The 117,534-nt window shown below is 38.6% G+C and overlaps 6 protein-coding genes and 1 long non-coding RNA gene across 11 annotated transcripts; 5 read left to right on the top strand and 2 right to left on the bottom strand.

Annotated features, from left to right (window-relative positions):
• Positions 1-16,211: 16,211 nt before the first annotated feature.
• LOC139140362 (tRNA (guanine-N(7)-)-methyltransferase-like) lies at positions 16,212-22,034 on the top strand. 3 transcript variants are annotated; one of them, XM_070709568.1, is made up of 6 exons: positions 16,212-16,323; positions 17,356-17,522; positions 18,782-18,966; positions 19,457-19,570; positions 20,685-20,786; positions 21,205-22,034. In XM_070709568.1, the coding sequence occupies exons 1-6, from the start codon at positions 16,244-16,246 to the stop codon at positions 21,325-21,327; spliced, it is 771 nt and encodes a 256-aa protein (XP_070565669.1). In that variant the 5' UTR covers positions 16,212-16,243; the 3' UTR covers positions 21,328-22,034. The 3 variants fall into 3 exon arrangements, with proteins under 3 accessions (XP_070565669.1, XP_070565668.1, XP_070565671.1); XM_070709567.1 differs by having other exon boundaries at positions 20,682-20,786; XM_070709570.1 differs by lacking the exon at positions 16,212-16,323 and adding an exon at positions 16,422-16,665 and having other exon boundaries at positions 20,682-20,786.
• Positions 22,035-22,140: 106 nt separating this feature from the next.
• LOC139140361 (uncharacterized) lies at positions 22,141-42,247 on the bottom strand. 2 transcript variants are annotated; one of them, XM_070709565.1, is made up of 8 exons: positions 42,102-42,247; positions 38,676-40,492; positions 34,999-35,135; positions 33,801-33,953; positions 29,441-29,566; positions 28,895-29,062; positions 28,544-28,651; positions 22,141-27,725 (listed from the first exon to the last, which is right to left on the bottom strand). In XM_070709565.1, exons 1-8 carry the CDS (start codon positions 42,230-42,232, stop codon positions 27,552-27,554), a joined length of 2,814 nt encoding a protein of 937 aa, XP_070565666.1. In that variant the 5' UTR covers positions 42,233-42,247; the 3' UTR covers positions 22,141-27,551. The 2 variants fall into 2 exon arrangements, with proteins under 2 accessions (XP_070565666.1, XP_070565667.1); XM_070709566.1 differs by lacking the exon at positions 42,102-42,247 and adding an exon at positions 41,511-41,673.
• On the top strand, positions 42,148-44,284 carry LOC139140363 (uncharacterized). Its single transcript, XR_011553985.1, has 3 exons — positions 42,148-42,499; positions 43,079-43,232; positions 43,628-44,284. It is a non-coding gene; the product is annotated as an uncharacterized lncRNA (long non-coding RNA).
• A 6,934-nt stretch (positions 44,285-51,218) lies between these two features.
• On the top strand, positions 51,219-52,975 carry LOC139139628 (uncharacterized). Its single transcript, XM_070708502.1, has 2 exons — positions 51,219-51,902; positions 52,222-52,975. The coding sequence occupies exons 1-2, from the start codon at positions 51,228-51,230 to the stop codon at positions 52,666-52,668; spliced, it is 1,122 nt and encodes a 373-aa protein (XP_070564603.1). The 5' UTR covers positions 51,219-51,227; the 3' UTR covers positions 52,669-52,975.
• A 1,965-nt stretch (positions 52,976-54,940) lies between these two features.
• On the top strand, positions 54,941-81,887 carry LOC139140360 (membrane progestin receptor gamma-A-like). Of its 2 annotated transcripts, none has more exons than XM_070709563.1 (2): positions 54,941-55,122; positions 79,226-81,887. In XM_070709563.1, exon 2 carries the CDS (start codon positions 79,628-79,630, stop codon positions 80,321-80,323), a length of 696 nt encoding a protein of 231 aa, XP_070565664.1. In that variant the 5' UTR covers positions 54,941-55,122; positions 79,226-79,627; the 3' UTR covers positions 80,324-81,887. The 2 variants fall into 2 exon arrangements, with proteins under 2 accessions (XP_070565664.1, XP_070565665.1); XM_070709564.1 differs by lacking the exon at positions 54,941-55,122 and adding an exon at positions 73,420-73,763.
• Positions 81,888-88,217: 6,330 nt separating this feature from the next.
• LOC139140359 (putative GTP-binding protein 6) lies at positions 88,218-97,394 on the bottom strand. The gene is given in 7 exon segments (XM_070709562.1): positions 88,218-88,877; positions 89,867-90,025; positions 90,692-90,840; positions 94,309-94,517; positions 95,411-95,458; positions 95,461-95,639; positions 96,475-97,394. Coding segments are annotated over 7 exon segments (1,431 nt in total). The 5' UTR covers positions 97,029-97,394; the 3' UTR covers positions 88,218-88,744.
• Positions 97,395-100,954: 3,560 nt separating this feature from the next.
• On the top strand, positions 100,955-104,822 carry LOC139140358 (uncharacterized). The gene is made up of 4 exons (XM_070709561.1): positions 100,955-101,204; positions 102,585-102,774; positions 103,462-103,647; positions 104,052-104,822. Exons 1-4 carry the CDS (start codon positions 101,132-101,134, stop codon positions 104,149-104,151), a joined length of 549 nt encoding a protein of 182 aa, XP_070565662.1. The 5' UTR covers positions 100,955-101,131; the 3' UTR covers positions 104,152-104,822.
• Positions 104,823-117,534: the final 12,712 nt, after the last annotated feature.

The raw sequence follows: 117,534 nt of genomic DNA, 5'->3' as shown, positions 1-117,534 counted from the left end.
AAAGAAAAAAACAGACAGAATAAACAAAAACAAACAAGTAAACAAGTAAAAACACAAACGACTGAAAAGATCAAGTGTGAGACTCCCATCAGACTAGATTCACTTTGCTATAGCATGGTCCTCCTCTCTATAAATACTCTACGAAAAACACCGACCCTCCCTCACTATAATTTCTGTCCAGTCCCTTAATGTAATAACATAGGCCCGTACGTGAAGAGTTCGTTAACACACATATCGCGGGTCACCACTTCATGCATATAGAAGGCGCCATTGAAGTCCTAATGGTGATTTTAACATGAATCGATAAACTAAATTTGAGTGAAAATGCATGTTTCTCGCTTAATCTGCAGAACGTGAATCGTGAGTCGTCAACCGTGAATCGTGAATCGTAGGAGGTGGCGCTTAAATTAGACTTACCCATAATTACTGGAACGGCAATGCATTGCAATTAATTAAGGTTATTTTAATGGACTTTCTTGATGGCAATAATTTGCAGCGATGTCGCGCAGGCTTCCGTCCGTATTGTCGATAGATTTGGTGTTTATAAGATACAATATGGTTCAAACTACATCGACTGACCCGCGTAAAGTGAGATGCTTGATTCATACATGTAAAACCGTATTGTAGTCGTGATTCCCTGCTCGTTTAATTGTTTATCTAATGAAATTTGCAAAAATTCGGGGTAACCGTGTTCTTCGATTTCCTGTCGCTATGACGAGTGATAAAATGATCTGACGTGCAGTAAAGCATTCCCTATCATCGGCGGGTATGTTTTCGGCGATCTCTGATCAACCTTCCATGGGTGACCGTAAATTAAGATTAATGGTTCAAGGTGTTGTGTGCTGCAGCACGGTACGTTGTATTTGTTCTCTTGGCATCGCGATACATGATACATCTGCGTCATATTGCTACAAGTAAGGTGCGTTGACTCTGATGAGATTTGGTATAAACAAAACAGCAGGTGGTGTATATTCTTAGCACTCAGTTATTAAATTAGTAGCGATCACTTGGATCGTTTGGGTCTTGCCATCTGCATATCTGCATGCCATCTGCCATACCGCCGTATATCAAAACCTGTGCGTGATACGGGGAGAATTCCATAGGGCAATTAAGGTAGTATGCACCTCGAAAGTGAAAGACTTAAACTTTTGCTCTAACTTTCCTCAAGGAATCTTTTAAACATTCTCTTTCAAAATCAAGAATAAAAATAGGGGGTCACCGTGCAAATTTTGGTACTAGAGAAACAAATTACCCAAGATTTACCGATATTAGAAATTCAAAATGGCCACCATCCCTGTGTTAACTCTATGGAGAAAAATAAAAAATTTTAAATGTCGAAAAAATAAGCCGATGAACAGTTTTCTTTCACCAAGAGCTTTAAATGAACCCCCACATGTGGTATATCAGAAGAGAATTGTAAAAGTTTGAGAGTCCGAATGTCTGTCCCCGAGGTGCGTTCTACTTTAAGCTAACATCAACAGTTTCGTCATGTTCATTTTCTCAGGTTCGATATACACGTTTGGTAGACAACTCATGCAAGTCTTGTGGGTAAGAAATGCAAGTTTTCTAGAAAACACTTTCAATGAGAAGAACTGGCGCATTTCGATGTTTTATATAAATAACGAGCACAACACAGTATGTAATTGATCAGCAATAGGTGCTACTTCAAGAGACGATGTGGGGCTGATAAGGGCGATACAATGGGTAGTTACTAAACTAGTACGGAGACAGCTATGCCAACAAGCAGATTTGTAAAATTGAAACAATAAGCGTTGTACACGCAAATATGCTATTCCAAATATTTTGAACAAATTATAAATTGAAGGGGAATATAATGGCTGTTCATAACTGCCATCCCGCTCACTAAAGTTTTCCACTCTCCCCACTCCCCGCTTGAAAATCTTCCCGTTTCCATTCCATACACACACATACACCACCACCACCACCAACAACAACAACAACAACAACAACAACAACAACAATAACAATAACAAAAACGAAACAATTCCCACTGCCTTCCCCCTCTAATAAAAGTCCAAACCACATACTTTTCCCTTGTCCTTCGGCAAACTCCCCAAAACAGCAGCTTCATATACACTCCCCATCCGTCCACTTAGCTCTTTTAGCTCTTGTAAGTTGTCCACCACGGTACCACAGTTTGTGATGGGATCGTATACCCACGTAGAACTAAAGTGAAATTTCCAGGCCCACTAGTGAGGAAAAACTGTCTGTCCACCCGTACCTCGCCCGCTGATTCGTGTATAATTCCCCCTCCCCTCGCCCACTGTACTAAAAAATGCATTACCGCCCGCCAATAAATCGCTTGCAAGCAGTTTTTTCACTAACACACACGCGCGCAATTAATGTAGATATCTCAGTTTACTATTTCATCTGAACTGAGCACAGTGCAAAAACATTTTACTTTGGATTTAAGTTCTTGTCAGTTAATGTTCGCTGCCCTATTGGCGCGGCTTAGTTATTCTAGCGTAGAACAGTCTCACCAAGAAAAGGCCTTGCCCAATTAAACACTGCTTGGTCAGCGAAGATGGTTTGATGAACGGTTTTGATATTGCTAGGATTATAAGAATTAAAATGTGAATAGTCTAGAAGTTTTTAAATTAATAATTGTATACTTCAAACGATATTCATGTTCAGATAGAATGTAAATGAAAATGTTTTGATGTGAATCAAGATCTCCTTCTTTTAATTCTAGGGTTGGACCATTTGATACCGGGGGTGATGAGGTAGCATTTATTTTTTAGACCTGCTCCATTGTACATTATTTTTTTTCCACTCTCCCATCTTTCTTTGTCAAGTCCTCTTTGACTAATGTTTTTCATTGACATTTCCACAGGGTTTTTTTTTAAATGTTTCAGACCCCCCCCCCTTCTCCGGATATCAAATGGTCCCATGCTTTTTAAAGGGTAAAACTACTTAATGAGTCATGGCTTGTCAGTTGTGTGACTATGCTAGGTCATCTGCATAGCTAGCTGAGCAACGGTGTCTGGGCGGAAATTTTACTTTATTGATGGCTATGTAGTGTTGTCCCAATTAATACATCCAGTCTTTACACACTGTAATTTTTCATTGACAGTGTTGTGTTGTAGCATGAATAGCATGTCATAAACTGACAAGCAGCATTCTGTGGGTAAAATTGAGATAGTACAATAAACTCGAAGGCTCGGGCACGAGCAATGCCCAAATAAGCTTACCGGTGCTGATTCAGGTGCACTGTATTTCATTTTGAAGGATGGGCGCTGAAATTGACTAAGCTACCTGGTATAGGTCTATTTGGGACTCTAGTTGCTAAAGTCGTTGATGTGTCGAGTGTAATGTCTAATGAGTCATATCTAAAATTCTAACGCAAAATACAACATATATAGAAAGCCTTTGACGCAAAATACTACATAATAGTATTTCCTGTCGCTGTTGCTGTTGTTGTGCTGATGATAATAATACTGCTGTGCCTCTTCTTGAAGAAACCAAGCCAGTGCTGCAAGAGTGACCGTGACATTGAGGAGACCCTCGGGGACTGTGATGCGAGAGAAGGATCGGTGCCCGAAGGGCTAAATGGTGGTGGGGATTTGGGCGCTCTAATAACATTTTTGCTACCGATAAAAAAGGAATTGTACCACTCTCGACTAGATTTTTGGCTGTGAGGCTTTAGCCAGGCATGGCTCAATACACTCTTCGTCTATGTGTAGGGCCTCTCAATGCTAGATGTTCCTTGGATACGGAGAGGGAGGGATTTCTAGGACACGGAGGGGTTCCAGTTGATCTCTTTCCCTTCTCTGTTGCAGAAGGCCTCGCGATTGCCAATCTCGAGGCGTATCTGGGTTTCATTGCTCTCTGCCAGACAGCCAAGAGAGGTAGCGATCATTTTTCTGTGGGCCTTCTTGCTGGAAGGCCCAGCATGTTTCCTCCAGGACTTTAGCTAGGCCTGTTGTCGTCCAATAGCGGCGTAAGACTGTGCTGTCTGGCTTGTACGGTATGAGGAGCTGCAGTATGACCCAGATGTCTCGCGTCTCCCATCCTGTGTGATTTTATGATGAAGCCCCACACCCGACCTGCTTGCTAACGATGTAAGCAATCTTTTTGGCAGGGCTGCGCAGCGCCACTTCTAACCGTGCTTTTGCCAATCTCGTACGCCTCCTTGGTATCTGCCATCGTGTATTGAAGGGGTCCCGATGTAAATTTTATTTTTTTTGCAAACAGTTTGATCTGGTACCCTAATGGTGTTAGGAGCCCTCCTGGGTGAAATGGGCTTAAAGAGGAAGGGTATTCTCACTATAGCCCCAGAACCCCCATTTTCGGGGGAGGGTTGAGAGTTGCGTATTTTTGGCGAGTTGCGTGGTTGCGTACTGTGAGCCTCCTGAGTGAAATGGAGGCCTAGAGCGGGGTGTGTGCCAGAACTGGTAGTTTGTATACTACTCACCGACCGTGATGTGGTCAGTGTTAACCGCGCGGTGAGATTTAATGTGCACCCGCTTAGTATTAATACAAATATCAATTTACCTTCCTAAAAGGAGTGTAAACCCAATGAGACAATTCTTTGGCCGTACACTTGTGTTTTTTCTAGGTCTTTGTTTTTTGAATTTTACTTGTTTCTTAGGTCGCGTAAGGACATATTGCTGGTACTGTCACGACTCACTTTTCGTGACTTGTAGTTGTCGTTGGGATAATTACTCACTCAAAGTCAAACAGCTGAGAGGTACTACGGGGAATCGCAATACTTTTAGTAAGTGGAGCGCACACCAAGAAGTCAGTTGTACTCACCACTTCAGATCTTTATTTCAAAAGTAGAGCGGCACAAAGTCCGTACTCAGGTTACAATGATTGACCAGAATAAAAATCTCTCCTGAATCCTAAAATCATCGGCTTTTATACATTTCATTCTAAAATTGTAACGTGTGTGTTGACGTCACGTGACATACGTTCATTCAACGTGAGGTCCCTCGTGTACTTTCAACGTGAAAAGCTTATAAAATCAGAGATGTCGGTAAAAGGTCAAAATATGATAAATTTAAGGTGTTACACTCTCCCTCCTTTTTAATAACCAGCGTCCTCGCTGGACAAATCAAAGCGCATAATCAATAATATTTAGAAAAATCAATAAAATGAGAAAAGTAAATACAAGGAAGCATGATACATGGTAGATAAGAATGGATAAAATACGATTAGGGAATAACAAAAAGAGGATACAATAATAGGTACATAAGTTGATAAAAGTCATAGAGTAAAATAAAAGAAAATTGTACGTTGCATAATGACGCAACTGGGATTGGAAGCAGTGGGGCGTTTCCCCTAAGACCACGCTCGCGCGAATGGCAAGGAACACAGGAGTTGACATATTCAGTGACATCTTTGATCATATTCTTCCAAAAATATCGCAACCTGATTGTTTCCAAAGTACGGCTAACGCCCTGATGACCAGCGGTCACGTCATCATGCATCCTACGAAGAACATACAATTCTAATGCCTTTGGGACATCTGTCTAATAAATTTCTCCTTCCTCGCTGCTTTTCCAGTCGCATTCCGATAGTGATAGAGCACTCCATTGATAATTACGTAATTGTCACTGTCACAGGCAATGTGTCACGCTAACTTGTCGTCTGTCGGCAATACACTATTTTCGAGAAAATCAAACCAAGGTTTTAACTCTTGATCCTCTCTCTGTACACTCACTATTCTTTGTTCCGCGGCATCCGGCTCTCCTACCTGACTTTCATCGGCACTAGAGTCATTATTATTTCACTGGGGGTCTAAATTATCTGCGTCGGGTCTCTCTTGTTCGTCTATCATAGTCTGGTTCCCTGCGCACAATAAAGATCTGAAGTGCTTAGTACAACCATAGACCCTCGAGAAATTCCCCTAGTGCCTCTCAGCTATTTTGACTTTGAGTGAGTGAGAGCCCAAACAACAACCTTAAACCTTATCACGAAAAGAGAACCGTGACACTACACTCTGAATGCCAATGTTAGGAAGGGAAAAAATATTGCCTATTCTTGGTTTTTAACTCCAAATGACCAGCGGTTTGCAGGATCAATATCGCCCACGTCGAAATAATGGAAGTATCATACCAAAATCCCGTCAGAACTTCGTGTATCGGAATATATTGCGTACGCATGATCTGTTCAACTCAATTCTGTTCTACCATGCCTCTAAAATATTAATAATACTGCCTCAACGAGTCCGTGTCGCTGTGTGACTGTTACTATAAGGCCAGAAAGAAACAATAAATTGTTCATCGGAATCACCGTTTCTACTTTGCCCGATTTGGAATGTTTTTATTTCTGCAAATTCATACTTCTGCATTGCAAATACTTTTTACCGCCGCTGGCGGCGCCCTACACTTCGTTGGTTTGTGGGCATGTGGGATTCTGATCGAGACTTTCGACGTGTCTGCACTCACAGGCGTACGGAATGTTTCGTAGATCGTCGTCGGATGGGAACTGACTGACACTGTGAGGCCGAAGGCCAAACCTCGGTACTGTATTACAGTATTACTGATCTCCACCACAGGTGGCGCTGTATGAACGAAGTTTGCAGTTAGATAAAATTACTTTGTAACTCATTTTTTCACAGAATGTAGAGGTGTGAATGACTTTTATATTTTTTTTCAACTTGTTCCCTGTCGTTAGCAGATTCAAACCATAATCATTGAAATCTGTGCTGAGTCGCTACTAAGTTTACTTAAAAATAAGGTTTTACGTTCTCACAACCCTGTTATATCAAGCTACCACTCGTGGCTTGCCTGCCTCAGCCAACACGTGCCAGGAAACCGACATTTCCAATCTGCCAACACTATTTATGTCAAGACAAGCCACTAGAAACTTGACCAGGCAAGGTGTAAATACGACTGATGGTGCATTTATTAATATTTAAATAAAAACTTGTGTTCTGAGAAATGAAACATGCGAAGCGTCACCTCAATAACGTTTTGTACAATGAAACAAGGCTTTTATTAGGGACCGTTCAGTTTTTACGGCCGGGGGGGCCGGCAAAATCCAGGGGGGGTCATCATAATTTTGGAATCCGAGAAGGGGGGGGGTCATCACTTTTTCACTGGTAGGAAAGGGGGGGTCACCACATTTTCAAAAACATAATACCTACACTAAAGTTCACTTTTATGCCATGGCTATGATCGACCCTCTTTACCGGCGGGCCGCCTTCGGCGGCCCACTACAATAAATATACTTTATGTATTACCCATGACCCTCTTAACGGGCAGACGCCTTTGGCGGACCACTCCAATTAGGTTTACTTCATGCAATGGCCATGATCGACCCTCTTTACCGGCGGGCCGCCTGCGGCGGCCCACTACAATAAATTGACTTTATTGTAATACCCCATGACCATCTTAAAGGCCGGACGCCTTCAGCGGCCCTGTTCAGTAAAGTTTACTTCGTGCAATGGCCATGGTCGACCCTCTTTTTACCAGCTGGCCACCTTTGGTGGCCCACTAGAATAAAGTTGACTTTACGTAATGGCCCATGACCCTCTTAACCGGAGGGCTGCCTTTGGCGAACCACTCCAATAAAGTTTACTTTATACAATGTCCATGGACATAAGTTGTCTATGGAAATGAAGTTCAAAATTGCCTTACAGTCGTCCTAATTAACAGACGTTTGCATGGATGTGGCTGAGAAGTTTGTGCAATGGCATCTCTGCTACACGAATAAAGTGCGCCGTGTACCGGAGTTCAAATCCAAACCGTGTGGGTAAATTTGACATATGGGTTTTGGTTATTTTTCAGCGGGGGGGGTGGGTCATCAAAATTTTTCGTCTGACAAAGGGGGGGGGGTCATCATTTTTTCGCGAAAAATGCAGGGGGGGTCTATATTTTTTTGAACACCGGCGACAAGATTTTGCCGCCCCCCCCCCCCGGCCGTAAAAACTGAACGGTCCCTTAAGCGGGGGGGGGATATCAGGCGAACCCCTCCCTGAAGTGTAGAAAAAATGATACCTCCCTTATTAAATCGCTTAGTCAGTGACTTCATTGCACGTATCGATTCTATGAGTGGTTAACATCACCATATTGAGACAATGAAACACGGACATTCTTCTAAAATTCGGCGAACAATGTTTATTTTGCTATTTTCTCACGATGTTAAACTTTGAGAGTGCGAACCGACAACATAATTACTAATACCTGCCATTTATATATCGTGTTAATAATTTGATTTCGTGGTTGATTATGTAGAAGATTAGCGATTTTTTTTTCCATTTTAAATACCATATGGTATGCTAGAATATATCAAGGTTTTCTTGCGGGTGGGAATGTAGATACGCACCACGCATTTGCGAGGAGGACATCTGCGGAGGCTGTAATACACATTGTAATTATAATTAATAAGCACTTTGGCTTTAACTTTGGCTGTAATTTCGATTTCTAATCTAATGCTACGTAGAAAAGCAGATTGCAGCTGTTTCTTTGTTTCAATGTTATAAATAATTATGACAAAAGTATGAAAACACAGAAAAACACAAATCAGTAATGTTCTCAAGTACTTTAATTTTTTAGTCAGAATCCGAAGCGTGACCAGGGTTTGTGTTTTAGGCTTCTGATCGGAGGCATAAGACAAGCGACAGTTTTTCGGATTATTTATTAATGCTAGCCAATTCTCGCTTTATTCTAGCGAGACGGCTAGCAGACGACTCTCTGTAGTTCTGTGCAACAGGCCTATACGCAGAGTATTGCCCGGACAGTGAAGTACATTGGCCTCCTTGCAAAGTGTCGTCACCTTGCGGGAAGCATCGATGTCGGGTATATTGATCAAATAGGTGTGAGTGACACGACAGGCAGGAGCAGAAGGCGGGAAAACTACATGAAAAGTTCGGTTCCAGAAATTCGTTCATTGCCGACTCCTCTGTCAACCGAACAACGCCAGTTTCGCGCATTTTTGATGCACTGTATTCAGGGCCGTGCTTATATTTAGCTGTGTAGTCCCCATGAACATGGATTACCGTTCGGGTTGGATGAAACTTTCTGATTTTGAAACTCTGTGGACCGCAGTAGTCCACTTCAAAATCTAGTTTTCTGGCCATCGAGTAGACACTTTTGGCAATATTAGCTTCGCAACGTAGAACAGTTATCGATTCCAACCCTGGGCAGTGTCTGGCAGCAAACTTTATAAATCTGCCGCTCGTCATTACGCACCCTTCCAAGTGTAAATACTTCAGCCCTTTCCAGGCTTTGACCATTTCATAGACTACATCATCGTACAGAATCGCGTAATCACAGTTTTTCAAGACTAAGGACTCAACGTGGGGACACTTCCTCAGCAGTTTGGCAATAACCTTGCGGCACAGATACTGACAGTTTTCCAGAGAGATGCACCTCACCCCGCCACAGTGTGCCGCAACTCGGTCAAAGAACGCTGATAGGCACACGGCGTTGAGACAGAAAGGATCTTTTGGACATTGCTTTCTTGAAATCTATGGAGAGAAAGAAAGGGATATTTCGTAAGGAATTATAGAGTTCTAGAGACGCTTTGTGACACAGCAGAAGGCGTAGCATCACACCTCGAGCGTTATGACATAAGTTTTGGGTCACATTGAAATGTGCATATGCCGGGTTATTTTTCTGTGAAAGACATTTTTTTCCTACAGAAATTACAAGGGGTATACATTTTCAGGACATATTTTTGGGCAGAGATCAACACATCGCACTGCAATCACAAACGCCTCTCTGCTTTCAACATACCACTGCACTTGGAATTTCCCAAAACAACATTCAGTTGTAGGCCTACAATCCCCTCTGGACCGCCGCGACCATCATCAGGAATAAGATACTGATCCAGGTTTTTCGTTTGTCTGTGTGTTTCGTTTTGGAGAGACAAACAGACAGACAATGTGTGTCTGATTACTATACTAGTGCACACGGTACAAGAGCAGACCACATGTCCGTCAAGGAATCCCAGTTTTATCACATAGCATCTCAAAATGCAAGAAAGACACATAGGACCATAACGAAATCACATAAATACCTTTTGTATTTTGCCATTGCAGTCTCTGAGATCTACGTGAACTTTTCTTAGATCAGAGACGAACATGAACCCTGGTAGTAATCTAGCTTTCTGAACACCGATTCGCCACTGAATACGAAGTTCTTTCCAGGTCATCGGTCTTCTGGTTTTAACGTAGAGAAATCTGCTGACTCTACCCAGCAGACATTTATCCTTTGCATCGAGATACCCCAGGATAAGTTGCAAAACTAATTCTGGCAAGTCCATAAAACTGATTTCAGACACTCTTCGCATTTTCAGATGGAAAGGTGGTCGTATTTCTTACAATACAATAAATGCTGCGTCGACGGGCATCTCAAAACCGTTTTGTTTTCTAATATTGGAAGAGCATCGCATCTGATTTCCGTTTACGGAACATACAGTGTTGCCCGCGCGCACATTCTTCCTTCCATCAGTTCGGTTTTAAAGGAGTCCCCGCCCGTGTGCGACCCGGGGAACGCGTCACTGCTTTACGTTCATATTCACAAAAATATCTGCATGGATGTCGCAGTTCTACCTGCAGATTATAATGGCACAGTATATTTATTGGAACATGTACATGTTCCTTTATTACGTATACTTCCAGATTCCCAGGGGCTTTTTGGGTTTGTTTGTTTGGTTTGGTTTGGTTTTTGGGGTTTTTTTGGGGTTTGTTTTTTTTTGTCTTTTTTTTTTGTCTTTTGGGTTTTTTTCTTTTGAGTGGTCGGAGCGAGGGAGGGGTCGCAAGCACAATGTCATCCTTGAATTTCGTAGTTTCACAGCTGCTGCTTTTACTTAATGATTCCTGTGTTATGAGAGTCAACTTCACATCAAACAGAACCATACGGAGTAGGCATACTAGCGAATACAAAGCACTCTGATAGAGTAGGTCAATTAGACTGTGTATGAATTGTCGCCACAATTCAATTTATTTTCATTTATCATTAATTGAAATATTGTATAGGCGGCCATAATTTATAATTTTGTCTACACGTCCAGTGTACCTGCTCCAATTTTCTTCTTTTTAAAAAAAATATGATCACTGTTATTGATTTCAATCATCACAATAGGGTTTCATTTACTATTTCAAATTATGCTTCACTTTTCTCTGAATTTGCTATTTATGCGTGGATCGTAAGCAAAGGGTACTACAAAACTCAAATTTGGCATGTTCGATAGAATTAGAAAACAGCAAAAGTATTTGGTGTTTGTAGGATAACTGATTTTTGATAAACGATTTTCACGCTGATCGCAATCGATATGAATGTCACTAGATGATAGCATCGCACACTCCACACTGGATCGCTGTCAGTAGGAGTTATTATTGTTTTGCGTCAACAATCTTACAACAAGAACTTTGAATATATGTTCTTAATACGTTCATACACCTATAAGGTACTGCTTTGCAAAAAGAAATAATCGACATAGAGGGCGCATCTCAGCAGGCTGTCGGCAGAACATTCGGTACGAATTAGAGAGCTATGGTCTGACAAAGAGTGGTGTCAAAACGAAGTCGCTTTATTCATTAGAAAGTAGTTGATAAGAAATGGCATGCGCATTAAGTCAAAGGTCAAATTGGCTAAAATGGGCTGAGAATCTTACTGTCACCAACAATTACAAAGCCTCTTAATTCAACAGGAATTGTTAGCAATTCAGTAAATTATTTCAATTATTCTCACACAAGAACTGGCTGACACACGTGTTTTCCTTTGCTCCTGTTGTACCTCGTTTTGTGCCCTCTGTGGACTTTATCTAATTCATCCTGAGCTGCCAACTTCTTTTTAAAGTTGTCTGCCATACCTGGACGCCTGAAATCCTTGCTGTGGGCTTACCGTTCCTCAGTTTTTGATGACAACGACTTTTCATCCTGGCCCTGATGGTAGATGACCATTCTGCATTATGCTAATTTTCTACAACAGTGGATATCACAAACCATCTGAACCACCAACACTGCATAATCTTGTTGCTATCATTGTGATCTCCACACCTGCTGCATACCTAGGAACTCATCAACCAATCAGCTACCACCTCGTCTGCTACAGCTTCTACCACCTGAATCATGAATGCAACGATTACTTTGCTCACAATAATCCTTGCTGCCACCATTCAATGTACAGGGACTGATAAGTACCAAAACAATAAACTTGCTCTTGCTGCAACTTGTAACGATAAAGCTCATCTGAAAACCCCATGGAAAGTAAAGTACAGCCACCGTCGCCTACACTACTATGTGAACTCTTCAGCCAGTTTCAACTACAAATTCTTCATAATCGCTGGAGACGTGGAGTCAAATCCTGGTCCTGTTTCCGATCTCATAAGCGATGATTACTTCACCCCTGATGATAACCATGACGATCCTCTACAATCACGGGTAAATACTAATCAATCAACTCCTTCAGTCATCAACTCCTATCTGCATGAATCTACTCCATACTTCACCTGTGGTCATTTGAATATACAATCCCTACAGAGCTCTATTGATCAACTGAGACTCCTGACTCTGCCAAAGTTCTTTGACGTCCTCTTGCTTACAGAAACATGGGCAACTGAAAAACACATTAGATGCTGAGATTTCTATTGACGGTTACAATCTCATCCGACATGATCGACATTATTCATCGCATGGTGGACTTGCTATTTATCACCGTAAAAATTTTCAAGTGAATGTACTAGACAAGTTATGTTCCAACAATTCTGATCCCAACCAGATTGAACAACTCTGGATCTCCATCAGAAAACCCATTAACTTTGCCATTGGCTGCATTTACAAACCACCACGCCTCCCCGCCTCGAGTCTAGATCAAATCTCTTCAAACATGGCATATGCATACCAAGCCTTTGGTGAACACTTTGCCCTCCTGGGTGACTTTAATTGTGACTTACTTAGTCAAAAGCCTGAAGCCAATAAACTTCGTGAAACATTGGATCTCCACAATATGAAGCAACATATCAACAGTGCCACCCGTGTTACAGACAAAACCAGTACATTGATTGACCTAGTCATCACTCCTGCCGCCATATCGCCAGCTACATCTTCCGTTCTTCAAACATCTCTCAGTGACCACTTCTTGATCTACACCGTCCTTCCATATCGGTGTCCCCGTAAACGTCCTGCACCCGTCTTCAAATACATACGCTGCATCAAGAAAATTGATTCTTCTAACTTTATTAACGACTTACAAAATCTCCCCTGGAATAATGTTAATGCCTGCAACGACATCAATACTGCCTTATCAACCTGGAATTCACTTTATACAAGTGTTCTTGACAATCATGCACCTATCATCAAAGTCAAAAGCCAACCAAAATCCAGCCCATGGATGACAACAGAAATAAAGAAAAAAAATGCAGCTTCGTGACTGGTTTCGGAAAATGCAACATCGCACTGGCCTTCATGTCTACTGGTTTGAGTTTGTGAAATATCGAAACTTGATAAAAAGTGAGATAGTAACTGCTAAATCTCGTTTTTACGAAAACATAATCAATGAAAACATCGACAACACCTACAAAGTCTGGAAAAGGATTAATAATTTATTAAATCCTTCCTGCAATGTACTACCTGCTCATGATGATCCGCTTCCCCTTGCCAATAACTTCAACCATTACTTTTCCAACGTTGGTACGCTTGTCCAAGAAGAGCTCAATTCTGCAAAACCACTACTGGATCACATCAAATTGCCTTCGAACAGTTTCAAACTTACTAGTGTTACAGAAGAACAAGTCACCTCTGTTTTGTCTTCACTGCCATCTAACAAGTCTTCGTCAGACTCTCACTTAATCAAATCGTCCATACGAGCCATTGTTCCTTCACTGACGTATGTATTCAATATGTCTATATCTCAGGGAATAGTGCCAACTGACTGGAAGAAAGCTACAATTATTCCCATTTTAAAAAAAGGGAAACAAGATAAGCAAGATGTTACAAATTACCGTCCGATCTCGCTACTCCCAACCCTGTCAAAAGTTCTTGAACGTTTAGTCTGCAACCAGCTCAACTTATTTTTAGAATCAAATAATATTCTCTTTCCAACATTTTCCGGTTTTCGTCCCAAACACTCTACAGCTACTTTACTACAGCGTTTAACCGATGACATCCTTGATAACATGTACAATAAGAAAATTTCCTCTCTTCTCATGTTAGACCTTTCCAAAGCATTTGATTCAGTTAACCATAACATTATGCTCAGTAAATTGAAACGCTACAATTTTCACCCGTCTACAATTCAATGGTTAGTAGCTACCTAACAGGCCGTACTCAGTGTGTTAAAATTGGTAACATTTCATCCAAGTTTATTCAAGTCAAAACGGGTGTACCTCAAGGTAGTGTCTGTGGACCAATTTTATTCTCACTTTACATTAACGATCTCCCCACATGGCTTCATTCCACAACACCAATTTATGGTTTTGCTGATGACATAAACATCCTAAAAGCGTCCACAATTTCTGATATTGACAACCTTCACGATGATCTGGAACATGAAATTCATCATTTAACTACTTGGTTCCATTCCAATTCTCTGAAACCCAACATTTCGAAATATCAATACATGCTCTTCGGTACTAGGCAACAACTCAAGAAATACCAAATCACATAAAAGTTCTTTCCAATCAAAGTACTACAATCAAAGCATCTCCTTCTGCTACCTGTTTAGGTTTAAGACTTGACCAAGAACTCAGCTGGTCCAACCATGTTGCCTACCTCCGTCGAGCATGTGGCTATCGTCTGACGAAATTGGCCCGTGTCAGACGATGTATTCCTGAAAAGGTTCGCAAAAATGTTATCTCAGCTACAGTTTTCTCCCTTTTAGACTACTGTGACACTGTCTTTTCCAACTGTAATATTACTCTCAAAAGCAATCTACAACGCATAATTAATTTTGCAGTTCGCATTCAGTGTGGACTCAAAAAGTCAGACCATGTTACATCTTACAGAAATTCACTCAACTGGCCAACTATCCAGGAAAGACACGACCAACACTTAAAAAATCTAGTTCACAAATGTATCAACAAAAAAGTTCCTGTCTACCTGTCTGACCTTCTCACAAAAAATTCAACAATTCACCAGTATAACACCAGAAGTAAATATCATGTTTCTAAAGCCCACAGTCGCTCATTCAAATATCGTTCATCCATCATTGCCAATACTATAATTTAAACTACTTTTTTGTGCCTGTCTATTCTTTTCAGAGCCAATTCTTGGCCGATTTGTATGTCAACTTCTGCTTGTTTTAATTAATGACACGGTGCTCACTAACTTTTTATGCTTATCTTTTGATGTGTAGTTTTTTAACTTTTAACTACTGGTTTTTATCGAGTTATTATTTATTTATTTATTTTTATTCTGTATATGTCCATGTATTTTATTCAATGCATGAAAATCCATTTATGGATGCATTGACTTGAAGTAATAAAATTACAAAATTACAAATTACAAAATTACAAATGGGGAGATATTTAACAGAGGTCAGTCACAGGAAGAATGGCCAAAACTTTTAGTTGAAGTGATGGGAAATGCCATAATTGTGGTCGGGAAGAAACACTAGAACACATCTGATTTGAGTGTTGATATGTAAAAGAATCTGGCAGAAATGTATTTCTTTCTTTGCCAGAAAACACAATTTTTATAACAATACCAATATCAGTGGATGTTGTTTGTTTGTTTGTTTGTTTGTTTTTTAATTGTTTGTTTGTTTAGCTGCATCGGTAGTGATCCTTGCTCGTTGTAGGTATGTCACCGTTGTTCTTAATCAGCTTAGTAAGATGACTGTCTCCGTATCACAACTGGGATCATCTCCGTTGTCAACTGTATCTCCAACAACGCCTCCTTTTCTTAAACTAAAGTAATGAACCATATTTATGGTTAACCAATTACTCATTGATAGAAGCCGGGTATATTTCTGTCTCCTATTTTATTGCTTACCATTTCCAATACCTGATCTCTTGTCACCCACGCAGCTTGGAATTCGAACTTCACTTTTCTCCCAGGATGAAACTTGACTATCTCCAGGGCTTCTATTTTATCCTTAATATTCTATCCAGATCAGCCCACTCAGCTGTTGATTCACCTTTGCTGTTTTCCTCATGGCTGGTTGTTTTGTTAATTTTCATCGCATTAGTTGACTAACTGTCTGGGGGTAATTTCCCTTTCTCCTCGCTGTGACAGAGCAAGTCAGTACGACTTGCCTCATGAGCCTGTGAGCTGGCAGCACCTCGAAACCCTCGGATGTGTTACAGCGCCCTCCCATTACAAAGCAAAATGGCGGCGTCCATGCCACAGAAGCGATACTATCGTCAGCGGGCTCATTCAAACCCGATGGCGGACCACAGTTTTGACTAGTAAGTTTATGTAATCGGCTAAATGACAGTTAGAGCAACACGAATTGGTGTTCATCGTTTTATTCCCACGGATCAAAGTTAGCAGTAAACTATCACGGTACTTATTAGGTGGCATGGCCACCACCGGACACGTGTTTGTTTTGCCGTCCGACCCAAATACCCAGGCTAAACCACCAGCTGCAGTACTGCAGCTAGTACGTATGTAGTCACGGTCGCTTGTAGTTCGATACACGGCGATTGCCCCTGTAACAGTAGAATCCCTACGGCGGCCTTCGCCGTGTACCGAACCACAAGCGATTGTGTGCAGAGTGATGCAGCAAGCGACCAGGCGGTTTTCCCAGGGTACGTACGTCGGGGAAAACCTCAAACGTCATACTGTCACTGAGTCTGCCACTATTGTCGAGCTGAGGGTTGGCTCAAGCATAGTCTTTTCACAATGAATCAACCCCCTCTGTTTGTATTGAATGTGAACTGTCAGCAACTTGATGTTTGATCAAGAAAATCCCTTTAAGGATCATTAATAGTAACATCACTGTTTTATCATTATTATACAAATCCAAAATATTTGTCCAAATTTATACGGACAACTTTCGCTAATTTTGCATACAAGAAATGAGAAGTGATGAATATTATGAATTATTGGACAATAATGAAATCAGATGTTAAGGGATCTGAGCACAAGCTGCCGCCATAAACATAAATGCAAAAGACAAAATCTGTTGTGATTTCTGTTCAGCAGCAGCAGCCAATGTCATATACACGTTGTGCTGTATTTTAAGGAACAAACATAGCAATGGACTCTATTACAGATACTATGTTGTATAGACAGTCAAACCTTAACCAGAAGGAACAACTGTCAGTATTTTGGCTGTTTTGTCCTCGCTTCCACTTTCTACTATGACACATAGCTAAGTGATGTCCATATTATCTTCATTGAATAGCGACACACACATTCAACGGAAATTCCCCAAACCGTGATAAGTCCTGATTACCCCCTTTTTTTTTTCTTTTTTTTTTTTTTCCTTTTTCAAGTCCAGTGAATCCGGATGAGATGGACTGGTCAGAATACTATCCCAGATATTTCAAAAGACACAAGGGTGAGCCCAGTGATAGCAATGGCACACAGCCTTCAGGGGATGATGTTAGATGGCCAATGGTCAAATTTGCGGACATTGGTTGCGGATATGGAGGACTCTTGGGTAAGTTACTATGATAGTGTTGTATGTACATGAGGTAATAAATTCATTGATTTTGATTGGATTTGAATTCATAACAAGTGAGATCCGGTCGCCTAGCAAAGATATCACAGTCAAGACCACTGGGATGAATTTCAACCCTTATAAAAGTGGTTCATTTACTGAGCGAAGTTGTTACAATTTTTCTCACAGCAACCCTTCCACATGCTGTAGAGTCCATGAAGCACTCGCACATACACACTATCTATCATACATTCTACATGAACAAATTTTATCAAAGCAATGAGTACATTGATAAACTAGGCTTCAGATTGTCTTTGGGGGCAATTCTGACCTATCAAGCCAAGGTAGAAAATTCTGTAATTTCTAAATTGGATTCGAACTTGCAATGTATGACACCGAGCAAAGATATCTCAGTCAAAACCGGTTGACAAAATCCCAACCCTTAAAAAAAAGAGAGGTCCATTAGTACACTGTAAGGCTATAATAACACGACTCTAGGAGTGAAAATAATGTACACCATACATGATGCCATTGATGAGGACCATAGAATAGTCAATACAATCTTAGTCTTGTCCATGGCTCTTCCTATCGTTTCAGAGAATTAAGGTTTAATACACAGCTCTGAATATGTAGACAAGGAAAATATTTTAATGTCTTATTAAAATATCTTTAATGAATGATAGAAGAGGACATAAATTTCTGTTGAAAATTGAAAAAAAAATCAACCAGTAAGACATAATATAACATTGATTTTGAAAGGAGAAAAATGTGATACGGTACTTAATTTCAGGGCTGTAATGATTGAAAAGTTTGTTTTCAGCTCTGTCTTGGATGTACATTTCCTTGGAAAACACCTGATATCCAGACAATATCCAATATTTTGTAATAAAAGGATAATAGTTGTAACTTTTGCTGATATTTCCATTAAATTTGTTTCATAAAATGAGAACATGTTCTTTTTCTTCTCCTTTATGCATAATGTGCAATGTGCAGTGTTTTTGTAGTTAAGTTTTATACATTAGTTGTCAAACATAACATTTTACAAAAAATACATATTAGCTGTGTTGACAAACTGAACAGTGGGAATTTCAACAGAGTTGAGGAGTCATTTGTCACTGCAGTAAAGTATACTGTTTCTTATAATTTATTAATTCCTTGTCCCAGTAACTTATTTTTAGCAAGATCACGAAGTTATTATTTTAAAGAAATACTGCCCTCTACACTGTGACACAAATGTTACTTTGTTTGTCTCCATCTAGTTGAATTATCACCCTTGTTTCCTGACACTTTGATGCTTGGAATGGAGATCCGTGTGAAGGTATCTGACTACGTAAAGGACAGAATCACTGCTTTACGAGAGAAACATCCCGGCAAGTACCAGAACATTGGCTGTATAAGAACAAATGCCATGAAATATTTACCCAATTTCTTTACAAAAGGCCAGGTGAGTGTACGAAGTGTGTATATGTATTTCATTCAGGGGGTTACACATACTTGTATGGATGAGCCTGACAGAGCATATCTTTGCATTGGTCAAGTGTTTCATCTGAAGCAAAACTATAATATTAACCATTGGTTTGTGTTTGATTTCTATTACTTTTCTGATTTTTTTTCGATTATTTTTCTGCAAAGGTCTCTGTTTTCTGTTAGCAACTTATACAATATACTCAGTGTTTGTCTGGTGTGAGTTGGATTAATAATTAGCAACCTTTGAAATCTGTGCAATCATGTGTCGTTTCTGAAATACGCAGTATAAGGAGAGTGAAAAAGAAAATTATAATCATCATATCCAGGTTTCCGGAAGATGGTTTGGAAATGAAAGGCTTGGTAGAAAAATGAAATCTGTTTCTGTTACATGCTCTAATTTTTAGACTTGTGGTTTAATTTCTTTTTTCACCTTACTGACAGTTTATTTCTTGTTTAATCTTTTTCAGTTGACCAAAATGTTTTTCCTTTTTCCGGATCCGCATTTCAAGAAAACAAAACACAAGTGGAGAATCATCAGCACAACCTTGCTGGCTGAATATGCCTATGTGTTGGCAGTTGGGGTAGGTCACACTGTCACCTGTGCGCAAATAGTGAATTGTTTCAACTGTGTCATCTTCCATTCATTGATTCCGCCAAGCCCTTGTATTCTGTGCTACAGATTAACTTATTACTCTGCCAGTGAAAGGTGTATATGCATCCAGGTATTGATACAAGTTGGTGAAATTTCAGCCACATATGGTACACTCATTTCCTTCGTTCACACTGATGTGTAGCACTCCTATGCATTTCTGATTCAAGTAACTTTCAGAGTATGTTCTAGAAAATGTACACAGCTCAATATAAAACTGCTGTTGCTGAGAAAAGTGATAACAGGATAGAGAAACTAGAATAGAATTCATGTGCTTCTTGGTCCCTTTTTTGTTGATTTTTTATTGAAAAAAATACCAAAAAACACAAACAACGACTGGGACTGCAGAGAGCAAAGGACATTACATATCTCTGTTGTAATGTCGTAAGAAGATCTCTCTCACAAAATTTTGGTTGAGTCAATTTTCATCTATAACGAAAGACATGAAAAAACCGAACAGAGTATGCATGAGAGAGAAAGAAAAGCAAGGTCATCATTTCTTTTCACCGACTGGAGGAACCTGAGCCACTTGTTTCATCAATATGTTTATTGGGTAATGTTGATGATACTCATGCTAATGGTACCATGGTTTCTCAGTCATGTTTATAATAATAATATCACAGTTCCCCTTGGTGTATCAATGCGGTCATATTCAAGAAGAACAGAAATGGTAAAGGGGTTCCTCAATCAATGCATTTGTACCCAAACTTTAGCAAAATGATCAATATGATCAACAAATACTGGGTCCATGCTCAGCCATATACAATTCCACATCATCCTAAGGGGTTATATATATGTATGTATTTATACAAGAGGCATCTTAGAAAACTTAGAATGCTTTTGTAATGATGATTGGGTCATCAAACCTTCAGCTGCACTGATATCATGTACCCAAGGTGAGAAGTCATGCCATTAAAAACCAGATTACCAGTAATGAGAATCATTTGACTTCCCAAAATATTTCATCACTTGATTCACCAGTCTCATAACAGTAACATTACGATTTACTGTTTCCTACTGTACTGTTTCTAATTTTGTCCAAGCAGGGAATGGTGTATACAATTACGGACGTCAAAGACGTCCACGAATGGATGAAAAGCCACTTCTCAGAGCATCCCCTATTTGAATACATCCATGTGGATCAGCTGGTAAGATAGTTTTTGACAGTCATTGAAGTCTTTCCTTCAGAGAGTACAATCACTGGTATTATGTAAGTCATGTGAAAGTGTCGGGACCAAGCATGGTTTGGATAAGGAAATCATCAGAATCCAGCAAGACTGCAAAACACTGTGCCCACAGTCATTGAACAGTTTTTTACTGTACATAAACACAATACTAGGGGGCACAGTTGCTTCACAGAGCTATGGGAGGGCCCCCTTAGGTTTGATTGATTTCACATTGAAGATTGGACTCAGTGGTTTAATAGTCTGCCTCAAAGTCTGTGCACAACTTTTTCTCGCTACTGAATTTTATGAGAATGTAAGATGACAGGGCACATTTCACTACATAATTAATGGGTATGAGTTTATTTTCGTTTCTCAAGAAAGATTTTGATTATTATTCCAGAAAGATGATATTGTGGTTGATAAACTCTATGAAAGCACGGAAGAAGGGAAGAAAGTGACAAGGAATGAAGGGGAAAAATTTGTAGCCATCTTCAGAAGAATAGAAGATCCAGTCATGTCATGACCCGGATTGAACTTTGAACTTACACTGATGACATGCTCCAATAGTTGTTGTTGACCTTACAGCTGATCTGACCTGACAGTGTGACCTCACAGCTGACTTGAAGTCACCCTGCCATTCATAATTTGACCTGACAGATGATCTAAGAACCTGATCTGACTCAACGTTCATCTGGTCTTACCTGACAAAGCTAACGTGTGAAATGTGTCAGACTGTCCACCACATGACCAGATACCAATATATCTCAACATCATGTTGCAGTTACTGGATAGAACCTTCCATGTTATCTGCCTTAGTGACAGTGACCTCGCCACAGTTGACTGGATGTGACGTCACATATCTCCCAGTGACCTTGACATTCGTTTTAACTTCAGAATGGCTAGTACATTATCAATTTTCTTTAAAGTGTGACCTCGCATGGCCTTATCACTTTAAGAGCTGCAAAGGAAATTTGATAAAATATAGAAATTAATGATACAGACAAAAAAGAACATGGAAGTACTTTCCGAGGACTTGACGAACTGTTGCAGGAAAACTAGCAGAACACCGATCATTCTGCCCTGATGGAAAGTAGTGTGTCCTTTAAGTTGGACTGTACAATAATGTGATAATGAACTTGGCGTTACATTACGTCTGAGCATCATCATGAGGAAAGGCAGTGAAAATGTCAAATTTTATCTCCGACAATAAAGTTTACACTTCGGATTTCAGATTGTAAGTTTCCTTTCTGTTATAAGTTTACGTGAGGCATTTTAGGAAAGGTGGATGACAGAAAAGCTCAGATGGACGTGAAATAATCACAGACAACAAATGGTATGAATTTTAAATACTAATATCGATATTTTATTGTTATGAAACTAATGTCTCTACAAAATGGTCCGCTGACTGAAACTAGTCTGAAACCCCTCCCAATAGTCAAATCATGCAAATGTTGCATTAAGTTACGATCATAAATACATTTGGGAATAATGCTTGATTTCGTATCCTCTTTCACATTATGGCACCTAAAATATTACTAACATGTCCATTGTTTGACTTTGGTGTCAAAAACACACAAAGGAGTTCTCTGTAAGAATTAAAATGCTGAATAGTTTTCTTTCTCTGAAAGGAGTTTGTACACAAATATATTTGTTAAAATCACATCTTGTACTTGGTGGATGACGGGAAGTGTGGAAGTTTACCTCAACATTTCCGTCGCGAGATTCCGTTTTAATCCGTTCACAATCCCTCCCATCCCCACTCCCTGTGTGAAGGTCCAGCCTATTCACTGAAAACAATAGGATTTTACCACAAGTTCAGTGGGTGACAGGGTTTGGTTTCTGATTTTAAAAGAATTACATGGTGCTCATTATCACAGTCTGCAAGCTATTTGTGGGAGATTTCTCTCCTCGTTCAAGTAAGCAGTTAAGTTTGTAAGAGGGTCTTTTTTGCCTGAAGATCATAAACAGTGGTGGATTTATACACTCAGTGACTTACAAACATTCATCTCATGGAATTTGAAAAAATACAGAGCAAAAATTTGTGTCACACTCAACAGAATACTTGTACACAAAACAGGATGTGTAATTTCAACATACAAATCTTCTCATGTGGCACCTTTAATAAAATCCTTTGTTTGCCATCTTCAAATTTTCCTCGAACCTACCTCCCTCTAGAATGAAAGATCCTCGCTTGAGGACGCCCCCCTACTCATAAGCAAAGCGTAAGAGCGCCCTCGAGCAATGGATCTTTCATGCACTCTACCCTCCCCCCCCAAAAAAAATTATAATAAAACAATGTAAATACATGCACTAATTTTCCAATGATTTCTCGGGTAGGGTACAGAAAAGCGATATTTTTAATTTGCAACACCTTAAATACTGTTTTAATCATTTTGGCAGTGTGAATACTACCCTTTCCCAGTCTGCAAACAAAGAATTTTATTTAAGGAACTGTACGGATAATTTTAAAAGATTGCAACAAAACCTATAGAACCAGCCATCTTGTTAACCCTTGATAATTGAACAAATAAAATCTAACCTCGGACTGAATAACACCAGATACTGATAACATGAGGCAGACAATGCTGTGATCACAAGATTTTCTCTGTAGTTTGTCACACCTGGCAATATATAACTTTTGATGTGTAGATATAGGACATCAAAGGGGAAAGAAAAGAATACGTAGTAAACAGGAATTCTTGGCAAAACTAGTTGACACAACATATATTTGACAAGTTTTCTGACTCTGAACCGGCACTCACTATGTCACACAAATCTTCGTGACTGATCTCATGAAACTTGTTACGCTCTGAAATGTCTCACAAATTTTGACTATTTTGAAAGTCGGGTAGAGAAGGTAAACATCAACAAAATGAACAACATAGATAACAAAGGCTGAGATATACACTGCAAATGAATGGCTTGGACACTTCCATCACAAAGTTGTCCTCCCACAATTCTCAGTACCTTAAATATAATTTTGCCACCTAAGTGAGTCAAAAAAGTCACAGGCGGTCGACCATATTTTCAACATGGCAGATTTCTACAGTTAAAAACACATAAGATTACAGAAGTGACAGTAAAGTTCTAGGTTATACACGAATTCATACCAGAAACGCCTGAAAAGATGTACGAGTTTAGCTAGTTTCACGACAAACAGAACTTTTTGCCATGTAAAGGGATTGGACTTGCATTACAAGTATTTATGAGATCACTATGTCAAACTTGTTACAGTGAGAAGTTGACTTTTTACCCATAATGCATTGCAATACCATGCAGTCTGACCCCTCAACACAAGACAACAGCTGTTTAAGGTAGGGAGAATTCAAGCAATAGAGAATATAACATTGCATAATAAATGAAAACACAAATACATGTACCAGTGTTCCAGGAGTAACTGACATGACATACCTCCATATCACAGCTATGGCACTAATGTGCAGCTCAATATAAATGAAATGTCTAGCTGCGAGTTCATTCCGTTTTCTTGAAAAAAAAGTTCTCAATTTATTAGATTATTGGGGCAGCACTTGAGCACATCAAAATGAGAAAAAGTACTTTCAATTCAACACATAACTTAACATTTGACCCGTGCCTTAGATTGCTTATTTGTCGATGATTTACAGGGCCAGGAGCTGTAACTTTTTACAATTTTTTTTCATAATTTGTAATTTGTATGTCAATCGCAAGTTCTTGTTCTACTCCCAAACACATGTTGAAATACCTTTTATTTATCTTTTCAGCACTGTGTCTATGGTATATGCATAAAATTAACTGTTATTGTGTTCATATGAATTCTACTCTGTACTAGAATTCAATTGTCAACAATAGCATTGCATTGCAATAACACTGGAACAGGTTGAGCTGACAAGCTGAATACTGTATCTAAACATGCTTTGGGAAGCACCACAAGAAACTATCAAAGCCACTGTCCCCGTAACTGGTAAACATATCCATCTTTGTTTGAGATGACCAAAATTTTGTATTTCAAGTGTTAACACAGTACTGACACATAAAATTTGCACAAGACTTGCACATACGGAGGGACTCTTCTTTGCAATACATTGTACTGCAATACAGTAAAGCAATGAACACCACTCTCGCTCTTTTTATGGCCTTCCCTAATAAAACAGAAAACCTGTAGTAAGCTTTTCAAGCCCTGCACTGTAACTTTTCCATAAGCCTTGCTCTCTATTCATGTCATCGGAAATATCAATGTTTGAAGGGAATGTTAGTCCTAACAACCAATCATGTTGCTCCTTACAGATGCTTTCAAAGGGTCCACATTGAGAGCAGAGACATGATCTGATTTGTCGTCTTGTTGGAAAAAAAGAATAAATAACCATTAAACAAGTTCATCGAAAAGGTTGAATTTGTATATACCGACTGACCTTGATTAAGAACTAATTGACTTTGCAAAATATAGTTGTTGACTCATCGTGGCACGAGTCAGTCGGTCGGGAGCTGCCTGAAGCTGTATTGCAAACATGTCTGTGATATTATAACAAATAGTCAATTTTGGTGGAAAGGGTTAATTATGCCCATTTCTTGAATTCATTGTCAGACCAATCTGACCCCGTTTCACAGTTTCGTTATGTCGGTTTCTCTAAAACTAACAATATTATTTCTTCTAGCAAGCTGCAGGTCAGCTCATCAGTTGAGCTGGTACAAAAGATGCAGAGGAAAAATTCAGTGTTTGGTTTGTTCACACTGGTTGATATTTGCCTGCATTTGGTAGAATTTTTCTTTGTTGAATAAATTATCCCTGTTCCTTTCAGAACAAATCCATACATAATATGGATTCTATTATTAATTCTTGTTATTAATGGGAGAAAAATTATTTAATGAAATATTCTTGGCCCCATGCCAACATATACATTTTCGTTAGACAGATAACTGTGAGTTGACGGTTACTACTAGTACAAATTTTATTATTTTACAATAAGGCAGGTTCAGTTATTACGGTATTGTTAAAAATTGGCACTGAAGAGCATTTATTATATAAAGGAAAGTATTGGAGGATGTCATAGCATCTCAACATTCACAAACACTTGTATCAAATACATTGATGAAATGTCTCTGGCCTCAGACTACCCTCCTATTCTCAAGGACATGGGGGATGGCCATTGCCATGGCAACAACCATTACTGAGTTAGTTGCATCCTGGGATGAAAAAAATCAATATTTGGAACAAGGTTGACAACTGACAGAACAACAAGCTGTAGACACAGATGGATAAGGGAGTACAAAGTACTTAAATATTGTAAATTTTTTATCCTTTTTCCACTTCATAAAAAATTTACTTATTTCAGATTTGAAAATACAACTTACAGAGTAAAGCTCAATTGGCAAATACACCCTATCTCTTCAGCATACATACACTTTTACACTTCACATAACATCGAAGAAAGCGCTGCAAAACTTAATGTGCTATCTATCAAATCATACTGTGTACTAAAATCACTTACATACACACCAAATACTTTCGAAAATTTGCACAATTTTCTACGCACCATTTTTAAAAATAGAACTGGCATTAATGTGGCAGGCAAATACATGTAAATTGGGCGAGCAGACAAGTCCATACATTTCTAGCTTATTTAGCTGATTTACAAGCATGAAAAAGTTTCAAAAAGTTAATGTACGGCAATAAACCATATTTGTACACAAGAAGCTATGAAGTCTCACCTACAGTGCTTACTCTCTAAGATACTCTATGCATAGTTGTAGAGAAGTTTACATGAGATTAGATATTACACAGTTATTACAAGATAATTTTTTTGATAAAAATTAAAATTTTATGAGAACACTGATTCACCACAGTCATATCTTATCTGAACACAAATTATACTTTAAATGTGATAAACTTAAAAGGTTACATTCCCACGTCAATTTCCTTGTTCTAAATCATGAAGAAAAAGTTAAGGCACAATTTTACACGCAAGATAATATTGAGCATCCTGGCTGACCGATTCTAAGCTGGCATTGTATAAATATAAATAGTGCTCTACGGAGAAACATTCAAAGAAAATAATGTGAATCGTATTTGCAGCATCAATTTCTCTTCTTCCAGAACGGCTCTCACTCAAACTTTGTGTCACTGTAAAAGTCTGTGCTAATATTGCAAATGGCTGTGTGGAAAGTCATGGGGACTTATTCCTCATAAAAATGTCATGTAATTCATATGGAATTTTATACACTTTGGGAAAGATTTTGATCTCATGAAATTGTGTAGATGTTTCACATCAGCTGATATTGCTGATGAGCTCTTTATTTGTTGTTAAAAAAGACAAAACTGATATAATGCTATGTTATTGGATCTGCAGACAGACTTATGGTATGAAAAATACGACCAGTTTAATAAGTCTGCATTTGCAATTTCGGCAATTTTACACATTATACAGACACTGCATGTGCCTATTTCTTGATGTCTCTAAGAAAATGCTCTGTGTGGAATCTTCAATAATTTGTATTCATATCCCTGCATCCGAATGGTTCAGCCTATCATACAATAGGAAATCAATGGAATATTACATATCGTGGAGTCTGTAAGGGGGGGGGGGGGGGGGGGGTGACTGGATCAATCATATATGCAACGACAATGATACACACAGCTCAGCGACCGAATGTACAACAGAAAATCAACCGGGTCCGGCATCCAACGTTTGGGCTGTCTCACGACTCATCAGTTGTTTCCTGTATTTGTTCCCATCATCATCGTCGTCGTCATCATCATCATCATCATCATCATTGCATGGCGATGTTGTAGTGTCTGTCATCCTCTGCTATCATGGTGACACTCGGCCAATCGTCGATGTGGTCGTCCGGGTAGTGAGTGATGAAGTCTTCCCTCTTGAACTGGGAGGGTCTGACAACTTTCAGCGTCACACCCAGCGTGTACCCTAGCAAGAACATCTCCACCTGCGAAGAGAGAAAGAGGACGGATGAGAAAAACATAGTCAGAAACAAATTTCATCATATTCTAGAGTCCTTGGAAGTCAAGAACACACAATAAAAGACCTTGCTTGTTCATACGACATCAAAGTAATTGATATATGTAAATACGTACAGTACATTTACTTTCTGCTCTAGCTGTGTGTGAGTTTCAGCAAGTATGCTCAGGTATTGGTATATTGCGATGTGTTCTTGTATGCAGGTGGGTATATAATATTGTGGTCATCTCTACAGGTTGGTATGTAGCTGTTATAAGTATTGTGTTTATTTATGCACAAGTGCGTTTGCTTCCTGCTAGCTGTGTTGGAATGACAGTTAATTTTGTGCAATATACCTAATGCTCATCTTGTAATCCTATTTCTAACAGGCTCCATAGACAAACCATAGAAATAAATACAACTTAGGAGAAAAAGGTATAATATGTTCATCTTATGAATAATACATGTCAGAGTGCAACACTGTGTGGAAACATGTAAATATTAGGCACAAGTGAGGATTAACATTGCTGGCTATGGGTCTCTTCCTTTACACCACTTATCAATTCATGATGTTAAACTGTAAGATTTGCAAACCAAGGTATTAGACACGCTCTGTAAACATGTCAGGAATGGATGATGGTCACAGTAAATGACTGATGTAAGAGCTACCCTGTGAAAATTGGTTGGATTTAATTTCTTTCAGCATGCACGGTCAATCAGACTCAGTAAGTCATTAAGTACCCCATTCAAGCCTTAACACTTGTATGACAGTGGAGTGAGTGACAGTGCAAGTGATTATTAACTGACCTGTTCCAGCCCTCCTGAGTCTCCAACAAGGTTGAAATGATTCAACATCAGTTTTTCCGGAGTCTCTGAGGTATCCCTGGCATACATCAACCAGACAAACACTGGGACCTGTTGAAATGATCAAAAAGGAAAATTCTGTGAGCATGAAGGCAAGCGTTGTCATTCGCTACAGAAGGAAAATCTCAGCACGACTGAAGTTCACCTGTTGGTTGTGTATATAGACAATTCCAACTTTGAGAAAACAACGAGACTGTTCCACAATTTTATGTGTGGGAGGTGTATCTGCTAGCCACTCAAACACGACATTTCTCTGGTACATTACATCACAGGCCAGACAAATATCGGTCTCACCTCTTTGCCAGTTGAGTTGTCCTCATGGAGTCTGATTGCATTGTACAGCATCAACAGCTTGACAGCCTCCATGAGCTGGATGTCTACCTCCGAATTGTCCCCATTGAACATGTCAAGTAGCATCCTTTCTCTATCCTCAGCGCTGTCCGTAGATTGCATGTGATCAATCTGTCATTCGTAGAAAAAGAGTATTTCACTCAGGGCTTTGCACACATCAAAATATGCAAATACATATTCTAACACTGCAGGACATCTAATTTTTTTATCCTATGACAAAAACTTATTACTATATTTGTCATACATCCTGGCTCAGTATTTCAGACAACTGGGCTGGTTTTCTATTTTTAGCATGGTTCAACCAGAGCCTGTGGTACACATCCATTCATGAGCTATATTTAGCAATGTTATCATGGGGGTATACACATCTAGGGAATATTTGCTGACAAATCTATGTGTTGTTAAACGGTAAACCATTAATTGTTGCTATCTGATGACAGAGGTCACAGAAAACTGCCACGAGAGAGTGATTGCGTTTGACAGCTTTACCTGGTCCTGAAGCACCCTCAAACACTCTTTCATTTTCTCTATCGGGTGGGTGTACTTGCGCAGACGGTGTCCGAACGTCCAGGACTGAACCCAATCGTAGCCACTATTCATAAACCAATCTGGTACCTGGAAAAGTAAAAACAAAAGCGATGTCAATGACAGATTGCAGAACAGATGTCTGGATTTTCCCCCTCAGTGTGTGTACAGAGAGTTTAATTGTGATGACAGAGGGTCAATGAAAGGATTTTCACTGGAATTTCTTTAGAAGTTTGAGTCACCACATGATGTGAATGGTAAAAACCCAAACCCAGACTTCAGGGAAAACCAGAGTTGAGTCACAGAGTACCTTGAAGTGAGACAGGTATTGGAGAAAGTCTGGTGAAAAGAAAGCATGGATTTGGTGAAATCTGTAATGCAAAAAAAATAGCCGGGAGCCCTGCATTAATCCAAACAAGTTTGATATAAAAAATGCTGGGAACTCAGAATTCAGATCGTGTGTGTAAACATATACAACATGTAACCATGTACCCTTAAGCAGAGCTCGTACTGGTACAGATCCAGTATGGCAACAAGTGTTACAAATAGACACATTCGACAGTTAAATTGACAGGAGTACACATAAAATGCTAAAATTAATAAAAAAACAATAAAAAGACAGTATTTTACTCAATTCAATTCAATTCACTGAGGGCTCTTCTCTGTCAGTACACAAGACTGTGTGTACACTTTGGTTGATGACTCACAGTGGTCGGGGATTTCCACTAGATGCCGGTATCAATAAACCAAAGTCACTGATGACTCATTTACTGATAACATTAACCGTGCAATGCACTTTTTACTCAGAAAACAAGTAGAAAACACCTGTACATGAGATTTAACTCAATATTCTTGAAATGCTGCCAAAAAACAATGAAAAAACTTTTGTTTTTTTGGCTCAAGAGAGCGTTCTACATGAAATGACAATGTCTGTACAAGTTTTTTTTAAACTGGTAATCTTGATTAGCCACTTGAACTAGTGAAATCAAAAAAACGTGGAGTACCGGTATATGGAGAAATATAAATGATTTTTTCATTCTGATCATTAACTACCATTTTAAAGGAGATATGAAGTATACAGGGTCCACACACTCATAGTTACCTAAAATTCCTGGAATTTCAATGACTTTTTCACCAATTTTAAAGGACTTTTTGAGGTCTACAGCAACATTTTCCAGCTATCATTTTTACAATGTATCATTTTCATATCATTTTTAGCTACTATAGACTATAGTCTATAGAAGCTATTGGGATGGGTATCCGTCCGGCGTCCGGCGTCAGTCTGTATGTATGTATGTATGTATGTATGTATGTCCGTTTGTGAGGCGTCCGTCCACTCAAATATCTTGAGAACCGCAGTACTTACTGATTTGATATTTGTTGTGTAGATGAAAAATATGATTTTGAGAAACTATTTTTTTTAATTTTTTGATATTGTTGAAAATAGGCAAATTAATGCCAAAAAAGGTGTTTTTGGTAAAAAATCTTCTTCTTCATAACCGCTGGTCAGACAGCTTTGTTATTTGGTATACAGGTCCCTAGGGATAACCCAACTTAGATTTGTTCAAATTGTGATGAAATATGAAAATGTGTATTTTTAAGGAATTTTTTGGTCATTTTTGGTCAAAGTTTGACTTACGGTAATTCTTGTACTGTATAAACCCTATCAATTCACCCAGAAAAAAATAATTAATATGATTTTAAATAATTGAATTAATTAGGAAATCATCAAAGCCAAAATAATTTTAGTGTGGAATTATCAGAAAGTTCAACTTTTTTTGACAGTTCATAGTGAATTGAGGATTAAAACATGTAAAGGCAACTTTCCTGAATCCCAACTTTGATATATTCTGAACCACCATTTATGTTATCTAAAAGAAATTGTTCATAATAGTTTGTCATGATAATAAATAGAGATAGAGAAAGTTCAAATAAATAGAGATAAAGAAAGTTCTAATTTCCATTTATGGTTGACTTGGTAAGGATAAAATAAGATTACTTTTTGAGGAAAAAAATAGAGTGGTCAATTAAAAGAGTGGTCAAAGTGATAGGGTTTTTATGGTAAAGCTGGGCTGTAAGATTCCTCATGTGCTATTTATAGCAATTGTGCAATCTGTGTAAACAGTGCAATGAAAGTGTAACATGATTCCTTATAATGCCTTTGATGACCTTGAACTTCTTAAGTTTCAAACATTTGTCTCTTCAGTGTGCTTTCTCTGAGTAGGTACAGTCTCAACTTATTCAACAGAACTTACCTACAATGTTAATTTGAAAGTTAAAATGTGCTTGGTTAATAGGATGAAAATACTGATATTACCAAAAGATAACCAGCTCAAGATTCTTTATAACCTGACAGATATGCTGTTTTTTTATGACGTAAATCTTGATTTAAGCAAGTCTTGTTTACTTTAATTAGAATGTAATTAACTCTCATTTATTTGCTATTATACACTAATATAGTCTGATGAAATATGCAAATCTGTATTTTTACGGAATTTTTTTCCATTTTTGGTCAGGCAATCCTGAAATGAGCTATCAAAGATATCCACCTTCTTCAACAATACATGTGTCACAAAAGGTTATTCTCTACATAACACAGCAGAGCTCTGTCAACTGTTGAGTCACTTGTTTTTTCAAAACCGCTGGTCAGACAGCTTTAATATTTGGTTTACATGTCCCTAGGATGACCTTAGTGAGATAATTTCATAGAGTCAGGAAATACTTAATTTTGTATCCATGTCTATAGTAGCTTCAGGGACTTTGGCCCTATGTTTTTGGTATCAAGACTGGTCATCTTTGTCAATTTTAAAAATTCTGGCTGGATAATCAGTTTTCCAGGATTTTCCAGGTCTCAATTTCATTTTCCAAGACTTTTCCAGGAGGCTTTAAAATTCAAGGATTTCCAGGAGCATATTGACCTGGTATATACAGTGTTACTACATATAGGATGTACATCTCAGAAATCTAAGTATCACATTGGTATAATTTCAGTGAGAAATTACGAAATTAGGCTATTTCACCATAATGGAGCGTTCTCCTAGCTTGAAAGCTGTTTTGGATGAATTACACAATGGAGTTTACTGGTATATTCAGAAACTTGATTTGTACGGACCATGGATGCCATTAACTTCAGTGAGTGGAGAATCCATACCCAGAGATGTACAAAATAGCCGGCAGCCAGCAAAAACAACCGGCTGTCAGGTAAAATTTGCCGGCTGTGAAAATTTAGATTTAGTAAAAAAAATAGGACATTTTTCACAAATTTTATGTGCACATACACTACTTGTAAATGCCTGTACTTTTATTTTTTGCCACCTGTAACCAAAATTTTCTACATCCCTGATGCCGATGCTAAATTTAAGATTTTTGATGTCACTGTTACACTGTAGGGACGAAAGTCATTGCACCTACCACTGGAATCTAATTATTACCACACCTCACTTACATGTTTACAGTGTTTGCATACAACACTGTCTGCACATAAAAACAACATCAATTACACATGTGGATGGGGTATTACAAGAAAAGCGGACTTTTATTACCTTTGGGAAAATAATTCCACATACTGAGGAAGTTGTGGTGTTACAGTGGCCAGAACCATGGGAAGTGCTGGATGTTTGAATGTCAAATCAACAATCTAACTTCTGGATCAATCCCCGTACATGGTAAATTTTACTTCTACGTCAGTGCTCAAGGCCGAGAGACACTTGTTGCAAGTTACATAATAATGCTCACATCAGAATGTGTACAAACGGACCGTAGTATTGTGTCAAAATAACAGGACGACATAAACTGTTGCTAGAAATTGTTTTGACATTTTTTAACTCAATGGTGAGAAATACATGTGGTATAGAAGGGAGAGATTTTTCAGAAAATAGGACACAGATATTTGGCAGAAAGTGATCAAAAATTGAAGATTTGTGTCAATGATCTGAGATGAAAATATTAACTGTCCTGTGATTTGTCCTTCAAGGTTGTTTTTAGTAGCAGTGATGGGGGATGTTGTTTGGGAGGTCAAAAGGCAGTTGGAAACAAAACTCTAGCTAGGGCTACGATATACATGTAAATTCAAAATGGATGAATATGAACACAAGATATATTTGAATTTATAAGAGTGTATGAAAACTTTTCACCATCCATGTGGTTTTGGAATTTCTCAATCTGGCATCATGATCAAATTTTATCTAAAATTTTTGTGGAAATTTTAAAGAGTACTTCAGAAAATATAATGTACTAGTGCATAAGTCAATAATTCTGTATCAAAGACTGAAACACAGAATATTCAAAACAGATTGAGAAAAAGAAATATCTTGCAATATCACACCTGTGTAATGTTTTGCAGATCCTGTCCGAGCCTGACATTGATGAAATTGTTGACCAGGGATTGGTACAATGCGGCCCGGATGGCACAGTAGTTGTCGCCACGGATACTGCGCAGATTATTGCAATTCAATAATGAGGGAATTTCTGCATACCCCTGAAATCAAAAGAATATCGTCAAGTTACGAGGGATGTGTACCTGAGTAATTCCTTGTCAATGTGCTTTCCCTGTGCACAGGTAATCTACCGTTACAGTGGAACCACAATCATATTAGTCAGACTAATGAATTGGACTTAAGAGTTAGGGATTTTAACACACAACCATTGATAATGACAATCTCTGGTTGATTACTTACTATACTGAAGCATGATGAAGCACCCTGAATCCTTTTTTTCAATTATTCAATTCAACTTTTGTGAAAGAAAATGTTTTTTTTAAAGTAGCTATTAAATTTGGAGTCCAGTCGTGGCAAAGACTTATTACATGAAATAAAACTTGGAAAAAAGACAGTTTCATCTATAGGGTCACCAAGCTCTCTTTCAATGAAAACGAGTACATGTATGGTAATAGTGAATGGTCAGTCTCTGGCAAAAAGGGAATAATTACGATATTTTTTCCTCTATAAAATTTTTTTTAAATGTCAGTATCTTTTTAACGAATTCCTCCAGACAGTACCATAAAGGCCTTGGTTTACAATTATGAACACTTGTTCCCCAAAAGATGTACGGAATAAGTGACATAGTGACATCCCTCTTGAACTACGACCTTTGAAAAGGTCATAGTATCCAAAACACTGTCCAACTTGTCACTGCTGACTGCTGTGGGTGTTCATAATTGTCCCTGTGTGATTGTTAACCTGGCCAATGCTATTTATCTGTCCAATGGCAGTGCTTTTGAGTGGTCCCGGCAGTTGACCTACTTAATGCTTTGATAAAGACTTGAGTTTGTTTAATCCAAACAGAGACATTGATTTACTGTTTGAGTTCTTGTAAAAGAAAGTTTATAAAGAGACTTTCACCACTCAGTGGGAGGTTAAAAGTTTCAGAAGTGACAAAAGTTGACATTGGTGGTAACTTTGAAACAAGGTCAAACATTCTCTCATTTGTCACCCAGCATGTACTATTGCTTCACTTACGGACACCAGATGACTTCACGAATATTTTATTTCTCGCATTTCTGTGAATCCAATTTCCAAACCTACCATTCTCATAGCCCTGGCATTTGCTGTATTGCCTTTCCACTCTCTCTCTCCATATCCACGGATGGGTCTCTTCTCACCGATGCTGACTATTTTTGGTTTGACGGGGCTTCTCTTCATACGGATACCAGCTGATATATCTGTAGTTAGGAAAAAAATAAACGGGGGTGTTATGAGACTGTAGTTATCTTTTTATTTTCTATGACATATTATTCCCAGTTTGGAAAATTTCATTTTAATGACATGTTTACAGATGGTCTTTATGGAACTTTGTCCCCGCGTTAATAAACAGTGAAACAGAAATAAATATTTAACCGGATGCGCCATCCCGGATGGTATGCCAGTGTACAATGATAAACAAAACACAAATTGGTACGAATAACAAATTTAAATGTATGCATTACCCTGTGAAGTCAGAATTGTTGATGAATACTGGTATGTGCCGTACCTGTGTACATCTGTATCATGCTGAGTGACTTTTATTGAAAATAAATTAAGGATTCTATGTATTAAGTGTCAATTAACACAGACAGAGCAACAAGGCCTTTACGGCATACAGCCAGGCCAACTATAAGGTGTGGTGATTTAGAATTCAATTGTCATAGGTACGTAATTACTTAAAAAAAAACTGGTATTGAAACTGGCTAAATTATTTTTTAATTTACGGAAAGTACTGCAAAAAATAATTCTCCCTTTTGCTTTTGCTGTTTCATAGATATGAACTGTGTCAGGCATGTAAATTTAAAGTTTTTCAAACCGCTTAAAAGAATGTCTAGCATTGCAACACTCCCAAACCCTACTGAACATTTGAAAGATCAAAGTCTACAATTAATTATATAAATCTGACAGTGAAGCAGAAAGTGGCATTATAATCTGAACTCTGGTCTTGAGAGCAACCTTATCGCGTTTGACCCTTTGAGCACCAAAGAGTCAAGTTTTGTGGCATTTTTTATAAATCATACACCGGTAAATTTTTTTTAGCTTTTTGCCAAAATTTTGTTAAAAAACTGTAGCCAATGAAATGCGATGTCCATTTGGTCAAAAACTATCAAAAGAATTACAGAAAGATTGATAAAAATTGGTAAAATGTTGCACTAAAATTTTGGTGGAAAAACTACAGCACTCAAAGGGTTATGTTAATTTGGTATGATTGTACACATGCCAATCCTATGATGGTCATACAGACAAGGATGTTGTTTTTCATGATTATTGGATCAGTTCAACTAAGTTGGAACTTCTCAAAAGACCAAAACTTGGATTGCTGCCACCATAATTATGCACTGCCGTGTAGCATACATGTACTTGCTGTTGCCAGGTCTCAAAATACTTGTCAACAAATGATGCTATATAATGCATCATGATTAAAAAGCAAACCACGTGCCAACATCGTCCGACACCCACATATGCAGCTAAATTTAAACTCTGTTGCAAATCGATGTCTGCATGATAAAAACTCTGAACAAACAACTTGACTCCTCAACATCTACAGTTATACCCTAGATATTACGACTTGTGTCTATGTACAGTAACTACGAATAATATTCATGTCAATGCATGTTAAAATGTAGATGAGATGTGGTAGTTTTAATGGTCTGTCAATATTCACATGATACCATTCTGTAATAGCTGCTGGTAATCTACCAGGCACTAAAAATAGAACTGTTAAAGAGTTTACAGAATGACTCACACATACATGAGACTGGCCGTGGGATGCAACAGTGCGTCCTGGTCACGTTGAATGATTTGTGTATACCATAAACGTGTACACAAATCACAGCATTTATACTACACGCAGGTAAAATGATAATTGTGAACTATAATAAAATATCAGGAAAATTAGAATCGGCCTGGATTTGCAACACTACAGGTGCCTTTCCTGGTTTACATGCATTTGAATTCCTGTACACCAAATGCAAACAGCCAACTTTCCAGAAGTTTGCGGCATTTGGAAACAGTGGAATTTTGACAACTACTGTGTGTGGGTGGATTGCACGAGCTGTACATGTATGAACCATGCTAAAATGAGACTTGAACTCTGGGACGTACAAATCACACCATGTTGCATATGGGTAACAGACTTCAAATAAATGGGTCTTGTTCAGCAATCTACATTATGTTCTCTATCAAATATTTTCAATCTGAATTTTCTCATTAAACAAGTTCAAGTGTTATAACAACAAAAACAACAAAAAATGTCATGGTGTATATTCGATCTAATCATGAAATATTCAATTACAAAAAGTCAGTGATGAGCATTTCCGTTCATGTAATAAAATAATGTCAATGATGAACATAAAGTACAGTATATATTCACTGTACAGTGCATGTACATTACATAGTAGGGTAGTGATACGTAATTTCAAAGCGGCAGCTAGCTCATTAATATACTACTGCTAGATACCAGACATTGTATCATCATTGTGTATCTCCGACTGAGTAATGTCAAAGGAATACATGTAATTATTTGATCTCACTATCGGCAATTTTCAAGAAACTGAATGATATGACTCTGTGATACATTTATTGCTACAATAAAGTCTGGTATTTTCCTTCAATTAAAACTACACCAACACTATGTGATCAAACACCATTCTTTGATAATTACAGATGCTCTCCATCGTGTGGCCAGGATTGTCTCTTTTCTGGATTAACATTACATGGAGAGATTATAAAAATATCACAACAACATCTGTCGTTACTGGTTGGATGGACCAGGGTTCAGAATTTGCATTTGGAAATTTTTATCTAATATATTAAAGCTGAGAATATAATCAGTATTATTCATGGAAAACAATAGTGTACTGGCTACTATCTGAAAGTAAATTTTTTTGTTAAAAATATCCTTTGTGGTTCCCCGACAAAAATATATATATATATTCAATTTCTTCATTATTTTTGGAAGGAATTTGTTACACGTTACATGTAGGCTGCACCAGGTCATACATATCATTTATGTTAGACAAACCCTTGATGCTGACAACTCTCAATTTCAATGCCCCCAACCAAATTTTGACCTCAACCCTGAGCTTATTTCTACATTCCAGGGAGTTTAATGTCCGGATATTGTTCTATGCTCACAGAAACCCCCTGCTGAAACTGAAAACAGAAGCCTGGCATTTCTGATTCCAACCAGAAACTGATCCAATTCATTATTGAAACTTCCATGACACAATTTACATTAAAAGTTTACAGATTTGTACAAAAAATGCAAAAGTTGATGACGATACTTGAGCAGTTTGCAAGGATGATTGTCTTTTATGTGTCTGCACAGTATCATCCGCACAATTAATACATTAAAAAGACTGTGATTTGGAATTTTTTCGCACATTATTTACATAATCAGTCTATTATCAAATATTACGTTTTCCATACAATTCAAAACATTAGAAACACTGCAAGTATTTGACAGTATCTCAATAAACGTGACACAATAGAGTCCACAGACGTGTGTCGAAGTGATTCACATGTGCACATTTCATACACCCACACACATTGTAAGTTCTTCCTACATGTATATGTGTCACCAGTTGTTACAGAATGGCCTACACATATCATCATAAGGCATGTGTGTGTTCCCACGTCTTGGCCTTTTCGGCGTCTCTTTTGTTACGTAAATTTGGGGACATTTTGAATCAAAACTGACATCAGAATGAAAAGTGGAAGTTTGTTATGCACTATACCTTTTAGACGTTTCTCTTCTTCTGGAGTTTTGGCATCCGCGCTGTATATATCCAGATCGGGGTCATTGAGATCCAATGATGAGTCAGTGACCAGGTCACTTGAAGGTAGTTTCAGTGAAGGATTCCCAGCTGTGGCACGGTTGGTTTTGGGTGCAGTGTCAAATGTCCTTGAACTTGAAGAAGCAGCGCTAGCAGCGCCAAATTCTTCTACAGTGATTTCCACAGCATCATCTGTGACAACTTCGCTGTGTAAAACTGATTGGTGTAGTGAGGGTCCCATCACGATCTCTGCCTGACTGAACAGGGCTTTCCTAGAAGAAACAGGCGCCTTTGTGGTGACAGTTTCATCAGGAGACTCTACTTCATTAAGTGCCTCCACACTCTTTGAGTACTCAAATTCATCCAGGTTGGTTTGCATGACGCCTCCCCTAGCCAGCAATCTCCTCTCAGTAGGCATCTGGTTTCTCGGCAATGTCCCATACAGCGAGGCAGTCTTGTTCCTAGCCTTGGTGTTCGGCGTTGTGTCCGGCAGCCTCTTGGTCTGCCAGCTGTGATCGGCACCGTCATCCCACGCCGGTTTGGAGCTCACGTTGGACACACTTCTCTGCAGCTTCTCCACCATGGCGTCTGGTCTGTTTGAGTGAACATCTGAGGATAAGTCCAGGCAAGCCTGTGCTTTTCCAACGTTTGATGACTCAAAATCCGCTCTGTCCTTGATACCCTTCCGGGGAATCCCCCCTTTCTTTGTTTTCATATCTGTTGGAGGCTTTGGATTATTCTTGTTTGGATGTGGGTTGTTTGACCTTTCCATTGGATTTCCCTTGCAAACCTGCCCACTAAACATAACTGGGCACTTGTCAAGATCAGTTTCAGTGTACATGTTCTGATTCTTTTTTGCTGCTTCTTCTTCTCTCATTTGAATTCGCTTACTTATTGATACTTGGACATGCTCTGCGCTTGACAGTCCCTGATCTGAAGCATTTGCCGGTTCACTAGGGCTGGGATAAGTTGCAGTTGCGTTAAAAAAGGCATATTTTGCTTCTCTAGTGCGCTCAGTGTGAGAGTTTACCACAATTTTTGGAGTGGCTGGCTTCGCTTGTGACTGTGCCGCAGTATCATTCTGTACAGTCGGAATGTCATCGATTTTTTGATCCGTATCAAATTTTTCTAGTGCGGTAGTCACCATGACGAAACTCTCTGGCTCGTTCGAAACCATTTCAAAACCCTCCTCCTGAGATGCTGTGCCATTGGTGGCTGCTACTGGCTTCGCAACGGGCTGTGCCGCCTCCTGCTTCGGCTTTGCCGCTCGTCTCCAGGTGCGGTACTTTTTCGGGGAGTTGTTGTAATCCTCAATGTGGACCACCTCCTCCTCTTCTTCAATATGCTGGCTCACACTGCTGAAAGTGCTTGTCATGCTCTCTCTCCTGGAGCCTGCCAAAATGGACTTTGGTGTGGATGGTTGGGTGTCTAACAAATTGAATGTAGAATCGGGTGACAACCCGTGCCTCTCTGAATCGTCCGATCCTTTGCGTTTCTTATTACTTTTTTTCCCCTTTCCCCTGTTCTTAGGGGACTTGCCGTGTATATTCTCGGTGCTCCGCTCACTGACGATGGAATCGTCCAGATGACTGGAGGTGCTCTCTTCAACTTGTGACTTCTCACCGGGTTTGTTCTGATTGCTGTGTGACAGACCCATCTCTGCTGCGAGCGCCGCCTGAGCTACTGAAGTCTGAAGTACCAGCTGGACACACAGGGGACAAGTGTTGAGGTACTGCCTAAGTATTGCAGGTGTCCATCTCAGCAGGCAGTGTGTTTGACTGGTGGAGAAGAAGAAATATAACATGACAAAGAAACATGATAATGGTAATCTTAGCAGGCAGTATGTTTGGCTGGAGACTTCAATGAGAAGAAAACGGTGACAATAGAAATCTGCATGCACAAATTAAAAGCGTGAAAATGACAGCGGTGAACGTCTGAATGCTAAAACTAAATTCTTACTGTATAATAACAGGCTGTGACCTACTTTCATGGTTATCTGAACAACAACAATTTAAGCTACTGATATGTGTCAACAAATCCTACAGTCAATGTAAAATAAAATTCCTTGAATTCCACGAAGGGCCTTCATCGGAAATGTCACCGAATGAAATATGTAAAAGCTTTCACTGATGACATAATGAAGTCACAAATGTGTGGAGTGCTAACTGCCCACACTTGCCTCATGAATATTCTGAATATAAACAAAGTTACCCTAACCCTACAATGCTGCAGCATCTAACAGAAAAGGTCTGTCATTGTGATATTGTGAGAAAGAAGCAGGAAATCTTGACAAAAAGGAGATTTCTCTGATTTCTTCAAAGTTTCTTCGAGAAATGTGACTGTTAAACAAAGTATTTGCAGGGTATTGGCGTTATTGCGCAGGTGAAGTTCCCTAGTTTAAAACTACTGTTAACTATTAAAGTTTTTTTGGGTTTTTTTTGCGGGGATGAGTAAAAGTATGGGGAAGCATACTGTGTACTACCACTATAGTACATGACACAGCTGTACAAGTGGAACGTTATGCTTGCACATTATCTGCTGTCCTTCATATATTATAGTGGTTTCTGAAATAATCTGTGGCAATACATGATAGACGGGCATGTGAACTCAGCACTATCCTATTTGGTCATGTCACTACTACTAACCGTAACAATGAAACCACATATGGCACCTTCAATCACGACAAATAAGAAGCGGGAGGGACCCACTGGGTGATATGAGATGAGAAAGTTTAACAACGGCGACTTGTGTTCTACAACTGCGGCATTTGCCGTTTGACTTATTAAGTTACCGTACCCGTTCATTCTCGGACCTGTATCTCTGAGGTGCATGTTCCGAAGTACGATCAATAATTAAATCTATCAGACACTTTGTACAGGGTCCAACAAAAAGACGATCTGAATACTGGTTCGTTTCAGTTCACAGTTGGCAACACGCTGTAGTCTGGGGCTTCCGTGATACCAATGAGCTCAAGCGTGAAGCATTTCTTCTAAAATTGCGACCAATTTGTAAACGTGTATATATACAAACTTGAAATATTCTCGGTGATCTCCAACACGACAAGTTTTTTATCTATTTTAGTTATGATTTCACTTAGAATACCCCAGCGAGAAAGGCCAGGGGGACTCCCCGGCCGCCTACGGTTCATTTTATCACGGGACCATGATTGTTATAGAGGACAACGACACTGATGAGTGTGTAGCAAGCGCTCATCGCCGCCGACGCACGATCGTTGCGCTGATTCACCCTGGTTAAGTTGGTTGGCGGTGACTAAGTGTGTAATTTGATATGATAAAGCGGCTGTTCCCCGTATAAAAAACTGGAATACTTTCGGCGTTAATTTTAAACTGTAAAACCGTCAGCTCAACCCAACTGTCCGCCACTTACCTTTCGACACATCCGCCATGTTGATCATTAGTGCGCCCCCATTGGTCCCATTTCCTCAAGGTTTTTGCTTCCGCTTGGAAAAGATTACCATAATTTATGTAAATACAATGGGTCAAACCAGATAACGTCATCCAAGTTTCGGACACGTGTTGTAATAGTTGTTTGAAAGAGAGTTACTGGAAAATCATGAGTTACAACTTTGGGAACACCGATGTACGTTTATTCTATCCCCAAATACTTGACAATGTACACTCTAAACTATCACATTTCCGTACAGTAGGTAGGCTGATATGGTTTCCACGCTCTCACTTTCAGGACCAGCCGTTTTAGACAGAAACCATCGAGCCAGGGGAAAAACTATTACTGATGGATCTTTGCCAGTATCGTTATGAGCAAAGGTAAATATCATTCACGACGGTAAAAAAATGCCCACTATTTTATGAATTTGTACACCGGTTAATTTAGGATTCCTGTTAACCGTTTATAATGTGTATTAAGGCTTAGTGTGGCTACATGAACTTGAAAACAATCGTCTAAAATTTACTAATCCCGCTAGCTCCAAAACACTGTTTGGAGGATAGCATAGAAAAGAGGCGAAAATATAAACAAGTGAAAACTTTTACAAATCTGCTACCCCCCCCCCTTCCCAAGGAGGGTAAAATGATAGCCTTTATTCGTCATATTCAATAACATTATGAATTCAAACGAGGAACGAATTTTCCAAAACCAGAGAGTTTAAGAAATTCGTGTATTTTTGCAACGAATATAGATTTTTCTGAACGGCAAAACAATAGTCCACACATCATGTAATTTGGTCAGTCCGAATTTCTTGCGTGAAATATCTGTAAGGAATTCTAACGTGTATGTCACAGAAAACGAATGGTGATTTGTGACCGTGCCGGCGGCGTATTGCACTAGTAATAGTCAAAATAATAAGGTGACATAAATATCATACGTTTATTTTCCGCAAAGCGTAGCTGTCGATGACGTCAGAGGAGCAGTACTAGCGACCATTACAGTGGTTTCCACAGGGTTTTGACGAAGTGTGAGTCATCAAGTCCTGTATGGCCAATGGCGACACGCAGTACTCACCTTGTCAAGACGCACGTACACAGTGTCACACTTGTTAAGGTAGTTTAGCGGTCATTGTTTATGGAATAGAGAGGCGGATTCTGCGGGAAATCCCCATTTCAGCCCTTATAACACAGGCAATCACATTCGATGTTGTAGGCATCAGCTCACGTGTTTTTTTCTTTCGTACATGTAAATGACTGTAATACGTCGGATCTCGGCACTGTGAGCGGCTTCAGCCCGCTGCAAATGTGATAATCAATTTTTCTCTTGATCGCCTGACATTCTTTGACATAATAAAACTTGGAAACAAAACAAGATGACTAAAATCTATGAAAATATCATAACTCTATGCTGAATCATATACAAGTGATTAAACAGTGTTCACGGGGTAATATTTTCCAGATACTATTATCAAGCTGTATTTCATCATGCAACTATCCTCTTGTTTTCAGTGTTTTTTGGATCAAAGAACATAAAAAAGTCTTTTTACGCATTTAATTCGGTATGTATTAGAGTTCATCTTTATATCTGTATTGTATTTTTGCCATAAATTTTATCGATCAACGGATAAGCAAAATGATCTGCCAAATGGGACCCCTGTTTTTACTCGGCACAAACTCATACACCCAGAGTGTACAGTCTTTCTTCTGGTTTTAATGGTCAGTATTTTAGGGTCAAATTGTGCAGTATATTCGCAAAAAGTGTTTTCCACATCCTTCCTAATTAAACTTTCAGTAATCCCTCCATGTATTTTTGATTGTCACCTATAACTCATCCGACCCCCCATCCAAAATGCCCTTTGCCTTATATAGTTAATGTGTAACATGAGTATTCTTGGCTTTTCTACTTTCTTATTCGTTCAACCTCAGCATCTGAGCATAGCCTGTGGTCTATACGATACGAAGGAGACTATACGTTGTCTTCGAAAGCTCTTGATAAATTCAACTACAGTAGATCCCAGTGTGCTACCTAAACCCCAGTGATTAGGGACTGCTTTAGAAAGTACTAAAATATGTTACTTCAAGTTTTGCTTACCGACCTCGTCCAGATTGACGAATTCTTCCACATCTTTGTCTCACACATTGGGAACAATCGAATGTTGTTGAATGCTGCGGTGGCGGCCGCGTCTGTTGGCTTTAAGGTGTATGTAAGCCTATAAGGGGTCACTGTTTTTTTTAAACGATATATACAAGGTATTTATCGTCTATAACCACATCTTTCTCCAGCTACATCTGAGTAGACGCGATATCGGAAAGAAGTGGGGCGATTCACCAGTGTGAAGAAATATTGCAGTTGATCGTTATATTACAGTTCGACGAATGCCTTTCACAAAAACTGAGAACAAGTATTTTTAGGCCAAAAATTGTCTCTGGTCCTTATCATTCAGCAAAGGTGATGCGACGATGCGGTTTTCATTTTTTTTTCTTTTCTTTTTTATTCATAACAATGCTGGTTTGGCACTATTGATGCAACAGTTATTGTCTTTACCACTGGTTGATCGATAATTACTTCCTTTTCCTTTTAGCATTTTTAGACATGCAAAGATACCAAAGATAGCTGTACCGATGAGTATGTGACCAAAAACAAGAGACGGTGACGCGCAGATTCTGAAATGACGCGCGCGATTACCAGAAATATTTTTTTATCTTGGGCATTTCCTCCTTTTAAGTACGACTTCGTCAAATAAAGTGATAAGGGGACAGATCTTCGCGGCATTCTTATTCAATTAAGCAACGGACCGTGCAAACGTCTTCTGTAACTCTCAATGGGCTGTGACTTGTGATGTACTCTAAGTTGTTTTCGTTCTTTTGTAAAATTTACTTTCGTGACTTGCATCCGCAATTACACAAAAAATCCCATCGTCCAAGTTATTTATAGAACTATATGTGTACAGAAACCACAGTGTACATATCCTATATGTTAGTTCACAAGAGAATTTTGGTCCAGTCTGGAATTCGTACGTCAACATTACCACTGCTTATTGCACGCAGTGCAGTGTGCTGACAATTGTGAATACTTTGCATTCCAACGCACTTTGGGGAGAAAGAGAAGTATGCTTTTATGAGCATAAACATTGAAAATATTGACAAAAGTACCATTTGTAGAAGGCTGCTACTGTGACAGACGTTTACAATCTTGGAAACAAAACACTGTTTATCGCCTCAACATGATCAATAGGTACGAGAAAGCTTTCTATCTCTTCGAAGCCATTCAGATAGACCTACTCAATAGTAACATGGCTTGTGATCACTTCCTCATTTAAAGCTCACTTTCGAAACAGGAATTCCCGACATTTTTGAATAATAACCAGAAGATTAGGGAAGAGATTATTTTTTGTAACTCTTCTGCATATGTGGGTAACGTTGAGGGCAGGCTCATCCAATTGAAATCGCCTGCACCTGTGTAAAGTCTCTGCAGCGACACACTTTCTCAGGTGCCGCCAGCTGGTACATGTAATTCGGTCAATTTTACACAATCATCACAAAACGTGTTTTGCAGGCTGATATACCGACCAGCATATGTGAAAAATATGCCCTCCCACTGAACTATGATGCCCGCTGCCCTCCAGTATACCGGTGCAGCCAACGAACAATGCATTTTAAAGGAGTCCTTATTATGATAAGATATATTGTGCATGACAAGTAACGTGAACTGACTGACTTTAAGTCCTGAGGGTAATTCATTAGCTGTTCATAATTTACCCTCCAAATGAAAATTTTCCACTTACCCTCCCGCACCCAAACTTCATTTTTACCAATTCCCACATATTTTTGGCTGTTTTCCCTCCCATAGTGACGTTTTGAAACTCCCCTGCCCTGTGGCGATAAAAACTTGTCGATTTTCCCTGCCCTGGAACGAATTTAATATTTTATCATTCCCATGCAGACATGAAGCTCAACTTCTCCTGTCCCCGTTTTACAAGTAACTTCCCCTCTCCTCGTTTTTTCGCCAATCCCGGCCCCCAGACCAATCAACCTATATCGAGGCCGACAAAAACCCAAAATCTGCTCCCTGCCGGCTAAAATATGTCCCCTGCCGAGCAAAATTAAAAATTCCCCTTCCCTCAGAAAAATTGCTCCTGGAATAGCTTTTTCGATGAATAGCTCCATTGGCTGCATCTAAGTTTATATGGTCCAACAGTTTAAAGCTCCCCACTTCCCTCTCTCCACTACTGAAACTTCTCCTCTGAGCTCGCGACCAGATGTACATATTCCGAAATTCGCATTTCATTGTAATGCAGCCATTTAACAATCACCAAGTGCTGATTTCTGCCTGATATCGCACCCCTCTCTCCCTCTCTCTTGTAGACTCAGCGTACTCTGCCAGAGATTGGTGCAAGCTTGCCACTCAAGGGGTCTAACAGTTAGACAATCACGAAAGCAAACAACACTCTTGATCCGGAAACGAGTACCGAATAGCCATGGGAAGTACTGTAATACAACAAAAACAATTACAGAAGTATTTGACCTATTAAAAGGGAAAGACAGATGATGAAATAATTTATTTTTCCATCCAGAGATTCACATTTCCTTTGGAAAATGGGATTAAGGTGTTGTGTTGAAAGATGAACACCTATTTGTGGTTGCTTAGAAATCGCACAGTATTAAAATCTTTGTCAAACACGGCACCGAGTGATTGTTTTAACGTGTTCATTGGTTGAATACAGTGTGCTGATATGAATCTTGCAGTGAATGAGACTGTGGTCACAATACTGAGAAGTCCCATTGCAATGACATTAACTCTTGCGCTGTAATTTTTTCCCGCCAAAATTTTAGTGCAACATTTTACCAATTTTTATGAATTTTTATGTAATTTTTTTATAGTTTTGGACAAAATGGCCTTTTTAATTTATTCGCTCCAAATTTTTTTCTAAAATTTTGGCAAAAATCTGGGAAAAATTTGATAGGGTGTTTTTATAATGGGGACAAAAATATACTTTGGCGCTCAAAGGGTTAAAATGACTCTTCCCCAGTGCCCCAGACTCACGTTATAATAACATGACCGAAGCTCTCCTATAACTCATGATCAAGAGCTTTCTATTCCTGTTTTTACATTTTGTCGTGACGTGATGGTGCATTTTATTCCGTGCACTATTTTCGCACTTCCTGGCATTTTCAATTCGATTCAATTTTCGATAGATTGACCACATAGTAGTAGTAGAACATATACATATCTTGGTACAAGACTAGATGACAAACTGAAGTTTTGTGATAACGTTGATTTTATCATAAAGAAAACTAATAGTCGCATGTACTGCCTTCGTAAATTAAGATCATTTGATGTTAATCGAAAACTCCTTTCCATGTTTTACAATGCTTCAGTTTTGAGTATTCTGTCTTTTGGTATTGTCTGTTGGGTGATGTGATTTCTGTTGATGACAAGGGCAGGTTGGAGAAAATCGTTAAGAAAGCCAGTAGAATTATAGGGGAAAACCAGGCATCCATTCAAGACCTGTATAGCAGACGACTTACTGATAAAGTGAGACATATATTATCTGACACGACTCATCCCTTGTACAATGACTTTGACAATGAACGTATCGACAGGAGTGGACGACTGAGAATACCACGAACAAATACAAAGCGTTACAAAATGTCTTTTGTTCCGAGAGCAATTTCGGTCTATAATTCAGAATTTTTTCATAGAAACTAAGGACCGCGCACATGACCATTCGCACATCTTCTTAACATGCAGAGATGTATATATGTGCATGCTTTTATGTCTACCTGTCTTTCTTACTGTATGTATTTTTAGTGCTATGTTTTTTTAAGTAGTTTTCATTTGTGGTGACTTGCTTCTGTCTTATTTTTGTGGCGAGCAATCCAATTTCCCAACGAGGATTAATAAAGATAATAATAATAATAATATTGGTATCACAACGAAACAACTCCGAAATTAAGCGCAACAATAGAATAACAACAACGATTTGTTGTTCTTGTTGTTGTCCTAATTTCTATTGAACGAGGGAACTTGAATCAGTTTTCACTTCCAGACACAGAATGCTTATCAACATACTACACGCGGTCAAGTCTCAGTCGCTGATGACGATTGATATGAACGAAAGAATGGAATGGTGAGTGTGTCTTAAATTTAGCAAAAGTGGTATTCCAGGAAAACTGCCGGGAAATTATTAAGGGCAGCTAATACATTATATTCACGTGGGGAAATACGTACCGGGGAATACAGATAAAGCGGTATGCAGCGTATGCGGAGCAGCATGGGATTTGACCGCTCGGTAGATCCCACTGTCGTCACCTGCAGCTGGAATGGCGCTTACAGGGTGCTGTGTCAACGCATCTAGATTAAAGTATACTCGTCTGTGTAGAAAGGTATTCCCTGCCTTTTTTTCTGCTTCCCCTCATTTCAATTCATTCAAATTTCAAAACCAGTCACTCTTCGTTGTTTATGACAGGGGAGTTTTTTACAAGCTGGAAACAAAGCTGTGTGAGTAGTATGTACTCAATGGGCGTTCTGGGTGGAGTCGGAAGTCTTTGTTCTCTCTCATAATATCAATATTGGTACATGCAGTTTGAGGCGAGAAGGGAAGACCAATATGTTTATGATTTGTCACCCAGGGCATTTCCACGAAATCTTATCAAACATTCATTACGTCACTGGACTTGGGCGGGTAACTTCGGGACGAGGTGAATGAACCCTGGTGATGATTCACAATCAGTCCTCAACTGTAAACAGTAAGTATCAACAAACGATAAAACAACTGCGCCCTCTATAGGATGAACTGTTCTGATTTTCTCCGAGCTCGACGATGGCGTCGTAGACTTCTTTTGTTTTTTATAAAAGGTTTGACAGACTCCTACGTTTTGACCGCCAGGAGTGAAATTTTAACTTAAAAAGTAAATATATCGTAATTTTCTGTATCGTGCTAATATTGACTGAGTACACTAGAAAGAAATATTATCAGAAAAGTAGAGTTCTCGTCTTAGTTATTGAGACACACCGAGTAAAAATACACTATACCTATTGATTTTGTGCTGTGTTTTACATTATGATGAATTTCAGCCCTCAAACATGTAAGGAGATGATTAAAACAGAGGCATTGCTGTTTCCCGCAGCGTGTATACTTATAAAAGTCCCTTTACAAATGATTTTTAGATTTCTCTGAGAAAATTTTGTTTTGCTGACCACGCAATCAAGGTAAACGATTATATATCTGCCAATTACAAAAACTAAACTGCCGAGTCGATGTTATACAGGTTCTTTTGTACATTATAGGAATATATTCGCATTTTGTCTGAAATCTAGCACTGTGACACCACTTTTTAAAATATATTTTTTCAAAATGACTTATCAATCAATGTCTTTCGTGAAAGGCTTTAAGAAAATGATAATATTACAAAAGATGTTTTCTTGTATTTCTACATGCAAACCGATGGAATTTGCTGGACTTGCATCTATGGGTTGTCCGCTACCTCGATAGGGAGGACACGGTGAAGGCCACCCGATCTAACATGTCACCACTGCAGGGTGATGATTTGTACAGACTGTGCGGCATCTTCGCTATTATTTTGGTCATGTAAAACGTGCACACATTATGTTTTCATTCGTCCACAGTTTTTTGAAAACCAAAAGATCAACCTGACAACAACATAAATTGTGTGTGTAATACGCAATATTATTGTTGAAACAGAAAATGCAAGCGCCATACAGTTGATTACTTGGTAATGACATTGGTATTATGGTTTTATTGTTGAACACAAGGCATATGGTTTTCGGAGTAGCACAAGAAAGTGTCATTTACCAACTTGATCGACGAAAATACTGGAAAATACATCAAAACTTGACCAGCTACAACCAGACTGCAGAGAATATGGCCTACATGTGCCTGGCCATACTTCGACGCTTGCGCGCCCTCAGCGTTCGATTTCAAATAGAATCGAACGGCTACCAGGCAACGCCTGTTTTGCTTTTGCTTTAGAATCTTTACAACGCTTCGAATCATAAACTAACTTCCCACTCTGGCTAACTTCGACACAAGTTTTGTGATTTTTTGGGAGATTTTCATCATTATAAGTGGATGCCTACAAACATGTCATCAGAGAAAGAAAAGTCCAACAAAGCAATGAACCACGATTCAACTGCCGATTCGGATATTTTCAACGATGAATTTCGATGTGAAAGGTAAGGCTCTTCAGGTGACTTGTTGGTGTGCTGTCTACATACTTTGCAGTATTATCTGATTGGTTGAAACACGTGCATTTGGATACACTTCCGACTGTAATTGAATTTTGATACACTCCCGACTGTCATTGCAAGCGTAACTGAACAAAGTATGCCTTTGCTCCTATCCACACTGCCCGGGGACTGTGCAAAGATCCTCCTACACGCACACGACTCCCACGGTATACTGTCTCGCATTCTCTTTTACCGACATCATAATAAAGAGTTTGTGATCCTTCTAATTTCTAATTCTAATTTTTTCGCCATTCCATACGAGCATCTAGAGAGCTTTGCATAAAAAGCAAAGCCAAAAGAACAGTTAGGACAATACGTTTGTTCATTGTCAAAGTTTCAGGCTAGTATTAACCTTCGTTGATCGCTCTCGGTAGTTTTGTCGCTTAATTGACATTGGCTATTGCCGACAGAAATTCAGACGCTTTTTTACACACCTGTTGTTATTGTTGCTTTTTTTTGCGGTCGGACATTTTGACGTATGATTTTTTTAAAAGTTTCGATCAGAGCATCGGTGTTATCAATAGACCCTGTACCAATTCTCCGCCCTTGTACGAGACAGTCATATATTTTGTGAGACAAATATTTATTTTTGCATATTGATGATAAAACTTTGACGTCATTAAGAAGCGGAAATAACCCATGATGCATCATCAACTGAGATTTTTTGCGCAACCGCGAGATTAAATTCGTATTATCAACAGATGCTGCTTTTTAATCGGTTAAAATACTGAACGCTGAGTTTCCCCACAGGTTTTAAATCACACAAACTCTGAAGCTTGCACAGAACTGTAACGACGAATGCATGGTAATGACAATCGTGATCATTTCGTGATCATTTTTCAGAATCAAAAGGCCGCCATGAACAGGAGGAAGTTGTCGGACGACAAAATATACCCTTCAGAGAGTTACATCAGTTACTGTTCGCTTCAAAGCGCAAAGGTAAGCGATCGCGAAAACAATGACGAGCGGTTGCTCCAGGCACCATCGATAAGCGTCAGTCTCGCCACTAGAGGGAGCGACGCAAAACAGGAGCGCGAAGAGTTGGGTCTGTTGATTCAGAAACTGACCGCCGATATGGGCAGAGTGGTTGAAGAAAATAAGGAGATGAAAAAGAAGCTTGAAAATCTGGAACAGGAAAAACAGGAGAACGAGTTGCTTGTTAGTTGGCTGAGCGCAGGTCACGGCAGACAAAGCAGCCTGGGACGGGCCAGCGTTCAGGATGCCATAGTCTACCGCGATGTACCCACCACAGCGCCTGGACAGGAAGGGAAAGGTGCACAACCTCTTACCACGCAGAAAAGCAGGAGTTTCTTCGGAGTTAAGTTGACAAGTAACAGTGCTCCACGGAAGGAAGAAAAGAGACCAACCCGTGACAAACAAAGAAGGAAACTTGCCAGTAGGGATCGAGCGAGATCTCCGGATGACGGACTTGATACCAAGTCTGTAGATGCGATACCCACATTCAAATTCGGCTCAACATTCGAACGCACACTGAGGAAACTGCAGAGAAAATTTTCGAACATGAAGGCCAAGGTAAATAAGAAAGTGTATACACATTTGTATTTCTTTCTTTTTCTTCAGTTCCTCTATACGGTAAAATGCACCTCGAGGACAGGTACTCAGATTGAACATTTCAATTTTTTTCAGATTTGTTCACAGTATATGATGTCGTCAATTTAAGACTCTACTAGTACGCCATGCTACTTTCACAGATATTCGTATAACAAGATAGTCAAAACTGTTCTTATTTCTTTTGTGTCAATATAAGAGTAGAATTTAATATTCTCTCTTTCCATATCTCTGATCTCTCTCTCTCTCTCTCTCTCTCTCTCTCTCTCTCTCTCTCTCTCAGTTCGATAATTTTAGGCGATTGAAACCAAGGCTCGTGGAGCTACTAAAAGAAAAGGATAAACTTGAACAAGAAAACAGTAGTCTGATTAGACAGCAGATTGAAATCTCAGCCCAGGTGACCGAACTTCGGAACGCCAGAGATGAACTGCAATTTGCCAACGAAAAGCTGGTTGAAGAAAACAAGAGGCTCGTCTGCCAGTTCGTGTCAGCGCCGTCATCCACCGAAGACGGCGGTAGCGAAAGGAGTTCTGGCCATACGGTTTCGAAGACTTTTCACCGAGCACACAGTCTAGCGATTACAACAACTCGTCCAGGTGTGAGCGAGAAGGCGATGAAAACAGTGATGGAGACAGGACGCCGACTGGCAGAACAGCGCCGCCAGAGTTTGAGCTGCAACACAAACAGGATGAAATCGACCAGGTCATCAAAGAACTCGACGAACTTCTAAATGACGGCGATGTAACAACTGTTTAACAAGTGGCACGGACAGAAATATTGCAAAATATGTGTGAGGGTTACGTCACCAACGTAAAAAGACCACTTTTTGGAATGATTGAATTATGACGCAGAAAAACACCGACTGAACAGAGTACTGTTTGGCAAAATGAGCAACAAAATTCAAATTGGTAAGAAGGGCATATTTGGTGGAAATGTTTCCTTCATACCCATTCGTAAAACTAGCTGACTTTCGTTTTCTTCCAGCATGGACAATTTATGTATACCTGTTTGAGCGTCATAAAAGGAAATTCCACACGTAGAACAATGTTTGCGTGCGTCTATGTGTGCGTATGTATGTATGTATGTATGTATGTATGTATGTATGTATGTATGTATGTATGTATGTATGTAGTGTGTATGTTGGGATGGATGGATGAATGGATGTGTGTATGTAGGCCTATAGAGGTCATAATGGGTGTGCGGACATACAGGTATGTATTTAATTAGGCACGACAAATCGACTACATCGCGCAAAAAGCTAAAGAAACTTAAATGTGGAAGTCCGCGTAAACAATCTTCCCCTACGCTATTCGAGGTGAAAGTATTAAGGTGTTGGGGCAGTAAAACTGCCATTCTGTCATTTCCTTCAGAAAACGTTTCAAGAAACAGGCGTAAAAGTACAGTTTTAATTCAGGTTTTCTATATTTCAGTGGTTTCGTTCAACGCAGAAGTAGAGCTCACCGTCAAAGCATGCTCAGATCCTATGTAGTCGGCTTCGAAACATGCAGGCGTGTGGCGTTATTAAATGGATCCGGATGAGACACTTCGTCTTTTGTCCAGTACAGCAGTTACGTCCGGACACTAATTCATCTGCCACAGTAAAAAACAATGGAGGCCAAACATCAGTTACAGTCCCTTCGAGGGACTTTTTCTTTTTCTTTCAGCAACTCATTCTTGACATGGTCTTTGTCCTTCTAGTTTCACGTAATTTACCATTCTTCGTATTTATAGTATTTCGTTTTATCCCTTTTAACATAGGTATGAATCCGTACCTTGGCAAAGCCCTCACCTATCCGTATCGGTATCTTTGTGGTACCTGTTGCGATTTCCTACATTTCTACCGAGTCGAAATTCGGGAGTAAATACTATTACTACAAGCTATACCAGTATATACAGCATGTCACGATAAGTTTCCCTGCCGTCTGGGGCGCTCTATTCTGTCTCCCACGAAGTGAGTGCGACCTTATAGATATGATGGCGAGAGAGAACGTATCTTGGTCTGTTTCTTTACCAGCTGGGGGGGGGGGGGGATTCCAAACGCGTTCGCACTCACATAGAGACAATAGAACCATGCAATTTGTTCAGAGGATGAGTTTTACATGTAAATTTTGATGCTTAGATTGGAAGAATAAAATCCTTCCTAAAAAAACATTTGGCTATAGATGTATACGGGGAAGTTACATGTACTGAAAAACCCAATCGTACCAGACTCAGGTGTTGATATTGGAGGGCTCGCTTTCTGTTTGCGTCATCCTTCGGTCCGTTTTACAGGTGAGTCACCCAGACAAGAGAGGCGACACAACAAATGCACTATAAGCTTAGCTATCCCACGTGCAACAGTAAAGACCGCAGCCACAGGAGTAGCTGATTTTAATAATAACACAAGACCAGGGAAAAGATCTATGTGTGTTCTGCCTGGATCAAACGGTCATCAATGCTTGCGTTTAAGTTCAAGTTGTCCCCCAAAGACTGTTAAGACAGTTCTAATTATACTATAATTTAAGTCCGAAATCAGTTTAGGCCTACTACCTGAGAATGCAATGCTTTGTTGCATTCTTTGGGTTTTCCTTGTATATCACAGTAAAGTTGAATGTCGGTCTCGTCTTTTGTACCAAATTTTGATATCTGTCATATTTTTAACGTTCATGCTATACCAAACACCCTAGAGAAAAACTACTTTCTCAAGGGTCTATGGTTATACTTATTAATATAGCTTTGCAAATGAAGATTTCACGAGACCAAAATCGAGTGAGATAATGACTCGAGTTGTATGGCGCCCCCAACGATGTACCCATGAGGTGTGTATTTTCTTGTCCACATTTTCAGTTTTCAAATCACAGCAAATTTACCGTAATATGGTAATTTGCTGACAGAAGCGAATTACAGTATTTGCAGCATTAGTACATCAGCTACCAAAGCAACCCCATTCTTTGAATCGAAAGCCCTTGTTTTGATATTATATAACCTGATTACTCAGCACCAGTAACCTAGGTGGTCTAATTCTGCGTTACCACGCCTTCGTCCATAAACTAAACGTTACGGACGACCGACATATTGATCAGTGTACTGAAACCCTAATACTGCTGGTGCAGGGCGGAGGCAGGATCGAAGATCTGTTGAATCGGGCAGTGATTTGACAAGCGGGTGATCTGTCGACTTGTAGAGAGGGAGAGAAGATTTAGATGTAAGTATATGGCGACAGATTATTTAAGTTTACTGCGGCTTTTCGTGCGGCAGTGGTAATGTAAATAATCGTGAACTTGTGTGTAGAGTGTAATTGCTTGCTTCCCACCGTCGAAGTAAATTTCGTTTTCTGTAAATACCTCAGTGCTGAAGTGATCAAAATGCTGTCTTAGACAGTGCGGATATATCCAGCTGAACACATCGATTGTCCTTTCTCTGGCTTCAGATCAACAGTCGCTTGTGTAATCAGGTACACGGCGATTGCAGATAAAAAATCCAACGCACAGACGTCGTTCCAGAAGAATCTCTAGCCATCCATTCAGATATTCGTTGCCCTACGCAAGTTGTGACAGCGTAGCAATACTATAGCATTGCATTTTTTCCCGTGCGCGATATAAAACATCGCCGTCCGTGCTGATGTCGCCGAATTTCAAATAAAGGAATCTGTTCGTTTGGTTGCGGGAATAAACTCACGTCTGTCACGGAAATTTCATCGTGACAATACATGATGGTCGAGAGATATTGACGGAAACACGGTAGCTGCAGTTACTGAATACTGGGCTTTGTCATTCAAATTACACATGGTTGTCACTACAATACACGTTCTTCTTTCTTTAATGAGACCAAGATTTGTTTTGATCTGGTCTCCACAAAACACAGTGGTGGCCACTCACAGCTAGTCGCTTTACAAACATTTCTGCAAAAACTTCGGAACTCGTCTTTTCACAGGAACCAATCCGAAAACACAGAAAAAAAACGTTGCCTTATTAATCATTTGTGTTCTGAGGGCAGCTTTCATTACGCCGTTACGGTATAAAATCGAATATAAGATCGTTCGCAATTGGCACTAGAAAGTTACTGGCCTTCAGAGCCGACAAATGACAAAAGCGTAACCTACTTCATAGTGTAAACTTTACATGTTTTTGTCCCCATGATCCTATAGAACTTAGCTTCAGTACAGTAGCTTGAGGTTTTGCCCGGGTATTAGGGTCGGACGGCAAAAGCAGACCGACCCAAATACCCAGGCAAAACCTCTAGCTACTGTACTGAAGCTATATAGAACTATGGCCAAAACCACACATTTCTATCAAAGTACTTAGGAAATTCACAGTTACTCTTGGATAGATTATACCGTCGGTGATTCGAATGTGCATCTGTATTTCATATGCAACATATGACAGTTGAAAATGATTGAGACACAACTACATACATGTACTTCCTAATTACATAATTCTCTAATCTTACACCATGGTTACTAGACCCTCGCTTTCTGGCACACTGTTATCATTATTCTTGCTATTGTAGACTTTTTAAGTGTCACACATTCTACTTTTCAAACATGTTATTGAAATATAAAAACCTAACCAATCTTCCCATGGTGTTGAGAGGCTACATACACTCAAAAAGCCATCAGTACTTAAAGAACAGGAAAGCCCCAGGTATGGATAAAATAACAAATGAAATGATAAAAGCAAGTAGACATGTATTAATTAAACAAATCAAAACTCTTTTCAACATAATCTTAGCTAGCGGTCACTTTCCTGATGCATGGAACACAGGCATTATTGTACCGATATATAAAAAAGGAGACAAAAATGACCCGAGAAATTACAGAGGGATAACATTGCTAAGTACAATTAGTAAACTTTTTACTTCAGTTCTAAAACAAAGACTAATTACTCATATTAAAAATGAAAACCTTATAATTAGGGAACAAATTGGCTTTATGCCAGAGTTTAGTACATGTGATCATATATTTGTTTTCAAACAATTACTTACAAAGTATCTGAGTAAGGGGAAATATATTTTTGGCTGTTTCATAGACTTTCAGAAAGCCTTTGATTCAATTTGGCATGTGGGGCTTCTACACAAACTAATAAAGTATGGTATCACAGGGAAATTTTATAACATCATTAAGTCAATTTATTTAAATTCGAAGGGTTGCATTAGGGTGAAAGAGGGACTCACTGAACAGTTTCCCATGGAGAGAGGAATAAGGCAAGGTGACGGCTTAAGCCCACTGCTTTTTAACCTATACATTAATGACATAAAAGATTCACTTAATTGTGTCACCAATGACCCACCAACTTTATTACGGAGTACTTTATCATGTCTACTTTATGCCGATGACTTACTTCTACTATCTGAGACACCTACGGGGCTACAGAATGCTATAAATTCAATAGGGCATTATTGTGAAAAATGGCATTTAGGCATAAACATTCTCAAATCAAAAAATCATGGTTTTCAACAATCGGGAAAATTTTCAACAAATTTAAATTTACTATACATGGTAATGAGTTGAAAATGTGTCAACATATACTTACCTTGGCATAAAGTTAAATATTACAGGAAAACTAAACAGAGCACAAATTGATTTGAAAAACAGAGCTATGAAGGCATGTTTTAAATTGAGACAGTTACTCTTTGCAGAGTCAAATATTCCAATTAAGGTCCATTTACAAATGTTTGATGCCATGATAAAACCTATTCTGCTATACTGTACAGAAGTATGGACTGCAGACATATGCACAAATGCAAAAACCATACTCACAAACTTAACAAACACAATTGAAAAGTTGCACATTAAATTTTGCAAGCACATACTTAAAGTGAATAACAAAGCATCCAACATAGCATGTTTAATGGAACTGGGTAGATATCCTCTAATTGTTTCAAGCATAACACAAATGGTCAAATATTGGTTAAAAATAAGTAAGAAAGCAGATACACAACACTGACTCGTGAGGCTTATGATCTGGGTTGTCAACTGGACAATGCACATACAGATAATTGGTGTCAGGAATTAAACAATCGTTGCTGCTCGTAAATATTGGAGATGCCATGAATGTAAAGATAGAAAATGACAAACAGTTTAAACTAATTTTAATGTAAAAGTTAAACAGCTATTTGAAAAATGTGCATTTGAATTGATTCATGATGATACCAGACAAGGGCACCATAAAAATAAACTTCGCACATACAGAGAGTTGAAAAAAGATTTCTCTCTCGAAAGCTACCTTCATATTATAAAAAACCCAGATCACAGGTCAGCCCTGTGCAAGTTACGCATTAGTGCACACATACTACACATAGAAACAGGTAGATATAGAAACCTTGATGTCATAGACAGAGCATGCCCAATTTGCCAAAACAACAAGTAGAAGATGAGATACATTTCTTTTTCATTGCAAAGGATACACAGACATTAGGCATGATTTTTTCAGTAAACTAAACATTTGTAAAAACGCATTCAGAGGCACACAAGACCTTGTAAGCATCTTTTCAAGGACAGATAAAGCATCACTATGTGAATTGGGAAAATACATACATACATGTTTTAAACTCAGACAAGACAAAATGAAAAAGACAAAGTAAACTATTTATGAACCTTTAATATGTTGACCTCATGTATAGATATTTAATTTATATATATATTATATATACTCTTTCATTGTTGTTTTTGCAAAACCTTTATTGTACTTTATGATCAAGATCCCAACTGGGATACGATTTCAATAAAGGCTTACTTTACTTTACTTTACTCAAGTGCCAGTTGATAACCTATGCAGTTAGAGAGATCCAAAGCTATGCAAAATATAGAGAGATAGGCAAGGCCTGGTGCAGATATATCTATTCTCAGATGTTTCCATATTGTAGATTGAATGCTTGCTTAAAATCAATATGAAGGATATTAATAGTTGTATGCATTGCGTCAGAAAGTGGTTTTATACCAGTGTCTTGTAGAAGTGAGCGCCACTTCTAAGGAACAACAATGATGGTGGATGGTTTGATAGCAGAAGCTGATCTCGTATCAAAGCACAAGATATGATTGTAATAAAGCTGCATATTCCTTGGATGAAAAATTTTCAAAAATGTTTGGAAAGTGATCCAAAATAAAGTTTTTCCCCCATGCCCTCCACGGTGATAGTACGGTACAACAGTGATGGAAGTTTTGTACAATCGTAAAAACTGATGCTTACAAAATTTCATTTTGCCACTGACCTTCACACTTCCCCATCCTCACAAAGTCCCTATGGTGCAATTGTTTTTAAAAGCGTGGCATATTTTGTATAGTTTTGAAGCGTGAACAACAAATTAAGGTCAGACCATCCCTGTACAGTATACCGGTATGTACCCACTGCATGAATTGCCCTTCATGATTAGCGCAGAGTAAAAGGCTTTTACGATCGAGGTCCCTCAAAAGATGAGACCAACTTACAAAATTCACGTGGAGGCGGCAACTCTGTCAACTCAGGCAGTGGTTGGTTGAGAAGCACCGATGCCATAGTCACTGGGAAGTAAACTCTAGGGCTACATGATGATGTTGAACTAATGAACGTGACAGAAATTGATAAGATTGTTAGTGTGTAGGATTTGACAGTTGATCAGAAGGATCTGAGATGACGCAAAATGTGTACAGAAACACCATGAGAAAGAGACAGTGTTTGCAGACCTTTGGTTTCATTTGGATGAATATTTGTTTTCTGGGTGAACCAGGCTATTGCCAAATGCAGTATCAGCTATCAATATTTGTCTTCGCCGTAATATCTCATTCTTCCTCTCAGTATTGTGACCCTGGTAGATTTTATCATATGGTCATCGATATCATGATGTAGATCACATGCAGAGTACATGATATCACACAAGATGCATGAGAGCTTCTCTGGTCTGAAATTTCCTCACTTTACCACTGTGGGGCAGTGGTTAGGGTACTGGACTTACCGTCGGAGGATGGTAAGTTCGAGACCCGGTAGGTCCAGAGTAATGGACTCACTGTCACAGAATGGTGAGTTCAAGACTCAAGCACGGTGTTGTGCCCCTGAACAAGGCACTTTACTCCTCATTGCTCCATTGGGTAGTGGGTTATGGGTACCTCATCCTGTATTTGGGTTCGCCTGTTGGATGAGTAATTAAATAAAATGAAAGAAAAAAGTGAAATTTTGGGGTGTTCTTTTTCTGAACAGAAAGTTGTTTCCATGGTATAAGGCCACAGCAAATCCATGTTAATTTGTCATAACTGGTTTATTTCTCAGATGTGGCTTGCAAAAAGTAAAAATGTCAGCATTCCAGGGAAATAGAAAGTAAAAATATGTGTCCATGGGTGCACAAACATTCCTTCTATCAGTAAATGATTGGTTTTTAACATTTTTCTGTACATCACATTCACTTTTAGCACAGCCCTTGCACCAGCCATATGTAAATTAATTGTATTAGAAAAACGAGGAAAATGCAGGCAGGCATTGGTACCCTCACGTTAATATTAAACTCAGGTATGAAATACTATTCATAGAATCCAACTCCAACTCCAATCATTGACCACAATCAGCAGGCCGATATTAATATGCAGCTACACTCCGCGCTAAAATGTCCCACAAAGCGGGACATAGGTCACAGGTGAGCTGCTCTGGAGTTTAGCTTTATTGGTCCCAGTTCAATGAGTTTGGCCTATTACCCCTACTTATATTCCTCACAGAATAAACATTTGCTTCACTCAAATTGTGATTAATTTTTCAGAATAATATTGTTTTTTACATTCATAGTATATATAAGAACAATACATATGGACCAAACAGCTCTTCTGCGACATTTCAAATTAATTTGATAGCATGTTTTGCATCCATTGCAGTTACGTGCATGTGTTTTTTATATCAAATGAAAATTTGATAAATTGTGTTTTGTCAAAAAAGTGTAATTTACCTTCCTTTGTAAGCCAAGAGAGTGATAATATACTCATGTAATTACTTGCCCTTTAAGAAATTGTGTTATATAGCTTGTACAAATATCACCAGGGTTCTGTTTGGGAGACGATCCACATTGTGAATTTCCACAGCGCATCAACCTTCCAAGGAAGAGGGCGACCGAAAACTGTCAAGGGTCATGTTTGAAGAAAATGGAGAAGAAAGTTCCAAGATGTTGACTTCCCTCTTCCAAGCTTTGTATTTTATGAATCTTCCTGAGATACAGTAAGGAATAAATGCAAAATCTGCAAAACAAAAAAAAATGCTACAGAAATAGAAGTTAATCTGCTCACCCCGCAATTCTGTGTTACCATATCCACCAACAACATTACCGTATTCCTCCGATTCTAAAACCCCCCGCCGTTCCAGCACCTTTCGTTTTAAAAAGGGGGTTTCAGAATCGGAGGAATACGGTAATAACAATGTGTTTGGGCCAAAGCACGGTGGTTGCTGAAAGGGTTAAACCTTTGAGAGCGTATTATATTTCCCACCAAAATTTTAGGGCAACATTTTACCAGTGTTTGTGAATTTTTCTGTAATTGTTTTGATGATTTTGGACCAACAAGACATCGCATTTCATTGGCTGCAGATTTTTATCAAACTTTTGGCAAAAATAAAAAAAATTTACTTGAGTTACATTTTATAGAGGTGACAAAAGTTGACTTTTTCACTCAAAAGGTTAAATAAGTAAGTTTTACGTATGATGTGACATCTGGTATATGCAATTTTATTCACTATTCCTAATGATAATTGATCTGTGTACCTTAGGTTGACTATTAAGTCCTTATTTGTAATTTTTCTATTGAATTTGAATGGCATATTCCAGTAAATTTGTTGTTAGTCAAAGAAATATGAATATTAATGTTTTATGTACATTCCTGTCTAGTAATTGAATATGCTGCGTGGAGAAGTATTTTTGCTCATGGGGAAGTTGCCTATCTATGGAGTGTGCGATAGGCATCAAAACAAAAGCAGAAATATAATTTGCATGTTCACGATTGTAGTCATTAAAATTGTGACATTTTGAAAACTAATGGAGACTGCAGTACTCGGTGGCTGCTTAGTTATATCACTTCAGTCTAAGTATGGTTTCTTAGAAATACGTACCTGGGACCAAAGTACCGGTAAAATGGTCATGAAAGACCAGATTCACAACAGATGGCATGTATGCGTGATACAGAGGTCATTCTATATTAGTAATCTCTGTTTTTCATTTTTGGAGAAATTACAGATGTTCTGCAGAGTCATTAGAATTTCATAGTCATGAAGTGGGGTAAGCCTTCCTCTTTCAAAAGATGTCAGTCCCTTTTCTCATTGGGGGAGGGTGGGGGAGGGGAGCTCTCCAGTTCAGTTTGACACAGTCACCAGCAAAACACTGAAGACTGTAACAAGAAACCTACCATAACAATGTTGTGCACCTGTGAGAAAAATTTAGCCATTTTCTGTGGAAAATCCGACTCATGATATTAATACTTAAACTTCAAATCTGTATCTGTAGATGATTACAGAGGCAAATATTGCAGCTTTCCTTGACACAATGAACGTAATAAGATTTCTCCTACAAGAAGTCAGAGGCTCAAAGTTGATGAATGAAATGTTGTCATCGCCTACCAAATGCCGGTATTAATTTTTACAACAGAGGCCTCCAGAGGTCCGGTCTCTGTGTCTCTGTATATAGACATCCTGCCAATAACAGTGTGCCCGTGGGAGTGACTAAAAATACACAAGTTAAACATCTGGTTACTTTTTATGCATTTTTGCAGTAGGACAACCAATAAACTTGACACCTTTCTCCAAGCTAGCATTTATCTAAGTTCAAAACTACATGTAAATCTGAGCGTTCAACTAAAAGGCATGCGGCCCAGGCTTGTGATATTTACAGCCTTGTAATCGCAGTAGAAACATTTTTCTGTTGCAATCTCAGGGCCATGCATACCACAAGCCACATGTCAGTGTTTCAATATAAAATATATTCCATTGTAAGATGTCCATCCAAGAATTAACTGACCATGGTGAACAAGACTCTTCAAACTTGAGGCCCCCTATGTTATATTTTCCTCAGACAAATTTTGTATGTAGCAATATATCCTTGGTGACAGTCAGTGAGAAATTTGGAATGTACCATTTAACATGGGAAGGGGAGGGTGAAGAAAATGTCAGCAATTGATAGGACACAAATGGTAGAATTTCTTTGCAACCTTTCTGCATTTGCCAGAAAAATATTCACATAGCTGGACACAGTATAAAAAATATTGAACTGTGGAAAAAATATGCATTCTCAGTCATTTTCAGAGTGAAATTTGTCAATTTTAAAATGCATAAGAAATGTATGATGTCAGTTATCATATTCACGAGCTCCGTATGGAGACTATTTGCCCAGCCCTTAGTTTTAACTACTGATTTCACCAAAAATTGATGATTTTACTGTTTGAAACAACTGTAATATTGGAGTTTATTCTTCTAGGTTTCGTACAAACATTGGAAGACTGAACATATTACAACTATACTCTCACTCTTTCAGTGTTTGTTCAAGAAGGAATTATTTTCTTTCTCACAATTTTTGATCAATAAACCTATTTGTTTTTCAGTCTCGTTTTAATCAGACAGCAAATAGCCAATCTTTTAATTCATTAATGGTCTGAATACTGTCCTTCATAGCTGTGTTCGATAATTGATCCAAAATTATAGAATCCCATGAAAGGACTTTATACAGGTGCATTTTCCAAATCAGTCAGTGGCATAATAATCAAATATTTCTCTAGGCAGGGTGCCTAGGGGGTCATGTTGGAGTGAGCATCGCCTGCCCGCTGCTCCTGCAGAACTGGTAGAAATTATGACGACAAAGTTTTGAAAATCCATAGAATATTCTCACAGAAAGTTTTTACACGACTACCAGTGTAGTCTGAAGTCACTAAAATGAGTGCACCAACCAGAGAAACCCGTTCTGGAGCGAAAACCCGTCCACAAGACAAGGGAGCAATTTCAAAGTACTTTCAAGATGGCGATGGCATGCGTTCTCAGAGACACGTGAGTGATACAGCTGCAGCTGGATCTGATGCCACAAGTGGTCTGCCTGAAGGATGGTCGGCAGCAGCATTGAAAGCGATTATTTCAGAATGCCTCGCGGAACTTGCTGAGACTGTCGAAGTAGTTTCCAAAACGGTCAACGAAATTCGTAAAGAACAGACGATAGTTCTTGGACGTGTGGAAAAGGTGGAGCAAAAATTTGAGGAATTGGAAGAAAGTGCGAACGCCATGGGCCAAGATATGCTCGAGGTACGTCACCGTATTAGTAATCTCGAAACGCAGAAAGACAAGCTGACCAAAGCCTTGCACCAAGCAATGGAGAGAATAACAGAAACTGAAAACACTGCTCTGAATTTAGAGAGACAGTCCAGAAGTCTCAATTTACGTTTTGGCGGTATCCCCGAGACGAAAGGTGAAATTTGCTCTGACTTAGTGAGTAAACTATTGCGTGATAAATTCAAGATGGCGGACATTCATATCGACAACGCACATCGCTCCCCTTCTTCCATCATGAAGGAAGCTTATCGCAAACAACCCAGACATATCATTGTGCGGTTTTCGTCGAAGATGCACCATCAACAGATTCTAAGGAGACGAAGGGAAGTTTTGAAGGACACAAACGTTTTTGTTCAAGTCGACCTGTGTAAATCGGACTACCAGGTGAAACAAAGTCTACGCGAAGTTATGAACTCTGCTTACAAAGCTGGAAAAAAGGTTCGTTTTGTGAATGGAAAGCTCTTTGTAGACGACAAGCTCTATTCTGCTGATGCTGTATCATAAACTCTACTTAAAGTCGGAAATAAGGTTGGTTCTCTTATCGATAGCTGTTCGTCGACATAAATTGGCGTCTTTCAGCTAACGCTGTATCATAATGCTGTATCATTCTGCTTATGAAGTCTGAAACAGGTTCGTCTCGTGAACGGAGGGCTGTTCGTCGACAACAAACTTTATTCTGCGAACGCTATATCATCAACTCTGTATATAAAGTCAGAAATAAGGTTCATTCTGTATTCAGAAAGCTGTTCGCCAGCTTTAAGCTTTAATTAGCTAACGCTTTATCATGAATTCTGCCTTTGTAAACGATTGTCAAAACAAATAGGCTTGTTTTGTATATGGAAAGCTGTCAGTCGACAACAAACTTCATTCAGATTATGCTACTTATATTGAAAAAAAAAAATACAAGTAAAGAACGGCTAGGCTATGCTTTTGGCATTTTGCGAACATTTTTACAGTTTATTATAAATTTATTTTGGAGTCACTTTCTGAAGAAATACAAACTCTTGTGGCTGTCCGCACTTTGGAAACTTTTATGCTGATGCAATGTGCTCCCCAGGATAACGTCAACTTTGAATATTAGGTGCGGACAAAGATGTTGGAGACATTGTTTCAGTCTGCCAGATGTTCGCTACATTTTTTTTCACTTTTTTTTTTTTGTTTTTGCCCAAGTGTTAGATGCTCTGCATTACTGTAATCACTCATTTATAATGATATAGCTACCAAGCCAGATATCTACTAGAAGGGTCATATGTTGGATTTGTCAACTTCTTTGCTTTTTTTCTTTTTGCCGTCAGTGGTTTTGTTTAAAATATTTTATCGTCTGTCAGGGCAAGGCTCTAGATGACTGAGCCATATATAGTATGTCCGCTAGCTTCCCTCGCGCCAGGTTGGCATCATTTTTGTTTTATTTTTGCACTCTATATGCTGTGCTTTTTGGAGGTTTCACTGATGTTGTAGTCAGTGTGTTTTTGTGTTTTTGGTCTTTGTCTGCTAGAGACTGGCACGTAACTTTTTTTGTTCATTCTACAGATTGCTGCAGGGAAAAATTGTTAATTGTTACATGGAGATTTTCTGAAAATGGTTAAAGTAATAAGTTTAAATGTCAGAGGATTGGGGGAAGGGAGGAAGCGTAGGAGGGTTTTTGACTGGCTGAAAGAGGCGCAATATAATATTATTATGATCCAGGAGGCGCACTCAACCCATGAGGATGAGAAAAGATGGTCAAAATTTCTCCCAGGCCATTATATCTTCTCCCATGGCACCTCTAGTAGCCGTGGAGTTGTTACTATTATTAGAAACCTAGATTTTACTATCAATGAAGTTAGCCGTGATTCAGAAGGAAGAGTTATTATTATTTCTATTGATATCAATAACAAGCCCTTTCTCCTTGTAAATACTTATGGACCAAATTTTGAGAACTCTCATGCCAGCTTTTAGAACATTTTTTCAACATGCTAAAGGATCTTCATCTAGATCCGGAACGTGAGATAATCTGGGGTGGAGATCACAATTTTGTCCAAAATCCTGAGCTTGATAGGTCAGGGTTAAAATCAAGAATGTGGAATAATTCCGCTAATATTTTTAGGGATATTCTGTTGGAGTTTGATCTAATTGATATATGGAGAACCAGAAACCCCTGTGTGAAACGTTATACATGGCGTCGATTACGTCCTTCCTTGACTCAGAGTAGATTGGATTACTTTTTAGTGAGTGGCTCTCTACAAACAACAGTGAATTATTGTGATATCATACCAAATGTGTTATCAGACCATAGTGCAATCACTATTTCTATTACAGATAATCGGTGTCGACTGGGAACCTCTCTTTGGAAATTTAACAATAGTTTACTTTATGATTCTGAGTATTTTAGACTTGTCAGCAGTAGTATTCAACAATGGGTGAATGAGTATCACAATCTAGATGATAAGCAAGGGGCTTGGGAATATATCAAGTTTAAAATTAAGACCACCACAATTCAGTTTTCAAAAAGAAAAGCTAAAGAACGAAGAGAGTTAATTGACTCATTGGAATCTAAACTTAGGGATATTGACATTGAGATTTGTAATAATGACTCAGATGACGTGCGTGCTAAATTGGAAACTGTTCAAGAAGCCTTAAAAATAGAATATGACTATATTGCAGAGGGTGCTTTTATTCGTTCACGTGCTGATTGGTATGAATTTGGAGAAAAGAATACCAAATATTTTTTGGGACTTGAACGTTATAATGCCAAAAAATCGCTTATAACTCAGCTTTTTGATTCTTCTGATAATTTGCTGACATCCTCTGCAGAAATCCAAACTCATATATTTAGCTTTTACTCTAGGCTCTACACTACTCGTCTTCAGGAATGGGATGAATCAATAGGGGATGCTTTTTTTGTCAGAGAACATATTCCTAGTCTTAAAACCAGTGATAAGCTATTATGTGAAGGTCCAATTACTTTAAAAGAGGCCACTCTGGCTCTGCAAAATATGAACAAAAACAAGACGCCTGGAAACGATGGTTTAACAGTCAAATTTTATCAAACTTTCTGGAGTCAACTCGGACAGTACGTAATAAATTCTATAAATGAAGCTTATGAAAAAGAGCAATTGTCAACAAGTCAATCACAAGGGGTAATCACTTTAGTTGAAAAAAAAGGGAAAGACAAAAGATATATTTCTAATTGGCGTCCTATTACATTATTGAATACTGACTATAAAATAGCAGCTAGATGTATTGCCAATAGGATGGATAAAGTGCTAGATAGTATTATCAGCATGGCTCAAACAGCTTTTGTTAAAAATAGAACAATTGGTCAATGTATTCGTTTAATTGATGGTATTATGAACTTTACTAAAGACACAGATATTGAAGGTATTCTCTTGGCAATTGATTTTCAAAAAGCTTTTGATAGCCTCGAATGGGAATTTATGTTTAAATCCCTCGAAATTTTTAATTTTGGCCCTTCACTTATGAAGTGGGTACATACCTTCTATAAAAATCCGTCTAGCTGTGTTATGAATAGGGGTCTTTCTACAAGATATTTCAATTTAACAGGGGAGTTAGACAAGGGGACCCACTCTCTCCAATTCTTTTTATTATTTCTTTGGACCTTCTTTTGGTAAAAATGCAATATGACGATAACATTCATGGTATTTTAGTAGAGAACCAAGAAATTAAGAGCTCAGCGTATGCGGATGATTTAACATGTTTTCTCAGTGACGTACAGTCAGCAAATAACCTCCTTTGTCTCCTCACAAAGTTTTCTGTGATTTCTGGTTTACATGTGAATCTTGATAAAACTGAAGCACTGTGGTTAGGAAAATCAAAGCATTGTAAGGATAGACCGTTCGGGGTGAAATGGCCTATGTCGCCTATTAAGATTGTGGGTGTTTTTTTCTCTTATAATACTGTAGCTGCATATAAAATGAATTTGAGTGCACCATTTGAAGGGTTATCAAATGTTCTAAGCTGTTGGAAAGGACGTTCCCTTTCTCTAATGTGTAGGTTGCAAATTGTAAAGACCCTTGTTATTCCAAAGTTTGTCTACATTTTCTCTCACATCAATGTTGATCAGAGAGATTTAAGAATTTTAAATTCAAAAATCTATTCCTTTATATGGAAGGGTCACGATAGAGTAGCACGTGACACTATGATAGGTGACATAGGCCAAGGTGGACTCAGAATGTTGGATATAGTTGCTCTGCAAAAGGCTTTAAAAGTGACCTGGGTCAAACACTATCTTTTCTCACGTTTTCATCCTTGGAAATTGGTCTTTGATTACTATTTGAAACCAGTTGGTGGACCTTTTATCTTTAAGTGCACTTACTCACTAAAGGCACTTGGTGTAAAATTTCCTCCTTTTTTGAAAGAAATATTACAATTATGGAGTTCTTTTTCACAAAATGATTTACCCCCACCTTTTGAAATAATATGGAATAACAAAAATATTTTGATTAATGGGAAAAGTATATTTTTAAATGACTTCTACAAACTTGGAATTGTCTATATCTCAGATATTTTTACCTCTGAAGGCAATTTTAAAGACTGGAATTTCTTTAGAAATCTTGGGATAAACAAAATTAACTTTTTACAGTGGCAAGGGCTAATATCTGCTATACCTAAATACCTGAAAATTCATCAAGCAGTTTGTGTGCGACCTGAAAATGCTGTTATGGTACATGGTCAGAATTTGTCGCTTTCACTTAGAAAATCTTCTTCAAAATTGCTTCGAGATATGATATCTGATTCTTATTTTGTCAGTCCAAGAAGTCAATTTTTCTTTATCAGAATTTTCCAAGAGGATTTAGATTGGAAGTTTATATACAAAATGCCTTTCAAAGTAACTATCTGTAGTACACTTCGTGATTTTCAATGGAGACTTAACCACAACATTATTTATACAAATGCATCGCTTTTTAAAATGAAGTCCCATTTAGTAAGTTCAGACCTATGTACTTTTTGTCAATTAGTCCCTGAGACAATTGTTCACCTTGTTTGTGGAATGTGACATTGTTAAAAGTGTATGGAAAGATATGTGCAAATTATGGCACGCAACTTTAAATTGTCCAAACAATCCAACACAAAGACAGATTATTTTGGGTGAAAAAATTGGTCAGATTTACTCAATAACATAGTACTGGTGTACAAAAAGTATATTTATGACTGTAAACTTAAAAAAGAAGCACCAACGTTTCAGATATTGAGAATCAAAGTCAGACATATTCAAAGACTAGAATTTTTTATTTCAAAAAGAAAGAACACAGTGTCTATTTATAAAGACAAATGGAAGGAATTTGCCGCATAGTTCCTCCTATCTCTCTGAAAATGAAACCAGCTCTGTACAATGAATGTATCCATTTTCAATATTGTCCTTGCAGTATCTGTAGTATTTCTTTTTTGCCTTTGGTTTAGACTTTTGTAACAGTCAGAGTCTTTGCCAGTCTTTGTCTTTGTTATTGATAAAATAAAATAAAAAATATTATTTAAAAAAAAAAAAAAAAAATATTTCTCTAGGCTTGCCATGTCTGTGGGTGTAAAAATATCAAAACAGAGTAAATTGAAGGAGTAGACTTCAGCAGACTTGCGTTGATGGTGAGGTGATTGCAAAATTGACACAATTGTTTCATAGATGGTTGGTGAATGCGAGTAACTACTGCTTGTGCCCCAAGAAAGCCAAGTGACTAGCAGGCCGGTCTAATATTTCTGATAAAATTCTATTTATTTGCACCACGAATTTCGTTAAAGTTCCCTGAGTACTGTCATCACATTTGGACATTGAAAACAGGATTGACTCTAATGCTCAGATTCTGTCAGTACATTATCATCGAAATGTGCTTTTGTAAATATTAAAAAATATACTACATAGACGCTGTAGCACAAAGAAAAATAGTCAGGATCTGTGATATATAATGAAGATTACACTTTTAATTTGCTTCTCCAAATAAATTTACTACATATAACTTGTAAGAATACTTAAGATCTGTCAAATATATCCATGATATTTGAATTTGCTTGCCTTTGTATATAAAAGTAAAAAAATGTACTGCTTTTAATGGGACGCTGTAGCATAAAGAGTTATTCCCAGAATCTGTTGTGTAACTACAATAACATTTAAACTGTCTACTTTGAATATTAAAGCATGTAGAAATTAAAAGTTTCACACTGTAAGAATGGACAGCGATGACTAAGATAGCATTTAGACAGGTTCTCATAAATCTATAAAGGAATTGAAGCGTGCTGATGACTTGCATCGCTATCACTGATTCCCATCTCATTCTCACTTCTGCTTTATCAGGAAAATGCAACGGAAATTTTTGGAAATTATTATAGTGTTGTCACCGGCAAAAGTACAGGGACATCTGTTGCTTGAAGTTGAAAGGCAAAACCAACGGAAAAGAGCCACTTGATGAAAAATTTGATGACAAGAAAATGGCCTTTGTGTGAGTTTGTAATGTCATCAGTGTCATTGAACATGTTTCCATAGTAGGCTGAAACATATTGTCATCCTTGTACATGTAGCCCTGCCAGACTTTTGTACCACCAAGGTTATCAAAGACTGAACTACCACTCTGCACCGCCAAGCTTTTCAAGGACTATCAGTATATAATTATTAAAAAATTTTCTGATGGAAGAGCATTCCCTGGGGAATAATGACATCTGGTGTAATTTTGATAATATCATCCACAATATAATCATAATATATACTACCATAGCGTGCCTTGATGTGCTATGAACCGAAACTCATCCCAGTGTCATCCATCACAGAGTATGCCACCGTATTTTAACATCGTTACATGGTAGGTCCAGAGTAACAAACTCACTGTTCAAGGATGGTGAGTTTGGGACTCTCCCACCGTGTTATGCCCATGAGGAAGGCACTTTACTCCTCATTGCTTCGTCGGGGCAACGGGTTGTGAGTACCTCATCCTGTAAGATGGGGTTCGCCTGTTGGATGATGGATGGAAAATAAAAAGTACGAAAAAGAATAAGCATGGAGGTGATATGTGCAAAATTTCTATATGAGCCACCTTTTGCAATATATTAATACAATATAATATAATGTAATATGATATAATGTAACATAATAATGTAATATAATAAAATTCAATATAATATAATATAATATATATAATATAATATATATAAATAATATAATATAATACAAATAATTGTAGCCAAGTATTGTAACTTGAACTTAAAGTAGAGCATGTTGAACTTAAAGTACAGCATGATATACACATATGCTGTGTACATGTATTAAGTTGAATTTGTATATTGCAAGGCCATTCAGTGGAATGTTTGGCTGACTGTCAACTACCAGCTACTGTACAAGTACATGTAAATGTCAGGAACAATTGTGAACAGTGCTGCCCTCTCAGAGCAAGAGGATTAACAAATGCTTTTAACCTAGCTGTGCCACTGTAATCAATAGGCTAGTGACCATGAACTGTATGCACAACATATGTGTACACAGTGAAATGCGTATACTGCATTGAAGTGTTCAGATGCAGTTGTGTAAAGTTGATTGTCAGCAAATTTAATGAGAAACGATTATCGTAGGTAGCATGCCCATCACATGACAAAAGCCAGCTAACAGAAAAAATCTTCTCGCATAATTGGAACTTTTGAAATATTTCCAAATGAAGTTATGAGGGCATTGGAGGCGGCATCATGAAGCAGTGGTTTTTACAGCACGGTAAACCCTAACTCAGGTACTGCACTGGAAAAATAGTTTGTAATCATCACAAAAAACCCCTATTACCCCAAGGTAATTTGACTGTCATTCAGCATCCATAACTTTTTATGCGTGGTTTTACAACTTAGTGTCTGAGAAGGGTCCTGGCAGGCATCAATTCATTCATCCTTGCATTGTATCTATTATAGAGGTTCTTGGTAACCCAGGTCATTGTTGATTATTTACATCCAAACAAACTTGTCATCTCCCGGCAACTAAAGTTATTGGCTCGTGCAATTATGGTCTGCTATAAACTGTGTCGGAACTCTGACAATTGTACAAGATGTTTCTTAATTTGCACATAATAGGAGCTGATACTGAATGGAGTAAAAGTCCAGCTGAATCGTGAATCAGGTTTCTTTTCCAATCATGCCGACAGTGAGTGATCAGATAGCTGGAACAGAGCATTATCTACCCATGCTGTTGACCTTTGCTCACAGAAAAAACTATAGATTGCCGAGACTTTTGGAAAAAATGAAATTTTGTCATGACGTGTTCTTTTACTGATATTTCCATTTCAACCAACATGTACAACAAACTTAAATTTCTGTGTATTAAAAATCACCAAGAAAATGGTATCTGCAGTATGTTATTGAAGGTCGGAATTTCAAAATGTAGATTCTATTTCAGGGATAATGCAATAATATGGAGATTGTTTTTTTAACAAGTGCCTATGTAAAAAGCTGTTAATATAAAATTCAGTTCACAAGATTTTCAAAGCCAAGTACATGTAATGTGTAATCACAAGCCAAATAGTGCCGACACTCAAGCTGTTACATCCCTGATTTATGTTTTTGGGGCTAAATTTTCTCTGAGCCAAAAATACAAGTATTGATAAAAAAGTGTTCCAAATTAATTTGTATAGCACTTACACTGATGGAAATGACACATGAAAAAATCCGTTGTCTTTTAAATCCATATCAGAAGACCCATAATTGTCTATGCTTGAAATGCTAAAGATCTCTGCTAAAAAAAATAAATATATATGTCTACATAAATTATAAACGAAGCAAGGAGCAGATATTTCAAAAGAGAAGGCAATATTTCATGAACTTAATAGAATTTCAAAGAACTATCGTCACTGAATTATTTGAAGATGATATTTTGAGTGACAGCCTCAATGTGTATAGGCCCGGCCTGGCACAAGTTAACTCCTGGACAATTTAGTGCATGAATAATGTCTTCATTTCATACAACATTCAATTTGAAAAGCTGTACAGATCTTTCAGTCGGCATCTTATCATTATTTCTGATGAGCTCCACACAGATGTTACGTAAGAGCTGTAGCTCCCCTAATGAGTCTCACAATTATTAAAAAAATTTCCTCAAAGGATGAACATTGCTAGGAGCATATCAAAGTTGCCAGGCAGAGGTTGAAGCCCTTTATTAAAACCTCGCCCAACAGCAAAGCCATCTTCATAGTAATCAAGGAAGGGCTGACATCATCTGTTTGCTCTGGTTATCACGTCTGTGTCTGTGCGTATCTGACCGTACCAGCCTGATCGGGACAGCCCAGGTCTGAGGAGCCATTTCAATCTGATTGGGTTTGATCTCCTGTTCATGAATGGAATTGTCATTATAAATCGGCTTGCGTAGCTTAATTTACATGTGCAGGTACGGTATGCACTAACGAGCTAGCCAGCATTTAGAAAACCTATAGCCAGCATCATTTGCTCTCAAGCACAGTTTGTAATGTTTAACTTGTGTGTAGCTGTAGATCTATAAGAGGAAAGGTGTGACCGTCAGCGTGCAAATATTGCATGGGACACTGAACATTTAAGTCCTGGCGGGCGAAGCCAGCATAATTTCCGTTGATTTGGCTAATTTGCCAATCCATATATTCCTGAAGCGAGAGTGAGAATCACTATACACAAGGTAAGAGTAGGCTTTTCTCCCATGATGGAATAATTTTAGCGTTTTTCACCGGACTCACTATAGCCCTGTAATCCGGCATTATGCAGTGTGTGTGTCTTTTAGTGTGCCAACAAAGCCGTCACATGTACAAATCTCATAACCTGAATACCTGGTAGAGCGTACTGCCTGCAGTCATATTTTTTACCGTTCTAGAAGGTGACCCTTAACCTGCGTCTTCCTCAATCTCTGCTGTTTCATTTCAAAAGGAAAAACTATTCTTGTATTCTCCTGTGTAACCTTATCTTTGAATGCAGAGGGTGTAGGGGAAGCTTAGATTTTTTCCATCAGCCCTTGTTTTCTCTTTACCATTATTACAATACATCCAATGTATACACATCTATAGGGTGAAGTTGTACATGCCTGATCCTGAAATTTTAATGTTGTCTGTGAATTACCGATTCCAATCTACCTTTACAGAACATTAAATCTCAGAGTTTGTACGATTATCAATTTTTGAATAGTAAATTCTTACCTGAATTATTAACAGTGATATTAATAACAATTGCAGTGTTTATCACAATTGATGTTTTCGTCTTTGTAGCTATTCGATCAAAAATTTACGATTTCTCTGTTTGTTTGTGAAACATTAGTTTCAAATTATCAATTTATTCTGAACTTTACATTTTTATCTTTGAATTCAGCATTTTTCCATGGCTGAGAATTTTGTTGTTGACAGTTAATATTTGATGCAGAGCGCTTGGCTAATTACTGCAATTTCTCTGTTGTGAAGTGAAGTTAATGATAAAATGCAGAAGTATATGAGTGACAAATTCTACCCACATGTACACTGCAGTGGTACCCACATGCACACTGCAGTGGTACAGTACACCATGGAGGTACCAGGTACCTCCGTGAGCACTCACAGGTACCGGTACGGTACAGCGCAAACACAGACAGTATCAAGGTCATTAATCTTGCCTAACCTAGTTCCATACATGTACATACAGACTAGGTGTGGCCCAATACTAATCACTGATGTGTAAATGTAAACAGTCAGGTTTAGATGAGATAAAGATACAAGTGAGGAAGAACTGGGGAAGGAAGGCTATTTTTACAGATACACGCAAAGTAACCACTCCCTAACTCATACCGTAACCCAGTCCAGTGTTTTGGGATATGCATGCTCAATGCAAAAAATATATATATATTTGAATTAAAGAATTATGTTATATGCGTATGTTAAACATACATGTATTTGAAAAATTTCCTTGCCTCATGGAGCCTTGTGGAGAATTTTGTAGATAAGTGATGCTGATATAGTGACTTCAGTGTGAACAACTGATTCTGTTTTGCATTTGGACAAGTTCAATATTACCATAATCACAATATTAATATGTTAGCCAGCGGACAAAAAAATGAAAAAAAAATGGAGAAGAGCTTTTTATGGAAAAAGATTTTAAAAAATGACTTGAGTCTACTTATATTATAGACTATAATGATATTCGCAAATTTTGAAAAAATCACAGGTGTTCAGTTATCTGCAAGGTGAACTACATGTACAACATAAAATACACCTTTTCAAGCAGTTGCCATAACAACAACAAATAGAGAAGAGGCCTTTCTAGGTTGCGATTCGCAGCGTGACTGGTCGTCTTCCCTGCAGCATTGCTGGCTGAGTGTCTTCCCCGTGTCATGATAACGGTGTCACCAGAAATGAGATGTCTACGTCTGATCAGACTGCCAGAAGTCTAGATTTATCTACTGTTATAAAGCCGTGCTGTTCCAACCAGTCCAAGGGTTGATGCTGCAATCTGCATCATGCACACTGTCACAGTGTCTGTGATGTTACAGCTGAATGTCAGTAAATCTGATTATATTAAAGACCTTGTGTAGGCTTTGAAACATTGATTGCAAAGTTTTCTATATATGGACAGATTTTTTGCTATAATTTTTCTAGTAACACAATGATAAGCTTGTCATTTTGATGGTAGTATGAACTGAGTCCTCTGTTCCACTTTCACTGTACAAATGTTTCCTTATCAAAGTCCAACCATATTGACAAAATCCATGCTACATCAGTAAAGCCTCACACCTAAGTACAAATGACATTAATATTACATTTTATATAGGTCCATCTACAACCTAGATAATGGTGTAATTTACAGCTTGATATTGTCTTTTTTCGATTTTTAGTCTTCGAACTTTGCACGTTTTACACACTTTACTCCAGGTTCATTGTAATACTATGCAAATCCGATCATACCATGGGAAAACAATAGTTGCATCACAGCCAGGTGGACTAATAGGATCAAAGGTCTGTTCTCAGGGTCTGTGTTGAATCCAATCTTTTGACAGTATTCCTACAAGACAAGTGATGTTGTGTAGGGTTTGTTTTGAGGGAGAAATATGTTGCCCATGAGGAACGATGTCTCCTTTCACATCATTTCTGCCAGACAACCATATTTATGTGTGTCTTCCCAAGAGGTATTATACTAGTATTGCTCTATGCAGTATTGCAGGGCAGCACATGAATAAAAAGGTGTCTGACCTACCTGTAATTCATACAAGGCTAGTCCCCAATAGGGAAAAGGAATATTAAAATGTGACTTAAAACAATGCATTAGATATGAATAGCATTAACCACTCCCCACCCCCTCCCTGTCTTAACACCTTACTTAATCCCGATCCCTGGCCTTACTTAATCCCTATCCCTGGCCTTTTCAAGCCAAGCTTTAAATTTAAAAAATGAGAGATTAACACTCACCAAAGTATGTTTTTGCCATTGCCAGTTCTTTACTGCACAGCAAAATTTGACAAGATGAGTGGTCTTGAAAATCGTTATGAAGAATGGCTACTTAATTGAAATGAAAACATCAAAAAGAAATATGCTTTTGGGAATACAGGGATCATACTAGCATTACATGATGATGTTTGACTTTGCAATATTGCCGGACAATGTAAAAGTTGTCATCTCATGTCATTTTGAAGTTAGGATATGGTGTATCTTTACTGTTTTATCCTATAAGTCTATTTGACTTTTACCATGGTAACAGCTACCGGTAGTTATTCAATAGCTCATCATCAGATCTTTGCCAGCTGCAACTCACCATTAAAGATGAGTCTGTACAGAAGGGCTGAACACGATCCAGCTAATTACTCCTAGAGCTGTGATTTTCAAGGACGTCCCTTGTGTTGTGTTCAACCCACACCAATTTTTCTATGAATGACAGAAGTACAATCAATAAACCGCAGACATGAACTAGTCTAACTGTAAATTACTTCACAGATTTGAAATAGAAATATGAGGGAGAGAAAGAAATGACAAATCTTATCTTCACATATGGTACAGCTGCAGCTGTTCTTCAATGAGGTGCCATTAAGGGATGCATTGATCGTATCATTGGATGCCAATGGATCCGTATCGGGACCTTTGATCGGTCTCTTTCATTGTGTCCGTTTCCCTGTATCCCCGTCGGCTGAACTTAATGAAATTATCGGGAATTCCTCTGGCTCAGCAGCAGTTAGCTATGTCTGCGTTCTTGACTTGGAAAATGTAAATGAATAAATAAATAAATGAATAATACATACATAAACAGGTAAAATAATAATAAGAATATTTTTGATGCGGCAAATGAATACTCAGTGGTCTACAGCTCATGGGGTTGATAGGGAGACTTTTAATTTGAATTTTTGGTTTGAAGGGCAAGGTCATGCATATTGTTAGCTGTGCATCTAATTCAAGACGTCTTTAAATCTAAGGTATGCTGATACTGGACTTTTTAGATACTATGCAAAAGTTTGATATTATTTCTAAAATGTAGAAGGTTGGTATTATTGGCAGAATAAAATATATTTTGTGTAGCGCTATAGCACCTGTTAGATACTGCCTCTGAGGCAAAGGTGACTCGGTTATTTGGTATTGAACAGAGTTTGGTAGATATGTAGATATCTATCTTCCAGCTTGTACCATATCATGCACATTAGTTTCCTTCTTTAGTTTTTCCCAAATGTATGATATGGAATGGGAAGAATCCACATTAAGAAATGTAAAGAAAAGTAAAATCGCAAAATTATTAATATTTTGTATATAAAGTCAGGTAGAGTTTGACTGAAACAAAGTTTGAGTCACCACCGTATATTGAATACTTTCCCTGAGCCAATAGATTTGCCAGAGCCTATACTTTTAAAGTTGGCAGATATAAGGCTGTGATAGGTGCTTTAATACACAAAATGGTGTTTTCCCAGAGCACCGGGGAATTATCAGTTTGGTAAAGGGGCTAGGCCAGAGAGTAGAAAAAGGACAAAAGAAACTCATTAACATAACAATTACATTTATTGTCGTGATATTTTTGGGGAGAACACTGAATAACTTGTTTTTAGACATCTGACTTTTTTCTCTGCATCTCACAAAGGGATGATAGCTCAGTGGTGGTAGTGTGAAGAAAACTGTTCATGCAAAAGTGGTAGACTTGTTCACCGACGTGCAAACTACCATCCAGTGATTGTATGCAGGATGAAAACATGGAGAGAAATGCTTGCGTAATGTCAGTTACATGTATGTGCATTCATATTGCAAACAAGTGATCTTGTGTAATATCACAGGAAGAAAACAGTCAAGCTATTCAGCCTAGGCGATAATCATCTGTAATTGTTGATGATTAAAAAAACTAATGAAGGGATTTAGTTGTTTTCTTTGAAATACTATGCAGAGATGGGGGAGGGGGTAGAGCTACAGGCACATACCGGTACATGACGCAGGTGTTAGGCTTGTGTAATAAAAATGGTTAATAGATGACACTTATTTATCATAACTGTGAGACCAATGTATTGTGTGCGGTACCCTGTGGCGACATGTTTACAGACAAGTACCGTACTATATTCATAGAAAATCACATAAAACAAATACAATGATATCAATATTTTGCCGTCTTGCAAAGGTTCAACAAACATGTAACTTGTAAACTGAATGAAATATCGATGCTTTTGGAAAACCAAAATTTCTCTAGATGGTGTCAGACAAAATCATTTTGTAAAGCCAGCTTATGAAGTTATAGCTTTGTCCCATTCTGGCCTTTTCTGTACATGTATGTTGATTTGCTTCATGACTTTCCCCTGTCCCAGTCAACATATCTGTGTCTATCTATGTGTGTTTTCTTTTCATCAAATTTCGTAGTTTGAAAATACATCGGTCAGGTGATAATCAGCTGTGAATGTATGTGAGGCTGCACGCTTGTCGAGCCACCCTGAGTGAAATTTGTCTCACAGAACGATTTCCCTCTATGGGGACTTCAGATCATGTTGAATACCCATTTGAATAACAAACGCAAATATTTCTAAATTGTTTCTTAGTGTAACACCAGCAATGCAAAGATTATGTTAAAATATTTGGCACTTTGTGATAGCCACTGGCATTTTGACTCTGCCCTTTACTGTCTAAAAGGCATACAAAACTAAAGTTAGCTTGATGTTTGTCTGCTTCACAGATTTCTACAACTCAATTCATCTCAGTGCGACGCCGATCATCATCATCATCATCATGTGGACTGTGAAGTTGTTCAAGGTGAATCAGATGCCCAGCGATTTCCAGGAGCCGTTCATCATCTCCAAGTATCGCTCCTCCAGATCTTCGCTGCTCTGCTGCCTCAAGAGCATGTTCCAGGCCACCAACGAGACCTTGAATTTTTGGACCCACTTCTTGCCGTTCCTGTACTTCCTGTGGAAGCTGTTTGCGCTGTCCTTCGTCCACAACTTCCTCATGGATTCCTACACCTGGCCGCTGTGCATCTACCTGATCTCGGTGTGCGGCTACCTGTTCGGCAGCTGCACGGCCCATCTCTTCAACTGCCTGTCGGAGCACGCCCGCCACGTGTGTTTCTTCTTCGACTATGCCGCAATCAGCTTCTACGGCATTGGTGCCAGCCATTGCCTATAAGTTCTATGTCTTTCCTTCGTCGTGGATTGGAGGGCTCTTATACAACTCATATCTGCCCTTTGCTGCAGTGAGCGCTGTCATGTGCACCATCTCGGCATGCAGCTCGCGTTTCGGCGACAGAGAAAAACTGAAGAAAATTCTGCGGCTGGTCTCCTTTGCAGTGCCGTATTTATTCGACAGTATACCCCTGGCAGCCAGACTCTATCTCTGCTACTCCGAAGATTGCCCAGACGAGTCGTTCCGTCCCCATCTGCGACAGTTCCTCATCGCGCCCATGGTAGCTTTCCTGTTTGCGACCCACTTCCCCGAGTGTATTGCTCCCGGCAAGTTCGATGTAGTGGGTCACAGTCACCAACTCTTCCACGTTCTTGTCGCTTTGGCAACTAACGATCAACTCAACGCACTGATATGGGACATGGTCCACCGCAGAGAGTACCTCAACGAGCACGGCACCAAGCCGACATTTTTCTGGTCACTCGGCGTCGGCCTCTTCGTGTTTACAGCCAACATGCTCATAGTGTATGCTTTCTCAGTCCTGATCAAACATCAGTACTTCTTCAGGAAATACACAGGGAACATGTTTTACAAAATGAAGGGCAGAGCCAAAGTGAATGGCGTGGCAAACGGCACCGATAAGAAGAGCTCGTGATGTTTGGCAACTGTTGGGCCAAGGCAAGCGGAAGTGTAAGATGTATCAAGTAGATGTACCAGTCCAGTGTCTGTCATATCAGATCACAGTGTTTGTGCTTGGTGTCTTTGCCAGCTACATCCAACTCATCTTGCAAAATCTATCCAGATGATATTTTTGAAATTTGGGGGGGAGATTTTAAGTCATAATGTATATGACTCTACACCAAAAGTGATCAGCCCTCGTCAAATATTTTGTTGCGTACTAGTAAAGGAACTATTTCTTGCGTAATGTTATGCCCAGCAGCTGATGTCCTATGTAGATACACGTAGGGATGGAAACAACTTTTACTGTGCGGTGTGACAAAATGTTTGACAAGGGACATGAGAGGGAACTAAATGCAGTGTTAGTAAAATTCAAATTTTCACCTTGCTTGAATATTTCATGGTATAACTCATGCTGGTGACAGAGCCATTTAAAAGATAGAAGTGAAATTTAGATGACTAACGGAGAAATTACATGCACTTAAGTGGCTTTTCTTTTGTTTTTTTTAGTTCTGACAAAAGCCAGGACCACTCAGGTTGTCCAACTCTTGACCATATTTCAAATTGGTAATCTCAAATATTGCAGATGTGGCGAACTAAGTCCTTGTAAATTTATCATTTTTTCAGGAATTTTTTTGTTGTTGCAATACAAGCAGTTAAGTCATGTTATAAATGGTACAATTTAAGCCAGGAGACCTGGCCTATCGGTATTGTAGAAACTTTGAAAACATTACAAGAATTCTGTGCAATTAAGAAGTTGGCTTCATAATTCTTTTTTCCCCCTCTCATTTCTGACAACTTATGTGTGTTTTGAAGCAATGCATTTCCAATGCACCATAATGTAGCATCAATGAACTGAATTGAAAATAACCTTGAAGCTTATGACGTGGGCAGTCAGTCGCACAGTTGGCGCTACCCATGCTGCACGCCGAAGCTTTGCACGCACAGTTTGTTTGTTTCCAGTTTACTTTGTTAAAAATGCACAGACTAGTTTACAGTCTCAGTGGATTAACATTGCTTGAAATTTTTTCCCTTTAAAGTTTGTCTTGTTTTTCTTGTCGTCTTTCTGTATGCCGAATCACAAATACATGCACCATCTCAATGCCGCAATATTTATGGAATCCCTGAAGGGAATCTAAGAGCCATGCCAGGTATTTTTATGACATTTTGCTCAGATTTGCAAACAACAGATAGCTTCTTATATTTAGATAAGAACAATATATTTATGGTAGAGATTAAAATAAATAATGTGTCAAATAGATGCAGGAAACCTTTCATTGGTAGAGTGAGGCACTGATACATGCTTCTATAAGAGACACCGGTTCCCAGTGATGAAACACCATGCTTGTTTACATTCAAACCGACCCTCTCTGATTTTGATCTGAAATGACAAGTGATGATTTGCAAAATAAATAATTTTGAGCAGACAAAAAAATGTAGTTTTGTGTGTTGCCAATATCAGTCTCATTGCCCAGGGATATAATGTCACCCTAGGTATACTTTTTATGTATTGTTTCCTCATTTCTTAATTTACAGTATATATATATTATATATATATATTATATATATATATATATATATATATATATATATATATATATATATATATATATATATATATATATATATATATATACAGCCTGATACAAAAAGATTTAATGTATCATAAGATATATATATCCCATGACAAAAACCCTCAGAACCTTTACAACCTAAGCATATGATATGACAACCAGAAAATTATACCAACACCAAATTATAATTGATTTTAAGAAGTGTAGTGTAGGACATTGTTATTTATGTAAAATATAGGATTACTTTGTTTGTCTGTGTAACATTGTTTATGTATTTCATTGTGATGGCAAAAGTGCAAGCCACAAACTGTTCTGTGGTTCTGTAACTTCATAATGTAGGATTTGGGACCGATTTCTGTAGCGCCCTCAGTGGTGAGTTTCATTATGTACTGCATTTGTAGACAAAGTGTATGAGATGAAGATCTTTGTCGCTTGCAAAACATATGTAATTTTTTCTTAACAAGATAGCCTTTGATGCAATGCCAGTTGTAGTATGTCAGTCTCAAAATATGTTTAAGAGTGTATTTATTTGTGCAGCTGAACATGCTGTGAATGGAATCTACACAAAAACTTTTACAAAGCATTTTGATGCTGGAGTCAAATATTCCTTGAAGAGGGGTAAGAAATATTTGAGTTGAGGTACATAAACATTGTATCTCTCTGTAGCATGTCTATTTGCAAATCTACTTTTTCGAAATATTACGCAGAGAACAGTTAGCTTTTGGACCGATTTCAGTTAGCTTGCACCTTGACAGCCTTAGCCTAGATTGCTTTTCCCTTCGCTTGCCTCCGTACCTCCGTCTGGTAGTGAAGACGGAGGTACGAAGGCAAGCGAAGGGAAAAGCAATCTAGGCTATGACAGCCTATTCTGATCTGGTACATTGTGTAAAGTAATCTGATTCAACCCTTTCACCACTAGAAATTTGGATCAATCCATTATTTTGGATCAATCCATTATTTTTGATAGGGAGAGTGGACCATCAGACAGGGAAATGAAGGTGAAAGGGACAATATTAGGGGGAAGAAGGAAACAAAATGTAAAATTCTGGTTTCTCTGTTCAGGTTGAAAACTTTGATATTGTTTGCTGTACATGTTTTACAGAATGTTGTCCGTCACAGACGGCATGCGGTTTCAGTTATCTTGAAGTGTGAGTTACAAACTGAAATAAAAATGTCTGGTGCAATGGTCAGTTACAACAATGGATTGTCTGAGTTGTGGTAGAATATCCGAATATCCCCACACAAAAATGCAGGCTTGTAGCATAGCTTTAGTTTTTTATTTATCAGGTTGATAGATTTTTGTGTTTATGCCTTTCCTTATATACATGAACTCCAAAGCTCAGGAAGCCGGCCAAAGAATTTATTTTTTTTCTCTATGTATTTTGGCAGAAAGTGAGATTTGACCAAAATCCGGGTCTAGCCAGTGGTTAATGCGGAAACATGTACCTCAGAACAGAGCTCCATTCAGTAATGGTACAACCTAAGCAAGTAACATGAGAGCTCAGAAATTTTTAGGAGCATTTGCAGAGTGCGCAATCTCACCAGACACCTTTATACTGCTTTACCTTATTAACACCTTGATAGTAGAACTTCTGTGGTGCTGTGTGGCTCAGACCATATTTCTCCGGCTGTACACTCCCAGCTACCATTCCTTGAGCTTTTGCATTTTCAGGAGTGCATTTGAAATGTTTTGACGTGTGACTTCAGTAATCACAAGACCTTATCGACAGTTTACCACTTCTAGTATAGGCATAGACTGTTTAATAGATTTTATTGTGGCAAGAGTTGCCAACATCAGGCACCAGCAGCTCCATCTATATTTATTGCAGCCGGGCATACGAAGCAAAACTTACCGGGAAATATGTTGAGTGATATCAGCCATACCAGTATGTACCTTATTGTAATAGGAAAAAACTTACTGATGAAACATTTGGGAAAAATCTTTATGGAAAGATAGCCTATCTGTTTTTTCAACTGTTGTTTTGTGTTTCAAAAATAACTCATTAGTGTAGGAATTGCCAGCGAGTATTTTACTGTACATATCAAAGAAAAAATGAGTGGGTATTTTTTGGTGTGGATGTCAAATCTTGCCAATACACTTGACTTCTGCACCTGTATATGATCCGTTCATTTCATCTTTGTCAGTTGTGTTTCAGAAATGACAAAATATACAGCAATGGAAGAGAGGTACCAGGTATTCTGGTTTCTCAGAAAATGTGTATCATGTTCTTTTTGAAAAGAGAGACGATTTAGGGCACTTTTTCACCCATTTGTGGTTTTAGCATTTCCCAAAGAGCAAATCATACATAATCATGTTTTCTGTGCTGTGAAATACACCTTATTAAGTGTTTACCCACCATTACAGCAGATTTGACTTCGATGTTCAACAGACAGGAACGAGTGGCTTTGAAACTCAACTCCGATTGGCTCAATCTTGCCAACATAGTTCATTTTACCAGTAAATGACCAATCAGTGGTGAGTTTGGTTAAGCGATAGTTTGTAGTTTTCAGCAGTTTATGTTGTCTATGCAGCACTCATGGATGACAAGTACCATGACAACATACAACCTTGCTTTTCACGAACTTTGATATCATTTTACGTAATGGGGATGCATGAAGCATTTTAAAAGATTACATATGCCAATGATACCATCCATATGCAAGTGCCTCTTTGTGGCTTTGCAAGTCCTTTGAGAAATCATTCCTGTTAAAACTGTAAAATCTATATATTTGTTCATTTCACTTGTGTTTTATAAAAATTGTAATATTGTAACCCAGTGATGTCAGAATTGTAAAATTGTATAGATATAATCCAATGATGGGAACTTTAGTTTTCTTTTGATACCTCAACACATGTGTATTAAGAACTTTGCAACTGCAGGTATAGTTTAGTTGATGTGTTTTTACCAGATCAGCTGCTTGTTAACTTAACCTGGTGAATTCCCCGGTGTAAAGTAGATGCGTGAAATGTTGTATGTGTTTTAAAATGTAGAAAATTGTATAAAGGTCTGTATCTTCAAATTCTGGCAATGAGTTATAATTGTATTTGTGGATACTGTATATTCATATTTGCGATGATATTTAAAAAATTATGTATGATATGGGCACTTGAACGGGAAGAATAATGGGAGGACTAGTAATGTAGCTGGGTAGAGAGAATTCTACAATCTGTCGTGCGAAATAAAGAAAGATATATCCCGACTTTGCAGGTTTCAAAGCTGGAAATCATACGGTATATCACATTTGAGTTGCGTAGCGAATTGAGAGAGACCAGACGTCGACAAACTTTATGATGGAACACTTTTTTCGCTTGCGAACTTTTTGTTTCAGCTGTTTACTACCAACCATGACAGATTACTAAAACTTCACGCCATGCATGCAGAAAGTAGCCATTTATGTCTGTTTAAACGGATATCTCTGTTGTTAGTTACATATACTGTAGCTTGGAAACTTTATTGAAAATTTTGTTAGAGAATAGTGTACAACAACCTTGAAGTGTTCAGTTTTGTAATCTCTGATATACTTATTGGTACTAGTGTGTTGGTCGTAAGGTTTGCCCTTTGATATTTCATTGACTATCAGTTTTGTATTAGCTTGATGTACCTTACAGTATGTTTGTAAATAGATTCTGCTCACAATCAATGACAATATGAACATGCATATAGTGGTGTTAAAATGGTGTTACCCTGGTAATTATATCACTGTACCTTTGTCATTTTGATCCCCGGCTACTTTTACAGATTTCGCAATTTCGGTCTTTTCATCCCCATTTCACTCATTACACGTCCAAACTTTGCCACAGAAAACAATAGGGTTGTTTGAAAATTTAGAGGTGAAAGTGTTCACAGTGCCAGAGATGTGCGCCTTTTCTCATCAGCCTTGACATTGAGAGATATACTCAGCATTCATCTGTTGAATTTATACACTATTTCAGTGCCTAGAGTGTGAAATAGAGGTGAGAAGCAGTGATGTTGAAGGTATATCAATTCATCTGTTACACCATTCATGCACCTGGTGTTCAGTTGCTGTGACCCTTTAACCACCATGGTTTGGCCCAAACCCATTGTTATCAGTGGTGATTGTGGACCTGTTTACAGGGAATTAGGGGTGAACAGGTTAATGCTAGTTCCAAAGACACTGACCAATCGGGGACTTTGCAAGATGTAATCTGAAATAACCCGTGATATAATACCATTGTTAACACAATAATATATGCATGTCATAATCTGTATATATTCGTTCTATAAGCATGTTCATACAGTATGACTTGTAACCGATTACATACATCATCAGTCATTACTGAGCATTTCAAAAAGGCAATTGTAACTTCGTTAATTGGCAGAGACTCAAGGCATGGTTTTATGAGAACTCACTTGAAAACAGAACCAATGTATTTTCAGACTACATCTGTGGTAAACGCTGAAATAAATTTGTATGGATCCAAAATTTTTCCATCGTGGTGAGTTTTGTTGTCATGGATTCAGATGTGTATTTGTGGATGGATTTTGGGGAGGAGGTGGTGCTGAGAAAAACCACAAATATTAAGCCGAGGTCAAGGTTTCTCAGGTATCAACAATCTCTTGATTGTCAAAATAGACTGGTTCTGTTTATTTTAGAGGGTAAGGTAGTGATGTGTAAGCAGGCAGTCATATATGTGTGGTTTGAAATAATTTCTCTTTAGGAGATGGTATTTTCTCACATTCCTGGCTGCTGGGAGTGCGGGATCGAGAGTGTGGGATAAATCGATCCCACACTCTCAGAAACCGTCCCACACTCTGCAGTAAATATTACACGACCTCTGATTGGATGATAAGCAGTGTTCCACGCGCAAAATGTTATCCAATGGCACGACGAGTAACACACGGACTAGAACTACAAAGTAAGCAGGTCAAAGTACAGCGGCAGACGACAGAGTTGTCACGATTTTTGATAATATTGTACGTGTCCAATATGAATTTAACACATTTTGTGGTCATGTGAGAAAAAGAATCTCACACACCAAGGACCTGGGATCAGATTTCTCACACTCGTTGGGGATATTTCGTCGCACACTCGCCTGCGGCTCGTGTGAGACAAAATATCCCCAACTCGTGTGAGAAATCTGATCCCAGGTCCTTGGGGGTGTGAGATTCTATTAATCTCATACAAGCACCCCTTGATTTAAACAGAAAGATCCATCACTCAGGGCTCTCTCTATGCTCCTCTGAAGATGGTGTGGGGCTAAGGGAGGGGAACGTAGATAGCACCCTTGAGCAATGGATCATTCAGTCTACCCTAATTCTAATATTTGAAATGCATGAAGAATTGACAAATGCTGTTCTTGATATTAAAAGCGTAAGTCACTGATAGTCTTGGTACTGTTTATTTGAATGATTGAGATTTTTTCTGAGATTTTGACACAAGTACTTAATCAGTGATTCTGTTAGCATTTCTCTCATCTCGCAGAGCCAACCATTATGAAAAGACTTCAAGCAAAAATTGTTGTAGCTATGTACATTTAATGTATGAAGCAAAACACAATGATTTACAGTCACACAGTGATGTTGATCATGTAATAATTGCTCAAAATTGACATGACCATGTCACTCTCTGATACAATACACTGCATTCAGAGTCATTGCTGAAGGTATTAAATACCAATCACAAAATACTAGTACTTGGACATGAAAAATTGTAGATATAGATCCACTTTTACTTTATTATACATTAATAACCACTGTCAGTAAAAGACTGTGATACAGACTTGCATGAGTGTGGCAGATGATTTCATGTCATATCTGTATTACAGCTTAGTGTAAATGTCTTGCTTTGCAACTGATAAAAACCTATAGACAAGAGAATGTACAGATCAATTTGTATCGACTTGGCTCAGTTAAATAAGGCCGCTTTCAGAGTTTTCTTGGTTCTGTAGATTTGAAATGTCCACCAAACATTGAAGCAAGTTGAAGTTCATAATCAGGAAATCACAAAGAGTGGAGGGGCAATTCTTTGAAGCATGGACCGTAGGTAATCCCATCGAAACTTTAACAGGTGCAGTCTCTGCTGCCATGACTAGATCACCCCCACTAATTTATCAGAGCCTAAGATTAAGCAGTTTTATACAGATATTCGATTTTGCTCAAAACATACCAGTGTTTCATTTACGCATCAGGATTGCAGGATTCCTGCAATTTGGCAAGCCATGCTTCGCCTGTCAAACACTGAAAGGGGATTAATTCTGCAATGGGATGACACTCAATCACGCCACTACTTGACCATGTACACTTGATGGGACCTATTAACAGTCAGACAATGATGTAACCAGTGAATTTTAATAAGCAATGACCAAAAATAGCAATTTTGGTGCATTCCTTTATTTTGTCATTTTCATGATGTGCCCTCCAAAGTACTGTTTTTACCCCTGACGAAGGTGTCATTCATTGCATTTTTCAGAATGAACACGATCAGCTCTAATAAATCATTGAGAAACCTTTCACAGATGGTATTCTCAGTGCTTCAGTAGTGGTAGTAAGTTGATTTGGTGGCACATTTTCACAGAAAAACAGGTCACTATGAAATGAACAATTTCCATGGAAGCCCTAGATTTCACCCCTCTAAATATAATCCCTTGTAATTGTAGCAAGGGGGACACAATCCTCCTTTACTGTAACATCTTGGACAAAACTCTGATATACACGCATTTTCTCTTGCATGAGATGACTGAATTGTTGATGGCCTAGAATCAGCATCCCAGCACAAAACAAATGACAGAGTTGTTCCTTCTGCGCACTCCATTGTGATCTTTTGTTGTCACTCTGCAACAACAACAAAAATTACAAGCCACTTCAAACACTGAGGTCTCCAAATCTTGACTTGAACTTGCCGTAGGCGGCACCACTCATAAGCACATCAACCAGCAAGTGTTCTTCGTCCTCTGTGACCTCTGAACTTTGCACTGCTGCTTCCTTATACAGCCAACTGTGAAGCAGATGATATGAACCTGATGTTACCACGATGAAACTGCAACATTTGTGAGTCAAGAAAATCATTCAAAAGGCCACAAAGTAGTGTGACACAATATCTTGTGTGAGAATTTATTGAACTCTTCAGCCAAAGTCACTATCTGATGTTGGAAATAACCTCAAAACAGTGAAAGGGGCATGGTTCAACTTCCACATGAATGAAACTGTTTGACTTCAACATAATATTGCACATAACTGATTGACAGTACTTTCGAATTTTCAATCAAGTGCTTGGTGCTAAACCCTTGCTGTGGATTAGTATTTTATGCACCCAGAAATGAAATAAAAAGTTTAGCATAATAAAGAGGCTAATGTTTGTGGGCAGTTTCCAATTATTTCTACTATTTTGTGCCATCAATTAGCTGTAAAGTGTGACGTCACTAAAAACTTGTCTTGAAATTAATGATATATCATTAAGAAAAACCAAAAAAAAAAACAACATAGACCCAAAAAACAAAAAAAAAAGTTAAAAGTGGTGTTTATTACATGCCTCGATGTGAGTGCAAATCAGTGCATTGATTTGAATAGGAACATCCGGGATGTTAGCGGGCCGGTGAACAATGTACTGACCGGTTTCCATGGTTACCCGGTCCAGTGAAGCCCTTCGACATTTTCGACGTCAAAGTAGACGCTTAATGCTAGATGTAAAATATCCATGCGCGCTGCTATTTTGACTTTCGGTAAAATCTGTTTGATGCTGGTCGATAATGGTAAAATTGTTTGAAAAGGCCCTGCATGTAACTAAATGTCATATAGCATTAACTGTGAAGAGGCATGTAATAAAAATATTATTGCCTGAATACATGGGTTTATGTGCCCTCGCAGCAGGAGACAATTTGCCCTCCTGGCGTCGGGCAAATTGTCACCTGCTCTCGGGCACATAAACCCATATATTCAGGCAATATATATAATATCTTTATTTCATGGTTTTATTTTGTTTCTCACCTGAGATGTGGTCCATTCATGGGTATTTTCACTGTCTTCAGCACAGTGTCTGTCACTTTCAGTAACCTAGCTTGGATCTCTTCCTGTAGTTGTTGCAGTCCTGTGCCATTCAGTGCAGATACCATGGTGCTACAACTGTCCTGTACATTAGATACAGGTCTGCCAAACATATGAATGAGAAATATCTCAATAAATCAAAGGTATTGACCATCACATTTGGTAACTGTGTGCATTTGAAATTAGTAACTTAACGGGTTTTTTTAAATAAGCCATTTTAAGTAATTCTTTGTTTGCCGTCCTTGGATTTTTGAAAAACCTACCAGCCAGCCAGGGAAATAAACAAACACAGACAAAAAACACAAGTGTATTAATATAAGCTCAATTTTGATTTGGTTTCTGTTGGAAATATAATATTTTTATTTGTAATAGTGTTAAGATTGTGTTTGTTTTCTTTATCTTCTCTGAAAACCTATCAGCAGGCAGACAGCTAATGAAGAATTCATTTAAAGCACTTAAATGGAAATATACTCAACAACTTTTAAGGAAATGCTGCAATATAGAAGCTCAGTTTATGAACCTTTATCTCCCAGTAACATAAACAGCTAAAAAGTTTACAGTAATTAAATGACATACCATGTATTACCAGTAGTTTTTTTTTCAGCCCAATTTGCTTGCAGAAAACAAGCAGAGCTGTATAAAACTTGGCAGAGAAGTGGTTCAGATGGCAGGCACCAGAGTGAACTCATTTGGAGGTTTGCTTTACATTTTCTTTACTCTCAATGACTGGTTGCGAAAACACTTCCATGTTCATGCGAAATCTCTCACCTTTCCAGCAGATCAATTTTGTTGCCAACTTCAAGCATGTTCTCCTTCAAGTTTTCAGGCAAACCCAGGTCCGACAGAACTCTGTGGACGTTATGTTTCTGGGCCATGAAGTCAGGATGACTGACGTCACAGATGTGGATAATCAAGTCCTTTCAGGGAAAAATGAATATAATACAAAAGATTCAATTTCTGTGCTTTTCACAATGGTCAATTGAACTTGTGGTAATCAATGTAATTATGCAATTTGCACCACTTGATTGGCACCATTCAGCACAGTGCATTCGCTACAGGCCTTGATTAGTCACTGACCAGAAACATTCTTTGTTCGGAATTCATAAAATTACAGGTAAGACTTGATGACATATGTTGATATCTATGAAATGCCATTGAAATTTGTTTGTTTTGAACAGGTTGAAAATGACACTCCCATCTGCATGAAAAGGAGCAGATGGTTGATACTTGTGGTGACCTTCTGTCTATTCAAAATGCTGTCAATATCAAGCTGAGGGAATGCACATAAAAAAGGAAGTTTTGTTGAATTTCTTTCAGTTTCTGAAATAATGGACATGTACAGTCATCATGTGTTAAATCTATGATATCTAGTTTCCTCTATAACAATCCATTACAGATCAGATTACGGAAGTTCCATTCATCCTAGTATTTAAAAGTATCACTATTTCTACGGCTTTGTGAATTTTGGTAAAATTTATCCATATCTGAGACTAGCTACAGAAATATGTGTCTGAAATAATAAATAAAAAATACTTAAGGTGAAGTACTACGAAGTACTACGAAGTGCAAAAACTGAATAAAAAACGGGAGTCACCATGCTCGTTTCCATGGAAACGGACGTTAAAATGGCGTCGTTAGAAATAAATAAAAATACCGTCAAGGACACTATGTGCTCACATTCGGTTTGAATTGGTCCATTCGAGAAATATTTAAACCAGGAAAAACAAGAATGACAAAAGCAAATAAGGTCTCCAACTTAGGTACTGGAGGTCATCTTTAGGAACATGCATATCAACTTCTATAGCAATGGGAGAAGCAGATCCTAAATACATAAGCAAATGTCAACAACAAAAAACAGAGAAGGCTTGATAAAAAGAAAAGGTGGGAGTGGGCAAAAATGCACAAGGGATCTGGTAAAAAAGTAATGCTACATCATTGATCTTCTAAACCCTACCCCCTCCTGCATATCAAATGTTCCACCCCTTGGTATTACATAAGACCAAATGACAGGAAGTACATTTACAACCTTGGAGATTTTTAATTAATGCCATGAGTGTTATCATTCTAATGTAAACAGCACTTAAGTTAGTTACAGATATTGAAATGCCTTCCACTGTGGGTGATGATTACAACATCTGGAATTATCCTGGATCCAAATTTCTCATCAGTTTTTGTATGTCTTACATAGAAAAGTTGCAAAAATTGGTCCAAAATGAAAAAAATCACCTCAGCTTTGATTTCTGGATCACATTTTCCTACAATTGGTACCAAATATGACAAAATTATGTTCACAGCCTTCAAAATTGTCTCACAGCATATCCTGGGTTGGTGTAGGTCATTTAAGGTCACAAACTGAGAAAAGTACCTAAAATATACAAATTTTGGGGTTTCCCAACACTTTGAGCAGAAAATTTATCTAATAACATCTTTCGGGACTTTCTACCAAATTACAAAGCTATCAAACAAGGGACTTTATACCAAATTACAAAGCTATCAAACAAATAATGTTGAGATAAAGTTTTCTTGACCAAATATGACAATATTGTCTTAAAAATACAATTTTTTATATTTCAGGACAATTTCCACATATCTAACTATTATCATCTCTGTACGTCTGTGTACGAAATATGAAAGCTGTCTGTCCAGGGGTTTTAAAAAGGAAACACTGTCTAAGATTTTTTGACCAAAAATGACAAAATTGCACAAAAATAGTAATTTTCCCAATTTTGTCATAATTTCAACAAATTAGAAGAGTAACACCCTTGCAAAGAGACAACCCAAATTTGAGAGCGATTGGGCTGGCGGTTTCAGAGAAGAAGAATTTTTACTGAAAATGAAAAAAATCACAAAAAAATTCAGCAAAAATACAAAATTAAGGATATCTTCACAATATTCATAAAATTGTATAAGGTTTACCTAAGGTACTTGCACACAAATTTTCAAAGCAATCAAAACAGCGGTTCTTGAGTTATTAATTCTTAACCATTTTCACATTTTGTAAGTTCATTTGCATAATTTTGGCAATGCAGACTTCATTTGAACAAAATCCCATCTATAGCCCAGGATGCATCTACACACCAAATACCAAGCTGAAACGTGCAGCGGTTTGCGTGTTTTTGATGTTGACGGACATACTGTACGTACATACATACATACATACATACATACATACATACATACATACATACATACATACATACATACACACATACATACAGACGCCATCGACTTCAGCCTATACGATAAACTCACATTGGTAAAACCAAATGTGAGCTAAAAATGATATAATTCACTTAAACTAAAGAAAGCAATTATAAAACGCTTAGCAAATGAGTTAATTTTAATAAATACCAAGACTTAAGATCCATATCTATCGAATGTATAGTTTTCATGATGTTTGTGAAGAAATTTTAACATAAGTATCGATTACAAAATGACGATATCGAATTATATCACTACATAATTTTCAAACTTTCTTCCTGTCGCTTTTAATGGTGTCATTTTGACCAAACTTGGCGAATAAACTCCTGACATAATACCATTTAGTTTACACTTTTAATAAAAGGGTGTCACCACACTACTTTTTACAATATCTCCAGGTGAATGGGTAATATGCGCCATGTAAATGCGAGAGAAATGTGAATTTTTGCTCATATTGAATAAAAACCAGCTTCCTAGGGGTCAAAATATGACAAGGTTATAGGTCACATGTATTTCTAAGATACTAGGTCAAAAATTTTGGTAAAAGCGCAATTTCAACAATGACAGGTGATGTTAAATACATGCTACAAAATAACCCATTTGCGGAAGGCTGGAGTTGAATCTGTGCGGAAACGTTCTAAAGCGTGTGTGCGTCCGACTTTGTCGCACTTTACCTTAATAGGCAAAAAATTTTCAAGGACAGAAACTTCATTACCTAGAAATTATGTACATAGACAATGATAGATTTGTTGGCCAAAGCTCAATGGCAATAGTATTGACATTTTTTTGCGATTGTAAGAGCAGACAAACTTTCCAGTCTTATAGCACCCATACAACCTTGATAATGAATCCACCTGGTTCTAACTGCAATTGTAGGTTTGTTACTAAATATACAGCAATGTGCGCACAACATTTTGCCACTGCAAACAAAAATTCTGACAAATTTTGTTTTTGTGCACACTGTTTTCATTACAGCTATCCTTTGTATATATTTATTTTCAATTTCATTCAGAACATCATCAGTGGTATCAGTGTACTGTTTTCACAATTCTTGTAAAATTGATTTCCAAAGTCTACTCAAATTTTTCAGACAAATGTTTATTTTTGCATATTGATGATGGAACTCTAATGTCACAGCTAATCAGTAGAGCTGTACAGCAGTGGAATTCATGTGTAATACTCACTGACAAAATGACATCCTCAAGTGTCGCCGAAAAGGCATCGATCAGACTATGAGGCAACACTGAGATGAAACCGACAGTGTCCACGTAGATGACAGTCATGTGACTTGGCAGTGTGCCAGCGTGAGATGTCACATCCAGGGTTGCAAATAGCTTGTCTTCAGGTTGTAGGTCAGTGTCACCTGTCAGTGCCTTGATTAAGGTTGTTTTACCTAAATACAATGAGAGAAGACACAATGCTCCCTTGATTGATGAAAAGACACTCCCTACAGAGTGCTGACACACATGTTGAGTACCGTTACTACCGGTATACGTACACATGGTCTGACTGGATGCATCACTGCTCAATTTCTGGTACACAAAAACAAAATCGCATCGTCATCACTAAACTTTGCCTGAGCTGAAGACCATTTTGTTGATCTGATTGTAAACCATATAAAAGGACTGGCTTGGCTCTTTACTGAACTTTGAAGTGTTTGTCTCAATAGGGGACGTCAAGGCATTTCAACCATTAATTAATTGTAGTATGTGCTTAAATTCCTGATCACATAAACATCTGGTGTTAGTGATAGTTAGAATCACTGTACTTATTCTCAAAACATTATACTGTTATCAGTGAATACCTAAGCATATGCCAGGACAAGTACGTGGTTACATCTGTGCGAAGACCTTTCCTCCAGAATCTATGGAGAACAAATGCATTCACACAATGCTGGTAACTGCATAGAACTTTGTAACAGACTGAGTGGTGCTCTGGGCGTAAGTTCAAGTAAGCTGCTCATGGCGTAGCACACAAAATTTCAGCAATATTTAGTGCTCGCCTTCAACAAAGTCAGTCAGTCCCATGGCACTGTGCATTTACCAAGATGGCATTGATACATCTCATTCATACGGTATAAACAAAAGGTTGGTCAAATATATGTCTACAGCATAAACATATTGCCGATTCTGACCATTGATCAGATTTTGCAGTATAACATGAAACATCTGCTGCAAATAATACCGATACCTGATCATGCTTGTGCCACTACTGTTGATATAGAGTCAACAGTTTTGATGCATTGTTCCACTACCTTTTCAATCAAAATAAATTTTATGATTATACCTGAATTTGTGTAACCAACCACTGATACAGTTGGAAACTTCCTTTTCTTCTCGCTGACCGCAACAATTCTCTCCTTTTCTTCAGTCTTGATAATCTTTTCTTTATCTTAGTCTCCCTCTCGTAAAGCAGTCTCTTCTGCCGTTCCATCAGTGTCTCACCACTCCCTCCAATGTACTGTTGAGCACCACTCTGCTGGTCCATGTCTGCCACCATCCCCTTCAACCGGGATCTGGTGGTGAACAGTTCTCTTTTCAGTTTAGTTTTCATCAGTACAGTGTGTATGACAGAAACAAATGTTCAGGGATTACTACTCAAAGATATTTGCGTACAGCAAGTTTAATCATGACTTCAAAAAAAGGGATACAAAATTATAGAAAATGAACCAACAATTAGCCTTCAGAGCCATTCATCTACAGATGGTCACAGGTCATCCAACTGTGAGTCTTTAAAGTTGTTTGTGGTGTTTAACAGATTACCAGAAACATGCCCACTCTTACTACTGTAAAAAAGCTGTTACCCCTTCTCCATCAAACTTTGCTGAATCTCATTGTTTCGATAGGACGGCTGAACTTAAAATAAAGCATGGAGGTAGAATACAGATATGTCTATTTCTATGTATGCAGTGAAATAGGGGTGAGAGGTTCAGGCCAAAAAAATGACAAGTATGTTTCTCATCCTCGGTCTTTTGCAAAAAATGAGGCGATGCACTTTTCGATTTTCTTTTCATTTTTTTTTAGCTCATGAGATCCAGATCCTGACAAAAAATCAAATGTGTTAATATGCAACAGTAATGCTGACATCTGGCATCATGACGGTGCTAACTTAACTATTCAGAACTGTTTTTCGCTTGCATGCAATCCTACAGATAACAAATGTTACATTTCCTGCTTTACGTAACACATGGTCATTTTAAGCAGGTACATTTTGCAAGTGAATATGAAAAAAAAGGCTGATGCTGTTAGTCCAGATTGATGTGCAAGAATGAGAATCAAAACCTTTTCATATTTGGCCCTAGACTTTGTTTCATGTTTTGTATTGCTTCACCAAGTTACATGTGCCATTACCTTAGATACGGTATTTCAGCCAGAGCAATTTGTAGCTTTGCTTCTTTAGTGACTGCGTGCTCCTTGAAAATGTTCAGAACAATAGTGTATCTGTCATAGACCTTCACGCCCCACGTGTCTTCCAATATTTTATGCTGAAGACCAGTCAACATTTCAACACTCATGAACACGGCAGTCACGTCTGGCCTGGATTTGATCTGTTTCGTGAGCGAGGCAAAGTTGCCCTTCCCAAACACAAACCGTCCATCTGGCTTCTTCAGGGATATGGCGACAGCCTCAACAACTGTCCAGTTTTTCAGCGTTCTGACCAGTGCGATCGCCTCCTGCAGCTGCAGTTCGCCCGTGGTGAACTTCTGTTTCTTTGGTCCCCACTTCACGTTAGGTTGGACGACAAAGACGCGGTGTCCGTCGACTGGAGTGACGTGATGTGAATCGTAGTGGGATCGCAGATCATCGTCTTCGATGTATTCCTCACTCAAAAACTCTACATCCAAGTCTCCGTCGTGGAACTTGAAGGGAGTTTCATCGTAACCCCTGCCCAGGTCTCGTGTCATAGTGCATGAACTCCTGGAAATGTTTCTGGTGAAAATAATTCCGAAACTGGGGTTGGCGGCCCACCGTGGTGTATGGAAAACGCCATAGTCCGTACATAGGTTTTATCAGTAGTCCTGAGTCGCTGAATTGTTTATCACAGTTATCCATCGCACGTGTCGCAGTCTGTTTGTCGGTGTCTGGTTTACGCTGCACAGTGTGAAATGTCTGGATTTGCAGCATATTTTATTACATCTAAGAAACCGTCTGAATAGTCGCAGTGACATGCTTTCTTAATGTAGACTACGGTCTCTTTTAATGTTGTACGTCTACAATATTTAGGCTTACCATGTCACGAGCGCCGAGTTCATCTATGAAGGCGGCCATGTTCTGTGTTTACAGCACGTATGGTTGTTCGTGTTAACATTTCTCAGAGTTTTTCCTTTGCCACAGCGCCCTCATTCAACCACCTGTTCGTTCCCACTGTTTGTACACAAAGGTTTCGCAGAGGTCATTAGCAAAAATCAATAAATAATGACTTAATTTTCGACAAGTCTATTTCAAAACGATTGATTTCTGGCCCATGAACACACACACAAAGCGTAAACCCGTTTGTAACGATAGGAAAGACACGGACAGAGCGCCTAAATTCAGTTTCGGGGCCCTAATTTCAGATCTTCAATATTGAAAATATTTACTTTCTTAAAAAAGTGGCCGATCATGTTAGCAAATTTGAACAATTCTAAGACGTCAGATATAACAGCATATTTTTGAGAAAGCGAAGACACAACTTTGACTATTTCCCTTCGGAGGCGTTATCGGTAAAAGGAAAATGATGATTTCCCGCTATGCCAAACATTCATCACTTTTGTTGTTTTTTATTCTTTTGTTCGGTAAGTCAGATAATAATTTCACTGGTTTTCAAGGCACTAAGATATCGGAAAATTCGGGAGGACTTGCCATTTCACGGCAAATGCTCATTTAAAAAGAGGCTCTGCCTTGGTACTAGGGTAGCGAAGCGAGTCAGGAGCCCAAGCCCATCATGATAAACTCACCACACGCCCTCTGTACATTTTTTCGACATGAAAGATGATCAGAGACAATTGATGCAGCGACAGTGTAATTTTTCCAAAATACATGAGGCTCGCGGAAACATAGTGTGGTCAATATGCATATTCAGTGAGTGTAAGTCAGGCATTTTATAAGTCACTGTTTCGCTAAATGCAGCCACAAAAGTTCACCTGTACAAGAAAGTGTCAGTGGCTAACATAATATTTCAGAATTAAGTTGTGCAGGTGATACGAGATGCGCCATTGACCAATCATTCCCGGCAACCAAGGCCGGTAACAGTTATTGGTGCCCGGAAGAGGACGCTGACGGCAACCCCAACCCCTACACGGAATGTTGCTATAACGATCGACCAGACACTGACGGAAATTACCATCACTGTTGCCAAAGTGCGGATGCAGAGACGAAGAAAAGTGAGTATGTGAAAGTTTGATGAATGTATCGTATAGATGTACATGTGTGAACGTATATTAATACTAGACTTGCGCGTCTTACCAGGTGAGTATGTATAAACATAGACACTCCATTCAAGTACTCAACATGTCTGCTATTCGAGTTTCACTTTATATACTTTATTCTCTCTCTCTCTCTCTTCTCTCTCTCTCTCTCTCTCTCTCTCTCTCTCTCTCTCTCTCTCTCTCTCTCTCTCTCTCTCTCTCTCTCTCTCTCTCTCAAATACAGGAAGGAGCAATTCAAAACTGTCGGTATTATTGTAGGCGCTAGTTCAGCCGGAGTTATATTACTCGTATTCATTTTCTGGTACTGTCGAGCGGACACTTTCAAATTCATAGGGAGCGCCAAGAAGCGAGTGAGATATTGGCTGGACGTGGTTTTGGACTCTATCTGTTTTTGTTCATGCTGTTGCAAGTAAGTAAAATGAAAAAAAAACCAGACTGCACATTTATCAATAGAGCGATATAACGTTCTTTACCACTAGCATAGTTGCGTTAAAACGTTGGATAAACGCAATTTTTTGAAGTGCACTACGGTCATTGCTTACATGTGATGGCTCATCGCATATTTGCAACGACCGAAGTGTATCAGTGCAAATTAAACGCATTCCCCTCAAATTACACAAGAGGTGATTTAAAGAGGTGATTTTGGGACGGAATACGTCATATTTGATATTTTAGGCCTTTTACCGTGTTCGTCTAAGGCAGCAAACGCCTTATCAGGCCAGTCTCATTGAGAAAGTATAGTTAAAACAGACTTCATATTTCCTGTGATTTGCAGACAATGTCGGCGAGAGGAAGAAGCATACGAAGTTGAACCAAACGATATCAATGCTAACACGGGAACAATAGGCCATGTACCACAGGAGGTCATCACCATGGATTGGTGACTGGATTTTTTCTGCAGACACCATCAGGCCAGGGTTGTCGCTGTCTTTCTCACAGCAAGTTTCATTCTTAAACTCTCGCCTAAATTAAACTGAAGTCAGTATGCTTTGCTGGGCTGTATGCGCATATGCACCAAATTTCAATAAGATCTAATGTTTGGATACAGCTATTTTGGCTTCAAGTGCCCGGCTTACTTCAGTCTCCCATCACAGGGTGTTGTCTAAATGTCCGTCCCCAGGGGTGAGTAGGTGTTTCGTTGTATTGCTAATAAAGATATATTCTACCAACCTTTGGTGTTTTGGTCTTAAACTTAGCACTGCCCTATCTATTATCTGATGAGTTTGAGTGCCTAATTGGCCAAAGTAAGCAAGGGTAAATTACTAAGCTGTGGACGCTGTCACCAGATTATCACCGGATTAAATTTGACAAAGTCAACAACGAACGCGCCAGTAAGGTATCTTCAGTTATACCTTACTGGCGCGTTCGTTGTTGACTTTGTCAAATTTAATCCGGTGATAATCTGGTGACAGCGTCCACAGCTTAGTAATTTACCCTTGCTTACTTTGGCCAATTAGGCACTCAAACTCATCAGATAATAGATACAGCATGTTGATAAAACGTTAACGCAAGATTGTCAAGGGCAGTGCTAAGTTTAAGACCAAAACACCAAAGGTTGGTAGAATATATCTTTATTAGCAATACAACGAAACACCTACCCACCCCTGGGGACGGACATTTAGACAACACCCTGTGCTCCCATTGCCGGCCGGCGGCGTTTGCATACTGTGATGTTGAGCCCGTGACCTGTAAATGTATGCATCGATAAAGTTGACACTGTAAAAAGTGCTTGTAGCTTTTGAGTATCTTTCAGGTTCAAAGTAGATGTGCAATGTTATCGCTAATGGTTAGGATGAGAAAATAAAATATACGTTATCACCAGGCCATTGTGTTCCGGAGACTTTAATACGTGAACAGGAATGTATGTACTGGCAGGTTACAGTTGCCTTTAAAGGTACAATAAAAATGATTATTTTAGATTTGTTTGTTACAGATGCGAAATTAAAGCCAATTTCAAACTGAATATATGTACTTGGAGTTTGACTTCAATAAGAAATCAGATTTTACCCCAGTTAACAGTCCAAGTCCAACTGCAGAAAGCGTACACATGTGTCGGAGTCAGATAGACTTGATCCAAGGCGATGCGTGTAAAACGATAACTCCTACCAAAGCAACTCTTGACGAGTCTTTTTTATTTCATGTTGATATGGTTACCTGCCTTCGCCATGGAGTCTGCGCACTAGGTCTGAGACGCGCCATCATAAGTTGTTCTAACAACATCACTATTCTGTGCGGCGCTAACTCCTACCACACAACATCGAATAAAATGAGCATAAAAACACGGAAACTTCATAGATGATTTAAATCGCATACTTGAACCAAGTCTATAAAGTCAGGCCCGTGGTACGAGATGCCTTAATTAGCATAATCTCTAACAACAATTGAGGAAGATCTGTTTTCAGTCGAAATTATCGATTATTGAAGGAAAGCTCTAGAACTAAAGAAATGTTTCTCGCTGAACGTGTCGACAAGACAACGACGCAATAGAAGGTCACCAGACAACTGAAACTAGCGAGGCGCGACTCCAAAAGTGCTCGCCTCCTACATTTTTAGTGAACAAAAGTGAAATCCAGAGACTGGTCACCTGGTAAGGGTTAGCCATGGTGTCCAATGGAAAAACGTACACTCTATCACTTTGTGTACTGCTCGCGACGTCGCCATTTTTCAAACCAGGTAAGGATTCACTTACATTTTTGAAATCCTATTTATATCTCTTCCGATGGCTTTTCGCTGGTGCCTCGACTAAATCGAGTCATACTTGTCAATGTATAACTTCTTTAGCACGACACGGAAGCCTGTATCAGACATACATCATACTTGGGCTGTTTTGTCAGAGTAATTCACTGAGGGAATTTTGTGGTGTCACGGACAAAGTTATACGAATTAAGCAGTTGTACGACTAAGTCCCATGAATCTATACCTTAGTCCCTTAACATCTGCTCTAAAACGCGTATGCTCAGTCGTCCACCAATCGACAGTTAGTATTTCAGATCCACTAGTCTCAAAAAAATTCATATATACCCATTGTGGTCAAGGTCTCTGTCAACAACTGCTATTGGTTCACTGCCGACAAGATGGAGAAAGGCAGAAAAATGGAACTTGTGGTTGCTTCTATGGTTTATACGAGCGTGGTTGAAAGTTTCAAAAGTTCTGATTCCTGTCGTACCCCGCAGATTGTCTCTAGGACTGTAGGAATTAATTTGTCAGTGTTAATGATGTTTCGGTATCATGTGTAAACAGTGCTTGTGCGTGTCCGGCTTACGGTAAGGACATTCGACACTCGTTTTCTGAACAGGTAAATGGTGTATAATATTCAAATTGTACTGATGCATACCTCACCTCTAAAACTGAATAAGAAAATACCAGTCCCATTGCTAGCTGAAAATTCTCAAATTAGACTATACCTGGTCCGTACTTGCGGCCATTTTGAATTTCCAAGTGTACTGATCGATGATCCGAATGCGTAATACGGTATTGTGTGAATGGCTCCAGGTTTACTTTCCAGAGTTTCAGCAACACCAGCTAAATTAAGTTCCTCTAGCTCTAACGTTTGATGTATTTTACAGGTTCATCTTGCCCTGTTTTTTTCAAATTACTGTGCCATCAAAAGTGACAGCCATTGCTCCCTTAAACGTGAAAATACTAGTAACCTTTTATCGGCGAAATTTGTGGATATTTATAGTGGATGTCCATGAAGCATTGTGGTATCGTTAGTTTTTCTAACCCATTGCTCGACATGACGATTTCTGCAGAAGGACTGTCTTGTTGTTACAATCCTGAGATCAGATGTTGCACAAATCAAACTGACATCTCATGGTCCAGGATGAAAATTAAGCTTATATTTTTATACAGCTATCATAAGTATACACAAGGTACATTAAGTAATAGAATGAGAATGAAAAGTGTTCATATACTGTTTGTTCTCGACTTCATTTTCAGAAATTTGTCACGGTGAGTTCCTAGTTCCAACACCTCCCAATTCAAATGCTTTCCACTGAACATGCTGAAAGGAGCACTTCTTTAATTCATGTTGTCTTTTTCTTCCCCGTCCAGTTTCTTCAACCACATGTGCCATTAATCAAGCTCACCCGGCCACTGACCCAGGAAACTCGCATGTTTGTCCCGACAATCTCCCAGACGGAACCCCAAACGATTTCAATAACTGCTGTTGGAATGACAGACCAGATGCCGACGGCAATTATCACTCCTGTTGCCAGGACGACTCCGCCAGAGCCGCAGCACAGTGAGTAAATGACATACTTTAAGCTGTGAGGGCGCTCTGAGTTAGACTTGCAACAAGATCATTAAAGTGGCTGTCCGATAGTCTCGAGAACTAAGAGGTGACAGGACACAAAAGCAAAAAAATATAATGATACATCATAATAAAATAATTTCCTTGTAATTTTTCTCTTGTTTGTGACATTCTTATCCTATTAGCTAGTGTACACTGAGGAAAACAACACCGTCTCTGCAGCTTTGGATACAGAGACTACACGATATTCTCATAAATCATCAACTTGAAGCTTTTTTCCTCTAACCCCCAGCAGATATTGTGTCATTAATGTACTGACAACTAACTGCATTGCGAGTTGCCATCATCCTTCATTTGTCAAACCGCTTTGTAGGCATAATGTCAGCAATAGTACTGTCAATTACGCGAAAACAAAATATTGGTTTTCCAGTTGTAAGAACCACCAAATATATGCTATAAAGGAACAAAAAGCCTTGCTTTTTCAGCTGCTTTGTTCATTTTGCACAGTTACATAAATGTCAGTTTATGCTGTCAACATTACCACATCCAGCATACAATATACCCGTGACCGAAAACAAAAAGTCCATCAGATAATCTTGGTGACAGTTTATATGTATGTGTCCGTGTAACGAACACTATGAAATCACGTTCACAAGCGAGTGGTTTCACTTTCAACAGAATGAACATGTTGGTGGTTGTTATGGTACCAATCGGTTCAGTGCTTGGTGTTCTCTTCGCATTGGTTGTGGTGTGGACCTACTGCCGCGATGACACGGTGAAGTTCCTCAAACCGATCAGAAAGAGGTTGCGTCGATGGTGGGATATCTTCAACGACGCCATATGTTTCTGCACGTGTTGTCCCAAGTAAGTGACAGCCATACAGTCATTAAGGCAATATGCGCCTCGAAATTGAAACGCTTAAACTTTTGCACAAAATTCCCTTAAGGGAACACCCAACTACCCCGTTTCGAAATCAAGTATAACGATACAGGGTAACTGTTTCGAAAATTGTACCAAGAACAAATGTATTATTATTTACCGATACTCCACCCTATCCCCCTCCCTCCCTCCCTCCCCCCCCTCTCTCTCTCTCTCTCTCTCTCTCTCTCTCTCTCTCTCTCTCTCTCTCTCTCTCTCTCTCTCTCTCTCTCTCTCAGCGCCATAGCTGTCATCATGTCTCTCATTTTCACACCCATAGCGTCTCTTCCCGTTTTATTGTTTTGCATTTAATCCTAAATATTTTCCGTGTCCTTTTTATGAATTTCCAGGAGGTGTCGTCGAAATATGAAGAAAGACGACGTTCCGACCCAGACCCAACCCGATGTACTGGATCCCACACAAGAAGCAATTGACCCCTTCTGGATGTGATCCACCAATCGATCTCTAACTTTACATGGCATGGTGGCCATGCACGAACATAACCATTGTTGTAAAGTGTCATGACAATAAATTCGGCAACAGACGGAAATATTAGATTGTTTAGCTAATATTTTACTTTCAAGCTATCATTTACTATCGTAAACTTAATTTTTTACTTGACAAAAACAAAAACCTAGTAAAACTGTATATAGATGCTGCCGTTGACATTTGATATTATTGGCAACACTTTCAGATTCTTTTAAGAAAAACGAAAATCAAGGCATGTATTTTTTCTACACACGCGAATTCACTCTTCTGCCGACATGAAAGTTTGTTCCCAGTTGGTGTATTGCTATAATACTTTGGAATCTCGAAACTTATTTAAGTGCGTTTCTTGAAAAAAGTAGATATTTTTCTTCGCCAAGGAGTGTTGAGTGGTACTGTGTCTGAATTTCCACATTTACTGGCACAAAGGATCAAGCTAGCAAATACGACTGCCCTCCGGACAGCGTGGCACCCAGCATGCACCATTCGGAGTTAACCCGACCCGCTTATTTGATCTGCAACAAAAACTCTCACTCAGCAAAGACTGTCAAAGGGTATGGGACTTTTTAATTGGAGTTTTTAAATCTTATATGTGTCTAAGTGACTTATTTCATTAAACTAAGTATTCTTGAAAATTGCGTTTGGCTCCTATAATTTCAGTTGACTACAATTGTAAAGAAGGTTAATGTCCAGACCAATTCAGAACCCCAAATGAACATATTTGGTTTATTTGCATCAATTGTAAGTAGTTTCACTGTCAGGCAAAATAGCCTATATCTTACATGTAGTACATTGGAATTGCTAGCTGACGTTGATGAGTTTAACCATGACATGATCTATGGTGTGTCTTTTGAGTTGCTATATAATATTAACCCTTTGCACCCTGACCCCCTGGTACTCTATGACGTCATCGGATATTTATGTCTGAGCCGGGTTCAAAGGGTTAAACGTGTTTGGATAATTGTGTACTATGACCACAAGTTTTTCTCGGGAAGGTTTAGCTTGTAAATTTGCAAAGCGTCTTAGACGCATTATACGTGAGACCTATGTATAGCTTCTCACCAAAATATCCCGTTTGTAACTCTAACTTTATCAAGGAGCGTTCAGATATTATGAGTCAGCGTCGGCGGGCAAAAGCAGAGGAAGATAATATAAAATGAAAAACTGCAACTGAAGGGTAATATTTTTTTCACATGGAACAGAAGGAAGGGGTCACTTGGTTTTCAAACATTCCATCAGTCGAATAGTCTTTATTCAATGTACAAAACTATACACAGGGAAGTAGAGGGAATTCTCAGCATATTTCCGTTCTCTTTCGTTTTCTTACGTACGTAATTACGCACGTACATACGTTCGTACACGTATGTATGTATGTATGTATGTATGTATGTATGTATGTATGTATGTATGTACGTATGTATGTATGTATGTGTCTGTCTATGCGTCTTTTATCTGTTTTCTATCTTTCTTCAGTATATGTGATAGATACGCGCATGTTAATTTGTTTGCTTGCATTTGTTTATTAGGAAATTGGTTTAAAGGTAAGATTGATACGCCAGTAGTTGTCAACAATATTTCACAACAATTAAATGAAAGTATAAGATATTTTAATAATCATATGAGTTGATAGAAAACGTTTGTTACCGTAATGTCGTGTGTGACTCTGTTACTTGTGAGTTGTAAACGTTGACCTGGCATTGTTTGGCAACAACGATATTCTCTGAGGATAGATAGACTACAATATTTGAAAGAAGAGAGAACAGTAGTACTTTCCCCACAAGAATTAGCGTCGCTACTTTGTGCATCTGTCGAAAGGAGATATTGACCCGTTTTCAGGCAGTGTTTTTATCTCAACTTGCTTTTTTGGAATCTTCCACTTTTGCCATGAGTAACATTGCTCCAATTCCAAAAAATACAGTCATGAATAAATTACAGTGCGCGTGTAAAATCACCTGAGTTCTGTAAATAGGTGTTACCCGTTGGACCAGATTATCATTATAGCGCAAAATCGTAGATAATCCAGCGGCTCTTCGGAATTAAGGTTGAACGAACCAGTATAACATCTGAATGCCCTCGTTTTTCGCTTTTGGAAATAATAGGCGACAATCTGGATTGAACACGACCGTTTGATTACAGAATATCTGTGCGGTTGACGTGATCTAGATCACTTGCCCTCTTTTCTTCCTATTTAGAGAGAGAGAGAGAGAGAGAGAGAGAGAGAGAGAGAGAGAGAGAGCTGATACGAACAGCTTTCAACTTTTCCCCTTCGAAATGTTGATGTTTCTTTAAATATCGTAAAGTTGGATGTTTATGAAAAAGAAACCCCATAAGCGCCTTTCAACTTCTCTTCATTTCTCTCTTCGTTTGCATGTGTTGATAACCTGCGATGTATCGCCCAGCGCCTGTAACCTCCGGGTGAAGTGCTAGCGCCCTCAGGAGGTTAGCTCGAAAGATGCCCTTTGCGCGAAATAAGTAGGCAAGTTGAGGTCAAGCGAATGATCGTGGATTATTCTTACCACGAACAATGCATTAACTTGTGCTATCTCACTCAATTACAAATTCATAGTTTGTGCAGAAAAAATCACCTTATAGAAACTCCCATCAGTAATTTCCAAAATGAGGAGATATTGTCGGCAATTTTGTAAAGCGATTTTCGCTGAAATCAGAGTTGAATCTAGCGTGCATGCTTTTTTACATTGTTATCTGCCTCTCTGGTTGACATTGGTATGATATCTTTGCTGACCTGTCCCTTCACTTCATAAAAGACTAATTGCAGGATTTCCTTCAACCTTTTCAGTCCACTTTCCGACACGAAATGTTAATTTTAAATGGCTTCATTGTTATCCCTTTATGAGCAAAAATAAATTTAGTTAAAAAAATTCGATTACAATTTTGAAACTACGCATGCAAGAACGATGAAAACACAATTCAATTGGGGACTACTCATGTTATACGATGAACACTGGAAAAACATCAGCGACTCAAACTACAAGCTGCAACAACAGCTGCGCATGCATGCAACAGTGACTAAAATTTGTCGGAATTCCTGGCAGCAGTGTCCTACGTTGCGCACATGCGGCTATATTTAGTAACAAACCAACAACCATGAAAAGACCAATTCCGAGTCTAATAGTCTTTCCACATTCTTCACAGAAATGTCAGTTTGCTAATTATTTGCTTTGTCAGCACAGTTTGTACAAGTACGTGTAGTCAGTCGGCAAATTGCACACAAAGCAAATTCATCAGCAGTTGAATATCAACTATAATACACAACTAATACATGTGTTGACGATCCAACTAATTGGCACTGCAACATTTTAAAGGGAAAAATATTCCAGTTTGTCATAACAGAAATTCTAAAAATCATCAAAACATAGGGTTTGTACGAAAACTAAGCAAAATGCAAAAAAATATGCATCTATTGAGTGATATTAGTGTTACATGGATGATTATGATGATCGTGGTGGTGTTATCGTGGTAATCCTGCTGAAGATGATGATTGTGTTGATGTTTATGGCAGCGTAGCAGTTGCAGAGAGTGATTCACTACTTGTTTGTTGGTTTTTTGTTCACTAATTTCTGTGACATCGATAATGACTAATTCATAACATCTTTAATTGCATTGATAGAGACTGCTTCAGTACTTTTTTCTAATTTTGTTCACTGACGCATGTCCTGTTCATTGTTTTTTTCATATGGTATTTCAATACAAAAACTGTTTTCGGTGCAACATGAGGTAAGGACTTCACAAAAGGATTAGTTTATTGGTATAACAAACCAGCACCATTTTCCTTTACTAAAGCTATGTTTTCATGTCTTGTACTTTGAAAAGTCATGCAAATATATATTGTGTTTTTGAACTGTTATACAGAGGACGTTTTTGACAGTACAAGTACAGTCAAAGTCAATGCCTTATTTATACATTCTTGTAGCCATTTCATAATTTCTCTATAAACATGTACATAAAAGTCCCTGCTTTTGTGAATTCATATTTCAGCGCAGCGTTTTGAGGTATGGAACGATCTTTTCCATATCCTCGCACAAACTGATGACCCTCCCCCTGATTCGCGCAGGAAACGAAATGCTCCCGGCCCTCCCCTAAAACGTTGCATGAAAAATGCCCCTCCCATCGCGCCAGCCCTCCCTTCTATGTTCATTCTGTGCAAACCCTAAGTTGTACAACATTGGATTTTTAAAACCTGAAAATGACACAATTTGGGAGACTTCAGCGCACAAGTTTGAAAACGAAATGTACTGCAACGAGCCCAAACCAGCCAAACTGACACAAGTAGAGTTTCATAGTGTGGACTATGAAATTATATTGTATATCTTATATGTAAATAGTCAATAAGTGAGCATTATCGACTCACAAATATTATACAGTCTGACGTGATCAAATCAAGGTAAAATGCCACTCTGCACAGATATCGGACTCTCAATCTTTTAGAATACACTTTTGGTCCATCACTTGTGGGAGTTCATTTTGAAGCTCATTTTGCAAATAAAGTATTCACCATCTTATTTTTGTGAAAATCGAAAATTTCTTTCTTCACATAAATTTAACACAAGGCTGTGGTGGCCACTGTGAATTTCGGCTCTCGGTAAACATTATTGTGAATTTGAATGATGACCCCTGATTTTTACTCTTAATTTTCAAAGATAGTGGTTTAGCGTCCTTTGAGTAAAGTTTGGGCAGAAGTTTAAGTCTTTCAATTTCGAGGCACGAACTACCATTAACATGCAATAACATAAACTGAACGTTAACGGGAGTCTTTATCAAACATAAATCACACATTCTCATCTCTGGCTAAATATCGGCGGGAATGTATTTAGACGTACTTTCCCTTCAACAGCTTTGAAAGGGTCGAGTTGCCATGACATTTTGCGATGAGGATCAGTTGTATCTAAAAGAAGAAAAAAATCAATAGCGATATAAGACAAACGGACTTACGATTCTACGCCAGGCTGTCTAATAAATATTCCTAAATTTACATCGTGAATGTCTCACGCAGTTTTCAATTTGGATAATGAACAAATATAATTCTGGAAATAGTTCTTAGGCATAAAGCTTGATGTTACAAGCGTTTCGTTTTTATGGCGTTTGGAATCATCAACGGAACTACCAGATCGCGAACTTACCTGAGCCACCGTCCCTCCACCCACGGACGGTGCCTGAGCAAGCCTTACAAAAATCAAGTCATTCATGTACATATGCCTTGTATTCAAGTTGATACTAAAATGCTGTACTTTAAAGCGCCGGTAGATTGACTTCCCATGGACCCTGAAATCAATGCTTTTAGTAAACAGTATGTGCCGTGTAAGCATCGGTATAAAATCGTTTAGTGGTATTTCAGATTTTCCCGAAGACTTCCGTACCGGTTTGAATAATAGCTTTTAGAGCAAACATTTTACAGTTTGTTTGTTTGGGGGTTTTTTTGGCGAGAACAGAAAATGGCTCAGTCGATAATACATCTCCAGTTTTGATTTCATGAAGCTTCACTTTTCTACAGCTCGTTGGCAACTTGGCAAATGTAATTTGGGGATTATACCTTGGAGAATCCCCAAATTAAGGTGTGCGCTAAAAATTATGGAAACTGTTTTGTCTGATCGGTGTAATAATGGATAGCACAATGACATGAGGAAACCGTATTTAGAAGATAAATTAATGAAAATGATGACAAAAATACAGTAACTGAAAATGTGACATAATATTTCAGTGATTATAACAACTTCAAGTGCTTATGCCAAACACAAAGCTTCGGTCATTTTTGAAAGGGTGCGGCTTCTGTATTTAAATAATTCTCTTGAAACTTCAGTATCACTTAACAAGTGCATTGACACTACAACGATACGATGCTACTGACACCGATCCCTCCCTGTTCGTAGAGTTGCATGAGTTGGGGTGGTGGTAGGGTGGGGGTAATGTCGGGGTAATGTTTTTATGAAAGAATTAATGTAATCACAACTAATCACACAAAAGCAGAAACGCGACGGTAACCCTGGTAACCGCGTGAAACACGTACCTAGATCGAAGGTTACATTATCAATACGTTGAAGTGTAGCCAGATGTCAGTGTGAACGCTGTTTAAGAGAAAAGTTTATCGTCTGAAAATAATTTTGGACGTTACCCTCGCAACCCCAATGAAATCCATGACAATAAAAGGTTTTTAAAGTACAGTAGGTTGCGTATGATATAATTGCGCTGTCAAACCCCCTTTAAATTTTGAAAATATCTGCTTCAGTATACAAGATGGCACCCGACAACACAGTGAACGCGTAAGTCTAATTGATAAAGTTTACTGCATCGGGCATGTGACGGGTTTCAGGTTTATAAATATTGTGTGTAGGGATACCATACTTATCGATCTGGTCAAGAAATTAATTTCGACTTCGAATAAATACACTTGAAGCCATAACAGCATACCGCGAACACGAACAGGCTGTGGTGACAAGGAGATTACTAAGTATTTCGACGTACGGCGGTTTTAAGATCGAGAAACTTTGCAAGTACAGAAAAAATAAATAATGGAGCAGCGCATGCATGAGAAAGGAGGAAGTAGAACTACCGACAGTACTTCGTGCCTTCTTGAATAAACTGCCGGTGTGGCCAGTGTCGTAGTATATCGGTAAGCATTGAGTACTTTAATCCATAGCCAAGTGCCGCAGTCTCGAGTGCTGCATCAAATGTTCCGCCGCTTCAAAGTCAAGTTAAGAGGCCAAAACGGCACAGGACCATGAACACACCAGGTAGAAAGTGACATGAAGAGACAGGAGCAGTTTATTCTGCCTTCTGCTTCTGTTATGTCCTATTTGTTGCCAAATTATCTCATCTTTGAGTTATTTAACATCAAATAACGTAGTTAGATACGGTTGAGGCGGTATCTTGGCTGGTGCTGCCCGACTGCCGTCCTTTGACAATTTCAACACATGGGCACACCAGGCGTTGCGGGCAGATTACGAGAGTGTGTATTTATGTGGAATTTTCAGGAGGAAAAATCATCCCTGACTTAGAAACCCCGTGAAAATAGAAAAATAACGCTGCCTTTAACAATATATAACATTTCTACGGCAAAGTTGAAAACGGTCAGAAATGTAACAGTTTGATAAAACCCCTGACGAAGACAGAGACACTGAATGAAAACTGGGACTAAAACGTGTCCTATTTTCAACTTAGAGGTGCTTTCCTCTTCGCACTCACAGTTGCTGTAAAGCTGTCCTTAGATGATCTCAACACGTACGGTAAGTTTTTTATCGGAGATGTTAACGGGTCACCGGGTCTCCACCATTAGCCTTGATCAAACAGCATGCCCAGGGGAACCGTAAGCCCGTCTTCGTGCGCGCTGATGTCCGATAACGAGGCCAAGCGTCCAATTAATAGATTGCCACAGTTCAGAGCGATACAGAGACAGATGTCGGAGAAAAAAATATGGCACTGTTACTCACTGCTCTGGAATTAGAAACTGCTAAGGAAAGTAGAATGGGATTAGAGTAGTAAACCTGACGGCGTTTACCGTTAAAATGTCACTAGAAAAACGTATTAAGCTATGTCCCTACAAAGATTAACACAGAAGTGAAACGTGTAGCAGTGTCAAGACTGCGATGAACATTTCAGTTATTTATAAGTCTAGCCCCTAGGAGAGTAATATGTGTTTTTCAAAATTATCTTGAATGTCAAAGATCTCGGTGATGGAGATATTTGTGCTTTAGACTAACCGCTTGCAAGTTTTTCAAGGTTATCTCTTCATATCGCGACTTGAACACATGCTCTTGTATGTGACTGGTTAATCCTGTTGACAATGTTTTGGCCTTTTCACGATCGTGTTGTCTATCTGGTGATGTCTCTAAGAGATTTCCAAAACCGCCACGGTGAACTTTTCAACATTTTCCGAGCATTTAGCTAGTCAGTCACGTTCAAAACAAATGTGAATAGGTCGAAGGAGGATAAGAGGCTGTCAGTCTGTGAGCACGGCCATGGATACCAGTGACAAGTCGTGCACGTAGATGTTTTGGTGTGGAGGATAGGATGCCATACTCATGGTTGGAGGATGGTGAGTTCGAAACCTTGTCGTTGACCAAGGTATCGTACTCACCGTCGGAAACATGGTATTATGCCCATGAGCAAGACACCTCTATTCCTCACTACTACACTGGTACATGGTCGATGGGTACCTTACCCTATACAAGAGCTTTTCGTTGAATGATGTATACCAAAAAAAGTGTACTGGAATTGAAAGAAAAAGAGTGGGATTCTGCTAAAAAAAACTCTAGCCTCCATGAAACGCGCACATCAAACACTCTACGTGTTTGGTTCAAATTCGCAGTCTGACACATCTTTCGAGAGAACGAGACGTCTCGTTACTCAACTTGAAATATATTTTACAACTTTGAAACACCAACCTTGGCGTCTTTATGCTGTAATTTGTTAGTACGAAAGGTAAAAAATTGCGTTTAATATAAAGTGTCACCTCTCTCTCTCTTTGATAATAATCGCAAATTGAAGCAAAAAACGTTTGCTTTATAAGTGTATGTATGTTTTGTCACAGCAAAAATATTGACAGTGATACTGGCGCTCTGTATGGTCATTTTCCACCGAGATCAAAAAAGTATTGCTCGTCCAAGTGCATCTATCCATCTAGGCCAAAGAACGTTAAAAAAAAATAAAAAAGTATTGGGCGCCTGTTGTTCGGCTTCACAAAATATTACTAAAAAATCAAAATTTGGACAAGTGCCGTCCTTCATTAGGTATTCTTAGGGAATTTTAAAGGACATGTTATATTTTTTTTAAACTGTTCACGACGTTTTTTAGATCAGAGTGAAGAAATGATTTGAAGGTCTCTGAAATCTCAAAGGGCATGTTCTTTAAAGTAAAGATAGACTATACTCGCCGACTCTTATTTGTGGAGTGGATTGATAATTCATATGACAACTTCTCAGATTTCAGTGGCGTTTGATGACCTTCGGAGAAGCTTAATCTCTTACAATCTTACCGTACTTTGCCGCCCGGGACACCACTCGGCGAGTGAATGTCATCCGAATGTTGAGTCGCCCCCGGACTCATCATCGTGCGTCCTCTGTCAAGCAACTTGACACACTCTTATCTTCTCACGTAGAATACGGTGTCGTATGCTGCTGATGGCAGCAACAATTAATCCATGATGGTGACTTTAATCCCTTGATATCGAGCTCATAGTCATAGCCTGATGAAATGAAATATTTAATACCGGGGAAAAAATTGAGACAGCTTTGTAGAAGTGTGGACTAAAGACACTGTCAGCTTTCCTGAACGGCTTCACAGTAATATTTTCATGTTTTAGGACTGTGTACCCACTCAATGTTCGGTGTCGTGGCAATTTCCGTTCGTGCCAAAATTTGTCGAAACAAGGTAAAGGGATGTTAGATATTCAAAGTACTTTTTCTTATCGCATTTTATCTTCGAGAAATATCTACCTTTGACCTCTATATGCAGTAATGGTTGCCGTAATTAACTTTTAATAATTGCATTCTTAATGTTTTTTTTCTAATGACTTGACTAATGAAGCTTAATTTTCTGACCTATTGACTAGATTTGATGAAATTTTGATCGATATTGAAGATGTCTACGCGCGAGGGATTGCCCTTATTAAGGTTGCGCTTACGTTGGCTCCCAGTTTGTATTCTTTGATTAGGCAATCATCCTCAAGTGCTACTGTAATTAAATGAACCTGTGAAAGCGACATATTTTAGTAGTTTGCATATGTAATATAATTTGCATAACTAGTTTATACCTTTTCTCTGAACCGCTCTGACACAGATGTGCCCATCGCTGCGTCGCGTTAAAAATGGTGAACTCACTTTACATAAGACGGTTGCACATTAATTACATCAATTGATTAATTACCGAAAAATTAAAATTATATATTGAGAATTCCACCATTTCCTCCGAGTGTCCTTGTTAATTCCCAAGTAACTACTAAACGTGCGAAACTTTTAATCAACTTGTCCCGTGAGATGATTGTATTCAGTGACCCAGAGCTTTATCCTTTACTTGACTTACGGTTGTTCGCGCCTCGTTAAACTTTTGCCCACACTTTCGTAAAGGAATCTTTAAACCATTCTCTTTCGAAATCAAGAATAAAAATTTTGGATCACCGAGCAAAATTTGGTACTAAAGAAAGTAACAAATAAATTACTCGATGTTTACCGATACTTGATATTCTAAACGGCCACTATTTGAGGCTGAGCCTCGAGCGGAGAAGTACATTTTTTGATTTTACAAAAATAACAACAATGACATTTACGAACAATCGGTCTTTTCTGAGGTTAGGAGCGACAAGAATTTATGGAAGAAGAGTTCAAGGAAAAGAAGAAGAAAAAGAATGCGAACGAAACAATAGGGGTCCTCGCCCAGTTGGTTTAGGTCCGCAAAGAATGATGCTTTGAAGTATGAGCGGAACTGTTACATGTTGAAGTGAGAACGGTTTTCCCGATGATTGCAATTGATATGTGCCCCAAATAACGCTGAGTCTGAAAGTTGTTAAAAGTTACGCGTCCTCCGATGCAAAGTTTTGCAAAATCCCATAACATCCAGTTTAAATGATATCAGAAGAATAGCGAAGAGTGCTCGCTAGGACTTGTAAACGTAAGTCAACAGAACATATTGTTTCTAATATTATAGAATGTCAACAAAAACAAAAACAACAGCAGCAGCAACAACAACAACAACAATAATAATAATAATAATAATAATAATAATAATAATAATAATTATAAAAAGCAGCTTGACTTATTTCCCGCTTCGTGTCAAACGCGTCAAACCTCTCTTTGACTTGTTCATCATTGTCAATCAATCAATCAATCAATCAAGGTATCAATATAAACGAAATTCAATGCACCAGCTTGTCAAAGGACACAATTTGAAATCGAATGTCGGTGTCGGTGGTTCATTGAAGCCTTTTAAGTCTTTTAATAGTCGGCTCAGAAAAGCGTCGGCGCCCATTGCGTGCAAAACTTTGAAAGGCATCAGATATGAACGAAATTTTCAAGTGACTCTGGATTTAGCGCATGTGTGATATTATTCAATGAGGAGATACAGTGAAGAAGTCTGTTTTACTGTTAACATTCACTGGAGCATGGCATATAAAATGATATAGAAACCCCGCTCTCAGAACAATTGGTTTAGAATCAGTATACATGTTGAAAGGAGTATGGATGGGTGATACACTGTATATTGTACAACTTCAGTGACAATCCAACATTTGGACAATTGTGTTCACTTTTTCGAACTCAGATAATTTTCCCCGTAAATTGCCAATCCCTGAAAAAATTGTACAGTGTTTGATGACCTCTACGGCATTTGGAATCACTATGAGTAATTACGCTCCATCGTTAACATGTTATACATTTCCATTTCAAGAAAATTCTTTGTTTGCCGTCCTTGGATATTTAAAAAACCTACCAGCTAACCAGGGAAAAAAAACAAACACAGACAAAAACACAAGTGTATTAACATAAGCTAAACTTTTATTTGGTTTCCTTTGAAAAAATAATAGTTTTATTTATTTGTAATAGTGTTAACATTGTGTTGGTTTTCTTAATTTTCTCTGAAAACCTACCAGCACGCGGACGGCAAACAAAGAATTTTATTTAAAGCGCCTTATAACTGGAAAGTAAGGGGAACGGAACGGATATTTATTTTGAATGAGACGGCAAGGTAAATCCACGACAGTTTGACAGTTCGTTAAAAGACATTGATCACGCTGAAAAATTCAACGGGTTTGCCCTATCGCGACATCGGGGTTATAAAATATGGACTTTATCACCATAATCGCCTGGCATTCTGCAATATGCATTTCCCTGGAGAGTTGATCAACAAAGTCGTTTAAAAGTAAATTACTAGGAAACGCCAACCTGGGGTTAGACTTTACTGACAGACGTTCTTGCATAGCCCTGATGGGAATCCGCGAGTTTCTGAAGAAAATATCACGGCGTCATTAGAGCGAGCTGCCAGCACGGACAGCATTAACACCATTTGGGAGACTGAAACTTATGATTTTTACAAAAGTAAAGAAGCGTTTTAAGAGGTATACCATTTGTTCCTTTCCGTGCATCCAACTGCGCACGCGCTGATTCTATCTCGGAGGAGTACCACGGATTTATCGTGCCATTTAAATTTCATAAAACGCGCAGTTCAATTTGAAAGGTTATCGTTATTTATTCAAAAGCGCGGCTACCTTTCAAGAACAGGCACTTATTTTCTTGTGAGACAGGCAAGCGAACAATGCCCCATGAGATCTGTATTAATTTTGTAGGTTGTGTTTAGGGCATATTTCTATATAAGATGATACTGAGAACACGATTCAGTAACGCACTGAAAGCTTGCAATCTAAGGTAGTGGTGCATAATATTAAGTAGCGATCGCAAATGAAATTTCGTTGGACGGGGATCCCCCGCTCATGAAAAGCAACGAAAACATACATTTCTTACGATAAAAGCGGCGCCCGGGGCTACTGTAAGACCACTGAATACTTCTTCACGTTGCTTGTGTTCATTTGGCTGACGAACTTTTACAGCCGAGAATGATTTTCATGGGAACAGGAGCCTCAACTCATTTTTTTATCAACATGTTCTTCTTTCTATGACGCAGGGCATCGCTTTGTATACCGGCTTCATCTAGGCCTACACGTTTGCAGGACCGGGATGGGCGACAATCTTCAAAGCATCGCATTTAAGATGACGCATGGGCCGATGACGACGGAAAGGTTCCCTTGAATTCCTTGTGGCGAGGCATAGAGAAAGATATATAGAGTGGCAACGGGTATTGTTTAAGGCGTGAAGCGGTTACGTAACCCATCCATGTTCGCCTCGCCTCAGGTTGCTCTCGCCTCTCTTTTCCGAAGAGTGCCGACCATGAATCCTTCGGTAATTTTCGGATTTTCGCCAATTGTTAAGCGAAAGTATGTTTGGCAAAGTTTGTGTTGTTGTTGTCGTGTGGTGCTGAGCAGAATTGACGTGCTGGCGAAAACGGGAGTGTTTTGAGCTTCAGAAATATGAGTTTTACGGTTTTAAAAATTCCTCACATATTTTTATGTATATAAAATGAGTGTATTTGAACCAAATTTGAAAGTCTTTTATCGATACTGTCTGGTTTTACTCAATGGTTTACGGTCAGTCATACCGTCTTTTACACGTGCGTCAAGGAAGGACATGTTTATGAAACTGCTGGCGTGTTATGTTTTGATTGGCGTGAAGCAGTGTTTCTGGACTGAGAGCTCACAAAGTAACTATGGTTGCTACGCGACTGGCAGTACGATGCCATCTCGTCGTATTTTTCGCATAATCTCGTGTAATTATCAACCACAAACAAAGCCTC

Source organism: Ptychodera flava, chromosome 9 (genome assembly GCF_041260155.1).
Source record: "Ptychodera flava strain L36383 chromosome 9, AS_Pfla_20210202, whole genome shotgun sequence".
Lineage (NCBI taxonomy): Eukaryota > Metazoa > Hemichordata > Enteropneusta > Ptychoderidae > Ptychodera > Ptychodera flava.
This window is presented reverse-complemented; position numbering and strand designations above follow the sequence as displayed.

Excerpts from the sequence above, each read along its gene's own strand:
- LOC139140362 (XM_070709567.1), top strand. The coding sequence starts at position 16,244 with ATGGCGGCGTCCATGCCACAGAAGCGATACTATCGTCAGCGGGCTCAT. Across the intron at positions 17,523-18,781 it reads CGGATATGGAGGACTCTTGG|TTGAATTATCACCCTTGTTT; the intron begins GTAAGTTACTAT and ends GTCTCCATCTAG. Across the intron at positions 19,571-20,681 it reads CCTATGTGTTGGCAGTTGGG|CAGGGAATGGTGTATACAAT; the intron begins GTAGGTCACACT and ends ATTTTGTCCAAG.
- LOC139140358 (XM_070709561.1), top strand. The coding sequence starts at position 101,132 with ATGGTGTCCAATGGAAAAACGTACACTCTATCACTTTGTGTACTGCTC. Across the intron at positions 102,775-103,461 it reads TCCGCCAGAGCCGCAGCACA|AATGAACATGTTGGTGGTTG; the intron begins GTGAGTAAATGA and ends CACTTTCAACAG. Across the intron at positions 103,648-104,051 it reads TTCTGCACGTGTTGTCCCAA|GAGGTGTCGTCGAAATATGA; the intron begins GTAAGTGACAGC and ends ATGAATTTCCAG.
- LOC139139628 (XM_070708502.1), top strand. The coding sequence starts at position 51,228 with ATGAACAGGAGGAAGTTGTCGGACGACAAAATATACCCTTCAGAGAGT. Across the intron at positions 51,903-52,221 it reads TTTCGAACATGAAGGCCAAG|TTCGATAATTTTAGGCGATT; the intron begins GTAAATAAGAAA and ends TCTCTCTCTCAG.
- LOC139140361 (XM_070709565.1), bottom strand. The coding sequence starts at position 42,232 with ATGACGTTATCTGGTTTGACCCATTGTATTTACATAAATTATGGTAAT. Across the intron at positions 33,954-34,998 it reads ATGCCAGGGCTATGAGAATG|GGGTATGCAGAAATTCCCTC; the intron begins GTAGGTTTGGAA and ends TTTTGATTTCAG. Across the intron at positions 29,063-29,440 it reads TGAGGGTGCTTCAGGACCAG|ATTGATCACATGCAATCTAC; the intron begins GTAAAGCTGTCA and ends TACGAATGACAG.
- LOC139140360 (XM_070709563.1), top strand. The coding sequence starts at position 79,628 with ATGCCGCAATCAGCTTCTACGGCATTGGTGCCAGCCATTGCCTATAAG.